This window comes from Sturnus vulgaris, chromosome 9 (genome assembly GCF_052056855.1).
Source record: "Sturnus vulgaris isolate bStuVul1 chromosome 9, bStuVul1.hap1, whole genome shotgun sequence".
Classification (NCBI taxonomy): Eukaryota; Metazoa; Chordata; class Aves; order Passeriformes; family Sturnidae; genus Sturnus; species Sturnus vulgaris.
Window position 1 is genome coordinate 28,957,381 of NC_142251.1, and position 132,654 is coordinate 29,090,034.

General features: G+C 49.2%; 6 protein-coding genes and 1 long non-coding RNA gene across 16 annotated transcripts; 6 read left to right on the top strand and 1 right to left on the bottom strand.

Moving 5' to 3' along the window:
- The first annotated feature begins 243 nt into the window (after nt 1-243).
- UCK2 (uridine-cytidine kinase 2) lies at nt 244-19,838 on the top strand. Its single transcript, XM_014874800.2, has 7 exons — nt 244-525; nt 10,328-10,487; nt 11,491-11,587; nt 12,408-12,550; nt 16,607-16,704; nt 18,558-18,606; nt 19,429-19,838. The coding sequence occupies exons 1-7, from the start codon at nt 427-429 to the stop codon at nt 19,566-19,568; spliced, it is 786 nt and encodes a 261-aa protein (XP_014730286.1). The 5' UTR covers nt 244-426; the 3' UTR covers nt 19,569-19,838.
- Nucleotides 19,839-25,881: 6,043 nt separating this feature from the next.
- KLHL20 (kelch like family member 20) lies at nt 25,882-52,129 on the top strand. Of its 3 annotated transcripts, none has more exons than XM_014874808.2 (13): nt 25,882-25,943; nt 27,765-27,825; nt 34,402-34,975; nt 38,914-39,072; nt 40,097-40,191; nt 41,393-41,508; nt 42,272-42,455; nt 43,501-43,644; nt 43,857-43,990; nt 44,526-44,734; nt 47,252-47,358; nt 49,690-49,770; nt 49,864-52,129. In XM_014874808.2, the coding sequence occupies exons 2-13, from the start codon at nt 27,803-27,805 to the stop codon at nt 49,892-49,894; spliced, it is 1,857 nt and encodes a 618-aa protein (XP_014730294.1). In that variant the 5' UTR covers nt 25,882-25,943; nt 27,765-27,802; the 3' UTR covers nt 49,895-52,129. The 3 variants fall into 3 exon arrangements, with proteins under 3 accessions (XP_014730294.1, XP_088026433.1, XP_014730293.1); XM_088170307.1 differs by lacking the exon at nt 25,882-25,943 and adding an exon at nt 26,463-26,479; XM_014874807.2 differs by lacking the exons at nt 25,882-25,943; nt 27,765-27,825 and having other exon boundaries at nt 34,370-34,975.
- Nucleotides 52,130-52,749: 620 nt separating this feature from the next.
- Nucleotides 52,750-56,918, bottom strand: CENPL (centromere protein L). Its single transcript, XM_014874672.2, has 4 exons — nt 56,745-56,918; nt 56,383-56,634; nt 54,884-55,426; nt 52,750-53,994 (listed from the first exon to the last, which is right to left on the bottom strand). Exons 1-4 carry the CDS (start codon nt 56,889-56,891, stop codon nt 53,923-53,925), a joined length of 1,014 nt encoding a protein of 337 aa, XP_014730158.2. The 5' UTR covers nt 56,892-56,918; the 3' UTR covers nt 52,750-53,922.
- A 40-nt stretch (nt 56,919-56,958) lies between these two features.
- DARS2 (aspartyl-tRNA synthetase 2, mitochondrial) lies at nt 56,959-71,287 on the top strand. The gene is made up of 17 exons (XM_014874814.2): nt 56,959-57,177; nt 58,216-58,315; nt 59,066-59,132; nt 59,398-59,499; nt 60,598-60,693; nt 61,320-61,443; nt 62,970-63,016; nt 63,713-63,819; nt 64,561-64,630; nt 65,195-65,374; nt 65,744-65,851; nt 67,020-67,082; nt 67,254-67,406; nt 68,235-68,453; nt 69,318-69,428; nt 69,648-69,723; nt 70,385-71,287. Exons 1-17 carry the CDS (start codon nt 57,108-57,110, stop codon nt 70,570-70,572), a joined length of 1,881 nt encoding a protein of 626 aa, XP_014730300.2. The 5' UTR covers nt 56,959-57,107; the 3' UTR covers nt 70,573-71,287.
- A 13,892-nt stretch (nt 71,288-85,179) lies between these two features.
- Nucleotides 85,180-110,562, top strand: LOC106852239 (regulator of G protein signaling 8). 8 transcript variants are annotated; one of them, XM_088170314.1, is made up of 7 exons: nt 85,180-85,348; nt 91,223-91,281; nt 92,773-93,310; nt 95,107-95,208; nt 96,108-96,172; nt 106,588-106,754; nt 108,503-110,562. In XM_088170314.1, the coding sequence occupies exons 3-7, from the start codon at nt 93,285-93,287 to the stop codon at nt 108,683-108,685; spliced, it is 543 nt and encodes a 180-aa protein (XP_088026440.1). In that variant the 5' UTR covers nt 85,180-85,348; nt 91,223-91,281; nt 92,773-93,284; the 3' UTR covers nt 108,686-110,562. The 8 variants fall into 8 exon arrangements, with proteins under 8 accessions (XP_088026440.1, XP_088026436.1, XP_088026434.1 ...); XM_088170313.1 differs by lacking the exon at nt 85,180-85,348 and adding an exon at nt 90,903-90,983; XM_088170310.1 differs by lacking the exon at nt 92,773-93,310 and having other exon boundaries at nt 85,253-85,348.
- A 5,726-nt stretch (nt 110,563-116,288) lies between these two features.
- LOC148222878 (uncharacterized) lies at nt 116,289-120,772 on the top strand. Its single transcript, XR_015805548.1, has 3 exons — nt 116,289-116,425; nt 118,782-118,879; nt 120,641-120,772. It is a non-coding gene; the product is annotated as an uncharacterized LOC148222878 (long non-coding RNA).
- Nucleotides 120,773-121,099: 327 nt separating this feature from the next.
- On the top strand, nt 121,100-127,111 carry LOC106852243 (regulator of G protein signaling 16). Its single transcript, XM_014874723.2, has 5 exons — nt 121,100-121,470; nt 122,624-122,725; nt 123,412-123,473; nt 124,756-124,922; nt 125,223-127,111. The coding sequence occupies exons 1-5, from the start codon at nt 121,124-121,126 to the stop codon at nt 125,421-125,423; spliced, it is 879 nt and encodes a 292-aa protein (XP_014730209.2). The 5' UTR covers nt 121,100-121,123; the 3' UTR covers nt 125,424-127,111.
- Nucleotides 127,112-132,654: the final 5,543 nt, after the last annotated feature.

Sequence of the window (132,654 nt, forward strand, 5' to 3'; positions counted from 1 at the left end):
GGTCCTGGTGGCTGATCCAAGCCAGGATGCCCTTGGCCTCCAGCGTGGGAGACAAACAATGGAGGTTCTGCCGGGGGCCACCGTGCTGTGGTCCCAGCATTGTCTGTGATGGAGCGGAGGGGGAAGAGGGGCGAAGGGAGCCGGTGCGGGGTGCGGGGCCCGGCTCCCGGCGCGGCCGCAGCGCCTTTGTCCGCGGGCGGGCGGGCAGGAGGGAGGGAGGGCGGCGGCGCGGTGCGGGCCCATGTGGCCGCAGTGCCGCCCGCCGGCGGGCTGGGCCGGAGCATGTGCAGCTGCGGCAGCACCTGGCAAGGAGCCGCAGCGCCGGGGATGTGAACCAGGCGGGGAGGAAGGCCCTTGACTCATCAGATAAATCCGGCCCCGCACGGCGAGCGAAGGCGGAGGAGGCGCGGCGACGAGCCGGGGAGGATGGCGGGGGACAGCGAGCAGCGGCTGGAGGAGCAGGGGCAGCCCAGCGGCGGGGAGCCCTTCCTCATCGGGGTCAGCGGTGGCACGGCCAGCGGCAAGGTGCGGGGGAGCCCCGCCGAGGGCCGGGGAGCCCCAGCGGGGCCGGGGCCGGGCGGGCTCCGTGGGGCGGCCCCCCAGGCCGGGCGCGGCGGCCACATGGCAGCGCGGCGGGTCCGAGCGGCCGCCCCGCCACGTGCGCGGCTCCGCGGCCGGGCCGCGGGCTCGGGGCGAGCGCTGGGGCCGGGGATGGAGCCGGGGCCGGGGATGGAGATGGAGCTGGGGCCAGGGATGGAGATGGAGCCGGGGCCGAGGATGGCGATGAAGCCGTGCGGGCTCTCTGGGCGCCCGGGGATGGATGATCCGGCGGAGGGAGCGCGGCCACCGAGGCCTCTTGTCCAGGCGGCGGACGGAGCCCCTCGGACACGTGGAGGGAGGGTGCGGGTGGGTGTGGGATTTACTTGCTCCTTCTCTCCGGCCGGGACCTTGTGTCCCTCTGTGTCACAGCGGGCAGAGCTGGGGGCTGCGCGGAGCAGGGGTGGCCCTAGCTCGGCTGGGGTAGAGGCGGCATCTCCCCTCCAGAATCTCTCCTGTGGCTGTGGTCAGCACTTCCCCCGTCCTCCTTCACCTGCACTGACCCCCGGGGCTGCCCGTCCTGCAGAGCACCTCGGGCGCGATGCAGTTTTTTAATTTCCTACCCCCGCCCCTCGCCCCCAATGGTGTCGATCGTGCATGGGGGTGCCCTTCTCTGCCCAACTTTAGGGTAGCAGGAGCGGGAATTCTGCAGCAAATGCTGACTCACAGCGGCAGAACGACCTCCTGGCTGCTGTGCCGGGAGGGGCTGGCCCTTGGCAGCGGCAGGTGGGAGCGGAGCGGGGCGAGGGCTGCGGGGACGGGGCAGCCGCCCGGCGGGGCAATGCGGGTGTTCCCGGCAGGCTGCTACACCCAGACTGCAGCGCAGGGCAGCCCTGCCGCTCCTCAGCCTTTTATTTTCCTTGTTTCATACAGCGTGTCTGAATTTGTTTAACCTCGCTAGGTCACTTTTTTCTTAATGGGAAAAAAAAATTGCTGCTTTTTTTCTCTAGCTTTAAGAGCAGTAAAAGCAGCTCCACAGCTTACCAGTGCTGGTATGCAGGGCAGCACATTCTGCCTGTGTTTTTGAAAGCAGCACTACCTGTGAAATATTTCTTGCTGAGAAAACTGAATGTGGGTTGGCACGGGGGAAGGATTAGGCTTAGATCTCTGGGTTGATCTGTGTTTGGAGGGCCATCCCTCCTTCTCTTGAAGCATGGCATAACCCAACTGCTGTACCTCAGCCTGGTGTTTTAAGCATGTGTCTCTGAGTACCCTATTGATTCTTGGACTGCTGTTGCTGCTGCAAGAGGGAAAAATCCAGCTGTAACAGGGAAGGGATGGTGAGAGAGGATGCAATCTCCTCCGGTGGGAACCAAAGCTGGATTGTTCTTGCAGTACAGCTCCTGGTGACTCAAACACGCTGGATTTGTCTGTTCTCTGATGCGTGGGTCTGCCTCTCTGTAGTTGTCCCAATAACATCGTGTCTGGCGCTGCTGAACTGTTATGTCTCTGAACATTGTGTCTCAGGCCTATAAGGTAAAAGCAGTGATTACAGTACAATACACCACAGTGGTGCTCAACTTCAAAGTGAAAATGCTCAAGAGCAGCAGGCTGCCTTAGGAAAAAAATAGGGAAATGGTCCTTTCTAGCAAGGAGATGTACTAACTGGCTTTTCCTGTCTCTCAGCTTTGATTTCCCCCTGTCCAGTGACTGCTGAAAACCTCTGTGCAGTGTTGCCCGTTGAAGGGAATCCAGCAGATCACTACAAAGTTGGTGGGAAAAGGCTGTGAGAAATATGCCGGCAAAAAACCCCAAGCAACAGGCAAAAAGGACTTGGGGCTTCTGCCCAAGCCCCTCAGATTCACATTTGGTGCAGCTGCAAGGCAGGGATGTGGAGGGCTGTCCCTCACCTGTGTCCCCTACCTGACCTGGTGACAGTGCCCTGTGCCCTGGCAGTGCTGCAGTGGGGCTGATGTGGTATGCTTAGCTAAGGGCTTGCCTCCAGCCAAAATCCAGCTCTACCAGGGGCTACCGTGCAGATGTGCTGGCTCTGGGTGAAAAGTGAGTGCCAGCAGGAAGGTGAAGCAGGCACCTTTCCCACTGGGAAAGCGACAAATCCGTCCAACTCGCCTTGACACCAATTGTGGGTTGTTGTCTCAACACGCCCCTTTGGCAGCACACCAGCCCAAAGATAACAGAGGGAATTTGCCTTCCAAGGCCCCCCACAGCTCCTCCCACTGCTGCTTTTGGGTCTGACATGGGGATAAGAGGCTCCACAGTCCCCTCCATCCCCCTTGGCATACCAGCACGGTCAGGCTGTGGAAGGATGGGGTTGTGTTTTGTAGCTTGCCGTGACTTGTGTGGTGTGGTGCCTTGGGGGAGCTGGTGTTGGAAGCGGCTGGCCTTCCCAAAGAGCTGGGGATTTTTTTGGCTGGTGTTCCTTCAGTCTGTGAGAACTCAAGTTCAAAGGCTGAGTGCTCTTCCCTAGTGAGCAAAAGAGGCTTGAGCAACTTTGGCCACTCCAGCAGGGGTAGAACCCTGAGTGCTTTCCTGGTTTTTGGCTCTGGAAAGAAAGCTGGACTGTGTTGGGAGCAGAACTGGGCAGCTGCAGAGGTCCTGGGTAGTCTGGGATGCCACAGCCTCTGTGAGGGCAGTGCAGGCTGCACAGTGACTGTTTTCAGTCGGCTCAGCTGGGACAGGCTCTGCACAAAAAAAAAAAAAGAGCTGTCCCCTGAAATCCAAGCACTGTGCAGTCTGGACAAAGCAGGCTGTGGTTTCCTGGCGTGGAGATGACTTGGCATTAAGACCCCCCTCATCCATGAAGAGGACTGCAACTGCCTCATTCCCTCAAAGCCATCCCCAAGGCTGGTTGTCGCATTTTCTTTCACCCTGTCCTCAAGTGTTCTGCTGGAGTCCTCATTTCCCTCTTGCACCCATGGCCTTTGTGCTAACAGCTTCTTCCCTTGCTCCTGCAAGATATTCCTGACTACCAGGGACTGCAGCGTACAAGGCAAGCAGCCAGGCTGCGGGCTGGAGGAAAGTTGAGCAAACTGGCTGCTGAGATGAGCTGGGAACTTTTGGGATATCTCCTTAAGCTCTTTGTGTGTCCTCACTTCAGCGTAGCTGCTGGGCCCTTGCAGCCCTGCCAGCAGTGCCTGGAGCAGCTTGCTCCCAGCAGCAGCGGTGGCATCTGGTGCTGGGGTGGCTGCAGGGATGGGGAGGCTCTTTGAGCTCGGGCTGAAGCGTTAATTGTTGTCCCCACGCGGAATGAGATGCTGATTGCTGCCTTCCAACAGGAGCTTGTAAGAAAAGACAGATTTGTAAAGGGCTGATTGCTTTGGTTGGCTGCTCATCGCTCAAATTACAGTGAGGGCTGAGTATAGGTGCCACTGCAGCCCTGTAGTTACATCATTTAGGTCTTGAGTTAGCACATCAAGTTCCCAATGTCTGTTTGGACATGCAGCCTCAGAGTTTCCAGCCTGCAGAGCACCGAGATTGCAGCCTGTGTTCGCCAGGTGTGCTCTTCATTTACTTCACTAGGCTCTTTAAACACTGGAAAAGCTGGCTGAGGCTGGAAGAGTGAGCCAGCCAGAAGGCTGGAATTGCCCTGCCAGGGTGGGAGAGCCAGTGTTGGCCCCCAGGGAAGGAATGGTCTGAGCTGCATGGGGCAGCTCCATCTCTGCATGGAACTTCTTTTGTGACACAGCTCAGTCCTCTACCACAGCAAGGGCTGAGGTACCCCACAGCGGCCCGGGGGTCACTGCCACAATGCCACCACCCGGATGGCTGGCAGAGAAGCCCAGGGGAGATCCGGGAATGACTCCCCCATGGGAGGGGGACTAACAGGAATTGCAGCAGCCCTGTGCCGGTTCAGCACCATTTCCTGGTGACGTTGGTTTGTGGCTGGCAGGAGCCCTGCATCACAAGGTCTGACTAGTTAAACACTGGTGTCAACGTGTGCTAGAGACTCATCAAACTTTCTAGTAGAACGTTGTTCTGTGCCAGCTCTGATCCACAGGACATTTTGATGGGTCAGCCCTTTCCTGTTACTGATGGAATATGTGCTCATTATGGAGTCTGCTTACCATAGTCCCGTGGGCTCAGCCAGCTCTGGGCTATGGAGTTTGCAGCAGGGGCTCGAGAAAAATATCCTGTGCCTAAAACCAGAGGATTGGGAGGGATTGTGTTAGAGGGCTTGTTTTCCTCCCTGCATGTAATCTGTGTTTAGAGCCTCTGCGTGTGCCTGTTTATGCTCCAGCTTGGGATTGCTGATCACATGCACAGTGTCCCAGGGTGAGTGAATAGAAACCTGGCTATCCCATTCCTGCCTCTGGCTGGCCTGTGGCTCACAAAAGGGAAAGGCAGGGTGGTGAACCTGCCTGGGAATGCTCTGGGTGGAGGCCCAGGCTTTTGGTTCAAGAATAGTAAGTTTCCAGTGCTAGTGTTGTCACATGTATGTGCTCCCATTAGGGCTGGAGAGGATGGTGTGGGTCATGAACTGGCTGTCTGCAGCCACGGGTATTTGATAGATGCTCTGGGACCCTTCCCAGTTTGCTGTCTGTTCTGTGTGTCATCCCAGTCCAAGCACTTCCTGGTACTTTATAATTGCCATAACTTTCAGGAAGAGACCATCATCTGTAACTTGCGTGCTGCTGGAGATAAGGGCAGCATGCTATGGAGGACAGCAGAGAAATTAAACAAATAATTACAGTCGTTCCTTATGTTTGGTCTGAGGGAAAATCCTGTCAGAGCACAAAGCTGGAGACTGATTTATCCACAAAGGTGTGATGAGGACACCCCAACCAGGCTGCTGCAGATGCAGAGCCATCACCAGCTCCTGCCAAGCCAGCTCACAGTCAGATCCTACAGGAAGGGCATTATGGCACTGCTGTCCCTGGAGATAACCTCCTCTCCCTGGTGGGATGTGACTGCTGCAGTCTGTCCTTGCTCCTGGTTGTGCTTTGGGCCAAGGGCATTGCTCTCTTGGGGAGGACTGTCCTCATGAGCATCAGCTGGGCTCAGGGTGAGCAGCCTGCAGTGGTGGCAGGAGGCTGTGCCTCTCTTTCCACGCTTTTGGCACAACCTTTTTCCTACTCCCAAGGGATCTGGCAGCTTCATTGTTACTTTAGGGCTGGAATCACTTGATCTGGCTAAGTCACTTTTGCTGAGTGTCTCATCGAGAGTCCCTGGGAAAATGGGAGCTTAACATCTCTCTGCAGTGTCAGGTTCCTTAGGGATGGACAGACTGCTTTTAGCACATGGGTTTTAGCATATCCACCTGCACAGGGCTTAGGAGTTCCTGCTAGCTCAGGACAGGCCTTGCCCTCCTGGGGCTGGAGGCATCAGCTGTGTCCTGGTCCCTTGTCGTGGTAGTTCCTGCTGGATGACTGTGGCACTGCCCATCAGTTTTCTCCTTAATACCTATCAGAAGTCATAATTCACTGTCTGAATTGTAAGTCATAATTCACTGATCAGAGCTACCCAAGAGGGATTGTGGGATAATCTGCATAATAATGTCAGGGAATTAGTCAACTCCTGAAGAATATCTGAGCAGCTGGCTATAGGCCACGAGTGAATGTGAATTAAATACATAATTAATATATTCCAAATAAATGTCGGGGGTAGGCCTCCAAATACCCATCTGTTGAGTTTCTTCCCCTGTGTACCACCTCTCTCCTTTGGGGAAAATAAGTTGGATTTCTTCCCCAGGTGCCCTCTCCATCTTCCCTTCCCAGCAGAATAAAGCTGTGCTTCTTCCTTGAACACTGGCTGTTTGTGTGCTTGGTTCAGGGGAGGAGTCCTGCAAGGGGAGCTGCAGCTGCTTCTGCTCAGGAATAGCCTCTTGGAGCTCTCACTTGGGCGGTGCTGTGCTGCTACCTTCCTTTCCACGAGCTGTGAGGTGTGGGTTGCTTTGCACAGCTTTCCCAGGGAGCAGCTCGAGCACAAAGCCTGGAGGAGTGCAGCTCTAGGGGTTTTCTCCAACCTGGAGCCGAGTTCCCCTCTCTGCAGTGTGTGGGAAGTCCATAACTCATGGCAGGAGCTGGGGTCCCTCCCTGCTTGCATGCTTGGAAAGTCCTGCTTCAGTTTTGTGTGGCTACCATGGGAAAGGTCTGCTTGGCAACCACGGAGGCTCAGAGGCTGCTGAGTCCTGGCTATATTTAGTTTTAACCAAGTTCTGGAGGAGGGGAAGGCTTTTGCTTGAGAAAGCATCCTGTTGCTGGGAGTTTGCTGCAGCTGAATCAGTGGCAGTGTTGGCTTGGCTTTGGCTTGTGCAAGGTGTGCCAGGATGAGGTGGATATGGAGAAAGGGCTGAGCAGAGACAGGGAGCTCTGGCATAGCTCTTGTATTCCTGCAGATGAGTTGTGTCACATAAGGCATAGCTAGTGATGGGCTTCAAATCCTCCAGCTTGTGTACTGGGATCACCTCACCTTTCTTGAGTCATCCTCTGCACTCCTGGGCTTCTTGGAGAAGAAGTAATTGTCTTCTTCCCTGGGAGAAGCAGTTTGGAATTGGCAAAAGAAGGAATCTGAGCCCGGGCTGCCCCTTCAAGTGGGTGCTAAGTGCATGTTGTCAGCGTGTGTCCCCTGCAGCCAGACTGGTGCACACTGGCACAGTGCTTTGGAGTCATGCTCTGTTCTTGCTCTTACTGGGCATTTGCGAGTCTCCCCAAAACCTGGCTGTGCTAATTTTCAGTTATTGATGGATCTTTTCACAGTTGCAAGTGTATGCTGTGCTGCTTTGAGAGAAAAGGGAGCAGGGAATATGTCATTTATTTGGAGAGACACTTCCTGAGGCTGGGAGTTTCTGTTCCCGTTGTGTAGGGGAGTTTCCAAGCTGTGTGTTTCTGGTTTTTCTTCCTCCTTAGCAGTGGGTGTTTATCAGCCAAGGGGAAAACTACATGTCCAGCTGTAGGAGTTGTTCAGGTTGGCATCAGTGACTGCCCCTCATGGGACACTGTTGTTCCTATCTCAAATGATAGTGAGAGGAGGAAAAACCTTCTCTTGGACCTTGCTGAAGTTCACTGCCCTACTAAGGCAAGCTGAACACAGCCCTGGAATGGACTAAGGCAAGCTGAACATGCCCTGTCCCCCTATGTCCTGCTGCACTTAATGCAGGTGTCATGTGAGAGTGCCTGGCCCACATCTGCAGGACCAAGGTGACAAGTGTGCCTCTTCCCAGAGCCAGGAGGTGACATCCCTGCTCACCCAGGCAGTGTGGGGTGCTGAAACTGAGCATCTCTCAGTCCTGAGAGCAGCATGTCCTTGTGGTTGTCTTTCTCCACTGCTTCTGCCAGCTCTTCAGAGCCCACCAGGGAAAAGGGGAGGGTCCACTGTGTCTGCCAGGTTGCTTTTTCCAAGAGGCACCATCTGTCCCGGTGCCCTGGATGGCAAATGCAGCTGGGATACAATCTGCCCCTCATCTGGAAACCTGGTGGGAGGACATGTTCCTGTCTCCAGCTGCTTTGGGGTACTTTCTCCTTGGGCTTTTCTCACGATCAGGTGTCTCAAATTGTGGGGTATGAGCTGGAGGGTGATTTTCAGAGCTGGTGGAAGCTCTTCTCCACTTTCCAGAAGCCACAGACCAGAGATTAGCGTGCATAAGACCAGAGGAAGACTGGCACCATTTGTCTGATGCTCTCAAATGATTTTATAGGCAATACACATGCTGAGGTCCAAGGGAAGAGAGTGAATGCAAATCTATGTGTTGCTTTCATGATTGATTGAAAGGAAAGAAGTCCTCCTCCCTCCCCTGGGCTGGCAAAAGCAGTTTCTGGTGTAGATCCACGTGGAGCCTGAGGATCTGTCTGGGTGGCTGTGCTGAAAAGTGGTTTATTCCTAATGGCAAAGGGCCTGGGAAGTTTGTTGCCCTCGGCAGCTGTAGCCAAGGCTGTGCCGTGTCCTGCACGGGCAAGCAGTGGTGTCTGGGCAGAAAAAGTGGAAGAGAGGCACTGAACACGGGTTTTGCAAACCTCTGGGATACAGCTGGATAAGCAGTAGGGCTGAGGCAGGCCAGATAAGGATTTGGGGGGTGGGAAAACAGAGGAAAGGGAGAGCAGGCTCTGGCTTGCACTTGCAGAAGGGCAAGTGACTGGCATGGAGTTGCAGGGCTTTGTTCTGGGTGGGAGCAGCTTGCTGCAGGGCAGGGCTGCCAGCGTGGCTTGGGAAGCATGTCCTGCCTGCTGGGAGAGGCAGGAGAAGAAGGTGGGATGCTCAGGAGACCCCATCCCTGACCTAAAACCTGAACTGGTGCCCAGGGCAGCCCGGACTGCTGTGGGTCAGCTGGAGCCAGTTCTCTCCACAGCAGAGCTGTGTGAGCCTCTCCAGCCCGGCTGGGGATGACTCACAGCCCAGTGGTCACAGCCAAGTCAGGTCAGCCTGGCCTGGAGGGAAGAGACGGTCTCTGGAGAGGAGAATGCTGTCAAATCTTCCAGCTTCTCAAGCAAACAGCCTTGCCCTCTGCCTGTCGGGGTGACCTCTTCTGGCAGGCATGCGTTCCCCTCCCTGTTCCCTCTCAGCACTGCTGTCTTTAGCTCTGCAGCTGAAGGTTGCCAGCCAGGTATGGAGCCAGATGGCTGAGCCATCCGGGAGGTGGGAGCATGGAAAGAGCCACCGGCAGGATGGGGCAAGCATGCTGCTCTTTGCAAGGCACAGGGCTCAGCAGGAGCAGCTCGGCTGGGCTTCTGCAGCCTGTGTGATTCCCGGAGTTGGAGCAGCTCCCTTTGGCAGCAGGAGCAGCTGCTTTGCCCCAGGCAGTGGATGCCATGGGGCAGGAGCCGAGTGCTCCCCAGCCAGCCTGGCCTTGGCTCTCCTGGCTGGGGCAGTGCTGGCTGCCAGGCAGTGATGCAGTCACCACCAGTGCATTGCACGGCGGCCAAGCACTCCCATGACTCAGGAGAAGGGACTGCAGCAGGTTTTGGGATTTGTCCCCCAAGCTGTGCTCCGGGTTGTGTCGCAGTGGTGGCCACACAGCCAGGGCCTGCCCTGGTGCCAGCAGAGCCGGTGCCAGCCACCCTCTCCCAGCCTGCTCCGTGTGGAGTGTGAGGGGCTCTCTCCCTGTGCCAGCCACCCTCTCCCATCCTGCTCCGTGTGGAGTGTGAGGTGCCCTCTCCCATCCTGCTCCGTGTGGAGTGTGAGGTGCCCTCTCCCTGTGCCAGCAGCTCTCGGCACTCAGGGCCACGTGGCTCCTGAGCTGCTGACTCCGCAGTGCCCTGAGCTTTGCTGTGCCAACAGGCACCGGGATATGCTGGCTCCTCCCAGCCCTGGCAGCTGTGGCAGAGATCCCTGATAAAGTCCCATGGCTCTCTTCCTCGTGTCTTCCCATCGTGGGCTTTGTCTGCTCTCCCTCTGAGGACTGTCTCATGCTGTGGTGGGGTTTCTGCACTGGAGCAGAGCTGGGGGAGCCAAGACTGCTTTCTCAGGGAGGAGAGCAGCCCTAGTGCCCACGGGGAGCTGCCTGGCAGGCTGGAGTGCCTGGGGCCCCTGGGCATGTGGCTGAACCCAGGCCGGAGCCAACTGTTTTTCTGCTGCCACTTGTGCTCAGAATAGGAACTGTGGGCAGGCTATAGGGGCGGAGGAGAGGGTGGCAGGCAGCAAACTTGGTGCTGCTGTCACACTGAAGAGTACCATGGTGATGCCTCTGGAGCACTTTTCCCCCAGTGGCTTTGGGAAAACCACAGTCTCTTGGCTGGAGATGCAGCAAGCAGACAGGGATGCTACCTGGACACATCCTCCCTGTGCCACTTAGGTGTAACTTGCTGCTGATGTGCTTCCTTTGCTCTTCCTTTCCCAGTCGTCAGTGTGCTCTAAGATTGTCCAGCTGCTGGGCCAGAACGAGGTGGACTATCGCCAGAAGCAGGTGGTGATCGTGAGCCAAGACAGCTTCTACCGGGTCCTCACCTCGGAGCAGAAATCCAAGGCACTCAAAGGCCAGTTCAATTTTGACCACCCAGGTGAATGCAGGATGGTGAATGGGCTGGAGTGGGATCCCCAGCTGCAGTAGCAAAGAGTTTGCATGGACACTGAGGCTCTGAATCCTCCTGGGACAGGAGTGGGTGGCTTAATTAAGCTCTTGTGGAGCTGATTGCATCACTGGCAGGGTGGCTGGGATATCACCTGTGTGTCATCCCCCCATCTCTCATGGTAAAGAAATGGGGTGGGGTGTTTGGGATGAGAAAGAGCAGGTTATAAACCCTCAAACTCCTTAAGACCCTCCTCTTCCTGCAAAAACATCCCCCAGTTTTGAACAAGGTTTTCACAGAATCATTGAATAGCTTGGTTTAGAAGGAACCTTAATGGTCATCTAGTTCAAATACCCTTCATCTAGAGCAGGCTTCAGAAGAGCAGATTGGTTTTCAGTGCAGCTGAGTCAGGCCCAGAGATATCTGGTCTGGCAGAGTCCCTGAAGGCAGCAGCTCCATGTCCCTCCTTCAAGGAGGGAACCAGCTGTGCAGCTGCTCTGCCAACCCTTCCACCGAGAGGCCCGGCCCTGTAACTACAACAGGGGCTCTGTGAACCATCTCCTCGCTGGGGAAATTCCAGAGCTGCTGTCCCTTCGTCCCCACGAGGACAATGGCCAGAGGCAGCGAGCACTGAGCAAACAGAGCCCTGTCTGTCTGGCAGCTCAGTGCTGGAACACTGCTCCGGTCTTTCTCCAAGGGCTGGAGCCCTGGAGGAGATGCCTTCCTGCGCCTGGGCTGTCAGCACTGCTGTACAAGGACGGTATTGATCTCTGCAGGACAAATCCCAGGCTGGTGCAGAGCCACAGAGCCCCGTGGTTCTGGCAGAGCTGGGCCCTGCCTCGTCCCTGGGGAGTTGCAGGGCTTTCCTCCCAAGTCTATGTGTCTGTCTGTCCTCAGTGTGTGGTGCCAAGGACTCTGGCTTGGGCGAAGCTCAGCATCTGGTGGGTGGGAGAGGTTGCAAAGCTGCCTCGGGTAACGTTTCCTCTCTCCTCAGATGCCTTTGACAACGAGCTGATCGTGAAAACACTCAAAGAGATCACAGAAGGGAAGACGGTCCAGATTCCTGTCTATGACTTTGTCTCCCACTCCAGGTCTAACAGCTGCTCCTGCCTTGCCGTGCCTCTGCTAACGTCCTGTGGTGCTGCCCTGCCCTCCCCAAACTCCTGCCCTCTGCTTGGGTGCCTAACCTGCCAGCACAGGGTTTCCATCCTAACTCCTCCAGCCCCGGGTTAGAGCATCCCAGGCAGATACAGGCACAGGCTGAGGGTGTGGAAAGCTGTGTAGCCACCCAGCAACATCCAGGCATCAGTGCCGAGGGGTTATGACCTCCCTTCTCTTCCCCCATCCATACCTCCTCTCCCCAGAAACTTGGTGTTAGTAGCTTTAACAAGTACTCCAGCCTCAAACACCCTGGCAGTGCCAGGAAAGGAGGAAGACAGCAGTTCTTGCTCTTGTAACATTCCCCTTGCATGTGTTCAGCTTGTTTTGGCATGCCCGTGTTGGTTGTGGATGGCGTGGCTCTGCTCCGTTTCCCACAAAAGCACAGGGAAGTGCTGCCTGCATCCCAGGGAAGCAGAGCTGGCCATGCAGGTTCCTATCCATAAGGCTTTCCTGGGCTTTCTGGCTTGGCACATAACCCTTGTGAGCAGCAGCTGGCCGAGGTAGGGGGGAGAAGGGCTAGCGTGCTTCCTGCTTTGCTGTTTGTCCTTGCAGGAAGCGTACGTATGCCTTGGATTCCCTCCACGGCGGTGGGGTAGGTCTGCCCTCTCCCCGGTCGCCCCCCTGGTGCAGCAGTGGTGTCCCAGGGTTGGAGCAGTGCTTAGGAGCACCGCTGTTTCCCCCCCCTCACCTCTCTTTTTGTTCGCCAGCCTCCCCCAAACAGCAGGCTCTGACTGTGCTTGCCCCCGGCAGGAAAGAGGAGACGGTGACCGTGTACCCTGCTGATGTGGTGCTCTTCGAAGGCATCCTGGCCTTCTACAGCCAGGAGGTGCGGGACCTGTTCCGCATGAAGCTCTTCGTGGACACGGACGCGGACACCCGGCTGTCCCGCAGAGGTGAGGCAGGCACAGAAATCCCCCCTAACTCATCACACAGGCAGGTGACAGTGACCAGAGCTGGCACAAAGCTGCCAAGAGCTGGGGAGCTCCTCCTCTGCAGTGCAGAGTGTCACTAGGGCAGCGGGAGAGCGCCTTGCTCTGTGTCTCTTGGGATCCAGTGAGATTTTTGCTGCCTTGGCTGGGATTTCTCCTTTGACTGCTGAGCGTGCTGTGTCCTCGCATGGCCCCGTGGCACCAGCCCAGTGCCAGCAGCTGAGCAGCAGCTGCTGCCAGTCAGCAGATGCCAGCAGGGAAGGGTGCAGTGGGCAAGGCAGAGCATCTGGGCAGTTCAGTCAGAAGGCAGTGCCTGATAGATCCACTCAGGACCTGGGCTGTGGGTGTGCTCCGAGGGTGGGTGGTGTCAGAGAGGGAGTCTGGTTGTACGTTTTGGCCACCCAGTGTGGAGCCTTTATATGGTACCTGGCATTGGGGTGATGGTTTGGGGGCAAGGAGCCCTAGAAACTAGAGTGTCCCTCTCCAGGAGTCCCCTGGCTGGGGACTTGTCCTGCTGGCTTGGCTGTGGGAGGGACACCCACGCTGCAGGGCCTGCATGACTCGAGATGCCCTTCATTTCTAAGCAGCCTTGAGGGGTGGGGTCACTGATGCAGCACCTCTTGGGTGACTAAAAAACCATTTGGCAACTCTTGGGGCAGAATTCCCTTCTGTGCTACCCCTGCCTGGTTCTGACAGACTGCACAGGGTGCCTGGGGATGCAGAAGATGACTTAAAGGAGCAGTCCCGTCCAAGAGCTCTGTGCTGTGACGAGGGGAGCACGTTCTCAGTGCGTCATTCTGGGACTATTGTGTACATGGATGGGACTGTTCCACTCTGCAGTGGAGCTGGTCTTGCCTGCCCTCCTACTGTCAGACACATGCAGAGCCTCCTCAGCTGCTGGGATGTCATCAGCAGTGATTAACATCTCCTTTTTAGAATCCCTCTTGACCCTGCCCACTGTTCTTGCATGACTCATCCAGGGAGGTGACAGCACAGTCCTTGCAGGGAGATGTAGTAGCAGGTCACAGATATGCACTTGCAGGATCCTAAAATGTGAGCCCTTATCCCTTAAACTCTGCTGTGCAGGAGCTCAGGGCCATACCCAGCCACAGGGTAGGACTCTGTTGTGGTGTGACCCCAGCCAGCAACTCAGCCCTACTAGCTCCCTGCTCAATCTCTCCTGGTAGGAGAGGTTCAGAAGGGTAAGAGTGAGAAAACTTCTGGGTTGAGACCAAGACAGTTTAATAAGCAAAGCAAAAGCCACAGGGCAAGCAAAATGAGGAATTTGTCACCACTTCCTGTGGCCAGGCAGGTGTTCAGCCATCCCCAGGAAAGCAGGGCTCCATCGTGTGTAACAGTTATGTGGGAAGACAAACGCCATCACTTTGAATATCTCACCTTCCTCCTTCTTCCCCCAGCTTTATATCATCATGTATGTGGTGTGGAACGTCCTTTAGGTCAGTTGGGGTCAGCTGTCCCAGCTGTGTCCCCTCCCCCCCACTGGTGGGGTGGGGTGAGGAGCAGCAGAGACCTTGGATCCGTGTAAGCACTGCTCAGCAATAACAAAAACATCCCTGGGTTATCTACGCTGTTTTCAGCACACATCCAAAACACAGCCCCACACCGGCCACTGTGAAGAAAATTAACTCTATCCCACCCAAAACCAGCACATTCTCCACCCCTTATTCCAAACCACTTAAATCATGCTCAGGTCCCACACGATCCAGTCCATTCTCATTCCCCACCTTCGGTGTAACACACATATATCAATCCCCTATTTTATGGATCACCCCTGTAGATCTCCTAAGTGTCCATGGAGTTAATTTAGTCCCTGACTTTGGGCTCCATCTGTCCCGGTGATCATTCAGGACAGGAGAAGGTGATGTGTAGTGTGGAGCTATTGGGTCACTGCTGTACTCACTGCTGCTTGTAAGGCTCCTACTTCTCCCACCCACCATCAATCACTTGCAAAAGGGCAGCTTTGCTGATGGAGGTGCTGCTGTCTCCTAGTTACTGCAGCTCATTGTTCTCCTGGTGGGAATCTGGCCATTTCCCTGCCATCAGCAGTTGGTAGGACCACTGCAGCATCAAATCTGTTTACTGTATGTCTGCCTGTCATTTCTGGGAAAGGAGAATCTGTGTGAGAGGTGCCAAAGGTATAATCATGTCCCTGGAACGTAGCTGCAGGCAACTCATAGCAAAGTTGGGATCTTGTGTTGTGATGTGGCCCTGAGTCATCTTTCTGTCCCACAAGTCCTGAAGGGTTGCAGCAATTGGGTTTTCAGCTGGGCAGCATCAGGAGATGAGGTTCCTGGCAGTGCAGCTCAGTTAATCAGTAGTGCTGGGGTTCAGTATGTGCAACTCACATTGTCCCCATCTCGGCACCTCTCCCCAGAAATTCTGCTAGCAGAGTGCAAGGGGCAAGGTCTGCCAGGTACCTCAAACAGGGATCTGTGGGGATCAGGGACCTAATTCTGGCTAAGCTCCCTCACTGCCCTGTCCTTGGCCAGTTTTCCTAAAAAATAAACCAGGTCCAGTGTCACATGCATGTTTTGGGTCCAATTTGAGATTGGACCTGCTAACTTCAAAGGAGTGCTGACCTGTCCTTGGGATATTTGCCTGCCCTGCCAGCAATCCCTCCGGACAGGGTGTGTGGCCTTAGCCTGGGCTGTTGGGACCTGCTGCTTTGGGGCCAGGTACAAGACAGCAGGTGCTTGAGTTGTGTTTGTGTGTGGGGTGATTGTCCTGCTGTGGTGTGCCCTGGGAAGAGACAGGAGAGCTTTGTGCTGTCAGGACCAGCCCCTGCACAGCTCACAGGCCTCCTGCACCCCAACACATAAGGTGTGGGACCTAGGAAACAGAAGTATTATATTTTCCCTGCCTCTTTTTCTGTCTTGTTCAAGCCAGGGCTCACTCCTGCTCTCTGGAGAAGCTGGCTGGAGCAGCCTGGTTCCTGGAGCAGGCAGAGAGCTGGCACCCATCCTGTTTCCAGCCCTTTCCTCCCATTACTTCCCCCATGCAGGGCTGTGAAAGGCCACACTGTGAAGCTGCTGGCCGAGGGCAAACAAAGCCATGGGGACAGTGCCAGAGCAGCAGTGTGCTGGCCCTGAGAGCACACAGGCACTGGCTGCCGAGCAGGTCACACAGGCTGGCAGGGCAGTGCTGTGCCTTGGCTCTGCCTGGGACACGAGGAAAGGCTCATTCCAAACCCAGTGCCAGGCATTCTCATGCTGGGGAAAAGCCAGCAGCCCCCCGGGGACAGCCAAGAGCCGTCTGCTCTTCCTTGTGGATTGAATTCCTGCTGAACTGGGGCACTTGTCCACGCTGAAGTGGCTTCAGACTGGAGATGGCACTGGCCCAAACAGCTCATGCAAACAGGGTGAAAGGCCTGAGTGGCAGAACAAGCAGGAGGCCAGTTTGCTCTCCTGCCTTCAGGCTTCCTCCTGAGCTGACCTGCCCAAGCACTTCCTCGACCTCTGGTTCTCCTGCTTGGCTGGGGACAGCACAAGGAGCCTGGCAGAGCTGTGTGGGCGGGGGAGTTTTATTTTCCTCACCTCTACAGATCTGAGTTAAACTGTGCCTTAGTGTGTGCATGTGTCTGAACCCCACTGCTTCTCTATTCTTTGGGCACCTCTGCGCTGGGATGAGTGAGAGAATGCCCAGTCAGGCAGGACGGAGTGACAGGAGGGAGGCAAAGCTTGAGCTGGGAGCACTCAGGACTGGGCTGGCACTGGTTTGAGCTGGAATGTGCATGCAGAGCTGAGAAGGGCGAGAGGCCAAGAAAAGCCCTTGGTCAGGTCAGCCAGCCCTTGGCTCCCAGGAAAGCTTGTTAGCAGGTTAAAAGCATGGAGCTGGGCTGGGATGTGCTCAGACACACGGAGAGCAGCTTCTAGGAACGGTGATCTCGGGTACCAATACAAAATATCTGGGTCACTGGCCGAAGACTGTACTTACTGAAGGGAAAGGGGGTGGAGAGAATTGTGCCTCAGCTCCTGACTGTGCCTTACACCTTGCCCTCAGTGCTACGAGACATCAGCGAGCGAGGCAGGGACCTGGAGCAGATCCTATCTCAGTACATCACCTTCGTCAAGCCTGCCTTTGAGGAGTTCTGCTTGCCGGTGAGTCAGGGGAGTGACACCCACGTGAGTGCTGAAACAGGAGCACTCTGTGCCCAGAGCTCACATCAGCCTTCTGGGCCTTGCTGCCTCTCTGCAGGCTCTGGCCAGGGCAGGGTGTGATGGGGACTGTTTATACAGCCACTGCCTTCCTGGTGAGATCACCCTTCCCTTCGGGAAGGCAGCATGGCCAGAGGAATCCCTCCCTGTGAAGGGCTGACAAACCGCTGGGCAGCTCAGCCCGGGGGGAGGATCCTGGGCTGTATTTAGCTGGGGAATGGGAGGTCGCTGCCCCCAGGCAGCGTTTGCTGTGTTCTCCTCCTCTTTTGGGCTGTCCTGCCTGCCCTTTTCACCTTGCAGTGCTGCTGGCTTCATGCTTGGGAGAGCAGGGAAGCTTCTTCCTTCTCTCTGTGCAGTGGGATGTGGCCTTGCAGGTTGCATTTCCTGGCTGGTGAGTGGCCAGGGTGACAAGACCTGCTTGGAGAAAGGAAGCTCCTTTGGGAGCTGATAACAGAGGCAAGGCTCTCTGGCAGAGAGGGACTGTGTGGGGGAATTTGCTGCAGTCCTGCAGACTTGCATGGAAATAGCATGTTTGAAGGATCAGCCATTGTACACCTTTCCTGGCTCTCATGGAGAGGAGCCTGTGCCTTGGTTTTCAAGGCTTCTCAAGCAGATGTGGTAGTTATAGTAGTTATATGAGGATGGTTTTTTTTATTCTGGAGGAAGTAAGCCAGCAGAGTCCTGAAACCTGGGAACTGCACCACAGGCAGGAGTTAAACTGTGCCCCCCACTTTAGGAGCATCCCTATGCCTGTCTATCTGGTCAGCTCTTCCCTCTACCTTAAGAAGGACTGATTCTGTGCTACAATATCTTTTCCTGGCTCCCTTTTTTCACTCTCACTCCACTGTAGCTCTAGGGACCAATTCAAGAGGCCAGAAAGGCTTTTCCTGAGAGGCAGGTCCAGCTTGTGAGGCTCCTCTTCTTGCAAGTCCCCACCCCAGCAAGATAAATTCACAGCTTTTCAAAGCAGCAGATGCTGCATCAGGCTCTTCTGATGAAGAGTCTGTAGGAAAATGAAGCGTGAAACAAGGAGGGCACAAAACTGCCTTGTTTCTGCCCACAGCTTTGCAATGGTCTGCTCCCACTTGCAACCTGGTGTTGGCTCAAATGCAGAGCAACTGCAGGCTCAGCACCCACTGTTGCTGTTATTTGACTCCTAAAGCAGCTCTGGGCCAAGTGGTCCAGTACTGAGACAGTCCAGCATATCCTGGTGATTTTTGATATGTCTGGAAGCACTTGGAGGTGTGAGGTGACACCCATCACCCCAGCTGGCTTGGTGGGGCTTGCCTGTCAGCTGTAAAACTGACACAGACAGGGAGGAAAGTGAGACTGGCACCTGCAGGTGAAACTAGGTCAGGACTGCTGTCCTGAATCACACCACCTTTGCAAGTGATGTGGTAGAGAATTCCCCCTCCTTCCCAGGCAGATTTAGTGGCTGTGCCCAGGCATGCCAGCTCGAGCTCTTGGAGCAAATCTGGATTGGATTCAGTGGGAGTGATGTTCCCAAGAGCATCAGCTCCTGGAGTTGTGTGATTATGAGGCTTCTTAATTGCAGGTTTTGTTTAGGGTGCCTCTTACTGGCTTCTGTATGAGCTCATGAAAATGGAGTCAGGGCACAAGGCATAGCCCTTGAAACACAGCAGAACAAAATAAGAGCATCCCAAATGTACTATAAGCAATGACATACCTCCCAGTGGGTCTGGGTTGGGCAAGGAGCTGCCCCAGGGAGCAGGGACAATGCCCCAGCCCAGTGTCTCTCCACTTTCCCTGTAACACAGTGCTCTCTCTCCTCCCAGACCAAGAAATACGCTGATGTGATCATTCCCAGAGGAGCAGATAATGAAGGTAAGCACCCAGACCCTGCTGTTCTGCCCTGGCAGCCAGCTTTGAGCTACTGCTGCTGCAGTGGAGTTAGGTTGGCGGTAGCAGGACCTGCCACAAAGGGGGCTCAGGCCACTGCCACCCGAGAGAGTGCTGTACCACAGGTGTGCCAAGATGAGTCTGTTCCTTTGCTCCTGGATGAACTCTTGGTTCATCCCACACAAAAGGCAATGTGCAAGGGGGTCAGCCAGGTGGACACCATCAGCCTGACCATGCTGGCTTGAGGGGCAGAGGGATCAGGTCCCAGGGGGATAGGAGGGGATAGTGTTTCCTGGAAAGGCTGACCTGGAACAGAGAGTAGACAGAACAAAAGGAAGAAAATGGGTATTTATTGGAAGGATACACTTTGGGCAATGCAAGAGCCTGGCTGGGGCTACACCCAAATCAAACCCAAGATGGATCCTGATCACGGGTTTTTACACTTTTATAAGTTTTGGTTCATCTACATACTGGGGTCAATTATCCAAGCAGGGCCCCAGGCTATGAAATCTCAGCCCCCTGGCTTTCCTCCTTTCCTTCTCTGTTGTTTCTGCTTTTTGGGTACCAGGTGTCCTTGGTTCTCTAGCCAGAAAGGAACTGTTTTGTCCAACTACCCAGTGAAGAGAACTTACTACCATCTAACGTGAAGTTTCCTAGTTACACACTAAAAAGCAGAGATTGTGAAAAATATAAAAGCTAAACCCCAAGGCATCAGTAACAGTGGGAGGGACAGCAGGAGCACAGCTCTGCCTTGGCTCTGGTGGATTTGCAGCCATCCTAACACCACCTCTCCCCTTTTGCTCGCAGTGGCCATAAACCTGATAGTGCAGCACATCCAGGACATTCTGAACGGAGGACTCAGCAAACGCCAGAGCAACGGGTACCTGAATGGCTACACTCCCCCGCGCCAGCGGCAGCCCTCAGAGTCCAGCAGCCGGCCCCACTGACCCGGGCAGAGGCCACGGCCACCACGGCCCCTCTGTACATACTGTCCACTCGTTCCCCCCCTTATCTATTTAAGAAACCAGACGGAGACGAATGCCTTTAATTTTGTATGTTCGAATTGCCGAATGAGAAGCAGCCGGTTGCTCGGGAGCCCGGACCACCCTCAGCTCCCCGGCCTTGCTCAATAACTCCTCCAGCACGGAACCGGCTATAAATCTCTATAAATATAGAATTGCTCTATTTTTGTGTAAATGCAGAATAACGTAAAATTACTTGCCAGGCTCAGTGTTGCTGGGAGGGACTGGGAAAGGGGCTCCTGGGAGGTGTTGGTGTCAGGATCTTCACCTCAAAGGCGGTAAGGAAGGAAGAACTGTGGTGTCCATCCTGGAGAAGGGCAGTGACAGCTTGAGTGTGGCCTGAGTGTTACGCCTGGGCTGGGCTTGTCTCTTCCCACCATTGCTGTTCAGGTGCAAGCAGCCTGGTTTGGGCTGGCAGGTGCTGCACAATGCCTCTGGCAGCTGGGAGAATGATGTGGAGTATCTCCCCCTGACTCTCTGCAGTCCCTAAGTCTCAGCCTTTCAACAGCATCCCGTTCTGTGCCTAACACCCCTTCCCACCACAAGGTGTGGGGCTGCTGCCACACCCTCCAGCAAAGACCTGGAAGGTGGTGCTGGGTGTGTGGCCATATAAACACGGCCTTTTTTGCAGTCTCAGTGCCTGGCTTGTGTGGGGGCAGCACGGGGATACCTTCAGCCCCTCTGGAGCTGTGTCTGGTGGCACTGTTGGTTGACCCTGGCCTGGCCTGCCTGGAGGTTGGCTTGCAGGTCAGAGGTGTGTCTCATTCCTCACTTGATTGGTTTTGCTCTTGTATGGGGGTTTTGGGGTTTATGAGGTACAGTTAAGGGACAACCAGCCTCTTCTAAAGGGAAGGGACAATGGATGATAAAAGGCAGCTGCTGAGCTGCCTTTCTGAAGGGCTCAGCAGTGTGTAGTGGTCCCTGGGCTGCCTTGCATCCTCGTGTGGGACATCCACAGGTCCCACCTGGGTAGTGTGAAACTGGCTGCCCAGCAATCCTCTGCTCCTTGTTTTTAGTATCCTGCATCCCTTTCACTGTCCTGGAGAGGACACTGTCTTTGCAGTCTCTTGTCCCAAGGGCTGCCCAGGAAATACCTTCCTTTGCCCAGGGTGAGAGTTAGTCTCCCCTAACCTGGTGGTGCTACAACAGCCACGTCCAGAGGGGTCTGGTGGGGTTGTACTGCAGATTTAGGGATGCCTGGAGAGGCCCCCTGCAAGGCGGGGCAGTTCTGGCTTGGTGGCATGGTAGCCAGCAAAGATCCTTCAGTCAGTGCTGCCAAGATTGACTTGCCCTACCAAACCCAAAATTTCACAGGCATCCCACAAAGCTTGGAGCAGAGACCCTTAGCCTTGTTCCCTCATGGTTTCTTCAGTCTTTCCAGAGAATTGGTTTTGCTCTGTGGTTAAGAGTTTAATGGACCATGCTCCATTGCTCTCCAGCCTGATGTGAGCTGGGACAAGCTTTGGTCTTGGAGAGAACAAGAAAGGAAACACCTCCCCCCAGTGACTGCTGCTGGGGCAGACTCACTCCTTCTTGCTCTGTGATGAGGCAGCCTTTTATCCCTCTCCCTGTCTGCCAACACTCCTCCAGGCATGTCAGCTTTGCCAAGGGCTGGCACCGCCTCATTCTGGGTAGGTAAGAGGGACCAAAGCCCTGCAGAACTGGTGATGCTTCTCAGGGCTCATACAGAAGACAAGATAAAATACTGGCCTCCTCTCCCCAGTGAATAAAGACAGAAGAAATGGATGCTGGTGTTGTCTCCTGTTTGGTGCTGATTGCAGTCCTAGGATAGAAGCAGACTTGGCCAACCTTGTCTTAGTTCTGTAAGTCTAAGCCAGACCTGGAGCAAAGCTGCTGGCACAGATCAGTGCTTTGGTGAAGGAGGCAGCAGCTCTGGCTTTTGGCTGGTCCCCCACCACTGTAATACCCAAAAAACTCACCCGACAAGGCTTTTAAAAAAGCTGATGGTTGCTGATGTGTTCTGCATTAGATGCACAGGAGAAATACTGACAAGATACTCTCGAGAGGTCAAAACAACCAAAAAGACCTTACTGGCAAATTTAGAAAATCAAAGAACTTTGGCAAAAGGTTTAAAGCAGCACGCACTCAACATAAAACACTTATTTTGAAGCATTTAATTGGCCCATTCAACTTTGCAAACTTTAAGCCCATTCCATTTTAAATTATTCATGAATTCCAAGAAGAGGGAATTAGAGGAAGAAAGCAAGAAAATACAGAGAAAATGACACATACAGCTACCCCCTCCTGGGTTCCAGAGGTGTTTCATCTGATGAAAACTCCAAGAGGAGATAGGGTCAAGACCTGTGCTCACCTCGAGTTCAGCTTTAGCTACTCCTCTTTAGCCTTCCTGGGCCCTTGCCCCAGGTGGGTTTTCCAGTCTTTTGGCCACTGGGGAGCTTGGTTAGGGCTCCAGGGGCAGGTGTGGAGCATTGCCTCTGGTGTGCCAGGAACTGGCAGCCACTGCAGGGCTGGGATACAGACTAGGAATGAGGGATGTGCAGAGCAGGACATGACCTCACCGGGGCAAGGCCTGACCTACCCCTTCCCCCACACAATGCACCCCAAAATGTCTCAAGACGTCATTCTATCACACTCAGCAAGTCCTGGTGCACATGTGGCTTGGGGTGCTGTTGTGAAACCTCTCTGCTCTCAGAACAGCAGAGGTGGACAAGTTCAGTCCTTCCCAGTAAGTATCTTGAATAAATGACAGTCATCAAAAGACCTCACAGGCAGGGTGGCATTAGCACCAGCGGGGTGTCAGGCAAGGGGGGACTGCTTTCAGCAAAGTTTGTGGCAAAGCACTGGATGTCAACATGGATGCAAAAAGGGGAAGTCAGGCTTAAACGACCTGATAACCCTCTGAAGAAATGACTGGCTTGGTGGGTGAGGGAAGAGCAGGGCACCTTGTCTACCTTGGCTTGAGTCAGGCATTTGATAGGATCTGTAACGTCCTCGCAGTGTTGATGTACGGGCTGGATAAACCCAGAGGTCGATGGAAAACCGGCTGGAAAACTGGTCCCAGAGTGTGGTGATCAGTGGTGTGAGCTCTGGTGGAAGAGCAGTAACTTGTGTGACTAGGTCCAGCCCATCTGACATCTTCAGTGAAGATCTGCATGATGGAGAAATGGGCTGACAGAAATGTTTTGATGTTCAGCAAAGGGAATGGCAAAGTGCTGCACTTGGGGAGGAATGATTCCACGTGCCAGTACATGCTGGGACATCTGGAATGCACAGAGAAGGCTGTGAGGGTCCTGGTTGTTCAGGAGGGAGGCAGCAGAGGGCTAATGGTATCCTGGGCTGCTTTAGGGGAAGTGTTGGGTTAGGGTGATCCTTTCCCTCTGCTCAGGTGAAGCCATACTTGAATGCTGTGTCCAGTTCTGGGCTCTCCAGTACAGGAGCTACTGGTTAGAGTCCATGGAAGGGTCATGAAAATGATGAAGGGATTGGAAGATCTGTCCTGTGGGGAAAGATTAGGAAATGTGGGATTGTTCAGACTGGAGGAGGCTGAGGGGGAGTCCTATTAATGTACAGAAGTAGCAGCAGGGAGGGTGAAAAGACAGAGCCAGTAGTTGGACATGGACACAATCTGAAAAAAGGGGTTCCCTCTGAACATCAGGGAACATCTGTTGGGAGAGTAAGGGAGCACTGGCACAGCTTGTTCAGAGAGGTTGATGGAGTCTCTTTCTTGGAGATACCAAAACTGCAGAACTTCATGGGCAACTCGTTTGAGACAACCCCACCTGAGCATGGGCTTAGACAAACTGAGCTGCCAGGAGCCTTCCAACCTCAGCCAGTCTCTGAATTTGAAATATTTCTCAGCTGGGAGAGGAGCTGGTGCCAGCTTTATCCCTTCTGAGTTTGGCTCTAAGCCATGTCCCTCCTTGGAGGAGACTCCCAAACTCCTGCCACTTTACTCTGGTAATGCTGGAGCTCTTGCAGGTAATAGTGATGCAAAAGCCTGGTGGCCCCAAACATCAACATGGTTTTGGTCCTGAGCATCACCACGGTTTTGGCCCTCATCTTGTACAGCTGGGGACATGGGAAGGTGCACTTTGCCTGGCAGTCTGTCCTCATGGAATGTGAAGCTGGCTATCCCCATCCCTGGAAATGACAGGGCCAGGCCTTACCTGCACCCCACAAAGCCATCCTTTCCTGTGTGACTGGTTTAGACTGCTGGCCCTTCTCTGGTTTTCCCACACATTTCTCCAGATGCTGAGGGCAATGTGAGCCAGGCCCAGCAGAGCAGCCAGGACATGTCCACCTGGGCAAGGTACTCGCAAAGCTGGCCCAGAGGTAGGGCAGGTCAGAGCTCTCCATGACAAGGGGTGGGGCTTTTTGTGTCCCAGGAATGATGGCCTCCTCCTGGAATGTGGCACCTGTGGGGTGCCTGCTCTGTCCCACATCTCCCAGAACACACACACACATTCTGGAAGCTCACAGACAGCAGCCTGGCTGGCACCCCTGCCTTCCGTGTTGCCCCTTCCCTGGATGCCCTTCATACCAAAAGGACACGTGCCACAGGAACATTTATTGATACGAACCTTGCAAGAAGATTCCCAAAGTCGGCTGGTCCTAGCAGGGATTTTGCTGAGTTTCACAGACATGCCTGATGCATGGGCATGCTCTGACTATCATATTTAGGGAGAGAGATTTCTGGCCTTTGGGATGCCTATGGGCCCTGGGAACACCTTTGGGAGGGTGGCAGAGGGGACAGGTAAGAGGAAGAGGGCATAGGCAATGGAGGAACCCCTACCACAGGAGCCTTTGGTGGGCTGGGGCACCCTGTGACTGGTTGTCATCCTGGAGGGAATTCACTGCTGTCGAGGTGGAAACACTCCTATTGGCATTGTTATCCAGCCACTTCCAAACATCTGCTCTTCTTCCAGGTGTGATCCCACCAACCTTGGAGGTTATAAGGACTAAGGAACACAGCGGGCACTGGGCACCGTCACCTTACCAAAATGGTCACCCATGTTAAGAGGAAAGCCAGAAATTCACAGAACTATAGAATATCCTGAGGTGGAATGGATCCACAAGGATCATCCAAATCCAGCCCCTGGCCCTGCACAGAATCACACAATGGGTCTAGTTAGAGGGAGCACAGGGGGGTGTCTGGTCCCACCTCCCTGCTCAAAGCAGGGCCATTTCAGAACCTGGCATTGCTTTGTATCCAGGCAGGTCTGGGATTATCTGCCCAGGAAGACTCCGTAACGTCTCTGGGCAATCTGTTCCAGTGCTTGATTACTGCACAGTAAAGAAGTTCTTCCTTCTATTCAGGCAGAACCTCCTGTGTATCTCATCCCAGTGGTTGGCACCACTAAGAGCCTGGCTCCATCATCTTGGCATCTCTCCTTTGGATATTTATACACATTAATGTGGTCTCCTCATGCACGGGACAGCCCAGAATCACAGCATGTGCCAAGTTCAGTCACACTGAGAATGAGAAATGCTGTTAATCTGGAATTATGGAGGGATAGAGGGACTAGGGAAGTGATCACCCCTTTGTACTCAGCATTGGTGAGGCTGCACCTCGAGTGCTGCGTTCAGTTCTGGGCGACTCTAAGAAGGACATTGAGGTGCTGGAGTGTGTCCAGAGAAGGGCAACAAGGCATGTGAAGGATCTAGAAAACACGTGAGAAGCGGCTGAGAGAGCTGAGGGTGTTTAGCCTGGAGAGGGAGGCTCCTCAGGGAGGACCTCATCGCTATTTTCCATCACCACAGGAGGGTGCAGCCAGGTGGGGCCGGTATCTTCTGCTGAGAGCACACGAGGAAACGGCCCAGCTAAGACAGGGCAGATTCAGATTAGTTATTAGCCAAAAAAAAAAAAAATAATAATAAAAAAAAAAAAAAATCACTGTCGGGGTGGTCAGGCATTGGAACAGGGAGGTGTTGGAGTCACCATCACCGGCGCTGTTTAAGAGGCGTCTGGATCCGGCGCTGGTTTAGCGCTTCCAGCAGCGCTGCTGGGTGCACGACCGCACTCGGTGTCACCTCAAAGCTCTCTCCCAACCTCGATTCTGACTGTACGACAGCACCCGCGGGGTCCCGTGCCCGCAGGCCCCTGGCTGGGGGCTCCCCGCGGGCTGCAGGCCGCGGCCGCACCGTGAGGGACGCGGCGGGCCCGGGCCGCGCTGCGGCGGCTCCGGGGGCGGAAGGGGCGGGCGCGGCTCGCCGGCGGTTGGCGGGGGCAGCGCCGCTTCCTGCGGCTGAGGACGCGCTCGGGCGGCGCTGCGGGACCGCGGCTCAGCGGCGGCGGCTCGGAGCCCGCGCCCGGCGTCAGTGAGTGAGGGAGAGAGGGCGTGAGGGAGGGAGGCGGCTCCGCGGGCCGGGGGGCGCGGGGTGAGCCGGGCAGCGCTGCCCGCGGCCTGCGCGGGCTGGGGCGGCGTGGGCTCCGTGGCTCGGCTGGGCTGGGCTGGGCTGGGCTGGGCTCGGGGTGGCCCTCGGGCCGGGCCCGGCGGAGGGGAGCGGTGCCCGTCCCGCAGGAGCTGAGTTGTGCCGCGGGCTCCGGGGCCGCGCTTTGCCGGCAGAGCCGTCCCTCAGCCTGTTGCTGCCCCGCGGACAGCGCGGTTTAAATGTCTTTATTTTGTGTATGCGTGTATGTGTATGTGCGTGTACGTTTTCCCCTCCTCCCCGGCTTCTAACGTGGGTTTAAGGGGATTAAATCGGATGCGGTCGGGGGGCTAAGAATAGCCTCGTCCACGCTGCCGTGCGGGTGTGAAGTGCTCGCAGGGGCCGCTCGGCGCTGCGGGCACACGGGACAGCCCCGGCGGGATGCGGGGATGGATGCGCGGAGCCCCGAGCTCGCCTCCGAATCGGTATGCGGGGCCCTAACCGGCAGGAATTGCCTTTCTTTATTTGCAGGAACCTGAGTAATTTGCAAATGTGGCAGACAGCAAGTCTGAGCTTATTCTTCATTAGCTAGCTCCGCTTGTGTGTCTGGGATAATGCTCCTAGCGTGTGAAATGAGGTTCTTCTTCACGTAGCCAAGCTGAGCTATAACAGTTCTGTAGTTTAATTTAAATCGTGCCCAAAATATTTTGCTTATTGTAGGATGCAAGGCTCCAATCTGACAGTTTCAATCTTCCAAAAATGACCTTATTCTTCCTAAATTTATTTTTTTCCACTCTTTTTAATGCTACTTGAGTTTATTTTAAGGTTTAATTAATTCTCATTCTGTCATTGCTTTTCCCATAGTTCAGTGGTTTCCCGTTTCTCACTCTGTTTCTGGAGGGGTAGAAGCCTGTGACTATCAGTGTGGAAGCAGAACACCTTTCTGTTCTTTTAATAGATTTTTTTACACAAAGTTAGGCTTATTGCTTTGAATAATAATTCAATTAAATGTATTTCTGAGTAAATAGCTACCGAAAATGAAATTGGGGCAAGCAATGCCCTTGCAAAAAGGGTTAATTTACATTAGAATTAGAAGTTAGTGGTTGAATATGAAAGGCCTGTGCAGTTTGCAACTGTTATTACTCTCAGAAAATGAATATTTGGAGTGGAAGTGCAGTGAGCATCAGGCAGCATCGTTCATCTTTGCAGATGTAGTAGCATTATTAGCATCCCTCTTACCTCAGGGGCACAGTTATCTTCAATTTCCAGACACAAGTTTTATCTTCTATCAAATTCTGGCTCTGCAGTGTAGCTGGTAAGCAGCGCTGTGCTCTTTATTAGGTGCCAGCCTGCCTTAAATCTCTGCTAAATGTGTGAGGGAGAGATACCTCCTGGCTCAGCAAGGAGTGAGAGTGAGTACCCTGTTACTTCAGATTTTTTTCCCTTTGGTAGAATAGTTTTAAGGATTCAGGGAGGCAGGCAGTTTGCTGACTTTATAATGTGTGTGTTCTGTTTGGTGAGGAATCTTTGTGCAGCCGTGGTGAAAATATTTTTAATGCTGGTGATGTTTTCTTCTGCTTTATTCTCTGCAGTCCAGGTGTTGTTAGTCTGGGCTGTGAATTTGGAACTGGTTAAGAGCTTAAAGGCACATTAGTACGTGGTTGTTTGCAGCTCTGTTCTCTTATAGAGATATTGAAGGGGGGAAAGAAGGTTCTTTTGATTCAGAAATCACCTTTTCTTTTTTCTCTTTTTTTTTTTTTTCTGTCTCAGGTCTTGAAGTGTAGGGTGAAGGTTTCTCTTCACAGTGCATGGACGGAAAGCCAATGCGCAGGTAAGGCACAAAAACAATTGTTCTTCTCTTCCCCAAATGGGATAAATCATGTAAGTTGGTTTTTTACGTGCCTGGACTGTAAAATGTTGTGTGGTTTTGTTTTTTTTCTAAAGCCTGGCTATGGGGAATCGGGAGATAAATAATTCCTCTTTAGTCCTTTCTTAAATGTATTTAGTTTTCAATATTTACAAGACCAGATGTCTTTCAGGAAGAGTATGGAAGACAAGTTACTGTAATTCTCCATCCCCTTTTCCACTTTCCCCATTTACTGTCCTATTTAAAATTCAGTATTTAATTACTTAGGTATTCAAACTGTGGAAAATAAGCTGCCTGAGAATAAATTCAAACGTGATTTCCAAAGGGCATTTTTTTCCCCCTTAACTAAAGGAATTTGGTGAGGCCTTGGGTGAAAAGGAGATTTCCTTTTCTAATTGTGGATGCCAGCTGCCTCAGTTCTAATGAGCTGGAGATGCAGCTGAAGTTTAATTCAGGGGAGTTCTTGCTGTGGTTGTTTCAAAAACATTCTCTCTCATATAGAGAAAAAGTTATCACAGTAATTCAGCACGATGACAGGTTTGCAAACAGGGTTCCCTGCTAGTTCTTGTTGGTTTTCCTTTCTTGATGGCAATCCCACGGCAGAATTTAACAGCAGAATCATTTCTGTACATGATTCAGGCTGTGTGGAAGCCAAGTTGCCTGAAGTTCTTCACCTCTAAAGGAATTGCTTGCTTGCTTGGTCTGTTTGTGCTCTTTGGGATGTTGAAAGAAGGAAAACTTTATTGTGGGCAAATCTGTAAACACTCGTGTAAGAGAAGGCAAGGTTTTAAACCATAGATTAATATATAGAGCATTTTTAGCCACAGAAACCATTAGCCTGGATTCTGTGTGAGAAGGCAAGAAGTAAGTAGTCACTTAAACCTTCGAAGAATGGCATGATGTCGTTTTAATTAAATGAATTTTAATAAATTTAATTTGCTGTGCCACTGCTGCAGTTCAGCAGTGAGTAAACCTGGGATATGACAGGGACATCACTGAGCCCGGGTATTGTGCTGCATTTTTGCTAAGATAAGGAATGTGGTTTGGTCAGTGAGGAGCTGTATGTGACTGTTACAGTGAATTCCTTTTCCTCCAAGATGGGTTAAATAGCAGATGAGCTGTCTTTCACTGTAGCCTTCTTCTTTGGAGATTGTTTAAATCTTAACCAACATAAACCCGCAGCTTTTTAGGTTTTGATGTTGTGCTCCATTTATCAAGATGTTTTTGCAGAATGACATGGAATTGGTGACTAGCTTGGCTTGTGTTGTTGTTTTCTCCTTACTTTTTGTGTTCCTGATAGGGAAACTGAGGTTCTAAATTTGTTTCTGTGCCTGCTGTTTTCTGCGTGTTGCACCATGGCAGAGAATTCATGCTGGAGTTCGTGTGTCTGTTTGGGAGTTTGTGGCCTTGGACTTGTTATTGTGGAAGTTCTGTCTGCCAGTCAGACAGAACAGTTTTAGTTTTTGTGGTGGGCAGCAGCACAGAGCTGAAGAAGTGGAGGATTTTTATTATTGCTGCAGCCTGGCCTGACAAGCACATCTCTGCTGTGAGCTGTGGACTCCAGTTCTTGAATACACTTGCCTTTTTTAAGGGCCTCAGTGTGGGTTGTTAAAATTTCTGTTTGTTCTCCTCCTATTGCCTGTCTTAGCAGAAAATGATAAAAGGTTCCTGATTGGATTTTGGGCACAGATCTTCCTGTGAACTCCAGCTAAGCAGATGGCAGAGCACTTTCTTTTATCCTTTTACTCAGGGCTCTGAAGCCAATTTAACACCCCCACATGAGGGTTGTGCTAGGTCCTGCACCAAGAGGGGAGTGGGGCTTGGCCAGTAGTGGGTTAAAAAACACAGTGAGGTGGTATCAAATGTGTACAGCATTCAGAGGGGAGGAGGAACAGCTTGAACAGACAAGGAATTCCAGCTATTCCTGTCAAGATTATAGCAGGGAACACGAATTGCTGCTGCAAACAGGATTTACCCTGCATTAGGAATGAAGGGTGGTTGGGCCAGGCTGTTCTTGCTTTCTCTCAGGGAGAAGCAAGAGAATGTGGCTTTGCTGAAGGGAAAAACAAGGCAGCAGGGAGCTCTCAGTGAAGGGCACAGTCCCACAGCACCCAGACAAGGAGGGCAGAGCAGATCTGATGGCCAGGGCCAGCCAGGAGTCCTGGACTCCTCGGGCAGGTAGGGATGAGGAAGGAAGCAGGGAAATCAGCTCAGAATGGGTGGGTGCACAGTCAGATGCAGACATATCTTTAACTTAGCTCAGGCATGAGGGCTTGAGCAGCTCCCAGACAAAGTGGGGAAGCTCTCCCAGCTCTTTCTCACCCAGCTTTTTCCTGGCAGCCTTTTCCCAGCTTGCAGCAGTGCTGTATCAGAGCAGGCTTGAGCAGCCAGACCCGGCAGGAGGAAGGAGGCTTCAGATCCTGATCATGCACTCAGGAGCCAACTACCTGGACATAGTTCTTGCCTAAAACAAACTACAAAAGGCTCAGGAAGGTTTTGGAAGACTCCAGTAATGATCTCCTCTTTCAGAGTATGGGCATCCTCGGTTTCACCCTGACTGGGATATTTTCCTCAGTCAGGGTGAAACTGAGTTTTCTGGGCTTGGTCAGTAAAAAGTCAAACCAAGCAATGTGATTAGGGGCAAATACACCAGATTCTTGCTGTTTTCCTTTTGTGTAATGTAAGATAGTATTTCAGCTAGGTTTATCTGCATGTTTGCATATCTTTGTTGAGAAAGTATACTGAAACCTTGCTAGGCAAGAAAATGAATCACTGGTATTTTTCCTGATAATCAGACTTTTAGCTAACTTAATTCCGAGAGTACTGATGCTGCAATAAAGCATTTCCATTTACTTGGTTGGCATGTTGTGGTGGGGACTTCTCTTGCCAAAAGCTGGGCCAAATCAATGGCTCCTCTTCTTGCAGTTCTGTAATGACTGTAGGAAATATTTCTTAATTTGAAATCAAAGCATTGACAGAAGTCACTACCCATTTGGTTCGTTATTTTTATTTGCTACTGAAATCCTCTCCAGATATGTATGATTTTTTTGGATTTCAGCTGATGTTTTTAGCCTGAGACAGGTGCTTTGTAAGCCTTAGGTCAGCCTGTTGTTTTCTGCTGAACTGTGTTAAAGCTTGTTTGTAATCTTGTGCTAAAGCACACATTGTCTTTAAAAAATGCAGATTTGAAAGTTAAGATGCCCTTATGACAGCATGGGAGGGGATTTTCTTCCCTAGATGTGTGTTGCTAGGTATTTTTTGAACTTTGGGAGGAGCTGCTGTAAGGATGGATGTCTCATAGATGCCCCTGTTAATGAATGAAGTTTTGGGCACTGGTGTAGTGGAATAAAATGGAGGCAGAGCAGCCTGTTTATTTAGCTGACTTAGTGTTGCAGGCTGCCTGTGTTCCCATTTGTACTTCTCAGCAGTGTGCTACAAAAACTGATCCTTTGTCAGCCCTTTCTTAATCCCATTGTATTTGCTGATTTCCCCAGCCCTGCATTTTGGTGGAAGCTAATCCCAGAATATCTGCATAGCTGGGTGTGAATGTTTTATCCGAGCACACACACATTTCCTCTGGATCCTCAGCCCTCCTTAATCACCCCGGCTATTCAGGAGCAGCTCTGACTTCTGTGTGGGGGGAGGCAGCTCCCCTGCCATGTGAGAATCAAGTGCTGCCTTCTGTCTTTCACACCTCTAAGCTACTGACTCATCATTTCATTCTCTGTGCATATTTATGCATAATGCACTCATAATGCAGTGGAATTATGATCCTTGTGGAGACACAAGCCAGCAGACGTGTCCTTTAAATTCACACTTCTGTGCCTGTGTGTAGCAGCAGCCCACCGAGCTTCACATCCAGCATCTGGGTTGATCCAGCTTGGAAATTCTTAAGCCAATTGATCATTGGCTTCTGCACCACCCAGAGATAAGTTATGGATGAATCAGGAACGCTCTGTTTGGTTGTTACTCTTTTTTCCATCCATTCAGTCTTCTTTAATCATTAACCAGCACTTTCTCCCCAGGAGTAAGGAGGCTGGGTACAATGCAGGCTCTCAGATAAATGCTGGTGGGAACAATGCAGGAATGACTTCAGTTCTTGCTAACCAGATGCCTTTTCAGTGAGTTAAAAGATGTGTTCAGCAGGGCCTCGTTGGGGCAGAAAAATCCTGTTCTGTCCTGGCTAGGGAAGACAGGGCTAAATCTGCCTAAATCTGGCCAATTAATCCCATGGCACAAGATGGTACATCCCATTGCCCTGCCTTGGCAGGGAGTCTCAGGCTGTGGGATTGGCAGGAATATTGTGTATTTCTTCTGGCAGCATGACCTTAATCTAATCTATCTGTGCTTAGAACCTGTGCCATTCTGAGGTCTGCTTTAGGGCTGTTTTTAGTGGGAGATGTCTTTGAGGAAAACCTACAGGTGTGACAGAGGGGTTGTGTGCTTTCCAAAAGGATGCCCTGTCCTGGATGTGCACCATCTCTTCTGAGCTGCAGTTACATGAAATGGGTTTTTATTTGAAGAATGCTTCTTCTGTGCTTTGACTGACAGCCTGGTCAAGACAAACTGTCCAGAAGTGTAGTAGCATGTGTCTTAAAAGAGCTCTTATTGTGTTCTTATTGTTCTTATTCTTTTTCTCCTTCTGAGGGTTGGTTTGACATAGTTCAAAACGCTTAATACACAATAAAATCGACTTAACTTGCTTAGCAAGAGCCAGATTCTACAGGGGAATGTTTGTCACCACCTTTCTCCATCTTTTGGTAGAGGGATTAAATTACTTACCTTCTGGTCTTGGCTGCTAAGGACTATGAAAATAAGCCAATTAGGTAAATTAATCTTCAGCAGAGGTTTCTTGGGGTTTTTGTAGGGGTACCATTAATTGTGGTTTGTGTGTATTGCTGCAAAGGGAGTTTAATTTATGCATTGTTTGTGAGGAACTTGGCAGAGCTTTGGGAATGATTGTCAAACCCCCAAAGGTGAGTTTGGGTTGTGAGGGACAGGAGTGGGTGGAGGACAGTGAGAGGCAGTGTAAGAGCAGAAGGATTTCTCAGAGGTGTCAGGAAAGCAGAACGGTGATGGATGTAAAAAAGATGGAGCAGGGATAAAAACCCAAGACATTTAAGGTGCAGAGGCTGAGCAAGAGCAAGCAGCAAAACCCAGAGGGGAGCTCCAGCTGGATCTGTGTAACTAAGATAGGAGGAAGAGGTAATGGTCTAAAGCATCTGAATATGATGATCAAGGAGAGGGTGTGGAGGGAATGGGAAAAACAGGCTAAGATTCAAGTGAATAATTTGAACTGCTGCAAGGAGACTGGTTTCCCAGTGCTTAGGAAGTGCATTTTACATAATAATGAGGGGAAAGGATGTGAGGTGTGGTTTTTTTTCTTTCCTTCAAGTCTACTGCAAATTACATTGAGCCATGGCAAAGCTAAGCTTGATTTCTTTTTAACTCTTAATATGAATAGTGAGGTAGTGACAGCTCACAAATGCCAGTGCACCAGGGAAAAGCTGGTAGTGGCCAGCATGTTTTGGGTCTTTCAGTACATCTCCAATGGCCATAAACCGTCAATATTCTGATATTTTGGTCAATGTTTAATTGCTCTAAGTGATGATTTTCCTTTGATGTGGGAAGAGGCAGAAGTTTCCTGGTTTTTCATTAATTGCATATGGTACTGGGAAGATACTTACTGTGTTTCCCCTCTATGCCAGTAACTTAGCTGACATGTTCTTAAGTGATTCTTCTCCTCTAGAGTTCTTCCTTTTTTGGTAGGTTGATAGTGGTGGATACTTGTTTTATCTTTTTCTTGTTTGATTTGATTTGGTTTGGTTTGGCCTGCCTTCTGCCATTCTTGGGGAAGATTAACCTTCTTTTGACACCTGTCAGGGAGGGTGGATTGGAGTCAGGAGCCTCCATAACTCAAAAACAATTGAAGAGGTGATGATTAAAATGGGTATTCTGTGAACCTGAAAGATGCTCGTGGTAGTCTGCAGGCCATCTGGAGCTCCCAAAGTCTGTGTGACACTTGAGCGTGTTCAGACATTACAGTGATGAGTGACCCCATTAAAAACGTAGGTAGAAGAACAGGGAAGTTTGGTTAAATCGCAGAGCTGAAACTCTTTGCAGTGGAAATCCATCTCCAGCTCTGTCAAAGAAAACTCCAGCCCTTGACAGCGGACAAGTCAGCTGATCTGTGCTTTGAGTCACTCTGTGAAATGGGGATAATGTGCCTTTACCCCACAAGGCTATGGTGAGGTTCAGCTCATAAATATGTATGTGTAGCTGGATATTACAGCCGTGTGTCATCGAAAGCATATAAAAATAGCAATAAATAGAAGCCTGCTGCAAGTTGGCATTTGTTTACTTCTAAGCCAGCTTTGGTTGGAGATGGATTCCTCTTTCATGTGGTCACGTGCTTGTTTTCACGCCCCGGCGTGGACTCGCGGGCCCTGCCGGTGCTTGGCGCTGGCCGCGGAGCTCCGGAGCGCGGCTGCCCCTGCGATCCCTGACCATGGTGCTGTATTTTTATCTGCTGCGCTGCAGGTGTGCCAGCACTCGCCCAGGAGAGACCGGAATGGACGTGACCAGCCGCTGCACCCTCGGAGACCCCAACAAGCTGCCCGAAGGCGTGCCGCAGCCCGCGCGCATGCCCTACATCTCCGACAAGCACCCCCGGCAGACCCTGGAGGTCATCAACCTGCTCAGGAAGCACCGGGAGCTCTGCGATGTGGTGCTGGTAGTGGGGGCCAAGAAGATCTACGCCCACAGGGTGATCCTGTCGGCCTGCAGCCCCTATTTCCGAGCCATGTTCACCGGGGAGCTGGCGGAGTCGCGGCAGACCGAGGTGGTGATCAGGGACATCGACGAGCGGGCCATGGAGCTGCTCATCGACTTCGCCTACACGTCGCAGATCACTGTGGAAGAGGGGAATGTCCAGACCTTGTTGCCTGCTGCTTGCCTTCTCCAGCTGGCCGAGATCCAGGAGGCCTGCTGTGAGTTCCTCAAGAGACAGTTGGACCCTTCCAATTGCCTGGGCATCCGGGCTTTTGCTGACACTCACTCGTGCCGTGAACTGCTGAGGATTGCTGACAAATTCACACAGCACAACTTCCAGGAGGTAAGGAGCTGCAATTGTAATGTGAAATACATCAACATGGCCTGTGAGAGCTTTCAGCAACTCTCAATCCTGCCTTTACAGCTGCTCTGTGCCCTGATGGTGATGGGTGCCAGATGTTAAAAAAGGACAGAGGGCTGGCAGGCCTGTGTTGTAGCAGTGGTTTGTGTTTGATACAAAGCATTTCTTCCCTGAAAGATGTGTGGTCAGTGCTATGTGGGAGGCAAGGTCGTGGGTGCAGTTGGATTTGGCCTTGAATCTGTCGTGCCTGCACAGTGGTGTGACATTCCACTCCTCTTTCAGAAATACTCTGGATGCTACATGGATGGAGGGGAGGCAGGTGTTAAAAGTGAGGACAACACATCAATATAACCCAAAAAATCTGATGTTGAGCTCCGGGATTGGAAAAGAGGGTGTTTGGGGAAGCATGAGGCTGCCTCAGGGGAATCTTCAAATCCCTTGTTGTAGCAGAACTAGAGTTTTGCATCTGTTATTCAGCAGAAGCTGTCTGAAATTAATTCAGATGTGTAATATTGTAGCTGACCTTTATAAACTCAAGTTTCTCATCCTTTGTTGATTTTGCCTAGACTATTTTTTGGGGAAAAAAATGCCAGCAGCTGGTTCAGAGAAGGATCAACATAATAATTAAGGATTGTGTGAGCAATAGTCAGAGTGGGTCTTTACTGAACTGCTGTAGAAAAAGCTCCTCTTGCCACCAGCTTCACAGGGAGATCCTTTCTAAAGAGAGGAACTCCTGGTGCTAATTCAGTTTCCCAAGAAAAGCAGCAGTATGGAAGTGCTGTGAGTGATGGCAGCTTGTCTCTCATGCAAGAAGCAAATTGGAATTGTATTAATTTTCATTGTATTAATTGTATTAATTTTAAGAAAAATCTTTGCAGGAGCAACACAAGAGAACATGACTGTTGGACACAATGAAGACAGTTCTTGCTATCTAACTGTGGACACAACATCAGCTTCCTGCAAAAGCTGCAATTAAATACATCTTTTCTAACCAAATAGAATTTGCATCCAAATAGGATGAGTTTGTTTTCTGTAGAACTTGGTGGTTTCCCAAACCCCTACATTTTAGCTGGCCACTTCATGTGCTCTGTGCTTGCTCTGCACTTCTTTTCTTCTGCTTTTTTTTTTTTTTTTTTTTTTTGGGAGGGGGGACAAGACGCTATCCAGATGGTTGTTTATTTTCAGTGCTTAGTTGTTTTACTGGTTATTAGATCTTGTTATTACATGAGTAGGGCATGCTTACAAGCCTCTAAATAACATTTTATCAGCTTGACAGTTTTGTTTTAAAATGTTTTAGCACTAATACTTGCAGCTGGCTGTAAGAGCTGCTTGCTATGGGCTTCTTTTCTTTTGCAGTCCCTTGAAGACAACTTTCTGTCTTCCTTATCCCTGTTAAAGCACACAAAGGCAAAAGAGAAGAGAACACTATTCCTCGAAGATGATGCAAATTATAACTGACTTAACTTAAACATAGCCTCTGGAGATAAGAACACTATTTCTTTGGCCTGGGCAAGTTTTGGTGTCCATTTCAGTGCCTCAGGAGTTCTGCAGCTCTTCATCCTTCATAATCACTTCTTTTGCTTCCACTGTTTCTCTGCAGACAGATGTCAGTGGTGCTGCTCGTTGGGATTGTATTCCATTCTGGCAGTATTTTCCATCTGGAGAGTGGATTGGTGATCCCTGGGGGAAGCCAGGCACTTGTCTATTTAACCATCCTCCATTGTGGAGGTTGAAAACTGATAAAAAATTCGCCTTCCTGTGTGGAGGCTGCATGGTTGTCATTCCTCCAAGCTGGCAGAAAGAAACGTGAGCTGGGAATTTCCTGGGTGGCAATGTGAAATATTAAGCAGCAGGCACCAGGCCAGCCCATGTAGTTACTCTGAATGCTGTTTGGATTGCTTTGTGCCCTCTGCTGTGCTAACCTCTGCTTTTTTAATTTTTATGTGTATTGTTGCATTACATCATTAACTTCTTGGTAAAATGTTTTTTCAATTTTTTCCATTCCTCCCAATTTAATTTGTTGCCTATAACCCCTAGTGGATTTTGTGCATGTAATGTGAAATGGTTCTGTTAACAACTCCACTATATAAGAACAGCCTTTATATTTTTAGGGTTTTTTTGTCTCTTGACATTTGTGTGAAGGGAAAAATCATATTTATGGGTGGAAAACTTGTGCTTTTATCGACAGACAAAAATTGCACTCCATATTCTATAGTCTGACATGAATTCTTTCTGTTTGTAAAAGCACTGATATCTAGGAATGCTGCAGAGGAAGTGTAATCCAGCCAATTCTTGTCCACTAAGCAAGTCAGTCAAGTAGATCATTAATATTAGTCAGGTAATTATGAGTGTCCTGATAATTAAGCCTAAATAAGCCAAAGCATTTTAAATAATGATTTGTTTTACTATGTAAACTAACAAGTTACACAGTAGTAATAATTTGGTTTAAAGAAGTGCTTTGAGTGCTTTGAATTTCGTGAGGCCTTCAGTGCAACTGGGTGTCCTGAGGGTCAAAGGGAGAGAATGGATGAACATCTTTAACTCAGGAATTTCCACAGCTGCTGTTTTCAGACTCTGAAGCTGCATTTAAAAACCATCAGACTAAAGTTTACACATAAGCTTTGTTAGAGGGAGACTATGGAAAAAAACTGATAAAGATCTTTAGTGACCAACCCATTTCCTACTTAAATGCTGAAGGAGTGTGTGGGCCAACCTCGTAGTGGCCTTCACTGTCCCCAAAAGCTCAGGGTACCCAAGAACCAAGTCTGGTAACCGATCTCATTGTCCACTCGATTATTTTTTAACAATATTTTCTGTCGTCAGCAACTTGACGGTCGCTGCATATTTGTTCCGTGCCCTTAGATAACTTCTTCAGGTAATTAAAAGGACTGCACAGCTGATTGCTGTTGAGATGATCGTGTCAAAGGGTGTTTTTCTTTAATTTATGCAGCAAATCATGAAATAAGTCACGGAATTCTCATGTGGTCACGGATGATAAGGACAAACCAGCGTTCAGTTATCTTCTGTCCCTGAACCTTTTGGAAATTGCAGGCTACAGACTGGGAGTGCTTGCAGGGAAGGCGAGCTGGCAGTTATCAGTCAGGCCATTTCTGCACTTTTAATTTTGATTCTTGCACCTTTCCCATCTATCTGCCTGGTGTCCGTGCAGGAGCTGTGGTGGTGTGTGAGCTCCTAGGGCAGTCTGACTGACTCATGCTGTGTGAGCAGTCCTCCAGCAGCAGCCAAGGCCTCCTGAGAAACTTGGTTGCTATCTTGGATGCTGAAGGAATTAATGTGTTTGTCAGTGGCTTGACTTTCACAAGAGATCAGTCCTTAGGGGCTCTGGAGGCTCTGATTCCCTCTTTAGTGCATCTCGACTACTGCATACTCCATGTGTATATTTAGAGCAAATGAAAGAGGCAGGATCAGATGAGTCTCCTGAAATATTTTCTGTTCTGCCACAAATCAGGCTTTCTGTGTTCTCTGCAATGCCTCTGGTAACTTGTTTGAGACTCTTATTTTTGTGCTCTGTTTTGCTTTCCTTGTGAATCTCTGCACTCCAGTGCTGCTTTTTAGTCACGTATTTATTGCAGTTTTATTTCCGCTTTATGTGTTAGACACGGCAAACAAGGAGACTCATTTTAAAGAAAGGCTTTGTTTTTCCTGAATTTTGAAACCTGATCAGTGCCTCCCGTGGTTTAACCCTTTGAAAGTGCCAAAGACTGTAAAAGGCATGCCCATCTAGAAGTGTCTTGTTGTGTTGCTGGGGGCTGCGTTCTGCCCTATGCGGAAAACCCTTCACGTATGTTGGTACTGATGGGGATTTGGCTTTTTACTGGGTCAGTCCGTGAAGTGCTGGAGTGGTGAGTGGCTCTGATGCTTTGTCCTTATTCCCTCCCTTTTCCCTCTGCCTTTCCCAGGTGATGGAGAGCGAGGAGTTCATGCTGCTTCCTGCCAACCAGCTGATAGACATCATATCCAGTGACGAGTTAAATGTGCGCAGCGAAGAGCAGGTGTTCAACGCCGTGATGGCCTGGGTGAAGTACAGCATCCAGGAGAGAAGGCCCCAGCTGCCACAGGTAATCTTGGGCACAGTGACATTCCAGGCTGCTTTTTCTAGGGGGAGATGAATGAGGGATGGTAGGGTGGTGCCAGAGCACTTCTGAGTGATATAAAGCCACTGAAATTCACTCTGACTCCCACCTATGTTAGGTGACTTGCACTGTCCCTTCATCTAGGCTGGCCAGAGCCTTCATTAGGGGATTTGTTGGATTGTTTCCAGGTAGGACTTGCCAAACGAGCTCACTCCAGCAGTCTGTCCAGATAAACCTGCCTGCACTGCTTGGAGAGTCGTATCAAAACCACAGTGGAAAAGAAAAGGCTTGTCTTGCTTTGCGGTGCTTCTTTTAGCTCTGCTGCTTGATTTGTGCCTCAGCCCTGACGATGTTACAGTGGAGCTTGTCAGAATGGTTTTGTTGGAATGTGATGCTTCATCTAAGCCAAGGCATTTCACGGAGCAGAACCCATTCTGACAAAGCTGTCAGCCCAAAGCCTCTGAAGTCTCAGGCTGGCTGATCAAAAGAGGTGAGCATCTGCCTGCCTCACTGCTTCTGCTTTGGAAAGAGACATTAAATGAAACTTTATTTACTGGAAGGCTTTTGAAAATGGTTTTAAGTAAACAAACCAAACTGGAAAAAGCTGCTCTTCTCAAGGCAGCTTCTAATGCTTTTATAACTGTTTGCTTCTGTCTATACGTGCTTGGGCCTTTAAATTCTAAACCCTTGTGAAAGACGTGTTGTTTCTTACTGTTCATTTACTCTGTGATACCACTCAGGTTTAAGAGAGCTAAATGATAAAACCACTAACTTAATTAGTGTTCAGGCAGATGTCTTGTCATCTGTCATTTTCTAAAGGTTTTCAGCTGTTAATAGATCCAGTGGATTGTCTCTTTCCAAAGGCTGATTTTCTGCTGGGTATCTAAACTGGGATACTGAAAAGGCAAATGTGCTGTGACACAAGCTGCATTTAACTAAAATTCTGTTGTTTTCCATTTGGCTTCTTGCATCTCTGGTTTCACCATAGGTGTTCTGGTTTGTATTTTAGGTCCTACAGCACGTCCGCCTGCCCCTGCTGAGTCCCAAGTTTCTTGTGGGTACAGTGGGTTCTGATCCACTCATTAAGAGCGATGAGGAATGCAGGTAAATCTCCTGAGCCATTTACAGAATTGGATTATGTTGTCCTCTGAAACTGTGCTCATTTGTCACTGGTAAAAGGGTGATGCCTCACAATTTTATCTTTGGCAACTGGGAGGATAGGAGAAGCAAGAAAAATAGTTTTCTATTTGCATAAAAGTCGCTGGTGTACCCTGGAAATGGTTTTGTTTGTTCTTTCAAGTTTCCAATTAAATAGCAAACTTTGAGTGTGCAGTTTGACTGCTGGTGAAAGACCTTTCAGTGTATTGATTTTCATTTTGCCTTTTTTTTTCCCCCACTAGTCATGGCGTTTTACTGCAGCTTAGCTCTCACATGGCTTTCCTGATGATCTTAGTGGGATCTGAAGTAGTTTTTCTATGTAGAATGTCTGCACTTTGATAACTGAATTGATCTCTGGGATTAGAGTCTGCTCTTTTCCACAAGAATAATACAGGGAAGTTGTAATTTCTTATGAGGAAGGTATGAGTCTCACCTTCTGGTTCTACAGAGCTCTGTATCATCCACAAAGCACATGGTTTATCTTGTGCATATTGTAAAGAAGTTCAGGGCATAGGCTAAATTGTTCTCTTCCTGAATAAGCATTCATACTGGGGGAATTCCACATTTGTAGAGGGAAGGAGGACTTTTTTGCTCTTTTTTGTTTTGTTCAAGGGTTTGGAATATTAGGATTAGTCCAGGTGGCAAGTCATGAATGGATGGACAGTGTGAGCTGGCCAGAGCTGATGGAGAAAATACTCATCAGAAGGGTACTATCTCCATCTATTGGTCATGTGTGTATTATGTACTTGTGTGCTTTCCAACTCCTGTTCTCTTGTGAGAGAAGAGAACCACTGACTGTTAAGTTTTAGCTTGAGGCAGGCTGGATTTTTCTTTTCTGCACAGTAAGCCTGATAAATCTCTTGTAATTTTTTTTTTAATCCGTCTTTTTATAGCAAGCTATATCTATTATTAACTCTGGCCAAGCAGTGGTGCTGGATTGTTGCTGTCACTGTGTCAGTGGCTTGTAAACAACTGAGGAGTATTTAGGTGACAGCGTGCGTTTGACCGGAGCTGTTCATGCTCTTCTCATACGACTGGTGAATACCTGAGCTGCATGACTAGTGCTGACTGCTCTTCCCATCAGTTCTGATTCTCCCCTTCTCCTGCGACTGAGCTCTGGGGCTTAATATTTCCCTGTCTTGCACAGGGATCTGGTGGATGAAGCCAAAAACTACCTGCTGCTGCCCCAGGAGCGGCCGCTGATGCAGGGACCGCGAACGAGGCCGCGCAAACCCATCCGCTGTGGAGAGGTGCTCTTTGCAGGTGTGTGTCCCTGCACGTGTGTGTGTGTGCTGTCACCAGGAGGTGCTGGAGGGTCTAGAGGGGCTCTGTGAGGAGGGCTGAGGTCACTTGGTCTGTTCTGCCTGAAGAAGAGAGCGAGAGGAGAGCTCACAGCTTCCTTGTGAATGGAAGAGGAGGGGCAGGCACTGATGTCAGCTCTCTGGTAACCAGCAATAGAGGGAATAGCCTGGAACTGTGTCAAGGGAGGCTTAAGTTGGATATTTTATAAAGGTTCTCCACCCACAGTAGAGTCTGGCACTGGACCTGACTCCCCAAGGCAGTGGTCACAGCACCAGGTAGGACAGAGCTCAGGAAGCATTTGGACAACACTCCCAGGCACATGGTGGGATTCTTGGGGCTATCCTGTGCAGGGCCAGGAGTTGGACTTTGATCCTTCCAACTCAGGATATTCTGATTCTATGTATTTTTCCCACTAGCTTAGGCCAGGAGACTCCAGGCAGGATTTTCTGGTGTTCTCATTAAGTCTTCACAAGCTATTTCTGCTGTGACCTGTGCATTAATATTTGAAAGTTTGAGTTAACTTAGCTTTCTTACGTGGTTTCTTTGGTGCTGTGAATGCCGTAGCACTTCCAAACTTCAATCCATGCTCTTGGAAAATCTCATTTTATTTTGTAATTACAAACCTCAGGAGGGATGACTTAGAGATGAGTCTGAGGGGGTGATTTGTGCCAGGAGCACAGGCAGTTTGTGTTTTTGTGACCCTGTTTTTGGTGTTTGGCTGCAGTGGGGGGCTGGTGCAGCGGGGACGCCATTTCCAGCGTGGAGCGCTACGACCCCCAGACCAACGAGTGGAGGATGGTGGCTTCCATGAGCAAGAGGCGCTGTGGTGTTGGAGTCAGTGTCCTGGATGACCTCCTCTATGCTGTGGGAGGCCATGATGGCTCCTCTTATCTTAACAGTGTGGAAAGGTAGGTCTCTATAAAGCCCCTGTGCACAGTTTCAGCTCTGGATATTTAAACCTGTGTGCAGCCCCTTAGGTGTGAGTTCATTTTGGCATTTCCTCCTGCCTTGCACACCCCTGGTGCAAAACACATTGTGTCACATTATCCCCAGATTAATGGGACCAGGAGGTGGACCTGGGTGTATTGTTGGAAGGAGTGGTGATCCTGGTTAACCTTCCTTGCAATTGTGGGTTTGATTTTAGTGGTGTTGTTGAGGAAGGTGAGGTTACAGGGAGCATTTCATAGATGCTGAGGGAAAGATCCTGGAATTTTATTGTGAAACAGCAACCTGAGAATTAAGGAACCTTGGCACATAGACAGAAGGAAAATAGGTCAGTTTTAGGCCTGTGAAAGATTAAAGTCAAACAAGTTTTGCCAAGCTTCCTATTTCTGGGAGATGCACAGGGCAATTCCCATGCCTGAAAGCCACATGACTCAGGCTCTCCTACTACTCTAAATCTTGGCCCTGTAACAAACCCAGTGAGCTGTACAAATACCTCCTCCCACCTCGAGCCTCCCCTTCTTCCCACCTATCTCCTCGAATGCTCCCAGCTTCCCAAATCATGACCCTAGTGTTGTATCTCCCACATCCTTCACTTCCTTGCTATGCACTATATTTCTTTGTCTCTGGATTCCCAAGTCTATCTTGTTCCTCCATATTTTATCTGGAAGTTCCAGTGCTGGCTGAGTTCCTGTGTGAGCAGCAGGGAACAGAGCAGAGTTAACTCTGGCTGCTGCTCTTTGCTGCAAGCTCCCACACGCCAGCCAGTCTCTCTCAGGAACCTGAACCTTTGATCTTCAGTTTGATTCATCCCAACCTGCAGTTTGAACATCCCTGGAATAACATGTACTGGATGCATTGTATCACTTCAAGGCTTTTATCCAGCTTACAGAGCTGTGTTGCAGTTGAAGGTCAGGATGGGCAAGTTTCAAGTAGAGCTCCCAAGCATGGGAGAGTCTGAAGCAGATCTAGGCAGGTAATTTGTGCTGTTTGGTGTGGTTTTTTTTCCAGGTATGATCCAAAGACCAATCAGTGGAGCAGTGATGTGGCTCCCACCAGCACCTGCAGGACCAGTGTTGGAGTAGCAGTTCTTGGAGGTTACCTCTATGCTGTGGGTGGCCAGGATGGTGTCTCTTGTCTCAACATCGTAGAGAGGTACTTTCTAATTACAAAAAACGAAAAAAAGTGGGGCACAGCAAGAAAGAGGATCTCTTAGAGGGTGCAGCTGATGCAGACAAGCTGGAGAGGAGATAGGAACTGTACAAATCTTACAGGGATTTTTGTTTGGGGACAATAAAGTCCATCTTCCTGCCCCTTTGTGAAGATGTCAGCACTTCACTCGGTTCTGGTGTTTTTTCTTTTTCCAGATATGATCCCAAAGAAAACAAATGGACTCGAGTGGCTTCCATGAGCACCAGGCGCCTGGGAGTGGCAGTGGCTGTGCTGGGAGGCTTCCTCTATGCTGTGGGAGGCTCTGATGGAACATCTCCTCTCAATACTGGTATGCCTTTTGCTGTCCCTTAATCCCAGTCAGCGTTTGTCCTGGTCCTGGGAGCCTGTCATGTCCCCAGATGACTGTTGAATATTTTAGTGATCAGTTTGTGGAGGTTTTTTTCTTCTTTAAATATTATTTGGCCATACAGTAACTCACTCTCCAGACTTGCGAGCCCCTATTACCTCGTTGTGTGTCATATTTTTACTTTCTCGATGCTTCATTTGGCAGTATGTCCTGAATACAAGGCTTTGATTGTTTGCATAGCAGTTGCAAGCACTTTTTTAAAATTCTTGCAGCAGCCATTTTTGCTGTAGGAAAGAAGGTACCAAAGGTAAAACTGCTGCAGGTCAATTTGTAGCATTGAGTGAAGATCTGAGTGTGACTGATGCTGGAGACAAGAGAGAGACTAGCAGGAATTCTTTGGAAGAAAGGAGAGAAGAAATGGGTTCATGGCGTTTTTGGTGGGTGGAAATTGGGTCCAAAAGTGCTCTACCCACTGCCTGCCCACCCTGCTGACCAAAGACCTTCCCTTGCTCCGCAGTGGAACGTTACAACCCCCAGGAGAACCGCTGGCACACCATAGCCCCCATGGGCACGAGGAGGAAGCACCTGGGCTGTGCCGTGTACCAGGACATGATTTACGCCGTGGGAGGCAGGGATGACACCACGGAGCTCAGCAGTGCCGAGAGGTACAACCCACGCACCAACCAGTGGTCACCCGTGGTGGCCATGACCTCCCGGCGCAGCGGGGTGAGTGCCACGCCTTCGGTTTGAGCTTTCACATTTCCCACCTTCTCTACTGCACTGGTGTGTGACTCTGAACTTCTTATGGGTTGTTATTAGCAAGTTCTCCTCACACTTCAGTTAGACAAAACTATCTTTTTCCAACCCAAAAACCAAGGACACCACTGCAGCCTCATGTCCAAAAAGTGTAGACAGCAGCAAATTGAGGAGAGCAATTGTTGGAACCCTGGAAACTGAGAGTTTTAGACTTTGTGCTGACAGGCACTGACCTCCAGGAAAATACTGCTTTTGACCTGAGGAGAAGGCTTTCAAACTTGAATGATAGATCTGGGATCACTGGTGCATAGATGAATAGAAGTGTGTACTATCACATGGTGGAAGAATTTGGAATTTAAGGTTTTAGAATATAGCAAGATGGAGGTTTTCAAGCAGAGGTTTCTTTCTTCTTTGCCACCTTCTTCATGGGTCTAGGTGGGATCTTGTTTAATTGGATAGAAAAATCTGCATTGTGGGTCACGGGTGATTGGTTATTGGGTTAAAAGTAAAAATAATTTAGGTGTTAGTTCTTAATTGGACAGATTGGCCCTTAAAAGGCCTTGTAGAGAGAGAGACACATGCCCATTTCCAGCCTGTTAACTAGAAATGCTGTAGGACCCACTGTAATATAGATAAGAATTAATAAACAAGCAATCCGGGAGGACAGGACTTCATAACCTGGAGGTGGAATTGGACAATGAACCCCAATATGGAAATGGACTAAAACTTATAAAAGTGTGAGAACCTGGGACTCGGGGTCCATCTTGGGGTCCATTGGGCAGAGCCACAGCCAGGCTCTTGCACTGGCCAAGGTGAATCCTTGGAAGGCCTTTTAATAAATCCCAACTTTATTCCTTTAACACTGTCACTGTTCCAGGGAGCCTCTCTAGGCATCAAGTGGGGCTTGGTGGGCTCGTCCATGCCACACATCACCGTGTGGGGACAGCATGGGACAGAGTGTCAGTCTGCTTGTGGGAGGGCTCAGGGCAGGGTGGCGCTGTCACTCTTGTTGTGGGCAGAGCACAAGGTGAAGTGTCAGTCTTCTCATGAAGCTCTCCTGCTTCGTCTGTGTCTTCACCTCTTTACTGTGAGGGGAAATGTTTGCAAAAAGCTCTCTAGCAAGACTAGAGGGTGAAGAGATAGCCAAATCACACCACAGGCAGCTGTTTAGGATGGGGAAATGAGTCATTTGAGAGGGTTTTGAAATATTTTTGGGCCTTGATATGTGGTCAACTAAGCCTGAAGCAGAGGAGCTTTTAGGTGACATAGCTGTACTTGGTATGAGATACCATTAAAGAACACTATCAAATTGGTATCTGGATCTCTGGATGAATTAGGAGGTGAAAACACCCACTTGCTCAGAGGAAAAAGCTGGGAAACTGGGTTAGCATGTGTTTAGATACATATTCCCAGCAGATTCTCATTGCCTTGGGGAATGTGTGGGAGCAGGGTTCTTGGGCTTTCACTTGGGCTGTTGCCTCTCCTCCCTGAATCCTGTGAGTGACAGCAAGTTCCCAGCAGCTGCTGATCGTGGTGCTCTCTTGTGAACAACAGATTACTGCAGTGTTTTCAGTAGTCATCATGGCTGGGGAGATAGAAATGATATGGTTGTTTATCATTAGATATTGGATTGTGTGTAAAGAGAGGATGAGTTCTGTGTGTGTTCCAGTGAGGCAGGTATGAATCACACTTGGAGCAACCACTGGGTTTGGAGGCAGAGAACACATATTTATTTCTGTTCTCCAAGCACACAGTGAGCTATCCTCTTTTCCAACACTGTCCACTTTAGTTCTCATTAGACACTGACTTTTTATCAGCTGCTTCTGTATTTGCTTTCTACAGAAACTGCTAAACACATACAGCTGTATCTGCAGCTCTTCTGACTTCCTCAAAGCCAAAACAGGGACCATTTTACATTGTACCTTCCTTTTTCTCTGTTACACTCCATGTTTTCCACTGGAAGTGATCATGTTTTTGATGTTCCAGTGATTCTGTGCTTCTGCAGAAAGGCTAAATAGAAAATCTGGAGGCCAAAGTGCTTACAGATGGTCCAAACCCCAGCCTGAGATGTTTGGGACCAAGGGCTTAGCTGTGGTTCTGCTACTTTAACCAAGTGTTGTGGGCTGGTAGATACTCTTCTTGGGGAAGAATTTCAGTCCAGAACATAAGTTTTGTATGAAAAGAGTTTATAATCTTATGTATTTATCATCATTCAGATGGTTCCACTTCTTGTAGCTGTCAATAAGGGGAGCCCTCTGCTTCTTCTTTGAGAGAGTCTCTGTTCTGAGATACATATTTAATTTTCCACATCTCATTTTTTAGGGTATTTTGTTTGTGCCATGCCCTAAAGAAAATTTCCCCAACCCTCTGCTGCAGACTGCTTTTCACCAAACATGGTTATTAAATAGTTTTATTAATATTTTCAGTTTAACCCTTCTTTTCAGGACATCCCAAGTAAGTAGCTGCTTTGTGATGGCTGTTTTGCAGGTTGGCCTGGCCGTGGTGAATGGACAGCTGATGGCAGTGGGGGGCTTTGATGGCACAACGTACCTGAAGACCATTGAGGTGTTTGATCCAGATGCTAACACGTGGAGGTAATTTGAATCTGTGTGACAATCAAACAGTGAAATCCAGCTGGAGCTGTCCCAGGCACCACAGCAGAGAAATTGTGTGGGGTAGAACCATCACAACTCTCCCATTCTGGCTTCTTGCCTTGCAAGAAAGAATCAACATTTTGAAAAATATCCCAGTATGTCCCTTCTCTTCATTTTGGGCTGAGTCTTTCCTGCTTCCCAATAAAACTGAGCTTGTCCTTAGTAGGAGGAACTCACAGCCACCAGGCAGAGTTTGGCCCAAGAGTTTTCACTTCTTGCTTTCAAGCTGAGGCAATGATTTCTGAATCCTTTTGGAGGAGCTGAAACACTTCAAGTACATGATGTTATTCCCCTTTAAATCAGCAAGACTCAGCCACTGGAAAAATGTCCAAGCTGAGACAAATAATATGAAATTGCTGATCAAAATATACACTGAACAGAAAAAAAAAGAGGAAAAATAGCCTTTCCAGTCATAACTATACTTGAAAACAATTGCTTGTGTATTTATTCGCAATTAGCATAAATTATCAAGCTCCTGTGGTTATTTTTGATGCTGTGGTAATCTGGCAAGGGTGGGGAATAGAAAGAAATCAATGTCCTTATTCTTACTAGTGACAGTAGTAGTTTAACCCTTCACTGGTAAGAATGGCTGCTGTCATGAGCAGCAGGGGAGGAATTTCCCCTCGTTTGGTGAGCCATGGATCCACAGGATCTTTAACTGCTGAGGAAACCAGTTGAGGAGAGAGTAGTCCATTGATCAGCTTCCTTAGTGCAATGGTTTCAGCTACTCCCTGTGACAGTTCAGAGTTAGGAATTACTGCCTGGCAGGCATTCACACAGTTTGGGAGATTATTCGAGGTATTATTAGCCTGTGGTTTTTTTCCCCACTGAACTCAATATAGGTGACCAGCTTCTGTGATCTTCCCTTTCTTTTGTTTCATTTGTATCTTGAAGATATTTTTTTATTTGTGCAGCTTGACTGAGAAACGATTCTGATGCAGTTTGGCTTTAGCAAAGCTGTTTGGAGAACTTGCTTCTCCTGTTCCTGCAAGCAGACTCCAGTGGCACAGAGGGGAATATGGAGCTGGAGTCTGTAGGGATCTGATATCCCTATGAAATGCAGACAGCTTTGCAGTCAGCAGATGGTGCTTGGGATGTGTTAGATCTTGGTTGGATCAGCTGAATGTAGGGGTTTAGAAATATAAATTAAATTAGTTGAATTGTGAGGACTGAGCCTAGTCCTGTGTCACCCAAAATGTAGCCTAAGGTCAGCTGCAGCCTACCAAGTCTTTTTCTGTCTTGCCCATTACTAGACAGGGAGCAGGAAGTATTTATTTGAGTAACAGAAATTTGGTGTCAGCAGCAGTTCCTGTTCTGAGAGAGAAAGGCATGAACAAATACAGCTGTTTACTTGTCAAGTGTGTAATGTGAGAAGCAAGGCTCACTCTTTAAAAGTTTAGTAAGGATAAAAGGGACTGTACACAGCACTGGGCTGCTTGGCAAATTGCCAGAGGCACCCAGTTAAACTTTAAACAATTTTCTTACATACTTTTTCATTACATTGGTTAAATGCATATTCATGAGGATTATACATGTTCAGACATTCCTGTGAGTTTACATGTTCCGGGAATTCTTTTGCTTGGCTGGGCCTTTCACTTGTCTCTGTGCCATCCTGTAGATGAAATTCATAATTTTATTTCTTCTCAAGGCTCTGTTCTGTTGTTTGACACTTCCTGATAACCTGGAGGGTTGGTGGCAAATCCCTTGCATTTTTTTTCTCTTGGTGTTTATTTTCCTGGCTCTTTTCAATGTTATCTTATCATTCAGATGAGATACTCCACAAGTGCATTGATCAACATTGCTATTTCACACAATATTCTGAGTTATTCTTGCCACTGACAGTTAGTTACACAAATAAAAGCATTTAACATTACAACACATGGTCCTCATTTTAATATTTTGTGAAAGGCTAAGCTATATTTATCACACTACTACATAGTGCATTGACTACAAAAACTTACTATACTAAAGCAGTTAGAAGTGGTTATGAACAGTACTATATCAAAATCGATGTGATTAATAATAATTTGTGAAAGCCAACAACTCTATAGTTATTTATAACATGTAAGGTCGATGCTCCACAACTACTTCTTCAGGGCCCACTTTAAGCAGACATTAATGGTGATAACATGGGATGGTTCAGTCTTTCCTATGGCAGCTGCCAAGGGTTGGTGACCCAGTGTGTGACCCTGGAATGTTGTCCCCATGGAAGATGTGACCCTGGAGTGTTGTCCCCATGGAAGATGTGACCCTGGAACATTTTCTCCACAGGTTGTACGGCGGGATGAACTACCGGCGGCTGGGCGGAGGCGTGGGAGTTATCAAAATGACACACTGTGAATCTCATATATGGTAAGCTGCCAGAGGGAGGGAGTCCCCTGCCTTCTCAATTCCTAGAAAAAAAAAAAAACTGAAGAGACTTGTTGACACTGGACCTCTTTGCAGCTCTAGTATGCACGGTCTAGATCCAATGTAACTCTTTGCCGGTGAACTCTTTCTATGGAATTATAAAAATTGACTTCAGTGAGAGTGTGCCCAGCGGGAGACCACGTTGTCAGACTCCAGGGAACCACTGGACAAAAGTAGAAGTGTTGCTTATGTCCGTATTTTTTCTAAATAGTTCTACATTTTTTGAACAAACCAAACTGTAACAGTTATTGTAGCGTAAAGGATGCTGATGTAGAGCCTACACTCTGTACTGGGAGTCTGGCCAGGAGGAGGGATTCCTGCTTTCCCTCCTGCTGTGGGAGCAGTGGATGTGGCAGCTGTTTGGTGGGCGAAGGAGAAAAAGTGATACAGAAAACATTGCTTTTGCCTTATTTACAGAGAGCTTCAAAAAAAAAAAAGTACTTGACCTGCAAGGTGCCACCTTTGCACAGAAGCTTTTCTGTGCACAGAGTATATTTATTTTTTCATTTGATTTGTATCATGTATTTCCTTTGTATCGCTCACAGCGATGATTCCAGCTTTTTATAGACATCTCTGTGTGTGCATATATATATATGTATTTTATATATATATATATGTATGTGTTTTGCATTTTGAGCAGCTGGTGGTTTGGGCAGGGCCATGTCCTGCCAACTACTGTGGTTCCAACCCTTGTGGTATGATTTGGGGTCTCTTAGAGGACAGGAGAGCTGCGAGGATGGGTGCCCTGAGTATCTTTTCAGAACTGGAACTCTCATTGTTCGACTGAATCAGTGAAGTGCCCAAAAAAGGTGAGAGGAAAAGGATTTCAAATAATGCCTATTTACTGTACAAAAGTTCATCTTTCCTCTCTCCTGTGTGTGAAACTGTGCTGGTTTGAAGGAAAACCGGCGGGAGGAATTAACCCCACCCAAATACCTTGTGAGAGATTCCAAATCGGAGTTACAACTCAATAGAAAGATTACAATACATGCATACATAAGTGAATACAGAAAGACTGGCTTAAAACCAGTCCTGATTAAACGGTGGTTGCAGTCCCTTTGGAGCAATGGATGAGGTCTTGTCAAACGTGCTGGTCCTGTGGAAAGGCCTGGTCCTTCTCTAGTGGTGGTGGTTGTGTCCAAGTCCCCAGCCCCCAGATCAGTGACCTTTTTTTTAAGTCCAGGCAGGGATGTTGAGTCCTTCCCCCGGGGCAAGGGATTTCCCAATGGAATGTTGGAATCCCATGAGTCATAGGATATTTTGGAGAGTCCTTGATGGCCCATTGGCAGAGATGACCCCTCTTAGGCTAGGTGTAGTTGTCACTTTGTGTAGGCAGAGAACACTGCACCCAGCTCGCAGCTGTTACAAAGGACCCACCCCTAACAGTTCATCAGGAATAGTGCAGATGGGTGTGGAATTCAGTTTGGCTACACCCACACTGGTACTTTCTCCTGCAACCACTGACAGAACCTAAATCCAGCTAGTTCTAGCTCACTTCTAAAAGCCTTTTTCCTCTCTGTTGCCTGCTCGATATTAGTTCCTGACTGAAGCAGGGTGCAAGTATCATCTGTTAATTCTGACACCCACTCCTAGTCTTGCTGGAAGAGCAGACCCGCAGTCAGCTCCTTCCTGCTGGAAAAAAAGCTCAGACCAGCCTGACATCAGCTGCCCTCTTGTCTGTGTCTGTAGAATTCCTGACCATGATGGACGGTGCCCTCTCTTCGAGTGATTTTTGTGCACTTTGCCTGTGCATGGGTAGAGCAGGGAAAGGGGTGAGGCTCATCTAGGAGTTTGGAGGGGAAGGGCTGTTTGCTGGCACTGTGAATAACTGTGGAGTCACCCAGGGGTGGGGGGAGAGCAGGGAAAAACTCAAGACTCAACAGTTCTGTTTGTACTGTAATTTCTATTGAGTATGGAAGAATGACCTTTTGCACCTGATCTAACTGTGGACCTTACTAAATTTGATTTTGAAAACGAGGATTGTAAATTCTTGAGATGAAAAAGGCAGCGCTGACATCTTAAGTTCTTTTAACTTCATAGTTTGATTCCTGTAACTCAGACTTTAATGTGCTTGAATATAGTAAAAAATACACTACAGTCATAAACGGGACATTAAAACTTTTTTAAAAGCCCCTTTCCCCCTAAAGGTCGATATTCTTGTGTTTACATATGAAGATCATTTGCACCTTTACAAGGAAAACAAGTATTCTGTAAACAAATGTTTACATGTATCATTTATGCTTTTTTCTAGCATGAGTAACTTGTATAAATAGTGCTATCTTAATAAATTTCTTCTACGCTGTTCTTGGTTTGTTCCTTGGGGTTGAAAGCAGTGGGGGGGATGTTTTTCTGTGGTTTACATGGACAAAGATGCTGGAGGGTTTTTTTCCAGATAAATCCCAGTAAAAGAGGCTTAAAACTCTGCTGTTTATTGTTAGCCTTCACATCACTCAGAATCAGCTTTTTCTGAAAGGAAGCATCTGTACTATCTGGCTAAATCTTATCTCTGCTCAATTAACTGCATTTATCAATGAGGACAACACAAGGAAGAGGTTAAAAGAGGCTATAAGAATTTAGGTTTTCAGGGATGATTTATGCATATTTGTTGGAAAGATCTGAGGATTAGATTTAAAACTTAGCCCTAGATGTAACAGTCCTATTTTCAAACCAAATACAGGTGCCAGTTATTTCCAGACCTTGTACTCCTTTGTCCAGTGCTCTCCTGACTCCAGATAGCAGATATGAGATATTTCCAAAAAGGAAGCTAAAGCACCAGAATTGATAGTTAAAGTAGCTTCTGAGCTGCCAAGACCTTCAGAAGATCACTTAGCTGATGGTACCAGGGTAAGAGTTATACCACAGACTTCAACTTTAACATGCAAAAATAATCTATCTTCATCTAGTAAAGAATCTGAAACCAAATGCGTGTTTTTTTGTTTAATTCTGGAAATAGGTTAGGAAATATACATGCAGTTATGTCATGTTATGTAGCTTTACACTGGGAAAAGAAAGGAAACTTGCACCCCTGTTTAGGAGGAGGTCATAGCACAAATCAGCTCCTAGAGATGCTGTACAAGTACGAAGTAAGAAACTAGACTTGGAATTTTGCTGCTCACAGAAGCATTTAATAAGTAAAAAGAGGTGGTTTGGTCAGGTAAGCTGTAGTTGGAAATGAGCCCCGTGCAAGGATACATTTAGTTAGACATAGGTGGTCTTTCCTTAAGACATAAGATGAAACATATTTTCTTTATTTAATACTGTACTACAAAAATGTCTTAGCAGGTGCTACTTTCTGCTCCTTAACTGTCTAGCTAGACACTGTACACTGTTCCTTTGAACACTTCCCTGCTCCAAAAGGGAGGGATCCAACATCAAATTACAGCACACAGCTCCAACCCTGAGAGCTCTCTGGCCCACAGGATTGCATCCAAGATTACAAACATTACATTACAAGCTTATCCACACCTCACTTTCCTATCTATTAACTTGCCTGAGAGGGCCAACAGGCTGACAAGTGCCTTGTGTCCAATCTCATGCCCAACTGGAACATAAATAAATATTATCACCATTATCAAATACCCTTAACAAGCCAAAAAGGGAGTTAGAAACCTGGATTTTTCTGCCCTGGATTGTAGAGCATGTACCCTTTATAAGGTGTGCTGAACCTTGCACTTAGACTAGCCCAAGAGTAGTCACAGTTTAGCCAAGGCCAAGGTCTGTGTAGCTTAGGCTGCCCAGTAAAAACCAACTTTGAAACAATAGAAATACCTGTCAGTAAGTTGCATCAAGAATTTGCACTGTTTGTCTCTGAGGTGATACCTGCACATAAATGGAACGAGTGACTCTGAGAAAACAAAGGTGCTCAGGAAGCTGTCACAAGTTTGCATTGCAGCCCTTCTTCAGGGCCAAATGTCTGCTTGACTTCGCTGTGCATGGCATGGAGTTACACAGCCAAATGCTGGAGTTACAGTCCGACTTTGGACAGCCAGAATGAGAGGAAAGAAGATGCTGCAGGAGTGAGTTTCCTGGTGGTTTCTCAGCACAGATTGTCCAAACAGAAAGCCTTTTTAGTATGAAGAGCTACTGAAATGGCTCTCACTGTATCTGAGAGATTGCGAGTTCAGTCAGTAGCATCAGCACTTCAGGCAGGTATTGGCTGTGTAGAATCTGCAAGAAAGAGAGAAAAAAAAGCCTGTCAAAGCAACAACTGCAGCTGCCAGATTTCCACACCCTGAAGCCCTGGTTGGAAGGAATCTACCAAGTGTTCTGTGTGTTTATTCAGCTGCTCTGTTGTTGCTTTTCAGGTACTTAAACTTTTCCCACACTGAATATACATGACTTGAACTCTATCCCATTATGAAAACCCATAACTGAATTTACACAACACACATTCCCCAAGAGCACCCTTCAGAAAACCTGAGATATCTTTGTGTACTTGCCTGTGACAGAAAAAGTTCTTTCAAACAGTTTTAAGGTATTACAGATAAAAACAAGCAATGTAAATTAAACAATTGCACAATTGCATTTACACAATGTGCCAAGGCCCATTATAGAGTAAATTTAAACAATTGCATTTACAGAAACTGTTCTTTAACTCAGAAGAAAATACTGTATTGCTTGAAGGATTAATGTTCCCTGGTTTGAAGGATATTAGGGATACTTCTGTAGAAAGACCAGCAGCTCTATGAAAAGGGTTACACGTGAAGGAGTCTTTTGCCTGTGTCTTAATAACTACAATGCTAGAAAGTTAGTGAACTTTTTTTAAAAGTTTGGGATCTTTTTAAATCCAAAAGGAGTTTTTTAATGACCTAAGAAACTTTCCTGTTCATACCACAGCTAATACACCTATTTCTGGCCCTAGGCAAGTAGCTTCTGCTGCAACACAAAAGTAGTAAAATACTGTACTGACAGCTGCCCCAACTTCAGAGCTAAGCATGACTAGCAAAAGATGAGAGTTTAACAATTCCTTGTAGGAAACCATGCAAAACTTGACACCTTCAGGTGCAGCTATTTTATTTGGCCAGCAATTAGGACAGCCTGCTCCTTGGGGCCTCACCTTTACAATCCCATCACAGTGTGCCGAGGCAACCCCTGTGGAGACCTTCACCAGCTTCGCAGCTGACAAGTGGATCTTGAAGTGCCTGTGGAAGTGGGCGTAAAGGCAGTCCATGAAGACATCCACCTCCCCTTGGGTGATCTCTCCTGGCGTTTTCTGCACCGTGTCCCACAGAGCTTTGGCATCCTCTGGGTGGATGGCGTATGAAATATCCAAGGGCTGGGACAGGCGGGGCATGGAGAAGACGAGTTCCACGGCAGAGGCAGCTCTGTCCAGCTTGCAGCCAGCCCACATGGCCACCATCCAGCTGAGGTTCAGGGGGCTGATGGCCAGGCGGCGGAAGCAGCAGTCAAAAGTTTTCTGGAACCAGCTGCCAACCAAGGACGTGTAGGTCTCGGCCCCGTGGGTCAGGAACAGGGGCAGGCAGGTGAAGTCCTCCGGCACGTTCTCGGAAAAGTCATCTCCAAACATGGAGCAGAACCAGCCCGACCACACCAGTTTGTCTTCAGAGTTCTTGGAGGAAGCTCGTGACCTTGAAGAGAGCTGGGATGGGGGGAGAAGAAGCATTTCAATGCTGCAGAGAGAAAGTATGGCTTTTTTGTTTCTTCATCAGCTAAAAACAGATTTTGATTTAAAGTTTTAAAAGTGTTTTTGTTTTCCTTAGGACCATGCATGCAATGCTGTTTTCTGTCAAATACACACAGTTATTCAGTCTATCCATTACATTCCTAAAAGTTGAATGCACTTCTGTTGAAAACAGCAGAAGAAGTGTTTTTAACTTCCCTAGGAGCAGTCCTGACATCTCAGTGCATGCTGCTTAACTCCTATGATATATCCTACAACCACTGCCGCAATGAACTTGACATTTCAGTAGCACGTTTTCACTTGAGGCAAAGCATTTCAGAAATACTAATTAGACCCGACTGTGGCCAGGAAGTGGGATTATGCCAGCTTTATCCAAGAAGATGAATAAGCCATCCAAGTCCTGACAGTAAACTGACTGCTGAACTAAAACATCAGACACAGATTGCTCTGTATAGTCGTACTCTGATGCTGTTAAAAAGTTGAACTCAAACTTGCTATTTACTGTATGCATTGCTTAGGGCATCACAGAACCAATTAGGCTGAAAAAGACCTCTAAGCTCATCAAGTCCAGCCTGTGACCAAACACCACCCTGTCATTAGACCAGGGTTTTGACTGTGTCACATCCAGTCTTGCCCTGAACACCTCCAGGGACAGTGACTCCACCATTTCCCAGGGCAGCCAGTTCCAATGTCTAATCACCCTTTCTGTGAAGAAATCCTTCCTAATGTCCAACCTAAACCTCCCCTGGCACAGCTTAAGACTGTAAATGTTCTGTTTCAGTTAAAAACAGATAGGATTCAGTTTCATTAAATCACAGTGGATGCTCCGTAGTTATTCCCACACAGCTAGGGTTTAATTTCGGGGTTTTCTTCCAAGACAGAGCGTTTCACCACAGCAAGAACAGCCCCCTCACCTGAACGAGGAGGGCAGCCTGGTCCAGCTCGCTGCCCCGGAGCTCGGCAAGGCTGGACAGGGCCACCTTGATGTCCAGCTCGACGCCCACCTCCACCGCCAGCCCCTTCTGCTTCTCGGCGGCGATGAAGGCGCTCAGCAGCCGCGCGTAGTCCCTGAGGCGGGCGCGGCGGAAGCCGTACAGGGGGGTCACGCTGTACAGCGTCCAGGCTTTGCACAGCACGAACGCTGTCTTCTGCGGATCCACGTTTTCCTGGGGGAAAACAATATACAAGGGATAAAGCTGAAGGCCGCTCTTCCCGCGCGGCTGAGGGGACAGGGAGGAGACAGCGGGGCGCCGCCGCCTCCTCGGCCCCGCCGTACCTGAGAGCACAGCGCCGGCACGATGAGGCGGCCGCTGGAGCTGATGCCGAGGCGGCCGTGGCTCCGTCCGAAGGGCAGAGCCCGGGAGAGCTGCCTGAGGCTGGGCAGGGTCCGCGCCGCGCCGTCCTCCAGCGCCTCCTCCGCCATGGCGGCCGCGGCCCGCCGGCGCCGTTCGAACTCGGCTCCCGTCGGCCCCCGCGCGGGGGCGCGCCCCGCCGCCATCTTTGAGGCGGGCGGCAGTGCGGGAAGGCGGCGCTGCTGCCGGAGGTGATTTTGCCCTGTTCCCCTCCGGAGCTCTTATTTCTCACTTCCCGCAGGCCTGTGGCGCTCCTCGTGTATTTCTGGCCGAGGGGCGGCTGCGGAATGGCGCTCCCCCGGCTCCTGGTACGGGCGCTACACCGGGCGGCCGCTGCTGCCGCGCCCGCGGCTCCAGGTGAGGAGCGCTGGTCTCAGCCCCTCAAGATTTGGGTTCCTTTCCTCCCGGGATACAGCTCAGGGTAGTCCACACAGTCGAGTACTATCACGCTCGAGCCAATTTATGTGCCCTGTATCACTTTGTGTCTTGTCTAAATCTCTTTTAATTCGAAAGGCTATGGTGAAGCTAGCGAGATTGGCTCATAAAATCATTTTTATATGTCCAGCTGATGGTATCCTTGAGACTTCTTGCAAGCTGAACCTCTGTAAGCGGTGTGCCTGTTTCTATAACTTAGGCTATGATTGCAGGCACACGGGGGTGTGCAAAGCTTTCTGTGGCTGTGGCTCAGGCCTTTTCCCGGTTGTTTGAGGCAGGAACTGTTCAGTTTACTCCTGCATGGCGGGTGTCCTCCGTGTGCATTTAATTCCTGGTTTGTTAAGCCTTGTGCCACCAGGAGCTGCAGTGGCAGGACAAGGGGAAGTGGCTTTGAGCTGAGGGAGGGCAGGTTTGGGTTGGATATTGGAAGAAATTCTTCCCCGTGAGGGTGGGGAGGCCCTGGCAGAATTTCCCAGAGAAGCTGTGGCAGCCCCTGGATCCCTGGCAGTGTCCAAGGCCAGGCTGGATGGGGCTCTGCACAACCTGGGATAGTGGAAAGTGCCCCTGCCCATGGCAGGGGGATGGAATGAGATGAGCTTTAAGGTCCTTGAAACCCAGGCTATTCTGTGATTCTAGATTTAAATGTGGCATTGTCAGCATCCCTTAGGATTGATCTGTGACTTTTGCTTGCTCCTGCAATTTGCAGGGCAACAATTTGCAGCAAGGCTGTGTTCAAATATCTTTATAAAAAAGTATAACTGAGAAACATAAACAATAATCCCTGTTTAATAATAAACCTTCATTTCATGATTATGATATAGTATCCTAGTGCAGATCTGTATATGAAGTAACTTCTCTGTAAATGTATAAATTGTATTGGGAGGGAAAACTCATTATTTATTCTGTCTCAATTGTAAAAGCCATGAGATATTTTCTATATATTTTTTTTTTTAATTAAAGACTTCAACAGTTTTGTCACTCGGACCAACACGTGTGGAGAGCTGCGTTCTGCTCATGTGGGACAGAAGGTGACCTTGTATGGATGGATTCAATATCAAAGGTAAGTGCAAACCATGGTGAAAACGGAGGTGATTATTTGCCAAACCCAGTCTAAGATGTGTTTCATCCAGCATTGCTCTCCAGGGATGGTCTGTGTGGGTTTTTTGATTTTAGGAGGTCCTGAGCATCTCATCTTTGAGCAATTGTAGATGGAGACCCAGGAAAAGGAGTTGGGATTATTGCAATGTGATCGTGGTGATTATGTTTTTCAAGACACCAGAGCACTGTCCCATTGGGCAGTTTTTTGATGGATAAAGCACAATGGCATCTGTCCCTGCTGCAGCTTGAAGAAATCAAGATTTATGGTTCTGGGTCTAGCAGTGTGGATTGTTCATGTGGAACTTTTTATGGGACAAGTTTTCCCCTTCTTGACTTACGATTGGATTTTGCTGGTTTTTTTATTCCACGGGCACTTTAGTTTTATTGCTCATTTAATTGTTTTTAGCTGAATGATGTTTCCAGCAGGAAAATTCATGTGTCCAGAATCCCTGCTCTGCGTGCATGATAGCTCAAGTTAAAACTCTGGTTCTCCTGGTAATTTGTATGTTGTCTGAGGCTGGTCACAATGGGAAATAAATTGTTACAGTTAGGTTCAGGTGTGGGAAAAGTGTTTATAATTCAGTGCTTGGAAGTGCTTTGGGATGAGTTGCAGGGTACTGAAAGTGTAGCCAATTGCCATATGCTTTTAAAAAGTAGAAAGTACTAAATCTGTGAAATGAATCTTCTTCCTTTTGTGCTTTTCATGGATCAGACAAGGCCTGTTTCTGGTTTTGAGGGATTTCCAGGGACTGACCCAGGTCGTCATTCCTCAGGATGAGGTGAGTGCTACCAAAACATGAGTCTGTTTTTATTTTTCCTTTGGTAGCTTGGCTTCAACAGCCACAGAGAGAAGGAAGGGCTTTGTCAAACTCAGTGCTCTGACTCACAACTGGATTAAAGTGTTGTGAGAGCCCTGACCTGTCACTGCAACAGAAGCATCTGTGCTGTTTCCCCTGCCTTACGAGTGATTTTGGATTGAGGCGCTTGGCCACAGTGCCTTTGTCCTGTTCTTTGAATTTCTGAGGCTCTGTCCTCTCGCTGCAGGCACATTCCCACGTGAAGGAGCTGCTGTCCAATGCCCCGGTGGAGTCTGTGGTGCGAGTGACTGGGACAGTGTCCCCTCGGCCCCTGGGGCAGCAGAATCCGGTGAGGATGGGGTGGGGGGGCTCTCAGGGCTTCCATTCCTTGAAGGAAACAACCCTGGATGGTGGGATTATGGTGGGCATTGTGTCAGAGCATTGCCACGGGTTCTGGTTGTGTGGCAGCCCGTCCTCAGATAGTGTGAGGTGAAATAAGTGCTGTGTCAGATACAGGAGGATCTCAAAACACATTACAGGCCTAGATCCCAGTCCTTGGCAAGGATAATGCTGGCTTTTCCAGGCTTTCAGAGCATGGATGGAATTTCTTTTGCTTGAAAATAAATATTGTCATTTCGAGTTCCATGGCATATGGTGACCTGTTTATTGATTTTGCTGGTCTCCTTGTATAGGAAACAGGAGTTGAATAATTTTTTAATGTTCTGCATTCCCCAGCTGTCATTGTAATCAGCTGTAGATTGATCTTTCAGGATTGTACATGTAACTGGCAGGTCTGAAAAGAGGATTGTATTTATGATCATACATGTGTATATATCTATGATCTTACATATATTTATGGTCATAACTCCTTTTTGCTCCATCTTGTATGTATCCACTTAAAATCCAGGTTTAAAGCAATACCTTTATTTCTTTTATTCATCTCTTGTTTTGTGTGAAGCCTGTGTGTCCTTTCCCCTGGTAAATAGCAAGAGTGCTGCAGGATCAGGTGAGCTTTGCTGTGCCTCAGTGAGGGGAGCTGCCTGCCCTCCCTCGGGACAGAGTCAAAAGAAGACCAGTTCTGAGAACTGGTGTTTAGAGCTGGAAGTTCTGCAAAGTTCCTCATAATTTGCCTTTTCTGACTCCTGTTAAGGGCTGTTGCTGCTCATGCTCACTGAAACCTACACTGTATGGTTTTGCTGAGGCTAATGTGTTTAGAGACCAGTATGCTACTGGGAAAGAAGCTGCCATCTTTGGTGAGGTGACTTGTGTTTCTCTGAACAGAAGGGAAATCTGGGAGAAATCTGTCCTTGGGAGAAACTCTGACTTAGGCACTGTGTTAGAAGGCAGAGAGGGTAATCACATTGCTTCTTTTTTTCCCTTTGACTATCTGTGAAATACCTTTGTCCAACTGTTTTGAGCTTAATTTTTTCTTGCCTTTTTGTTCTAGAAAATGCCAACAGGGGATATTGAAGTGAAGGCAGAGGCTGCAGAGATTCTAAACTCCTGCAAGAAGCTGCCTTTTGAAATCAAGGATTTTATCAAGGTGTCTGTGTTTTCCTTATCGAAGTGGTGGCTTTTCATTAAGTTGGGAATTTGCCCAGGGTGACAGCACAACATCTGAGAGCTGAGTTTGATTCTCCCCACTTCACTGTGGAGGAATGATGGTATTTAAAATAGAGCTGCTGTTTGTTTGCTGGGAGGATTTATTTCCAGTTAGAGCTAAGGAGAAAACAGGGCTTGAATTATTCCAGATTTATGGAAGAACTGATGGTAAAGGAAAGAGTGAAAGAAATGGGGCTATGCTGTGTTTTTTGAGTGTGAAGTGAGGCTGTTTTATTTGACTCGTGGAATCACAGAATAGTTTAGCTTGGAAGGAACCTTAAAGATCATCTTGTTCTAAACCCCCTGCCATGGGTAGGGATGCCACCCACTGCACCAGATTGCTCAGAGCTTCATCCAACCTGGCCTTGAACACTTCCAGGGACGGGGCAGCCACAACCTTTGTGAGCAGTTTGGTTGTTTCAAGCGATGTTTGTGTAGGGCGCATTGTGGCAACCGAGCACCGTCCCTTTTTAGCTTGTCCCTTTCCCCCCGGTGGCTTTAGGAGCACTTTCAGTGGACGTGCAATTCGAATTCCGTCTCTTCATGCTGCTTGTGTCTCCTGCCCAGAAGTCGGAGGCGCTGCGGATGCAGTATCGCTACCTGGACCTGCGCAGCTCGCGGCTGCAGTCCAGCCTGCGGCTGCGGTCCCGCGTGGTGATGAGGATGCGCGAGTATCTCTGCAATCTCCACGGTGAGCGGCTGCTGCGAGTGCTGCCTACAGAGGCTGCACGGTGCTAAAGGAATAAAGTAGGGATTTATTGAAAGGCCTTCCAAGGATTCACCTCGGGCCCGGCCGTGGCTCCACCCAAGATGGACTCTGAGTCACAAGTTCTCACACTTTTATAAGTTTTGGCCCATTTCCATATTGGGGTTCATTGTCCAATTACAGCTCCAGGTTATGAAGTCCCATCCTCCCAGATTGCTTGTTTATTCATTCTTATCTATATTACAGTGAGTTCTACAGCACTTCTAGTTAATAGGCTAGAAATGGGCGTGTATCTCTCTCTCTACAAGGCCTTTTAAGGGCCAATCTGTCCAATTAAGAATTAACACCTAAATTATTTTTACTTTTAACCCAATAACCAATCACCCGTGACCCACAATGCATATTTTTCTATCCAATTAAACAAGATTCCACCTAGACCCATGAAGAAGGTGGCGAAGAAGAAAGAAACCTCTGCTTGAAAACCTCCATCTTGCTATATTCTAAAACCTTAAATTCCAAATTCTTCCACCATGTGATAGTACAAGCTTCTATTCCAACTATGCACCAGTGATCCCAGTTCTATCACTCAATTTTGGAAGCCTTCTCCAAGGCCTCAGGTCAAAAGCAGTATTTTCCTGGAGGTCAGTGCCTTGTCAGCACAGAAAGTCTAAAACTCTCAGTTTCCAGGGTTCCAACAGTCTGCTGTTGTTTGCACTTTTTGGGCCTGAAGCTGCAGTGGTGCCCTTGGTTTTTGGGCTGGAAAAGTGTTGTTCTGTCTGACTAAGCTGTGAAGAGAACTTGCTAACACTTTATATGAAGTTCAGAGTCACATACTAATGCAGTACAGAATCTGGAAAATATGAAAGCTAAAACGTAAGATACCGTTTCCCCCCTTTAGGCATCAGGAGGACAGGGTGCAGCAAACATTTCAGCTCTCCCTGCTGCTGCTTCCTAGTGCTGGCAGAGTTTCCTAACCAACTTGCTACTCCAAATTGGTCCCACTTAATAAGAACGTCTGCTTGTGGTGGAGTCTTTAGTGGGATGTTGTCAGGCCTGAAGAACAAAGTATATTGCAATCTCTTGGCATGCTGCAAGCCAGTTGTTTCAAATTGGCTGTTTCCAGTGAGAAAAGACTCTGCAGGTAGTTGCCCTCTTTTGCTCACCGAGCTGAGGCATGTCAGAGGGATGGATTTTGTTGAGGGCTTTTGCTTCTCTTAAAATCAGGAAATGCTTTTTGGAAAATCAGTGCCTGGTTCAGAATAGATAGAGAATTAGCACATTTTCAGCCTGTTTGGAGTCCTTTGTCATCAACAGTTCTGGCAGGACATCAGAGCAGCTCAGAGCCTTTAGATCTGTCATTACAGGAATAATTATTAGAAGTAGTGAAGTGTGTTGGTTTTGGAGAGGCTCCATGGTTGCTAGATGACCTATTTTGCTGACTAACTCTACTCTAGCCTACTCTGTCATGTTAGTTCTCCCTCCTCTCAGCATATTCTGTGTTTGTTTCCCAGGGTTCGTGGATGTAGAAACTCCAACTCTGTTTAAAAGAACCCCAGGGGTATGTATATGATGCTTTTTGGCCTCCTGCAGCTGCACAGTCAGGGATGAATCATTTCCAGTTGCCACTCAGCCTTCATTGCTTTTCCCTTGCTAAATAACAGCTTGTGGAACTTCTGGTATCATCCACAGATCCTTTTAAAAGTAGAGGGAGAGAAAGGGGAGAGATGATAACTTTTGTCCTAGTTTTGAACCTGCAAACAAAATAAGCTCCTGCCTCGTAGATCTCATGTTGAATGCAAGTGTATCCTGGGATTAGAAACTCAAAAAACTCGGAAGCACTGTCTTTTCAGCATTTATCTCTTAACCCGTAGGTTATTGTAGAGGTCATACTCAAGTAAATTTCATTTCTGATTTTATATTCCTTTCTTTCACTTCAAAAATAGTCAGAGAGAAGAGAGCTGTAGCTCAGGAGTTGTTGAGGCAGCTAACCTGGAGTTCTTGCATTTAAACCCCAGTCTTGGATGGTCTATTATGCATTAGTCTCTCAGAGAAGAAGGTAGAGAATTCTCCTTTGAATATTTCGGACCAGTTGGTTAACAAATGTTAATTGTAAAGTACAAACAGCCATTTCCTCACAAGTGGGATTTCATAATGGGGAAAACAGGTCCTTTCCTCTTGCACTTCCAGTGTTTGCTCTGTCAGGAATTGGGACCACTTACTTGCTGAACTCTGTATATTTTCTTTCTGATGCCAGGGAGCCAAAGAATTCCTTGTGCCCTCGAGGGAAGCAGGCAAGTTCTACTCTCTGCCACAGAGTCCTCAGCAGTTTAAGCAGCTCCTCATGGTTGGAGGCCTGGACAGGTAAGAGTTTCTTGGACTCCTGTTCTCTGCATGTCCTGTCTAGGGTTTGATTGCTTTATCTGTGAAGTTCCAGAAACTTCCCCAGAAAAACTTACTGCCAATGATTTGTGTCTTGAAGAAGGATCCTTAAATACTTGGGACTTCATAGTCAGATGAAATGTATCCTTGTGGAAAGCTGCAGTCTTTCCTGCTGTGTTAAATGCAAAGCTTATGTGAAGCAGAGCCTGCCTGAAGGGCAGAAAATCTAATGTATGATAAAAGCAGCTCCAGGAATAACCCAAACAACTAACTGAGGTGAGGCTGGGCAGCTGAGCATGGCTGAGACAAGGAAAAAGCATGTCAGTGTGCCCAAGTGCAAAGCTTTTAATTGGGCTTGCTTCTCCAAATCAAGTGGATGGACAGGGAGACAATTGTTCACATGGTGAACTGCAGGCCAGGTCTTGTCTGAGAGTTTTGGAGAGTCCTGGAGTGGAGTGGAAGGTGGAATAAAGAGTTGAGCCCCCTTGGGGGACAGCTCACCTGGCAGTCTCCATGTGCCCCTGGAAGATATGTCTGGAGATGGACACAGCTGCTGATAAATTCCATTATTTTGAAGGGATGGGAACAAAGATGGTCTGCTGTGGGAACAGAGCACTCTCTCTGGTTTACTTCTTTTATCCTTATCTTTTGTATGATCAGTTCTATAGGCACAGTTCAGTTCAGGATACTTTAAATTGTTATCTAAGTCAAAGTGTACTGCAGGTACTTCCAGGTCGCTCGCTGCTACCGGGATGAGGGCTCACGGCCTGACAGGCAGCCAGAATTCACCCAGGTAACCAGCCCGTGCTGCTGTGCTCCCTGCTCCTCAGCCCACGTGGTTCATAGCCTTTTTCCCTTCTGGAGGTTTAGTCTGTGCTAGTCTGGTGCTGCTTGGGGGGTACTGAGTTGGCTGGTGTGTGTTTCACCAACACAGCCCTTGGAAATTGGTGTGGGGTGACTGCGTGGTTCCTGTCCTTGGCTGGCTGCAGTGCCCCAGGTGCAGCTGTGGGAATTGCATTGCAGCAGTGATTTTACTGTGATGATGCATTCTCCTCCTGTACTGATAGGTCAGACATCCCATTCCTTATCCTTGAAATCCCAGGCTGAGTTAGCCTGGTTCACTCAAGGCTGCTTCTCGTGTCCTTGTCATCGTTACCTCATTCACTCTCTGAGGAGGCTGTTGCCTGAGTCATCAGCCTGGAGGGTGATGCTAAGCACATTCCCAGCCTAATACAGTCATGCCGTGATGTCATTTTGTGTGTTGTTTCTTGTTTTGCTGGCTTTGTACTCACAAGTAGCAGCGTGGAAGCACAACCTGTAGCTAATGTGGAATTCTCCCCTTGTTCTCTGTTTTAAGATAGATATAGAGATGTCATTTGTAGATCAAGCTGGGATCCAGAGGCTCATAGAGGGCCTCCTGCAACATTCCTGGCCTGAGGAAAGAGGCTCCATTATGACTCCTTTCCCTTCCATGACATACGAGGAAGCACTGGCTGAGTATGGGACTGATAAGCCAGACACTCGCTTTGGGATGAAGGTGAGGGTTTGCCCGTTGGAAACTCACAGCTTTTCCTTTCAGTCAGTCTTTTAATAACCTTTGGATCATGGATACATGGTTGGCTGGAGTTTTGAGTGCTGTAATTTACCCAAGGTGCCTGTCCCATTTTTACTGCTTTGTGCAGTCTGCCAAAGAAGAGAGGATTTGATCAGTTGTCTGTGGAAGATGTATGTTCTAATAAAACTTTATTTTAAAGGTGATGTATTGTTAGGGAGCAATGCATCTTGGCTGTTTCAAGAACAAAAGCTCCTAAAAGGGAATAGTGTTGAAGGTGTTAAGACAGGTGCAGGAATTTTTGCTTTGTATTGCTACTAGCAGTGCTTTTTCCTGTGCTCTCTCCTTTGTCAGATCGTGGATATCAGTGATGTTTTACGAGGATCAAACATTCACTTTGTGCAGAATGCCCTCAGTTACCCACATGGCTCCATCAGAGCCATTTGTATCCCTCAGGGAGTGGTAAGTGATGCTCTTACATCTGTTTATGGTTTATGTGGAATAAATAAAATGCAAATTTGAATTCCTGTGTTGATATGGAAATGTTCCTTGCTATTACTGGTGTTCTTAAGGGAATTTTGGATTGGTTGTACTCCATGTCAGCTTGGGCTGAGTGGTGTTAGAATGATAAGGCAACAGGAAGAGTATTTTATCCTTAGGAAGAGGAGGAAGACAGTAGAACTGCAAGATGCCATGAGGACAGGGAACCCTCTCGGGGTTTCACCTTGCTTTTTGTCACCTTTTTGATGTGCATCTCAATGATAAATTGTGCCTTGTGATGGGAGTTTGAAACAGGGCTGGGCATGGCACAGCTCTGGGACAGGCAGAGAAGGGTCAGGTGGTTCCATGACCTTCTCCTGTTTGCTTTTGCTGCATTTTTGGGTACAATTCTTGTCTTGTAACGAGAATGACCAAATCCAAGGCTGACAATAGATGTGGAAGACTTTTGACACAGCCCTGCATTTTGGCAAGGAAACAGATCTAATTTTGGCTGTAGGCATCTTTGTAGTATGGAAAAAACAAAAATCCTCTAAATATTGAGCTGTATCTAGGGAACAGGGCTTTGTGGCCATGGTTTCCCTTGGGATTTTCTTTCATTCCTTTCACAAAGTGCAAGTTAGTGCCTTCTTACGAGAGGGGACAGAGGTGTTTGTTTGAGCAACACAAAAGTGGCATCTAGACCCACCTGAAACTGGAGTAGATGGAAAAAAAAAATCAAGATCTTGTTGCAGGTCCTCATTTACTGCATGTCTTTGCATGCAGGAGTCAGCTCAGTTGTTTTCTCTGTTCTTCCTCCAGTCTGAGCTCTGCATTCCCCAACTACAGTGTGGTGGTGTAGCCTTGTTTCTGCAGGCTGGAGCCAGTGATCTGACCCTGCTGACCAGATACATTTATCTGCGGGTGTGGGTGGGGAAAACATAGATCAAGAGGGGTCTCTTCCTGAAAGGAGCCCTCAGAGCACACACCCAGCCCAGTGCTAAGGACCCTGTCCTGTTCCACAGCCCTCATAAGAACTTGAGCTGGAAACAAAAGAACTGAGAGGTTTGGAACCAGCTTAGTCAGTAGATTTGATACCTAGTCAAGTTTTCCAAGCTGATTTTTGCTATGTTTTCTCTTGCTCTTTCCCCAGAGGTATCTTAAAAATAAAGACTTGGAGTCATTGAAGGAGTCTGCAAAATCCCAGTTTAACCAGGTGAGACGGGAACTTTCCTGAGGCTTTGGGCAGGGTGAGTGACAAGGTGTGATGAAGGCACAGGGAGATAGGAGAGCAGTTTTTAATAGCTGAGAGTCAGAGCCTGAGCATGTGAGGCTTCAAGGCGAGAGGGGGCAGCACTGCCCTGAACATACCCTTCCCTTTCTCCAGGAAATCATGGAAATTATCCGCAGACCTGATGGAAGCTTGAAGTCTCTGCTTACCAAGTTTCTTGGTGAAAAGGAGCAGTCAGAGCTTATCCAAGCTCTGAACATGCAGGAGGATGATGTGATGCTGCTGGCAGCTGGAGAACACAAGCAAGTGGTAGGAGGCATTTCTTGGGTGGCTCTGTGAGCTGAATGTTGCTGATGATGGTTTTGATGTTATCTGACTTTAGTCTGATTCTTCTTATTATTAAAATAGGTCATCATCTAATTTTCTGTTTCTCTGGAACAGCAGCTATAGCAACAGCAAATAAAGCATGAAATGTACCTATTATATTTATGGCTCCCAGTCAAATTCTGGGCAGGACTTGTAACTGAAATGAAGGCTAAAATATAAAAATCCCTGCAACAAATCAGTGCCTTCTTTTCTCTTCATTTTTAGAGCATCAAACAGATCGGAAAATGAGGTCAACTAGGTAATTGTGTCTCCCATAAGTGCATGACTTGTTAGCAGCAGTGGTGGGAGATTCTATCCCTACCCTTCTCTCTATTCTTGCCAGCAGATATTGCCTTCCAAGCATTGTTTTATTATAAGGTGTCATGCTTTGCTCAGTAGCATGACAACATTTTGTTTTATTCTCTTCTGTGCCTCAATTTCTCTCTCTGCAAAGTGTGGATCTTACACGTGCTCCCTCAGTTAGTCCACATGTGAGAAGCTGGAAGTTAGTCTAAGAAAGTTCTGAAGATGAAATAGCTGGAAAAACATGGCCTTTCAAACTCCTTTCTTGGTCTCTGTCAAACCCTGTGCTGCTGCTGCCTCAGCAGGAAGGTGATATATTTCAGGATATGAGGCAAAAGTATTCAAGGCAGCAAAGCCTTACAGCTGGTGCTGTCTGTGGTACTTCCTTTCTGGAGCACTGTTTCCCTGGTTGGTGTTTGAGTGGCTTCCCTGATGGTGAAATCCCCCTGTCTCCCTTCTCTCTTGCAGTGCTCTGCATTAGGAGCCCTGAGGTTGCTGAGTGCCGACCTCCTGGAGGCAGCTGGGCTGGCACTCCGTGATCCCACAGCCTTTCACTTCCTCTGGGTGGTGGATTTCCCCCTTTTCCTCCCCAAGGCTGAGAATCCCACTGAACTGGAATCTGCTCATCACCCCTTCACTGCCCCTCATCCTTCAGATGCCAGCCTCCTGTATTCTGATCCCACAAAGGTAACTAACTTCATGCGTGCCATGCTGGCTCTTTTACAGCTACTCCCATGGAAAATCAGGCAAGCAGCAGCTGGGTTTAGTGTGAAAAGAGATGTTGTTTCATGGGACTGACTGCACAAGGAAGATGTAGATCTGTTGGAATGAGTCCAGAGGAGGCTGCTAAGATGATCAAAGGGTTGGAGCACTTCTGCTGTGAGGAAAGCCTGAAGGAGCTAGGCTGTTCATCCTGGAGAAGAGAAAGCTCAGGAGCAACATTAGAATCCTTTCCAGTGCCCAAAGAGCTGGAGAGAGGGACATAGTGCAGGGACAAGGGGGATGGTTTTAAGCTGAAAGAGGGTCGACTTAGATTGATTTGTATTAGGAAAAAAATCTTCCCTGTGAAGCCCTGGCACAGATTGCCAAGAGCAGCTGTGGCTCACCCATCCCTGGCAGTGTTCAAGGCCAGGCTGGATGGGCCTTGGGGCATCCTGGGATAGTGGAAGGTGTCCCTGCTTTCCCTGTGTGATAAATCCCCTGTGTGATTCTATGATTTTGTACACGTGTAGAAGAGATGGCTTCCTGATTACTGCAAATAGCAAGTACTCACATGTGCCCCAGCAAAAGGAGCTTATAGGAAACAGAAATTTTACATTCTGACCCATCCCATTTGCTTCAGATTTGATGAACTTTTGAAAAGGATTTGTTCTCCTCTCACATCAGTCAGAGGCAGTCCAGCAGGACTGGTACCTGAATTGCAATGAACCCCTGAGAGAGCAGTTTTACACAGTTCCATGGCTTCATTCCCAGTGTCTTTGCCATCTCTGTGCAGGTTGTTTTTAGGTGCAGCTGTGGCCCAGGCTCACCAAGGTGCCTGTCTCTCTGCAGGTCCGTAGCCAGCACTACGACCTTGTGCTGAATGGCAATGAGGTTGGAGGTGGCTCCATCAGAATTCACAGTGCAGAACAACAGCGTTTTGTGCTGGAGAAAGTGCTGAAGGTAACACCTACAGATGCCTCTAACGCTCTCTTGGAGATTTAAAAGCACTAATTAATTGAAATATTAGTTGCATATTCTGAAAGAAACACTCAGGTGCTTCTCAGATAGAGACATAACTCCTAGCCCTGAGTAATGGATGATTTCATTGTACCTTCATCTTGTGATGCTAATAGGAAGAGCATTGCTTGTCCAATGATACCTCTTAATGTAATTTTGCAGGAGGATTCTGAGGTGCTTTCCCATCTAATTGAGGCTTTGGAATTTGGAGCTCCACCTCACGGAGGAATTGCTTTAGGTAAGTGATCTGTAGCTCTACAGATGCAGATGTATCTCACTTCCCTTCTTCCTCACCTGTTTTGGTCACCAGTTCAGAAAATGTCAGGGTTTGTTTTTTTCCCCTAGAACAATGCAAGTTTGTGGTTTAAAGAAAGAGGGGGAAAAACACAACTGACCAACAACACCCTCCCTACACTCACCAAAATAAAACCTACCAAAAAAAAAAAAGGTATTTTATCCTGTGGTCTTCCAGTTTGACTTTCCTCCATCCAGTCACCCGGAGGCTTTTGTTCCTCTTGAATTCTTCTTAGTGTTGTAATCCTTCCAAACTGGTTGATGCAGACCTCTGAGCTGTAAAGCAGAGCCCTGCCAGTGTTCTGCCATTCAGCTGCCCAGGTTTTGTTCTGCTGTGTTTGCTGTCTGTGTCCTGCAACCCTTAGTGTGTTACAGAATTTCCTGCAATATTGAAAAGCTTTATTTTGGCAGACGTTTCAGCTCTCGAGGCAAATCTGTTTCTCTGCTACCAGCTAAGATTAATGTTTTCTCCTCCCTTACTTGTTTCACTCTTTTTCTTCAAGCTCAGTGATATTACCTCCTCAATCTTTTTGGTTTTTCTGACTCAGGGGAGGTAATAAAGAGCCACAACTCAAGTGTTTCACCAATTTGTTTTCTGCTTGTAGGACTTGACAGGCTGATCTCTCTCATTGTTGACGCTCCAAGTATCCGTGACGTCATTGCCTTTCCAAAATCCTTCAGGGGACGAGACCTGATGGGCAATGCTCCAGACTATGTCACTCCAGAAGAACTAGAGCCATATCACATTCAGGTTTCCTGGCCTCTTGAAGAAAAAGAAGCAAAGAAAAATTGACTTCACGCCAGTGATGTAAGCTGATCTGATCAACCAGAGGTGGTTACAGCTTCTAAAGGCCAGGATTCAGTTCAGAAAGCATCAGCTGTTGTGACAGGTTGGGGGACAGTCCAACTCCACTGTGGCAGTTTGAGGATGGAGTGGGAAGGAGGTAAGGGGTCTTCCTAATAGGAATTCACTTTTGGGAGGTAATGGGAAAGACATGCAAAAAAGCAATAGAAAAGAACATAATTTTATCATAGGATATTGAGACTGTTTGCTTTAGGGTGTCATATTGGAGGGAAAATGGGATCTGGTTTTTCCCCACCCTCAGTTTTTACAAGTCCCTTGTAAAGTATTCTTCCTCCCATGTGGAGGAGATAGTCCGCTTCCCTGTCAGGAATTAAATCATGTCAGCTGAGCACTGTGACAGTAAAACTGTGCTGGACCAGGAGCTCTGGACACTGCTCAGCTAAACTTCAGTGCAGCCAGGAACTTCTCTCCTGTTGGAGGATACCAGATGATGCAGGACTTTGCCCTGAGGAATTCACACTCAGCTGTGTTTTCCCTTCAAAGGAGAGGGAGAGAAGCATCAATGATCTCTGCACCAGTTGTCCTTGTAACACTTGTCAGAGTGGTGTTGATCTGCCTTTGGGGCCTGTGGTCCTGGTGCTTTCAGCAGAGTCATTCATGAGTTTGTATGTTTATAAATAAAGTTTACCTGGCTGTGTGGTTTTGCCTGAGTGTAGCTTTGGAATTTTTTTACCACAACGAGTTGCCAGTTTGGCTTTGTGACCCCTGGTCCTTCCAGGAGATGACAAGAAGTCCATGGGAGCAAAGCACGGTTCCCAGTCTTCTGTGAGCTCTGCCTGTTCCTGCACACCTGCTGCTGCAGTGGAGAGTGAGGCAGCAGCAAGTTCTTCCCAGGGAACTGTTCATCCCTGTCCCACACCAGAACATTCACAGTGCAGGGGTTACTCTTCTGAGGAGAGGTGGAGGTGAAGAAACTGTGGAAAAGAGTTTCCTTGGTGAAGATGAGAAGATGGTACAAAGGAAGAAAAGGGAGAGCTCCTGTGTCCCAGCTGGGAAGGACAGCAGGAGGCACGTGCCAGGGTAAGTGCTGGAGGACAGAAAAAGACTTGTCTGAGTTCTTCTCTGAGCTTATACTGAGCTCCTGCCTTCTGCCAGAGAGCCTGTCCTGCAGATTGTCACATCCTGCTCTGCTCCCAGGGTTAGCCACTCTTTCAGTCTCCACATCATGGGATAACACTGCATGGTGGTGTTCACAGTCGTTGTTTTCTACATACTGAACTGTGCTGCTGATAGCAATCAGTAATGAAGGTGGTTCTTCTCCTTAAAGGTGCTTTTAGTGTTTTTTTGAGTACCATCTATAGAAAGTGACACTAGAGCTGACTAGCTGCTGCTTTGCAGATTATGACATAGTGGAGTTACACGTGTAAAAGAAAAATACTTGATTTGCTCCTGGAATGATTGTTATTTTCAGTCTCAGAGCTGGTTAAATGTTATTTAAAACAGAACAACCCAGGATTTGTATTCACATTTATTTTAGCCAAACACTGAATTCCTTCATTTTTTTCCTCATATGGGCTATTCATTCTTACTTGAAATCAATTAATCTGTAGTGAAACATTTTTTTTCCTTTCTCTGTGTTGAAGCTGTCAGTAATGGAGTGAGGATCAGTTTTCAGAGAGAAGCTGACCTGAAAAACGTTTCCCTAAGCAGATCCATGGTAAACTTTATGATCTTAATAGGTCCCGTCCAACTGAGGACATTCTGTGATTTTAAAAGCAATTATTTCATTTTTGTTGTTGTTTTTGCAGGGAAGAGAGTCACCCTGGAGCAGTTATACCAGATATTTTTGTTCTCCTGACTTGTCAGTGATGATACAAAATACAGCCACTGCAGGCTATGTGTCATATTCAGACTGCTGGTTTAGAGGATGCTGGATTTTCTGATTTCGTTTCTTTACTGGTAGTGTGATTAGGATTTGCATGGAATTTGCTTGAGGATCATCTCTGTTCCCAAAGCAGGGATGTCATAGGCTTGTTTGAGATCATGGAACGTAGGAAATAAGTTACTCTCAAAAGTCCTTCACTCCCCCCAGCCTATTATTTATAGTAACTGTAAACAAAATGTGCTGAACTTTGTCTTTTAATTGTGAAATCAGGAGTAGTGTATCACTTGCTTAGCACCTTCTTGCAATGGCAAATGCTGTTTACCTCTCATGAGTCCCAAATTTAGGATTATCAAATGTTCAAGGGGAAGCTGCTGCTCTGGGAGGCTTAGGCAGAAATGTAACCCTGCCTGGAACATTCTTTTTGAGAGCACTTGTTAAAACATGTGAGCGAGCTGTCTCCCAGCCATGCACATCCCTCTTGTGCAAGCACCTTTGGCTGCTGCTTGTTTACTCACTGCTAGATGAGGGACTCACTGCAGTTAGAAATAAAAACTGCAATAAAACACCTTGTCTGAGCTACTGCTGTCCTGCCACAATTAGGTTAAATGCTAAAAGGTGTGTCCCAAATGCAGGCAAGCCATTTGTGATTGGGTTGGTGAATGAAGGTGGCTTCGAAGATGAGTGTGAGATTGCCAGGGTTGTGTCAATGTTGCCATAGAGAAGGTACCAATTTTTTTGTTGTTTTATAGAGCATTGTGTCAGATTTTGCTTAGGCTTGTGGAAGCCAAATCTACAGAAAATCCCTGAAAACCACGATCTGCTTGTTGCATTTTGCTGCACGTTTTGGTAGGAGCAAGAGTAGAAAGGGATTACAAAGAAATCCATGGAAATCAGGGCTGGTCATATTGCAAACCAGTATCTCCTGCTCACTGGAGAAAAGGTGCTGGCCTGTGATCGTGAAAAAAGATCTTGAAACCATTGCTTCAGCACAGTGTTCATCAAAAACACCTCCTGCTAATAATCCAGACTGCAAACTTTCACAGACCCCTTGTTGCTGCTGCTCTTTGTTATTTCCCTGGATCAGACAATCCTGAAATGCTGCTCTGTCAGCTGTGCTAGAAGATGCCAAATCCTGGGCTCCTCTGTTAAGGATTATTCTTTAGGTAAGAATGTGAGGTTGAATGTTCCTTGACATGATCCTCTCTACTCCAGAGAACTTCATGCCTGGAACAGAGGGGATGTGAAGATCAGGGTGGGCAATAGGATTGTACAAGGAGTGCTCTAGCAGGAACCAGGGTTGGAGGTGAGGCCTCTGCAGTCTTTGACCCCACCTCTAACTGATTTTCTTCTGTTGGATCTGAACAAAACACTGGTAAAATGAGGGACAGTTTATTCCCCACCTCTAGGAGAACCTACTCTGTGTATGTTCAATAGATTTGACCAGAACAACCCTCTAGTAAATTTATACTACCCCTTTGTGCAAGCAGAGATCAATTTCTGGTGCATTTCCCCTCCACAACAGATGGGATTCTCAGCAGCCAAAGTGTGAGTTGTTATTTTAGTTTAATTTTTTTTTTATTTCTTAAAAGTTTCCAAGCCTATCTAGAATATTTCAGGTTGGGCCAAGATGGGGAGAAATGGCAGCCTTTTGATTTCAGCCATCCCAGGTGGTTTGAGCGAATTTAGCTGGAAGGATTTTGTATAAAGTGCCCCAAAGACAGAAAGTGTTCCCAGAATTTAAGATGGATTTTAATCCTGTATTGTGCTGGCATCTCTCTCGAGATTAGCTAAATTACAATGTAATTTACGAAATTGCAATGTATTACAGCAGCTTTGTGTAATCCCATGCTGTAGATACCCAGAGGTTCAGAGTGCTGATTAATTCCCAGTTCTTCTGAAAACAGAAAATATTATCATCTGAAACAAATCAGCTGAAATAGTCCAAGAATGGTTTCAGCTGGATTTGTACCCACTATTTTATCCTGGGTGTAAGCAGGAGGTGGGGCTTTGTACATTCCCAGTCCCAGGAATGCCTCTGCTGCTCTGGATTCCAGCAGCACCTCTCCCTCTGTGAGGAATGGAGCAGTGATGCTGCACTGAATGCAGGCAGCTCCAGAAAATGAATCTCTATTGGTAAAAGGAGATGGATAAAGAGAATTTATGCTCTCAGATGTATGGATTTCTATTTTCCCCCCACTTATTTCTTACCTTTGCTTGCACTGGATTGTGTTTGGAGCACTCTTGGTGTATTCTTGAGCCCCTGTGCTCACAGCAGCAGAACAGGCAGAGACAACCACAGCCACCAAAACAGTGCCAGATAGAAATCCCCTGTGTCAGCTTCACATGACTTCACCTCTAAATGTTTGGGCTCTGATTCCAGGCTTGTGCTCCAGTTTGTTGTGTTCCTTTGGAAGCATTGTTTTCTGTAATTAAAAAATGATGATTACATGCAGTCACCAGCTGTGCCAGGGACAGCTCTACAGCGAGCAGAGCTCTGTGACAGATACATTCAAATGGATTGGTCACATTTTTCTCTAATAACCCACCAGGAGCCAGCTTGCTTGTTATGTTTTGATAGTCTTGGTGTTCTCTGCAGAGCTGAAGAAAAGCGTTGTGGATGGTTTCCCCATTAAGTTGGTTATATTTTAACCATATTTGTATTCCACAGAATTCACAAATGGTTTGGGTCAGGCTTTAGTTCCACTCTGGGACACCTTCCACTATCCCAGGTTGCTCCAAGCCCCATCCAACCTGGCCTTGGACACTTCCAGGGATCCAGGGGCAGCCACAGCTTCTCTGGGCACCCTGTGCCAGGGCCTCTCCACTCTCACAGGGAAGACTTTCTTCCCAATATCTCATCTAAACCTACTCTCTGTCACTTTAAACTTCTATCCCCTTGTCCTGTCACTACATGCCCTTGCAAAAAGTACCTCCCCCTCTTCCTTGTAGACTCCCTTCTGTATTTTTATAGCCTTGAGTTCTGATAAATTATGTGTTATTCTAAAAACTACTTCCTCATGCTTAATTTAAACCTCTCACCTGATCATTGCACAAGGCACTTTCCCATGTAGTTTATAGAAGTAATGATATTCAGATTTCCTATGTATTTTCTGTTCTGCTTATAACTTCATGAATTAATATCATCTCTTTTTTTTCTATTCACATCTATTTTAAGCTGTACAGTTTTAGGCAATTTCACCTACTTTCCTAGGGAAATCCCTGCATGCCTTTTGTGCAGTGACTTTCCATGTACCCATGGATAGCTGGATGGCCAAACCTGAATGCTCTTGTTGGTTGTTTTAATGTTTCTGTTTTTTTTCCCCACAGCTTGCTGTTAGTATTTACCAACCTTCAGTTCCAGAGACTGGGTACTTTTTTGGTGCAAAAACTAGTATTAAATGACATATTTTAAAATATTAACTGCTCAAAAAGATCCCAATCTACCTGAAGAAAGCAAAAAGCAAATTTGGACAACACTTTTTACTTGCCCAAGTGGCAAAGTGAACATTTCTGAGAACAGTTGGTGCAAGTGGCTTGTTTGGTGGCAGTTTTCTCTGGAACAGCAGTCACAGTGTACTCTTGGATTTTTTTAATATTACTCTCTACTTGGAGAGTGATAGATTTAGAACACTCTCAGTCCTGAGGATTTTACTTGTTTACTTGAGCAATTTGAAGGGAATTGAAGTCCTCAGCTCCTTGATGCTGTCCCTTAAAATGCAGCCTCCTTGTTTGTCATCTATTCAATTTTCCTTGCCATTATTTTTATTTGTATGTAAAAGAAAAAGACATCCAGGATGGTTCTGGGGAAGAAAAGCCTTCAATAGATTTTTCCTGCAGCATGACCAGAACTAATTTGACAGCAATTACAGCACCAAGGCTTTGAGGAGAAGGATGGAGTGACTCCCATCCTTTCACACAGCATCACTTCACTCCGAGTGGCAAAACAACAATGGCCAGAGCTGGGAGTTCTGTTGAGGATGACACAGCCCCTGGTAACTGTGGAATTGCCCTTTTTTTGCAGCTTAGTACAAACCTACCAGAGAGGATGACAGGCTGAGTATCTCAAGGTGCCACAGGTATTGTCCCAGAGGGAGCTTCCCAGGAATGCTCTGGGGATGAGACCTCACTGTGGCTTTCCAGAACTTTTTTCCCTGTGAGGAGGCCCTGGCACAGGGTGCCCAGAGAAGCTGTGGCTGCCCCTGGATCCCTGGAAGTGTCCAAGGCCGGGCTGGACAGGGCTTGGAGCAACCTGGGATAGTGGGAGGTGTCCTGCCCACAGCAGGGGGGTGGAATGAGATGTTGTTCAAGATCCCTCCCAACCCAAACCATTCCATGCTTCTCTGAGGACTTTAGAGCTCACATAGGCAGCTCACTCATCTCTAACCTCCCATGCTTCTTTTCATGGAAATAATTTAAATAAAAGATACTCTGTCATATTAATAGTAAAAGATTAAAAAAGCAATTATGGAAGGCGAGAGCTTGATTTGGATGTTTAAGATGTCTTGTAAAAATCCTGAGAATTCTCTAAATAGAATTTAAACTGAAAGCATATGAAGCCATGAATTCTTAGCTCCTATTTTCACTGCTAATATTGTATAACTAAAGCCAGATCCAACAAAAAAGGTTTCTTTTAATGGGAGGAGCATAATTTTAGCACAACTGCCACAGAAACACACAGGGCCAAACTCTGCCCACAGTTGCCTCTGGAGATAGCTGGGTTTAATGCATTTGCAGGAGCCATGTGGAGAAAATCTCTGGCATGCTGTTACTAATTTCATTTGTGGAAGATGAGATAAATATTAATGAATATAAACACCTATTAAATGTAGACTCACCAGTTAAATAACTGTGCTGACTGAATTAATGTGCAGAGAGGTACTTTGTAGTCAGGAATGTTCAGCTGGAATGATGCTTTCTGAAAGGCAATTTCTGTGAGTTTATCTTTTTGTTAATGCTACCTGAAAAACCTCCTGTTGAAGTTGGGAGCCTGCAGACATTTTTTCTTCACATCAAGGTCATTTCCATCCCTTTTTTCTGCTCCTTGCTGCTTCCTTGGCAGCGCTGATCAAAGCATCTGAGGGGTGCCTGATGAGCAGCCCTTCATTATTTCAACCAGGACCAGATTTTGGACCCAGAACACTGCATGGCCTCCTAAAACAGCTGCTGCAGTTCTGGTGAGGAGCAGGACTAAATAACTGAGCTTTGGAGGATATAGAAATGAGCTGACAGAAATAAAATAAGGTGCAGCTAATTCGTGCTGCCTCCCCATGGCTTCGGCTTAAAAAGACTTAAAAATACTGAAAAGTGTCAAAATAATCAGAATCTATTATGCAACAGTAGGAAATACTGAAGCTGTTCTTTAAATAGCCAGTGACACAGAAGATTTTTATGTGCTTTCCTGGGGGTTACTGTTCCTTTTGAAATCATGAAAGAGGTTGCTGCTTTTTTCCTTAGCCTTTCACAGTAGTGGGAACTAAAAGCTGGAAGTACAAGTTGTGTGTAGATATATAAATTCTGTGATACTATGCATCCTAGAGTAAAGAATAGGCATCATATAATGTGCAGTTATAGAAAACTGTAGTCATCTTAACAAATTCATAATCAGGAAATGCCATTTAACATAGAAGTCGATGTATGCTGCTCATTTATTTATTAAGTATAGCAGGAGGATGGGGAAAATTGAGGATGAGAATTCTGCTGGAGGCTGTGTCCATCATAAAACAGGATTGGGTGAGGGTGAGTTGCTTCACTCACCTTGCTCTCAACAGTCAGGACTTGAACCTAATGCTGTAAAAACAGGGGAATGTTTCTAATTGAGCTGAATTTGAGTCATGACCTCTTTGGCAACCCTTGCATTTCACTTGGCTTTACTTTTGAACTGCTGCAGGTTTTTTGGGGGGTTTTTCTACCTCCCTGGAACTGGAGTTATAAATTTGCACTATAACATTTCATGATAGATTGAGTGTTGGACTGTGGGGAATGAGCTTTTTGTGACACTGACCTAAGGTGCTGCTACTCAAAGAATAAAAACACTTCTCCCTTTGTAACCCTGGGCTTTGCTTATTCTCTCAACCTGCAGGAAAAAAATGCATTTTGCTTCATCATGATCCATTAACGTAAGAAATACTTGTTCTGACTGTGACAACCCTTCCTTTCAGTGGTAATCAAAACAAATGAGGTCAGCATTTCCCTTGATCCTCCTCAGGCTGTTAATGTCCATGTGGGATAATCATGGGGACAGAAAGAGCTATCAAAAAATGTCAAGAAGGCCAGAATGGTTATTTTTCATAGTTGTCATTGTTAGAAAGTTCAAGAGAAAGAAGTGCTGAGTAGCACTGCTGGTGATAATGACAAATAGTGAGGGTTTTGCTTAGAATAGAGGGGAAAAAATTTCATTCAAGAGAGCTCTTGGGAAATCAGGTGGTCTCAAGCTGCCTGGGGGACAGGAATTTCAATAAAGAGTCTGAAGTGATTTCAGAATAATTTGTGGTGTTTTCTGATAAATTTGGGTGGATAGGTGAGGAACCTGACTGCTGTAAAACTCGCTTAGTTTCTAAACCTGTCTCTAAAAGGAGGAAAGGAGACCTAGGTAATTACAGATCAGTTTAATTTTCACTTGCAGGAGGAAAAAAACAACTGAAAAACAGCACAAGTCTGGAAGGTGCTGGAAAGGTAAAACCATGTGGTTTTTTTTGGGAAGTGTCATCTCAAACCAGAGTAATATCATCCTCTGACAAGATTAAAAGTTCTCATTGCTAGGGGAGAGACATTATGTGACAAATACCAACTCTTTTGGGCATGGTCATACTGTGCCAGACTCAGCATGAAACTGGGTGCAAAATGGTTGGATAATCAATGAACAGTGGAATGGTTTGGGCTGGAAGGCACCTTAAAGATCATCTCATTCCAACCCCTCTGCCACAGGCAGGGACACCTTCCACTACACCAGGTTCTTTAGGGCCCCATCCAGCCTGGCTTTGAACACTTCCAGGGATGGGGCAACCTTCACCACTCTCCTCCACTGGGAAGGATTTCATCTTAATATCTAATCTAAATCTCCCTTCAATTTAAAGTCATTCTCCCTTGTCCTGTCACTACATGCTGGCATGAAAAGCCCCTCTCCAGCCTCCTGTAAGCCCCTTTTAGGTACTGGATGGCTGCTGTAAGATAAATTAAATGGGTATTGTCAGGTCATTTAATTCAGTCTGGGATGGTGAATAGAAAAGGTTGTTTCCTGTATCTGTGAACAAACTAGTACAAAACTGAGAATCTGTGGGTTAGCAGGAGAGGTTTCAAGCTTTGATAGATTGGGAAATAGTCATGGAAAACCCAGGAAAAGCACTCAGTGAGTGTGAGATGCTGGGTTTGGAGGAAGCAGCCCTGCAGGCAGCAGCAGACAGCGGCTGTTGTGCCAGCAGAAGCTGCTGCTGCTGTCGCTGGGTCACAAGCTGAACATGAGTCAACAACCTCGGCCCATTGTGCAGAGGCAAACACCACGCTGGCTGTAAACTGTCCTGCAGAGAGCAGAACAAGCTGCTGCCTCCTCCTGCTGCTCTCACCCAGAATATCCAGTTTTGGGGCTTGAGGAGACCCTGCATGCTGCCCTAATCCTGCTCCATGCTGTTCCAGAGCAGAGCTGTTCGCTGCTGCCTCGTGACCTGGCTGCTCAATGGGCATAAAAGCTGTTTCCTCCTGCCTGCCTGCCAGCAGGGAAGGCACAGATTGATGTGGGTGAATAAATGGGGCTCTCTTTTGGGTGCTGGGCATGGTACAGCCCTGGGCCACGCAGAGGTGACCTGCGAAGCCAGCGTGCTGGGACACTCTGTCCCCACTCCAGCTTGTTTTGCAGGTGTCCATGTTTTCCAAGATGGAGAGGTGCTCATACTCAGGTAGTTGTGGAAGTCCATTATTATTCCTTTTTTCTTGATCTCAATGCCTATTTCTCTTAGTTTTAACCATACAGTCCCAGAGGATGTCCCATGGACAGTCCCATGTCCCCAGTACTGGAATTTTAGGGAGATGTTATTCACACAGTACCTCATTGCATTCTGTGGGTGCTGCCTGAAGCCCACAGGACTCCTGGCAATTGCATCCATGCTGTCTTTGCAGCCTGAGCTCAGAATGGATCTGGATCAACTCCTGTTTTCTGTGCAGCTGTGAGGTCTCAGGAACATCTCGTTTGCTTGCTGCTAAAGGCAAGTGATGGAACATCCTGAAATATAACCCCTCTCTGGGGGTCACCTTGTTTGGTCATGTATAAGGGGACTGCAGGATATGCAGAATTTGGGCAATAAATACAGATTTATGGCTTTAAACCACAGCGAGGGCAGGTAGGTTTTAACAAGCTGCTAGACCAGGCTTTGGAATGCTTCTGCCTTCCTCTCCTAAAGACATCCAAAGAATTTTTCTTGGCTGTGTAGCATTGCCAGGAGCAGAAGGGTTGGTCTCCAATTCTCCCTGCAGCAGATCCTCGACAGTGCTCAGTTGCTGTTCTTCTGCTTCCCTGAGTATTTCCTGGAGAATTTTCAGCCCTTCCCAACTCATGGCTGTTTATAAGGAACTTTCTGCTGGCTGCCAGCAGCAAGCTCTGGGTTTTGCTGGGCTGCTCTGATGGAAATGTGAAAGATAAATTAACCTGCAGGTGCTTAGTCAGAGCTGGCATGTGGTTTTCCAGGCATGGGAGCCAATTCTCAGGGTCAAAGTGTCTGGACTGCGTTTGGCCAAGTGTCTGGATGGTGGCCAGCATCACGAGAGCAGCTAATTACAGCAGGCTGGGCAGGGGACAGGCACCACTTGGTTCTTGGCTTCTCGTTCTGTGCCGAACGGTGCCGGGGTCACAGCGGTGTCCACAGAGAGGAGAGACACACGGGTGTCCCTGCTCTTTGAGCACAGGCTCAGCAGCGTTCCCAGATGTTCCTTCAGCAGTGCAAGGACGGAACAAACAGCAGCAGAGGGGATGGCCCCCGATGTGTGCTCCAGCTCCAGCACACGTTTTTGCGGAGTTGCTGCTCGCAGTGGGTCAGGCTGAGTGATCGGGCAGGAAATGAGGGAGCAGCAGGATCGCTGTTGGATCCTTCTCAGCTCTGATTAGGAAGGAGCACTGGAATGTGATGGCTCACCTCTGAGCTCTGTGTGCTGCTGCTGCAGCCAGGGTAAATACAGAATCTATAGCAGGTTTTAGAACTCTTTTTTTTTCTCCCCCAGAAATGTTTTGCCGAGACAGTTGCTCCCAGGAGCATTTATTTTAGGGAAGAGGTTATCTCAGGAGCCATTTCCCAAGAGACTTGTCTGTTATGTGATGTTTTAGCAAGAACGACCTTCTCCAGAGACTGTGCTTTCTCTCGGGGGATTCGTGTTTTGCAGAGCATTTCCTTGCATGTTTCAAAAAACCAATTTATGTCCCCATTTATTTGAAAACAACACCTCATATCAGTCATAGCCTTCAGTCTGTGGTGTGGTGGCTTCCCTCACTTCCCAGGCTGGACTTCAGGTGGACAGAAGTCATCCTGCTGTCTGCAGCCAGTGATCAGTGCTGCCCTTGGCTACAGGTACCCAAAGCCCTGGGTCACCATCCTTTCTGGAAGTCTCATCCTTTGCTGCTTTAGGATAAGTGCCCCAGGCTCAGGGAATAGAGGAGCCAGATGCCACAGAAGCTTCCACAATCCAGTCCTTTTTCTCTTGGTTTCCCCACAGGAATGACTTTGCTGCCATTTGCGAGCCCAGTTCGGCCTTTAAAGGGCTTTCCCAGAGTCCCAGGGTGACAAATTCAAAGCCAAACAAGGAATAGTGTCGTGCTGTTTCCCACCAGTGCCAGCAATGCCACATGATGATTTCTGGAGCTGAAAGGCTTCTGAAGTGCAGCGTTGTCTGAAAAACCCTGGAGTGACCGGCTCTAGGGTTTCCATTTCCAAGGCTGGGCATTGCTGGATTCCCAACCTGCTCTAAGTAGGGCAGGGAATGTGAGTGGAAGGGGAAAGAAATGTCACAGGCTGGCAGGGAGCTGTCTGCCCCTGCAGGGACCGGGCTTCCCGAGGTGGATCCGAGCCATCAGGCTTCACAGCCAGGAGGAGCTGCTAATTTCAGTCGTGGCACTGCCCCAGCTGCCCTGCTTGGAAAAATGCTTGGGTTTTGTTTGTGCACAAGGGAGTCGTGTTTTGCGGGTGCCCCGTCCACCACGGGGGACGTCTCTGTGAGCAGAGGGCCAGCACTAATGCCATCCTGTGTGGCTGGGAATGAATTCACCCTTTATTCCATGCTCTCCATCCCTGCTGTCCCGCTCACAGGCTGGAGGAGATGCTGCTGTTTGCAGCTCCACACCCTGGTGCCTCTAATCCCGGACAAAACCCAGCCCGTGGAGCAGCAAACACAACAAGACCTCTATTCTTAGCCTGGAAAGCCTCCGAGCTGGTTCTTTGGGGTGTGGGGCGATGAATATGCAGTTGCTGGAGCTCTCACAAAGCCCTGAGCTGGGAGCAGACTCTCCCCTCCCATTGGATCTGTAGTCCTCACTGCAGCTTTTCACAGTTACATAAATTTGGCCTATTTTCCCCTCACAAATTAACATCTTGCTCGCTAAGTTTAGGCTTTTGCATGCATACAAAACAAACCTGCTTTTTCACATACAGCTGGAAATCCTGGGTCGCCCAGGGAGAAGCTGTCCCTGCCCTTATAAAGCTGAGGGGGCACCTTCACAGTGGTGACAGAGTGGCACTGACAGTGTCCCCTTGCAAGTCCTGGACGGCACACTGCAAATCATCAAATTGCCCTTTTTCTTCCCTCTGGGAGAGTGAGATCCCAGCCTGCAAGGCTGCCAGAGGGTCTCTCCTCCTGGAGACTGGAAGTTTGGCTTGGGCCACACAGCAGACAGCTCCTCACTCCCCACAAGACACAGATATGGAGATGATTTTCCCCAAAGATGGTTCTTGCCCACCCTCCCCAATGGCTCTGCAGTGTATCCACACTAAACACAGCCCTGCAGAGAACAGATGTCACTTAGATATCCCCCAGCCCTGGGGTGCAGGAAATCTGTGCATCCTCAGAGCCCCCTGGCAGCTTTGTTAGTGATTTAAGTAATAGAGATGCAGAGAACTGCAAGAGAGATGCCCCCACCCCCCTTTGCAGTGATGGTGCTCCTGGTTTCAGCTTCCTAAAGGGATCAGCACCACTGGGATCTCCCTGGGATGGAGAAACAATCCTGATCTTGACACGGCATCAAACCTCAGCTTCTCCTTCCTCTTGTGGTGGGAATGAGGATGGGATAGCTGGCTCTAGGCCCTGAAGTGATCATCCCTCGGGCCTTGGATGTGCTGCTCCAGACAGAGAATCCATCCATAGCTACGGATCCACAGCGAGACCTTTTCTCTTGCAGGGCTGTCAGAATGCTGAGACTTGAAATATGTTCTGACAGCCCCTGGCAGGGTGACCTGTGAGGGGGAGGTTTCCTGGAGCTGGGTGCCAACACCCTGAGGCCAGTGGAGCAGGCAGGCTACTGGATTTTGGCTCGGGGGAAACGATCCTGTCCTCTGCTCTGGGAATGTTCGTCATTTTAGGTGAGTCTTGAGGGTGTGTGACTGAACACAGGCACCCGGAGGTGGGGATGGGCCTGGTGTGCTCCCAGGTTAGCTGCTGGGGAGAGCATTGACTTGGAAATTCTGCACTTGTAATTCCATGCATCACCCATTGATTTCTATTAACAGCAGCCCTGTGGCTAGAGATCCATGTGTCTGCAAACACCAGTGGGAAACCTTGGAGTAAAACGGGTGACTGGGGGTTTTGGGGAGGGTACACTGCCCCAAACATCTGACTTGACTTTTGTTTAAATCTTTCTGACCAAATTGTGCTCCCCTAGGCGAGACCCAGACCCTGTGAGTGGCAAAGCACCCGAGCAGAGGAGGGGAAGACGTCTGGGAGCTTTCAAAAAGCTGAAAAAGGCACGAGGTACAAAGGTCTCACTTCCTTCCAGTGGATCACACACTTCTAAGCATGCGGTGTTTTAGAGAAATAAAATCTGTGAAGTGAGGAATTGGTGCCCCTTTGGGAAGGATTCTGGCTGGATCTCTGGTTCCCACCGGTTTGGGTCTGTCATTGCTGCAGATCAGCAGTGTCAGGGACTGCAGGCAGCTCTGCCAGCAGCTTCCTGACAGCATCCAAAGGGGAGGTGTCATGGCTGGAGTGTCTGTCCACCCCCTCCAACAGCCCTGCCAGCCCTTGGGATCTGCATCAGGACGACCCAGATAATGGGGATGAGAGGGGGAGGCTGAGCTTTTCACCATACTGGTTCTTTGGGGATGTGCAGGCCAGCCCCACGCCATCCCTGGGGAGCACTGGGCTTGGGGATTTTATGTTAAAGGAAGAAAGGAGTCACCCATGAAAAGCTGAACTGTGACTGCCCTGTAGCACAGCTCTTCCCCTGCCAGGTCCCAGCAAACAAAGACCAGGGAGTCCCTGTGCCCGGGCACCGATGAGCATGGGGCCCTCATCCCTCTGCTGCCCCTTTCCCCCGTGCCCACAGCCAGCAGCAGATGCTGGCCAGCCCTCCATGGGCAGCCAGCCCTGTGGCAATAATGAGAGCAAGTCAGGCAGTGAGTGCCATCCTCTGCAAGCCTCTGTCTGCTCTGTGTGTGTGTGCATCTGCCAGAGCTCCTGCTCTCCCTTCTCCCCCTTCCCTCTCTTTCCTAACCCCCCTCCTTCCACCAGCTCTTGTTCTTTGCACGAGATGCAGGGCTGGGGAGCCAGGGGAAGTGGCACAGTGCTGCTGCTCTGGAGGAGATAACCCTGGCTGGTCCCTCGCCCTCCCCGATGCACCGGGACCCCGCAGCTCCGCAGGGTCCCAACCAGCCATGGCCATCAAGCACCAAAAGCCACGTAGCTGCAGCACAGGTAAGAGCCAGGAGGGCCTTGGAGGGTGATGAAAAAGACCCCATGGTCCTTCCCTTGGCTGCATCCCTGGGGGAGGAGGGATTCTGCCTTGCTCCTGCCCCAGTTTCCTGCGGGGAAGGAGGACTCTGCAGGCAAAATGGGAGGGGAAGGGTGCAGCTCGGATGTCACCCCATCAATGCCACCACAGTGCTTCTCCCCGTGCACTAATCTTCCCGTGGCATCTTGTGAATGGTCAAAGGGACACAGGCACAGCTTGTATTTAATTAGCAGGCGGGGAAAGTGCAGCGTTTCTTAGGCTCAGCCCAGCCCTGGCTGGGGAGGAGCGGGGCTGGCTCTGGGGTGATCTCCGTTGCAATGGGATTAGCGCTGGGCCTTTGATGCTGGGAGAAAACATCAGCCCTTGCTTGTGCCTGCACCTCTGAGATCTTCACCATCTTGGCATCTTCCCCCCGCTTCCCGGCTTTGCTACTGTAGTGGTTTTAAAATGGTGGATTGTGTTTGCTTTGAATATTTGGGTATCTGTGACATTGTGACTGAGCGCTGGGGCTGAGCTGGTTAAAAATAAGACTAATTGGAGCGAAAAGAGACCGTGTTGGAGGCGAGGGAGCTGCGCTGAGCCGAGGCTGGAGTGAAAACTTGCAGATGGCAGAGGCATGTGCACTCTTTGGGGGAAGAACCAGCTAAACCAGGGGGGGTTTTTTCTCCCCAGAAAACACCCCCACAGTGGTGAGGGTCAGCTCCTTCCTCTCCCATGGGTGGGGGAAATAAACGGGTGATTTGGCACAGCTGACAAGTACAAGGGGCCCGTTGTGCTGGGCTCTTCTCCCCGCGGCTGACCCCGGCTGCTGTGCCCCATCCCAGAGGAATGTGGCCGAATTCCTCCATGGGGGGAGCCCACAGGTTACTGAATGAACGGGCTGAGCTTGCCCTGCCCTGCTGTGCTGCTCTTCTCTCACCCCTGCACCCCCAGAGCAGCGCTGGGACCAGCCTGGCCTGTCCCCCTGTCCCCTTCCATGCAGCTCTTGGGGGCATTGCCCATCTGGGCTTTAATCTCAGGCTTTGGCAGAGCTCAGGGAGCGTCTCTCTGCAGCCTGGCACTGCTGGCAGCCACTCTCCCGAGGAAAAACTGGTGCTGGATGCATCAGACGATTTTATGAAAGAGCCACCGTCTGCTGGAGAAAGAGGACGAGCTCATCTCGCTCGCCTCATTTATATTTTAGTTCAGGCTACAGCAGCAGCCTGCAGAGACAGATGAAAGAGAAATCCCAGCTCACCCTCGTGGCTAACTCTGTTTGTATTTCACCCTACAAATCCCCACTCAGTGTTTAAAGTTTAGCACGTGCTCAGGTGTGGGGCTGTGCTGGGAGTGACCTTGTGGCACAGCTGTGTATCCATGGAGCAGTAAATGGCCCCAGGAAATCCTTGCTGTGGGATTTGGGTGCCCTGCAGGCCCCAGTCTTCGGAATAACAGCGATAAGAGCAGAGCAGCAGCAGACCTTGTCCGTCATAAATGGCTTTGGGGCTGCAACCCCGAGGTCTGGGGCTGATTTTTAACACTCAATAAACAGCTCGTTTGCAGTAGTCAGCTCACAGAACGCCGGCTGCTTGCAGGCGCCTCGGATGATCTCCCAGCAGAAAATTAACCCTGTCTGTCAGCCAGCCTCGCTCCCTGACCTGTGCTGAGCATCAGATCTGAGTCAGGCCGTGCGAGGGTCGGGGAATGGGTGTCAGGGGATCATTGCGGAGCTCTGCGAGCCGGGGTGGATCTGTCCCAGCTTCCCAGGCATGCACAGAGCTGCGTTCCAGCCGCTGCCATATTGACAGCAGCAGCGATGCTGAGAGCTGGGAGGGCTCCAAGGCTGCACAGAGCAGCTCTGTGTCAGCTCCAATCCTTTCTGCCTCCCTGCTCCGCACTCTCGGCATCCTCCCCGAAGCACAGCAGCTCCGGTCCGCCGAGCCGCTCCGCGTTTCCTCGGAGAACAATTACGAAATTGTAATAAAGTGCTTTAAAGTGGAAATTCTTCCCTTTGATTCCCGCCTGCCCTTCTCAGCCTGGAGCTCCCTGCCCTGCTTTGCTGTTGGTTTTGTGTCCCACCTGCCCGGAGGAACTGGGGAGGGAGCAGGGTGGGAGCATCTGTTCGGCTGCAGCAGCCGCCGAGCCCAGGAGCCACAAGCGTGGCCAGGAGACACTTTTGTCATTGACACAGGGGACAATTTAAATAGCTGCCGTGTTCTGAGCTAAGCCACAGACACATCTGCGGATCTCACTTTATGTAACTCGGTTTTATTTTTGAACGTATTTTTTCATTTTCAAGGGGAGTTTGACTCGATGGGTGTCTCTCATCTCCTGCCCTGCCTTGCAGAGCACATGTGAGGTGGCTTCCCTGGCCAACTCTCATCACCTGTCCCCGAAACTCTGGCTCTCCTTCTTTCACCTTCTAGGATTTCCTCCCTGACATGGAGAATGATTTGAGCTTTAAGACGAATAGGTAAATCAACTCCTTTTAAAAACGTTCTGAGCTTCATCTCTGGGTATTTCCTGCTGCTATTTGAGATTATATTTTTTTACAAGGGGGTTCTGTTTGCAACTAAGATAAGCATGTTTGTTTTGTAGTTTAGCAAGTGGTCTACACCGATCATAATTCCTTCCTTCCAAGGCAGTCACCTTGTGCTGGACCAAGTGTCCTTTCAGCCAGGACAGCAGGGCAGCCTGGCACAGTGAGCAGAGTTGGATGCAAGCTACAAGTAATTTCCTTCCAAGTTTAATTGCAAATGGTGGTGGAGAACAGCAATCTCTGGAGAGTGATTAATTAATTACTAATCTGAATTCTTTTGGGGTTGGGCCCATATCAGTGCCACTCTGGATTCTGGATAAATTTTGAATGACTGTGAAGGAGAGCAAATGACATTTTATTCCTTTCAGTGGTCCAGCAAAAGCCCAAATCCCCCTGGGTTACAGAAGTGTGGTTGCAGCTTTGTAGCTGAGCCTAAGGCAGGATTTGCAGCTCACCTGAATTCCCAGAGCCAGGACTACCGTGGGAGGCAGCCAGCTCCCTGTGATTGGCGTTTTGCAGTCACAAAATCCCAGAATGGTTTAGATTGGAAGGAGCCTTAAAGCTCATCAAGTTCCAACCTCCTGCCGAGGGCAGAGGCACCTTCCTGTGGTTGCTGAACATCCTCTGGAATGATCTCAGAGGCAACAGGGTCTCAGGAAAACACACCAGGGAATGACTTCACCTGCGGGGTTGTAGCTGCCCAGCACCACAGCAAAGTGAAGAAGTGCTTTTTTTTTGGCAGGAGGGAAAATCCTCTTGGACCAACAGGGTGTGAAATCTTGAACGAGGCCCTTGGAGCTCAGGACTAGGAGAGATACTGCCAAAGACCCAAGAAAAAACACAAAGTAAAAGCAACTGAAGCTGGTGGAGCTGTTTGGTCTGGATGAGAAAATCCAAAAAACCGTATGAGTAATGGTCAAAACACCTGGAATAGACAGGGAGGCATTGCAAGGGAAAAGGGCCCTGGAGAGGGAGATTAACGTGTAGGGAAGAGGTTGGCAAATTCCCTTCTGCCCTTCCACAGTGACAGCCAACACTCCCAACGCTGCACGTGTTCACTGCTGGTGTGCTTGCTGCTGCCAGGTTAGGAGGAAATTGCTTTAGAGTAATTTTTTGAGAGATTTAAATTTTTGGATGGCATTCAAGCCTAATATCGAAATGAGTTATTTTATTAAAAGCGTTTAAATAGAAACTAAAGAGTGGTCGGAAGCAGGGGGGTTATTTTAGAAGGAATTTGTTGTAAACCTGCTGCACAGAAGCTTTCTAAAATATTACCCTCTAAAAACCCCATAATTCTCTTTATCTGCAATTTAATTACATTTCCCCTAGTGCCTGTGTCAGAACAGTTCACTTATTCTTGTTCTCTATTAACTCACACCTGCTCTAGGAAACTAGAAGGAAAAATTGTTGGCATACAGAGTCATTTGTGTGTTATTCAGGATCTCACTGAGCTCACAAAAAGGGTCTAATGAGGTGCTGGAGAAGTAGGAATTGGTGGTCCCATACTGGTGATGGCTGTGAGATGGCAATACCTGAAACTGGTGTAAAAGCAGAGGGAAAAGTTGGAGCACTCCCATGATCCAGGGATTTGTCCCATCCAGTGTTAGTGGACCAGAGTTTGATCTGTTTGGGACTGCAATAATGAATAATGGGGCAGAATCATCCAGAGCTGTGTGGATTGAACATTTTAGTGACCTCCTCCAGCCCACGATGTGTGTTTGTGAGTGAGAACTGAGGGATGTCCTGGGACTGTTACGAAAATCTTCTCACTTGTGACCCCCTGCACTGCCCAGAGGGAACCTGGGGGCATGAAAATGATGTATTAAACCAAAAATGACAGGTTAGAAGTTAAATTTGGCTTGAGTTTTGGGGCAAGGGCTGCAGCTGACTGTTATTTAACAGGGACAAACCAGCCTGTGGTAACAGAGGCAGAGGATGAACCTCAACCTTTGGCTGTGGTTTAGAGGAGATTTCGCTGGCCACGACATTTTTGCAGTGCTTGTCTTCTGATAACTGGAGATGTGATTTAATCCCAGCCGGGATGACCTGGGCTTTGCCAGGGGAGGGTGAGAACAAGGCAAACATTTCCATGCCCCTCCAGGCCGTGAAGGAGGGGATCCAAGCTGATGGAGAGCCGGGATCTTTGCTGCAGTGCTGCTAATCGCTGTGCTTTTCTAGGAGGTTTTGCAGGGCTCTGCCTCTCCCCAGGGATGGTGCCTGGTGATAATGTGCTATCTCAAGGCATTTTTCCTGCTTATAGCACCAGGATGCCAGGGCCAGCAGTGCTTTAGCAGAGAGGAAGGTGACTACAAATTTCCAGGGAAAAGGCAATGACTTGTTAAACTGCAGAGGACTTTTTATTATTATAATTTGTTTTCTTTCTGGTTTTGGGGTATTCAAAGTCATTCAGCTCTGTCATGATCAAAAAGCAATGGAGATCCTATGGCTTGAGGTCTCAGTGAGCCTGTGACCCCCATCAGTGCCTGTGTGACACCGGGTGTTGTCACTGCTGGCTGTGCTGAGCCCACAGCTGGGGGATGTTGGTGCCATGGGTGAGGTTGTTGTTACAGTCCCCGGGGTGCCCTGGACATCCCATACGTGTTCTCTGGAGGATGGAGGTGGGTGCAGAAGAAAAAAGGAGGATTGGAGCCCATACTTTGGGGTGAGGACACCGAGGGAGCTTGCAGGGATGTACCTGAACCCCAGATGGGTTCAGGGGGTCTGTCACTCTACTGGGTGCGTTTTTTGTCATCCCGTGCCCAGCAATAAGACCCTCCTTTGCTTTGTGCCAAAATCTCCCTTGGCTCTGCTGACACCTGGGCTCTTCAGTGAAACTCTCCCACCCCTCCTGTCTGTGGAACTCCTGGAGACGAGCGATCTGAGGGGCATCAGCCTTCCCCAAAGCTCCGGGGAGCCGCTCGAAGCGAGGCGGGCGGGCGCTTTATTCCGGCACGGCGAGCGCTTTCGCAGGCATCCCCCCCTCCCCGCCCCCGATGCTCCCCGGCAGGCTTTGGCATCCTCCGCCCGTGCGCGGCCGTCCCCTGTCCCCTCGGGGGGACAAGCCGGGCTTCTGCTGCCAGGTGGGTGAGGCGGGGATGCGCTGGGATGCGCTGGGATGCGCTGGGATGCGCTGGGATCCTGAGCAGAGCGCTCGGGCTGCGCAGCCGGGCTGGGGCTGATGCGAGAGCGGCTCTGAGCTGCGCTGCTGCTGCTGCTGCTGCTGCCCGGGGAGATCTGGGGAGGGAGGGGAGGGGTGCCGAGGTGTGACTGTCACCCTGAGCAGGGGGCTGGCTCTGAAGAAGCTCTGCTCTCTCCCCAGAGCCTCTCTGACCGCGCTGTCGGCACAGACCCACCGGCAGAGAGGACAGGTCAAAGGCAGTGAGTATTCTTTTTCTCGGTGTCTGTCTGTCTGCAGTGCCTCTGTGCTCGTTTTTTTCCCCTGGCTTTCTCTGCATGTGAATGGATGGTCTTAATCTCCTGAAGCCCCCGAGAGATCTCATGGTTTGCTGTTCGGTTTATTTGTTTGTTTGGTTTTTTTAACCTTTGTGCTGCTATTTTTTTGTATTGGGATGGCTTCTTTTTCTTTGCTCAGGTGGTTTGATAACCTGAACGTCCTAATCACACCCCTCCCTTGCTGTCTCTCAAGGAGAAACCCCCAAAACACACCCATAATGAGGCTGGGAATTCTCCTTGACCGGGTTCCCTCCGTAGGAGGGGGAGGCAGGATGAAGGACGGAGCAGGGGAGGCAAAACCCCTCACCAAGACCTTTATTGCCATTCACCAGACACCACAGATTACATTTTAAAGTCATAACTGACTGGATTTGTTTGCAAACAGAGGGAACATCCATGGGTATGCCAGCCGAGCAGCGGGATTGCCTCCACGGGAAATGTAGGTGCCAGCACCCCTGGAGTCAGGCAGACTTTGGGATCTCAGGGAAGTTGGGTGCTGCTCAGCCGTGCAGGTGGTTGCTGTGGGGGCTGAGTGGGTGGGAGTGGGGGCGAGCAGAAGGCTCTTTCATAACAGTACCCCAAGATTCAGGCTGCTGGAGGAGGCTGCAAGGGAGAGGGCTGATGGCTCTGCTTCCAGCTCGGAGCAGCAGTGGGAAAGAGAAGCAGGAGCTTCTGCTGGACTCTAGGAAGTCATGTGCTGTGGCCCCACATGTGGGTGAGGCTGTTAATGAGGAAATTTAAAAGGGCTTAAGGAATTACAAGGATTGATTTCAGTCAGAAGCAGCCGGTCGGGGTGAGGATTAAGGAAATGCACTCACTGGCAATGCAGCGCAATCCCCGTTCCATTAATTTAGTGGGGAAGAGGCTTTGTGCGTTTTTAATGTAATCAGCTTTTAAGAGGGATGTTGCAGTGGGCAGCCCAAGCTCTGGGGTCTCCCCAGGCCCCAGCAGAGCAGGGTCCTGACTCCTTGCACACCTCTCAGCTCTCATCAGCTCCCTGATGGTTGTTCCCAGTGACAACATGACAAGGAGGGTACCTGGAGCTTGGCAAATCAGAAACCTTTGCCTTTGCTCGTTGTGGAGTCCTGTTCTCTGTCCCTTGGCTCTCCTGTCTGGCCAATTTCACCTTCATTCTCTGTTCATGTGAGGGTTGTCAACCAGCTGCTCCTCAGTGTGCCAAGGCTCACGAGGACTCCGCCATCTCCAATCTCCCTCTTTCCTTCCCTCCTTCCCTCCTTCCCTCCTTCCCTCCCCTTTTGCAGGCTGTGCATCCCCTTGCTGGCTCCCTGCAGGCTCCCACCACCCCAAGGAGGCCTTGCTTGCTTTGAGTTATTTTTGTGTGAGTGCTTGAGCCTGTGGTGGGGAAAGGAGCAGCACCTGCAGATGCGTGAAGTCCTGCTGTTATTCTGTTTGCAGTGGCAGCTATTCCATGATGCCTGGCCTGTAACATCAGCCATGACCTGGAGGGACAGGCACAAGAGGTAGTTTGGTCTTCTTAGCGAGGTCAGCCCAGAGCTCTGCCTGTTGAGGAGAGACCTTCGGAGGTGTTGGAGGATGAGTGGGATAATGCCAACTCCTGCTGCTCCCTGGTGAGCTGGGACACCAAACTCAAACTGCTTTAGACCTCAAGCTGGACTTTACCTGCAGTCCTGGTCTTAGAAGGAAATGCTGTCTCTCCTCTGTGACCATCCCTCAGCTCTCAACATCTTCCATTGAACAGTTGATTTTCCACGCTAGGAGGCAAAGATCAAATGGGTTGAGGACAACTGGCCCTTCTTGGCTTTGGCAAAGAGGATTCTTTGGTGTATGATTAAGTGCCAGGACATGAAACAGTAAATCCCTTCTTCCTGCACTCCTGCCTCCTGCAAGCAGCCCCGACTGCGGTCCAAGCCAGCCAGTTAAAGGGTTAACCATAGCTGGATGCCTGAATGGCTGCTTTACTGATCCCACGGAGGTAACTGGAAAGACAAAGTGCATCCCTCACCCCTGCCCATCCTGTCGGTGTCTGCCTAGCCCAGCAAGCCCTTCAGCTCACTGCAGTGTCCCCTCTTTCCTCCTGCCCTTGCCTTGCCTCCCCGCCTCCTTCAGACCCAATTTCTCTCCCCCACACCTCTCTCCCTCTCTCCTGTGTCCTGTCTTGGGAAGTCCTCACCAGGAGAAGTGTGTTCCATGAGGAACCAGCTCCCTGCTCTGCCCACCGCCCACTCTGATTCCCTGCTGCAGCCCCTTGATCTCAGGCATCGTGGGGACTCCGAGCAGCGCTGCGGTGACGCCTGTCGCACCTCTGGCTGGGAAATTTGGGAGCAAACAGAGGCACAGGGCACTGAAAGGTGGGGGATAGAAGGCGTCTGGGGAGGTACCAGAAGGATCCTGCAGCTCCACTGGAGCCCAGTTGGGAATGTGGCACTCCCTGTGCTCTCATCTGGAGTTTGTGGAGTGCAGCATCCCGGGCCCATGGCCCTGGGGCCGTAGTTGGAGGCTGTGCAACAATTCCTGGGACTGAGGAGTTCCTGGATTTTGTGCTTGTTAAACGCTGCGAGATGCCTGTGCTGCACCAGGGAGACACTCGGTGCATTTAATTAACATTTAATTTGCTTCAAGATTACATTAAAATGTGCAATAATAGAAGCTCTCCGAAGGGCGGGAGGAGAAGGGGGAAACAGGCGCGCTACAGATTGGCTCAGGCACTGGTGCTGAAGTGTTCTGCAAGAATTACAGATGGAAGGGGGAAAAATGCTGTACTTGTGCAGCCACAGAAAGTATTCGGCATCTGTTTGGCAGCAGGGCTTGGAGAAGGGCTTTCAGCAGCTCCAAGTAGGTCCAGCAGCTGAGAAGTGGAGACGGTGTCGCTAAATGCTCCTCCCGTGGTCCAGAGAAGGGAATGGCCTGGTTTGATGTCCAGGGAATCTCAGAGAGGAGATGCCCTAGGGCTGGAGAGGCAGATCACAGAGCCCGTGCAAACCCACAGAGCAGCCCCCACGTGTTTTTGGGGAGAGGGTGATGCCAGTCCCGTGCAATTCATGTGTGTGTTCCCTTTCCTGTCCCTCTGTCCCCGTCCATCCCGGGTTATGTAATGAAGGATGCTGCGGCTGCTGTCCCGGGAAGGGGCTGGGCAAGGACACCAGAGGCTGGCACAGGATTGAAGGCTCTGAGGCTGGGCTGAAATTTAGAGGAAAAAAGCAATAAAGCCATTTTCTGCCCGGGTAAGCGTGTCAGGAAACAGGCAGTTTGATCCTGCTTATGTAATCCTGAGTCTAAAGAAGCCGCTTGGGATCGATCCTGGCCGGGAACTCACGGGGCTGCAGCACAGGCTCACCTTGCAGGTGCCTTACTCCTCCTCTCCTTCCCCCAGCCCTTTCCTGCCCTCCACCTCTGGTTTCTGGTGCTGCTGGAACGTGGTGACTGATTTCTTGTACTGCTGCCCATTGCTCTCCTCCCACACCTGACCAGAGCAGGACTTTCCAAGAAACCATCCCAAAGCGCAGCCTTCCAAAGCCTTTTTACCAGCCAAGGCAGCTGAATGTCTGGTGTGAGTGAGCCTTCAGCTGCTCTGGTGCTGTGTTCACCCTTAACATCTGCCTGGAGATGTCTCAGGGTCCCTCTCATGTCTGAGGACACAGATCTGGCACAGAGCCTCTGAGGGTTTTTTTGGGTTTGTACTTTTTCTTTTGCCAAGCTGGCTAGACTTATAATCATCCTCTTCTTTGGTTTTCCCCTGCTAACACCCCTGCTTCCCCACCTCGACCACAGGAACAGAGGGATGAGGACTCGCCTGGGCTGCCTGTCTCACAAATCAGACTCATATAATGATTTCACAGCTATTCTTCCGGACAAGCCCAACCGGGCTTTGAAGTGAGTATAGCTGCAGCATCCCACCCCGACCCCACTCCTGCCCTTCCCCTCCCCACCCAGCACGCCCCCTCCAGTATTGTCTTCTTTTCGTTGTACTTTGTGTGAGCTGGGACTGCTTCCACGAGGAAAACAAACCAGCACTGATCCAGCAGGAGCAGCCTCAGGAAATACCTGGATCCTTGACATGAGACAGGACATGCTCACAGTGCCCACCCCTGTGTGGGGGACATGTCTGCACCTATTTGGGGATGTAATTTACACCTCTGTCATCACAAATCAAAGCCTGAGCAGTTGGCTTGGTGTAAGAGGTGACCAGAAATTTCAGGTCATCTTCAGCTCAGCCTGGTATTTAGCACTGCCGAAATTTGGGTGATGGCTTGCACAATGCTTGAGGGAGATGCTTCAAACCCTCCAGAAGTCCTGATTGGAGATGTGTGGGATGGGACTCATCTGATCACAGGTCCCTGTTTACACCTGAGCTAAGATCTGTCCTTCCCCTGAAAGGCAAGCCAGAGAAACAAATACTTCTGCAGGGCTGAGTTTCATTTCGCCTGACTTTTGGCTTTTACAATGTAAATGTCTGCATCTGAGCTTGTTCCCTGGGCCTCTGCTTAGAGCCAATGAGGAAAAATGGGTCCCTTTTTGGGTATGATTCATCTGGCCTATTTTACCTGCCTGCCTGGGGATGTGAGATGAGCAGAGATGAGTCCCTGCAGGTGCCTTGGTATCTCCTCACTGATTCTAAAGGAAGCCCAGGGTCGCTTGGCTCAGTTCTACACTCTAGACCTCCAAAATCAGGTGAGAAGGATTCCAGCCTCCCTCGGTGTCCTCATCACACAGCTCCAGAGGGGATGAGCAGCCGTGGGTTGTCCCTAACTTGGCCCTTCCTTTCCTTACAGAAGACTGTCAACAGAAGAAGCAACAAGATGGGCAGACTCTTTTGATGTCCTTTTGTCTCATAAATGTGAGTAGAGATCAAATTCTACCTTTTTTTTTTCCCTCCTCTGCCCTTACCCCCTGTCCAGGTCCCTCAGAGCTGCTCACTCCCAAGCAGTCACCATCCTTTACGGGCAGGAAAAATAAGAGTTTTGTGTGTTCCCATTACCTCTTTGCTCCTGACCACAAGGAAAACCACAACTGCTCAAGCCATCAGCCCAAGGTGCTGCCTTTTCCAGCTCAGTACCCTTGACCAGCTTGCCCTGTCTCACAGGAATCACCCGTGGAGCCCCTGAGCAGAGCTTGATTTGCAGTTATCACAGCAAACCTGAAAATTTCACATCCAGAGACCTTATGCCAACCTGTAATCAGCACTCCCTGCTCTGTTCAATCCTGTGAGTCCTGCTCAGCAAACATTGCTCTGCTTCACCAGCATTTTCACACTGAGAAATTATAAACAAAGCAAAGTTCCCAGTATGGGTTCATTCACGGGCTTCTATTGGAGAATAAAACCCGAATGAGCCAAGGCTGGTGAAAAGTCAACGTGGGTGCTGAACTCTTTTATGGCAATCAGGAGCTGTCTGGCTTGCTTAGAGACTCAGGTTTTCCTTACATTTTAAAATGTAAATGTAGAATTATATTATTAAGCAAAGGGTAATTTTGCTAGGTTTCTACTGAGATGACAACAGTTTTGGCAGGGAATTAAGTGACAACTTTAAACAGGCTGGCTGACCAAGGCAGGAAAAGCAGGATGTAATTTTAGCAGCAGTATCTAGTTGAGATCATTGCTCTTGCAGCCAATAGGGAAAAAAAATATATGGTGTAGCTGGGTATGGCTAAAAAGGAACATTTCTTTTGTGGAAATTGAGAACAAGAGGGGGAAATGCACCAAGGAGATTATAGGGTAATCACCTGGGGGGTGGAGAGAGGGGAGGGCAGGATATTCACATCCCTGTCATCATCCTGAACTCAAACACATTTCTTCTTCACTGGTGTAAAAGTAGAAATTTTCTTTATTGAGCTGCAGAAGAAGCGCTTGGATTACAAACCCCAGTGAATTTACCCACCTATGTCCTGATGTTATACAGATTATTCCCTCTTCAGCTGACTACTGCAAAAATCCATGCTAAGTCAAACCTTAGTTCAATTATTTTGTCCAGCAGCCTCCACCAGGGTGTCTGGTTTTATTAATAAATTAGCCTTATAGAGTGATAAATGAATTATCAAGATTTCTCCCATCTCTTAGAATGGAAAGTAATTCTGATAACTCTCTGGCACTAATGAAAAATATTCAGTTTCTAATGAAAAATATTCAGTTCCTAATAGCAACAGAAGGTGATCTTTAAAATTTAAATTAATCTTTTTTTATCAGCAGTCACGGTGACATTGCCTGGTGATTGGTGGCAAAAAAAATTGTTGTTTAATAAACTACTTTCTAAAGGAATATTTTATAAATGCTCTGCACCTGAAGTTTCTGGAATTGTCAGCCTGGCAGTCGAGGGTTATAATGATGCAAATACAAAAAGTTCTGTTGAAACAGAAGTGTTATTTTAGTTACACTGGTTTAAAGGAGAGAAGAGCATGTACTCATAGAATTAATTATATTGTACAAGTTGCATTTTTGCTGTTAGGATGTGCTGATGTTAGACAGCTAAGGGAGCCTTATGCCTTAACTGGCCAAAATCTGGGAGTAAATAAAGCTGTGCCTGGCCTGCTGGCATCTGTCTGTAGGGAAGCTGCCAGCAAAAATTCTGCTTTTAGTGCCAAGAGGAGGACACAACTGTCCCAGTTTAATTTCCCTGTGACTGCTCAGGTGAACAGCATTAGCCAGGGAAAATTGGAATTCATGCTTGGGGGCATGGGCTAAGCACCAGCTGGGCTTGAGGAGAATTCCCCCCCGGGCTCACAGCATCAGCAGGTAGAGCTTTTCTGCTTGACACATCTGTCAGAAACTGTCTTCACTAGATGGACAGTTCATTTGTTTTGGAAAGGACATTGTGATTTCGGGGGCTTGTGTGCTGCTTTCTGCTGCAGTCTGATGGTTTCAATCCCTTCCAGCCAAACTGTTCTCCAGGGAAAAAAAAACCCCAAGTACTCAAGAGGGGCTCAGGAACTGGATGGAGCAGCTGAAAACGAGGCAGACCTTGTGGGCAATATTGCAAGGGGTCGGACAAGTGGAAAAACTGCTCCAAGGAGCAGGAATGTGGATCAGAGCTCCCTAAGAGGCTCTCCAGAGTGCCCAGTGAGCAGGCTGCCCTCGCACACGGAGGAGGCTCACAGGGCTGCAGCGCTGTGTGAGATGGGGAAAAACGCTTCTTCCCCTTCCTGTTTTCATGTGTCTCCCAGGGGTTTCTAAATGGAAGTGACTCGAGGAGGTGCCGTGCATTAACAGCCTCCGTGGAGAGTCTCATCGTGCCAGACTGGCCGGGGATTTGAGTCACCTGCTCTGGTGGGAGATGTCCCTGCCCACGGCAGAGGGGTTGGAACGAGATGGTTTATAAGGTCCCTTCCAGCCCAAACCATTCTGTGATTCCGTGATCACCTTTGCCACACATCCCTTGAAGTGTGATGGCCCTGGGGAGCTCCCCCTGATCTCCCCTCACCCTTCTAATGAATGAATGACTCTGCAGGCAATGTTTGATCCTGAACTGCTGCTGTGGGGCAGCACCGTGAGAGGGGGATTGAAATCACTTGGGATTTGAAGCAATTGTCTTGTCTTGGGAGACTCTCCAGGCTGGGTAATGTCCCTCTTTGTAGAGTGGTCTGATTTGGATTAATTCCCCGAGCCGTTCAAAGGATGATTTGAGTTGACGTTTACAAGAGATTGCAAGCAGGAAATGCGGGAGGGCTCTCCCCACCTCGCTTTTGCCCTGGCCCTGGGACTCAATTCCCTCATCCCTCCTGGAGTGAGCAGCAGGATGCAGATAGATAGGTCAGTGCAATGATATCCTAATTGTTTTTGCTAATGGGTGAAGCAAATCAACTCAGAAACCCCGGGTCAGGCAGACAATCCCTATTTTCCATCAGGAGCCCTATCTGAGCTCACTGCCAGACGCAAGCTGTGTTCCCTGGGGTCAGCAACAGGAGAGGGGAGCCTGATGCTGCTCTGGTCAGGGAATTGAGAGAGCAAGAGGCAGACCGTGTGCAGCCTTTCCTTGGGTGCCCAGGGAGAAAAAACAGTGTTTTTAACACGCAGGATTTTGGCATCTTTTCCCATTTTGTGCCAGGGAAGCAAACTCGGAGTGGTCCCCAGAGTGTGAGTGCAGTGTGAGTAACTGAGGAGCAATCCCCTCGCTGTGCCCATACCCAGGAGGCACAGGCTGGCCAGCCAGATGAGGATTTCTTCTGACAGGCTGCTGGAGGGAAATACAAGCAATAGCATGTCTCATTCTGTGTCCCTCATGGGGCTGGACACATGGCTTATCCTTCGTCCAGCATCCAGTGGACAGTCTGTCCTCAGCCCTTGGTCGCTTCTCAACAAAGCACTCGACACCAAAAACCTTCATGCTGAATTCCCACTTTTATCTCAAGGGTAATTTTTCCCCAGATTTTTTGAAATCTGGAGGAAAGGGTGAATTTCCCCCAGATTTTTTGTGATCTGCGTGCTCTTCCGCCCAAACTTTATTGTTGTTCTCCTCCTTCTGTTGTCTACACATTCCTTCACTTCCTACACAGCACAGGAATATCCCAACCTACTCTCAGCTCTTTCTAAGCCAGAACAGCATTAGCATTGTGCTGGTGACAGGCAGCTGAGATTAAGGGAAGCACTGCTCAGCAGCAGTGAGAGCACATTCGTGTGCTGTGCAGGGCAATTGTCACCTTGTCCATCCAGCCCCGGGCCCAACACACTCCATGGAGCAAATCCATCCATCCATCCATCCATCCATCCATCCATCCATCCATCATCCAACCATCCATCCATCCATCAATCATCCATCCATCCATCCATCATCCATCATCCATCCATCATCCATCATCCATCCATCCATCCATCCATCCATCATCCATCCATCCATCCATCCATCCATCATCCATCCATCAATCATCCATCATCCATCCATCATCCATCATCCATCCATCCATCATCCATCATCCATCCATCATCCATCCATCAATCATCCATCCATCATCCATCATCCATTATCCATCCATCATCCATCATCCATCATCCATCATCCATCCATCCATCCATCTATCCATCCATCCATCATCCATCCATCCATCCATCATCCATCATCCATCCATCCATCCATCCATCCATCCATCATCCATCCATCCATCATCCATCCATCCATCCATCATCCATCCATCCATCCATCCATCCATCCATCCATCCATCATCCATCCATCAATCATCCATCCATCCATCATCCATCATCCATCCATCATCCATCATCCATCATCCATCCATCCATCATCCATCATCCATCATCCATCCATCCATCATCCATCATCCATCCATCATCCATCCATCCATCCATCATCCATCCATCCATCCATCATCCATCCATCCATCCATCATCCATCATCCATCCATCCATCATCCATCCATCCATCCATCATCCATCCATCATCCATCATCCATCATCCATCCATCATCCATCCATCCATCCATCATCCATCCATCATCCATCCATCCATCATCCATCCATCATCCATCCATCCATCCCTCCATCCATCCATCATCCATCATCCATCCATCCATCCCTCCATCCATCAGCCACAGGGGCTCTACCTTTACTCCCTTGCATGAAATCTGGTTGCTGAGGGGGTGAAACACGTGCATTAAATAAATGATTGTTGTTTGCTTTCTTGCTCTGGCAGTGGCAGGTGCTTGGTTATTAAACTGCCTGAATGATTTAGGCCCCTAATCTGGGCTCTTCCTAATGCTGATGAAGTTTAGTTAAGACCTGTCTTGTGTTTTCTGCTCCCCACTTCAGTCCCTTCTTGCTGGAAAGGATCCACTCTCCATCTCCTGAACGGGATTTCAGGAGTCCCTGTCACATGGCCGTTGAACTGCCTGGCACTGCCCATTCATAAAACACAAATTCCTGTCATTGCCTAACTCACAGGTGACCTGCAGGACCCTGAGTAATGTCTGAGCACCTGCACAATCCCTCCTGCACGTTCCTCAGTCAGTCTGAACAGAGAGCAGGGCATTTTGAAGCTTATATTTATATTTACACTGCAGAAGTAAAATAGCAAATGTGTGCTGGTTCTCCTTCAGACTCTCAGCATTCAGTAAAGAGCTTTGCTTCTTTGCCTTCAACTTATCTGCTCCATCAGGATCGATCTCCTCCTTTGGCTTCAAGAAAAGGGCTCTTGAGTCAAATTCCTGAATAATTGTCCAATGGTTGTCCTGAAGGGCTGTGCACCTACACCAGCACATCCTGTCCTCCTGAGTGTCTGTGCCTTTGGGCCTCAGGTTAGGGATTATCTTGTGCTGCTGCCTCTGAGAACTTCTAATCCTGCTTTAAATTTCTGTGCTTTCTCTATAAAGCATCCTTGTGGAATTACACGCTGGGATATTTCAGGAGGTGAAATCTCTCTCCTGCTCATATCACACTGCACTCCATTGGTGGTTGTCCTGGGAAAAAAATGACATCCAGTTGGATGGGATGAGCTTTGAAATGCTCATCATTCATGGGTGATCATTCCTTAAAACCTTAATGTGCTAGGAAGGAGAGGAGGAGGCTGAAGTCAATATCCAGGTCAAATTCCAGCTCAGGTGGTGGCAATTCCCATGCCTAATTGTCCTCCTGCCCTTTCAATCAGACTTGTCATTGCTCCATGACAAACTTTTGGCAGTGATTCCCCAGACCTGGCTGTCAGGCACAGCTGGAAAGCCTGGCAGGCACTCAAAGGCTAAAGATGAAAACTATGGAAAACCTGGCAGCCAGGGATGACCTCTTCTGCATCCAAAGTGTCCCTTGCAAGGTCCTCACAGGTTCAGCCTCACCACTTGCAGCTTCTGGAAGCTGTGAGGACTGCATGACAGGAGTGTATTAAAAAAGCAGAGAACAGCCAGACACTATTATTTATCCATTCACTGTCTAAACTTATTTCAGGATAAAAAGGAGCTGATTGACATTAGAGCAGGAGGCAGAGCTCATGGAAACCTCCTGGTCCCGGGGGAACCTGCTGCAGCTGCTCTCTGGGGCAGGGCTGTAGCAAATGCCTTTCTCTCCTTGTCACTCATGACATTCCCTTCTTTTAGCAGATATTACAGTTTTTCAGGTATTTTATTTCTCAGGTATTACATTTTTTCAGATATTATATATTTCAGGTATTTTATTTCTCAGATATTTTATTTCTCAGGTATTTTATTTTTCGAGTATCATATTTTTCAGATATTATATTCTGCATCAATGACCTTTTGCAGATGTGGTACTTTCATGCAACGCTGCTGTTCCTGCAAATGATCCTCTGTCAATGCTGTGGCTTTGGGGCTGTTGTAGAGGAAAATGGGGGAATAAAAAGGACCAGGGCAGAGACAGGGGAGCAAGATCTCAGCACAGACACAGCAGAGAGCTCGGGTGCTGGAATATTTAATGTCAATCATCCTAGGAGCTGATGATTTATAAAATGATATAGATCTTGAGGAACTGGAACTTTCTCCCTGTTTTATTTCCTTCTTTCTGAAAGCTGTCAGCCTGCAAAGACTCCTGGCCCTGTTCTCCAGTCCTTCCCTTGCTCTCACACAAGCCCTGTGAATTTTAGAGGCACGAAAGGGGACAACAGGTTTTGGAAAAGGTTTCTGTGTCCCAGATTCCAGGAAGGGGTGTAGCTCTACAACACCCCTCACCTCCAGCATATTTATCTACCCACGGAGATGCTCAAAGCAGCCACGGGCAGGGTGATCGTGCTCCTTTGGCATTCTGCTCTGCAGGCTTTTCCGGGGCTGATGTCACAATATTGCCCCAGGCTTGGCCCCACAATTTGCAGCGTTACTCGGACAAGAGGCCCGGTTTTGTCTACCCTAGCAGTGCAAAAACCCTGATCTCCTCCAAAAATTGCTCGAATGAAGAAGTGTCAGGACGAGCTGGAATAATGCAGCTATTTCTGGGCTGACAGCAGGAGGGAGCATGGCTGAAGATGGGATGGATCCATTTTTATTGCTGATAGCAGACTGCTGATGGAGCAGTCAGTGCAAAAAACCCCTAATGAAGGAGCTTTGAGGAGCGCAGAGCAGAGAAGTTTAGCCTCTAATTTGGGCTTGTCTGGCCTAATATTTCTCCTGCCTTTCTCTCTGAGGACCTGGGCAGTCAGACATCTCCTCTGACTGACATGCAGACAGAAATAGGATTGTTTGTTGCTGCTCAGTACCCAGGGCCACTGCTTAGGGCTTGAGGCTTCAGCAGGAGCTGGAAAATATCTCCATGTCCTAAGTTATTACACGAAACAAGAAAAAAAGGAAGCAGGAAGAAGTTTAGGACATGCCAGGGAGATGCAGAGCAGTGTTACATTGCTATAGATCTGTAGCATATAGATATCTACAACATAGGCATAGCATACAAATAGCAATATATGTATTATATATAGCATATAGATATAGAAGCATATAGAAGTATATTATATACAGTATATATATATATAACATATAGAAGGAACTGTCTGAATAGCCTGTTTGAGAAAATGTCAGGATTATCCACAGGGATCTGGACAAGCTTGAGAAATAAGCCCATGGAAATCTCATGAGGTTTAATAAGACCAAGTGCAAAGTGCTGCACCTGCATTCCCCTCCTGTATCAGTCCAGGCTGGGGGATGAACAGATCAAGAGCAGTCCTGCCCAGAAGGACTCGAGGATGCTGGTGGATGAGAGGCTGGACACACCCTGTCCTTGCTCCCTTCATCCTTTCGAGGAGTCTGACCTCTCCAAGTGCATCCCCAATCCCATCAGTATTTTTAGACAGTTGCTTGGAAGTGGCCAGTGCTGACTCAAGAGCTTTCCAGTCATGAACTACAAAAACCTGGACTCTGTTGCAAAAGACCAGGAAGAGTTAGAAACACGTTACTGGAGGGGGAAAAAAAATAAAGAGAAGCTAAATTTATCCTGAGGAGAAAGGGTATGTGTGAAGCCTTCAGCTACTTCAGCTCTGCTGGGGCTGTTCAGGGAAAGGAAATAAAAAACAATGGCTGTGTCCATAAATAGGCCCAGGCAGGGGTTTAAGAGGACACAGATTGCCTAATAAATCTTTCCATATTTCTAATCTGCCCCGGCTGACTCAGATTGCATTACTGAAATGTCACAATTGCTGAGCATTAGCAAGTGATAAGCACACTTTTACCACTGACTAGACAAGCTGTAATTGGGCCGAGTCCTTTCCCTCTCCCCTTTATTGGAGCTGTAACAGACTCTCAGAGAGCTTTCCTCTGTTTAAATAAGAGCTAAAAATGGCACAAGGCAATAAAGCAAAATGACAGAAAACATAGGAGACAAATCCACAGCAGCCATGTTTTATTAAAGATTTTTCTTAGTGACGGACAGGGCATTATAAAGTGTTGCATTAACATGAGTTGGAGCTTGATTATTCCATGAGTAACTTCCCAAAGGGTGGTGTCCCACTCCTGAGGAAAGCCACATTAGCTGGAAAACACTTTTTCAGAGTTTCATCGGGTGGTGTTTGGCTTTTGGCAGCTCGTGGGTGCCTGGCTGCTCAGTGGTGTGAGTTATGGACGCATCCTGGGGCTGGGGAATTTGGGAGGAAAAACAAATGGTGTTTGTTAGGTCTGTGTGATGCCTAGAGGAGCTGGAACAGAGGCTACACAGCGTTAAGGGGAATAAAATGGATATTTATTGAGGGAAGGCCACACCCTGGCAGTGCCAGAGCCACAGTCGTGGCCATGCCTGGATGGCTCCAGGATGGAAGCACAAGAGGGTTTGGTCACGAGATCTCACATTTTTATAGGTTTTAGTCCCTTTATATACAGAAGTCAATTATCCAATTAATAGCCTCAAATCATGAAGTTTCATCCTCATTGCTTGTCTGCTTGCCCACCCTCCTCTTTTCACGTTGTTTGTGCCTGAAGTTGGAAGAGCTTGTCCTTGAGTCCCCAGCTGGAACAGCTGGTTTGTCTTCACCACCTGTGAAAAGATCCCGGGAACCCTTAACATAAAACTAAAAGCTGCACACCCAAGTGCCACTGACTGGGGTTTTTGGGGTCCCTTTGGGATCCCTGAGGCTGCTTCTGCAGCCCTCAGTGACGGAGCAAATTCCTGAGCCTCGCCCAGATGGAATTTTGGCTCGCAGTGAGCTCTCAGAGCAGAGAGGAAAAGAAACTGGGATATAGAGAAAGGCACAAATCCATGGTTTATTCTATGAAGGTATCCTGTCTACATATACCAAGGGCTATTGTTTTACAGGGGGGTTTATATCTTTTGGGGATTTTACAGTTTGCACCAATTATCAAGAGAATTCTACATTCTAACCAATCCCTGAGGGATTTCACATTCAAAGCTGGCCTATGGATACTAAAAGAGAATGAACCACTAATATTGAAGATAGATAAGAGGGTCTTCCAAAGGGGGGAAGCTAAATTCCTTTTGTATTCGTCATTTCACAGCCATTTCTTATCTCTAAGCTCTGGTTTTCCAAGGACCCTGTTCTGAGCATGCAGGGAGACTTTCTTGAGTGTTTTCTGCTTCCTCCACACCCAAGCAGAACAGAAAAAGTTCAAACTTAAGGCATCCATTTCCCCCCTTCAGAGAAATAGAAATATTTAGAAATAGAAATATTATTTCCAAGTATAAATATTTACTGACAATAAGTATTTCATGACAGAGAAGTGTCTAACAATAGTAAGTATTAGTAATAATAGAAATAATAATATTTCTAATAATAAACAATCAAAATAATAATATTTCCTGACAATAAGTATTTAATGGGAGACGGAGAAGTGTCTGACAATAATAAATATTATTAATAATATAAATAATAATATTTATAAATAATAAAAATAATAGTATTTGCTGACAATAAGTATTTAATGGGAGACAGAAAAGTGTCTCATAATAATAAAATAATAATATTTATACATAATCCAAATAATATTTACTGATAATAAGTGTTTAATGGGAGACAGATAAGTGTCTGACAATGATAAATGACAATAATAAATAACAATAGTAATATTTATAAATCATAAAAATAATAACATTTACTGACTATAAGTATTTAATGGGAGACTGAGAAGTGTCTAATAATAATAAATATAATTAATAAAATAATATTTATAAAAAATAAAAATAATACTATTTACTAACAATAAGTATTTCATGACAGAGAAGTGTCTGACAATAATAAATATCAATAATAATATTTATAAAAAATAAAAATAACACAATTTACTGGCAATAAGTATTACATGACAGGGAAGTGTCTGGCACTAATAAATGTCTCCGGGCCAGCCGCTGCCGGTGTAACTCGCTGTGTCTCCGGCAGATGGGCTGGCAGCTTTCCGTGCTTTCCTGAAGACGGAGTTCAGCGAGGAGAACCTGGAGTTCTGGCTGGCCTGCGAGGATTTCAAGAAGACGCGCTCGGCAGCCAAGCTGGCCTCCAAAGCCCAGCGCATCTTCGAGGAGTTCATCGACGTGCAGGCACCCCGGGAGGTGGGTATGGATCAGCCCGGGAGATGGGTATGGAGCAGCCCGGGAGATGGGTGTGGAGCAGCCCGGGAGGGGGGTATGGAGCAGCCCGGGAGATGGGTGTGGAGCAGCCCGAGGTGGGTGTGGAGCAGCCCGAGGTGGGTGTGGAGCAGCCCGGGGTGGGTGTGGAGCAGCCCGGGGCTCTCCCTCTCTCCCTTCCCTCTCGGAGGGTGGCAATGCCACCCTGACTGCTCCAGCTTGCCGGGACCCGTCCCCGATCAGGGACACTGCTTCGGTGACACCAAACTCGTCACAGGCAGGGAGTTCAGTGGCAGCCCCAGCCTCCATCTCCTGAGCTCCCCAGGAGCATTTCCCCGTGCTCCATCACTGACTGTCAGCCCTGGATCAGGCTGCTGGCCTCATTCCTCACAGCACCATCCCAGCCATGAGGAACTTGTCAGCTCCCAAGGGAGGAGAGTTTCTCCTCTGACTAACTCGCCCCTCGCTCACACCTCCCCAGAGATGTGAACAATAACTCGCAGCTGAACAAGCAATGCAGCCCTGGCGTTGTTAAATCCTCTTTCCAGCCCTTGGCAGGCTGATGGCACTGTCAGACCCTGCGTCGTGACCGTGCTGGGATGTGTCACTGCAGCCACAGCACAGCCAGGGGGGCCCTTACTGCACCCATCCACACGTGGGTGCCTGGCAGGGACCCCAAAAAGGGCTCCTTTTACCCCCTCTCCCAGCTAGGAAGGCCACTGGGAAGGACCCGGATTCACACCGTGGTGTGTGGGTGTCTCAATGCCCACTGTTCCCCCTGAGCATTTTCCCACTGTTATTCAGGAAGCTGGAGGAGATTTTAAGGACTGGAAGGCTGATTTTTGATTAGAAATGGGAATGCAGGTAGGATGGGGCTTTTCCTACAATTTGATCCTGTGGTGAAGTTCCCTTAGCACTCTTACATGGTCTTGGCATGCTTAGAATATGAAATTATTAAGCAAACACAGAGAGCTAATCCATACTGCTGACATCCACACTGAGACAGACAGCTTGACTTTCCAGGCTCCTTCAAGCTTGGACACTGAATTAATAACAACAAATAACACTTTTTCTGTCATTTTTTCTTCTAGACAATAACCCTAAGAAATGCTGATTACCCTGCTAGGGAAGGAAAGCAGGAAAAACTGCATTGGCTGGCTTTGCAAACAAATGGCAGTCATAACATTATAGGCTGGTTTATTTTTTCAAGCCTCTCCTCCAAATATTGCAAAGTGAAGCTGCTATGGGAAAAATCAAACTATTTATTTTAGATCAGCAGAGTTTAGAAAGATCTAATAAGAGTGTAGTAATGGTTTAAACCCAGTTATAAGTTCGTTCACCCATCTATTGGGCATGTGGTGAAGATGCAGATATGGTGAAGAGGGAGCAGGAGAGAGGTTAGGTCAGCAGGTTCAGGTGATGTGCAGCCTAAGAGTGTGAATAAAGGTAATTTGATTTCAGAAGTGCTTAGATCCATATAAATCCATATAAAATACATGGATAAAATCCATATATATGCCTGGATCTATATATCCAACTCTTCCAGGCTTGGGGCAGGATCCACAGCCCTGGATCACTGAACCCCCCCAGAGCTGTGGGGGCTGTTCAGGCATGGAGGAGGGTAGGACCTTGGTGCTGCTGCTGTTTCACAGCCATGGCTGAGAGGGGATGTGCCATTTGGAGGAGGCCAGCTGGACACTCAGTGCCAAACTCTCTTCTGCTGCTCTCCCCAGGTGAACATTGACTTCCAGACACGGGAGCTGACGAGAAGGAACGTGCAGGAGCCCTCCCTCTCTTGCTTTGACCAAGCTCAGGGGAAGGTGCACAGCCTGATGGAGAAAGACTCGTACCCCAGGTTCCTGAGATCCAAAATTTACACAGACCTGCTGTCTCAGACCCAGAGGAGGCTCAGCTAGAGCAGAGATGGGGCCCTCAGAAACCACGTGCTTCCCACAACAGCCAAAACCCATGTCTAAATGTGAAACTTTCTTGGTGTTAAAAGCAGTGGGAATGGGAAAAGAGGGAGAAGGGGCAGAGGAAACTTCCCAGAGAGTGATCCAGATGTGGTATTAAGACTCTTTGACTTTCTGTGCTTTTTTTTTTTTTTGTTAGCAGTAGCACCTTGCAGTCGTTGCCTCTCTCTAGAGCAAACCCACAACCCTCCCGAGTCACGGGCTCATCTGTGGGCAAGGCAGGTTTCCTTTAAAATCCCTGGGTTGCTTTGTGTGTAAATAACACCTTTCCATCCTTCCACACATCTCCCTGTCTCTCACCTCTCCCTCGTGCTTGGAAGGGCCCCAGGGGCAGTTCTGACACTTGTGAAGCCACATCCAGCCCAGTCTCACACGTTGGTCTGGACCCAGAGAGCCAGGGGAGGGAGGGAGGAGACAAAGGCACGGGATTCATTCCCTTTCCTGGAGTGGAAACCATCAGCAAACTCAGCTCACCTCCCCATTTTGTTTGCACACCTTACCACACGGCTGCTACCCTGCCCCTGCCCCTTTTCCTTCAGGGCTGGAGACTCAGAGTGTTCTCCACAGGACTGCCGAGGAGCTCAGCTTTCCTTGTGAGGAAGGTGATCCCAAAAGCTCTCTCCAAGCCTGGGCAGGCAAGTCTTCTAATGGGAATGATTGTTTTTCATGGCTGTTATTTATTTGTGTGGTAGCTCAGTCCCAGGGCCCCAGTCGTCACTCAGGCTCTGTTGTGCTGGGCATTTGTCCAAAACCTTGCACAAAGGCTGCCACAGGCTTGGTGGCTCCTCAGGAAAGACCTGTTGGGAGAGAGTGGAGAGCAGGAATGTCCCCTCTGCCCCTTGCTGAGGTGTAAGAAAAGCACAAGACCCGTCTGCCACAGCAGATGGCATTTTCCATGTGGTACCTGGCAATGTGAAAAATCACATTTCTATTTTTGTTATTTTCTGATTACTGGCTGTTCCTACGTACCAATTGTCCACTGTGGGTTCAGTGCCCTGCAAAGAGCTCCCCAAGACACAGGCTCTGCTGCAGGGAGCTTGCTTCCAGTGGGACACAGAGAGCATGGAGTGAGCAGGATGGGTACCTGGGTGTGCAGTGGGCTGTGAGGTGCTCCTGGGCCCTGTTATATATCTATTATATTTATTCCCATAGCCTGGATGGCCACTGCAGGAGAAGACTGTGCAGATGTCAGGGGTGTAGCACCTCCCCTGTGCTGCTGGACAATAATTCCTACCACCTGATGGCCCCATTTCCATGGCACTGCTGTTCCAGCTTGGCAGATTCTTGCAATATTTTTGAGGGGAGAAGCAGACAGGCTGTCTGTGGATTTGAGCCGACAGACCAGAGGTCTGTTTTCTTAATTTCATGAAGGTCTGGAAAGCGACTCCATGGATCTTTTCCTTCTCTCAGTCATCCCCAGACCAGAGGCTGTAAACCTCTGCTCCAGCCAAGGGTGGTGGGTGGGTTTGATTACATCAGAAAGCTGCTGATAAAGACTTCGTGTAATGTGGTGTAAATGAGGTAGAATGAATTCTAAAGCCAAGCATAATGTGTTTGGAACAAGATAAAAAAAAAGTCTGGTTGGATATTAGAAATGACTGTCCATCAATTAAGTAGGGAACAGCTTTTTGAGGCTTTTTGCAAGGATGATGTGCAGGACAGTAGGACAAATAGGTTTAGGATCAAGATAGAGGTGGTAACCATGCTGGGTTTATTCTGGAGGTTTATTCCCGTGGTTTCCAAGACACTGAAGTCCAAATACAGTGCAAGTGCAAACTTTATGTTCAGTAGGGAACATAAAGGTGCCTGGTTGATCAGCAGCAGAATCCTCCAGGTCTTTGGAAGACAAATCCTATCTGCAGTTAAATTTCCATGAGGAATGGTGAGAAAGAGCAGCAGTGACCCAGCACTCCTGGCTGTTCTCTGCCCCTGCAAGGACACCTGAGGAGCAGGGGCTGGCGTGTGGTGACAGAGGTGGCATTCTGCAGCCGTGCCCAGGCTCAGTGACACAGTGACAGCTCAGTGACAGCTCCTGGAGCTGTCGAGGCACACGAGGCCCCCATGGGACACCAGAGACACAAAGCTCAAGGTCCTGACCTGGCAATTCCACACAAACTTTTTGCTGCTTGCTCGAAAGTGGGAGCACTGAGAGACATCTGGAAAATGCTCCAGATCTGCCATGGTTTCTCCAAAGTCACCAGATCGTGCAGGAACTCAGTGTCCCACAGATTTATGGCAAGCAAGGCACAGCGAGACAGGTCTGGGGAACCTGTGCAAGGCGTGGAAGGAATCAGAGGTGGAAGCAAAGGACACAGAGCCACACATCCCGTGGCTGTTTCACACTGCAGTGAAGCCCTCAGGGCTTGACCTACAAGGGAGGATGGAAATCTTCTCTCTCTGGCTGTAAGCAGAGGCTGGGGGAACTCCCCTTTCCCAGAAATGCTGTCTGCCACCCCTGTGTAACACAGGACAGACTGGGGTCTCCCAGGGGTACAGGCTGCTTTTGCAGTTTCCTCTCCCATCTGGGTCACCAAAAACTGATGCCTTGAAGAGGCTACCTAGAACAGAGACTAGATAGATTTCAGAGAATAAAAGTGGGTATTTATTAAAGGCCTTAAACAGGCACACCTTGGGCAGTCAGAAGCCTCCCAGAGGCTACACCCAGGCTGGATGATGGTCACAAGTTTTTCAGACAATTCTAAGTTTGGTCCATTTACATATCGGGGTTAATCCTCCAATTACAGCTTCAGGTAATGAAGTCATATTCCCCCAGTTTGCTCTCCCCCAATTCACTTTTTTTTTATACTTTTCAGGGCCTGGGGCTTTAGGGTGTCCTTGAGTTTCAGGCCTAGAGGGATCGTTTTGTCTGACCAAAATGTGAAGACAGTGGCTAACACTCTATATGGAGTTTAGAGTCATGCACTATTGCAGAACAGGATTTGAAAAATATAAAAGCTAAAATCTGAAGGTAGCAGCCTGTGGTCCCAGTTTCACCCAGTGATCCCACAGCTCAGCTTCCCAGCACTGTGGCATCCAACAAGTATTGCAGGTGCTGAAGGGAGGCCACCTTGTCCATCCCTGCCTTCCTCCTTTCCACCCTCCTTTTGCCTGTAAGTGCAAAAAGCATCCCAGAGCGGCCCAGGATGTGAGAGCCAGCAGCAGGAGGCTTAAGCAGTCAGGGCTTTTAAAGAGAAGGCAGAAGGCCACTGCAGCAAACAACTGCCTTGTGGTATTCTCTCCAGACAGACCTGAGCGGGCTTGGCTGGTGCTGACCTCTAGTGCCAGCTGAGGCTCCCCAGACAAGGCTCTGCACATCCTGGGGAGGGTCACAGAGACAGCCAGGCCAGGGGGCACAGCAGGAAGGAGATGCTTGTGTCGAGGAATGTGAGTGGGGACAATCCCCAGGCTCCCCTGGTGGCCACAAACCCTCGTCGTGTTCAGAGTGTGACTCCATCCATCCCTCTGCAAGATCCTCCAGCAGCGTTGGTGCTGTTGTCCTTTCATTTCACATCAGGACTCGTGGGAAGACTTCAAAGTGGCCAACACCCTGTAAATCCAAGCTCCCTTCTCTCCTCCATCCACCTGGGGAATTGCTTGGAGCAGGGCACAGCTGGAGATGCCATTGCTGCAGTGGTGACAGGAGCTGGAATCAGGCTGGCTGGTGTAGGAGAAGAGTTTTCCCCATTAAATTGGTGTCAGATAAGGCCCTTCCATTGGGAATAGCATCCTAGAACACAGAGTGGAGCAAAAGTGTTGTCTGAGGCATGTGAGTCTACCACAGTTATTTTTGTTGCTGCTCTTGCAGTTTGTCTCTCTGGAAGGAAAGCAGACTAGTTATTTAAAGTAAAATTCTGTTTTTTCTTAAACAAGAAAATGGCACCAGCTGCTTCTTTTATGACAAATGCCGTTCTGAAGTGAATCAAAATAAGCAGCTTGTAGCTCTACCCCTTAAACCAGGGGCTGATCAAGGAAATAATGACTGAGCCAAAGCTTTGGAAAGAGCTGAGTGGTGACTAATCCCCATCAAGGACAAATATCCTATCCTTGATTCATCTCTTCCTGGTGTGAAAGAGATATTCACAACCTACAAACCCATTTCCCCTCTCCACAAGCACACACCTCCAAAATTTTCCTCCTCTTTGGAGCAGCGTTAAAGTGTGCCATTACATGAAGAGAGGGGAAAAAAATTGGTTCACTCAGTTCTTTTTGTTCTGTTTTCTGGCATGTACCCAGTCAGCTCCCGGGTAGTTTGATGGCAGAAGGGAAAAAGAGTTCACAAATTTCCTTTCCCTTTTCTATGAGCTTCAGGTGGTGCTAACTCCAGGATCAGATGTAGAACACTAATCCATCTAAAGTTTCTCCTGCTTTGGTCCATCAGCCAGGCTTGGGATGCTTTCCATCACTTTTGGTGGACTCACTAATGCACCAAGGGGTCCCTGCTGTCCATGCTGGGGAGTGTGAAGGGCAAAGTCTTGCCAGGCTAAGCAGGGGAGGGGGAAATTGCTGTGTGTGTCTGGGGGTGTGGGTGGATGAGAGTGCATGTGACTTCATCTGTATCTTATTTAGTGTCCTTTACTAGAGAAGCTTTTCTGAGACATAGATGTGCATGTTAAAATAGGAGAATTAGGCATAAATGACATAAACTGAGATCTTTAGCCAGTGTTGTGTTTGCCTCGTGTCTAAGTCCGAGTAGTAGTAAGAGACGTAAAACTCTGCTAAGCTTCCAGTTACCCCTAAGAGCACATGTATCAAACTGAACTGAATGTTCACTGATAGACACAAAACCAAAATGTTTACAGCATTCAGAGCAATAGCAAAGCATACCTCATGCCAGTCCTGGAGTGCCTCTCACCCATCAGTGCAAGCTCTCCCCTACCTGGGGGCCTCCCCCAAAATCCTCTCTCCTCTGTCCTGTCCTGGTTGTCTTCCCTCCTCCTCTTCCTCCTCCTTGAAGCACTCCAAACTTTCCTGTCCACCAGCACTGTTTGTCCTCATCTGTCTGAGCCTGGGTCTCCCCTAACCTCCCCCTGTTTGCCTCTCCTCCATCCCCATCCATCTCTCCTCTCTTCTTTGCCTTTCCCTTCCCCAGACACTCATCTCTGGTCATGCCATCTCCCTCCTACATGCCTCCTACTGCCACTGTAAAGCTCCTAAGAGCTCTTCCTTGCCTGTTATATAAGAAAAAAACGTTTCACATCATTTCTGCATTGTCTTTCATCCCTGGGGCTGCTGCAGTTGTCTCTTTCTTTGGTGCTGTGCTCTTTCTGGCATCGTAGCATTATATCCCAGAACTGGAATTAAAGTTCATTTTGCTGCTAGACCAGAATGCTTCTCTCTACCACGCACCCCTTGGGCTTTGCAGAGGCTCGTCTTGTCCCCAAGTCTTTTGTCTTCCTTCTTTTTCTCCTTTTTCCGTGCACGCTGCACATGCAGTGCTTGTGGCAGGGGCTGGCTAGGGTAGAGGGCAGCCGTGCTGGGGTCACTCACAGCTGGGCACCCCCGTGGCTCTCTGGTTTATAAAAATAGTCTCAATAAAGGTGTGTGGGTTGTATTTGCTCGGCAAAGTCAGTCATTGTGCTCTGTGCCTCCTCCTGGCTTTACAGGAGAGCGTGCCTCTAATCTGGGGCTGCGCTGAACTCAGCGGAGTTCAGGGAACTGAGGCCGTGGGAGGGAGGTGGCAGAGGGGGATGAGATTGTTACCAAAAACATCCAACATTCCTGGCGAAAAGGCGCGGGAGAAAAGGCAGTGCCTGCTCCTGGAGGGACCAGGGAGCTCTGGGGACCAGCTGTGCTGTGAATTGTTTGTCTCAAGTAGCCCCACACCTCCCAGTTTGCCTCATGTGCTGCTCGCCCCAGGCTGGCTCTAAAACATGATGGATGAGGAGCTGCTCAGCTTTGCATTTCCAGAGGAGATAAGAGCGTTATCCTGAGAGGAATGTCTTCATGGTGCTCTGACAATGCCTGCAGCCTCCAGCTGAACAGGAGTGAGGGGAAGGAGGCACCTGCTGCCGTGTTTGCTCCTGCAGACCTCCACGGGACCCCTGGCAGCAAACAGAGCAGGGTACGAGCACACCCTGGGGTAGATTCCCCCTTCCTTAAGAACCACGACTGAAGATCTCATCTTTTTATAACCTCTCTCCCCAGCTCCTCTACCCAAATCAGAGCTCATTTGTCCTTAAGCTCCTTGGCACCTCCACCTTGGTGGGATGGCAGTGTCCCCTTGAGGACCTGACTACCAGCCAAAGCGCCCACCAAGGCTGCTTGAAATAACAAAGATATCTCATTCCACTGGAAATAAACTCGTGGGTGGCTCAGAAGAGACTGGGGATGGCTCTGCTGCACGCAGTGAACCCAGGAGTGAGCCACCAGGTAGAAAGAACAGCTCAAAAGTGCTTCCCTCTGCCACGTTTTTATTTCTGTGAGATCCTGCTGCTGCAGCTGCCACCTCTGCAGTGCCCAGGTGCTGCTGGTGTGGGGAGGTATCAACAGGAGCAGCTCGGGCAGGCCACGGGGGCTGTTCAGTCTGATCCCTTCCTGCTCAGGGAAAGGCTTGGGCTTGGCTCCCTGCATTCCCCCTGCTTGTTTGCCAGGCTCCCCCTCCCTGGGAGGCTGCAGGAGCTCCTCAGCCACGCCACAAACCCCTCTGGTGACCATTCCCCACCGAGTCGTGTCACCACGTTGTGCAGTGTTACACCCCTTCTGTATAGACACCCCGAGGACGTAATAAACAGCCTGAGATTATTTGTGCTCTGCCTGAGTGTCTGAAAAGCTGCAATCCCGGGGATGGAGGGGTGTCTCCCAGCCAAATTGCAGAGGAGGAGCTGTTTCTCCTCAGCCCCTGGTTTCACTGGTGCAGACACACTGGATGGGGCAGCAGAGTGGAGATGTATTGGCTCCGTGGCTCAGTTGGGGAAATTTGGAACCAGGTTCCCCATGGGTCCAGTTTGGGGGGATGAGTCAGAAATGTGCCAGTAGGGCCTACAAGGAAGGAAAATCCCAAGATCCTTCCAGCGGCACATTGCTGTCCTTCTCTGAGCACACCCCACCGCTGCCCACGATAGATTCCCTGCCCCAAATCCCAAACCCATCGTGGCCAGAGGTGGAAACAAGTGCTGAGCCTCTTCCCTGCACCAGGAGCAGCGGTGGGGGATGCAAAAGCTTCTGGGAAAGGGAGGAGTGTGGATGGATAGAGTATGATCAGGTCATGAAGAGCAAACAACAAACGAAGAGCTTTCTCCAGGCTGTAAAAAACAACCCTGTGCTCCAGCAGGCAGCTCACACCTGGGCCTCAGCTTGCTTCATCCTTATGGGATAAACCAGGGAGGGATGAGCAGGAGAAGGGTGAGAGTCACCAGCCGGTCATGGGCCAGTTTGGGGGGTCTGGAGGAGCCTGGGGTTGCTGGGGAAGGGTCAGGCAGCATCTGAGGGCAATCCTGGCTAGCAAGGGGGGAAGAGGGGGCATCAGCAGGGAGCAGGGCAGTTGAGGCAGGGCTAGGTTTTAGTGGGAAATTGCATGGTGAGAGATTTAATGCAGAAACCATGTGGGGCTTCAGTGAGGGAGGGCTGAGCATCTCCTGAGCAGGTCTGGCCAGCAGGAAAAGCAGTGACCTGGATCTCATCTGGCCCTGGGCACACTGAGGGCTCTCGCCTTGCCTGGTGCACAGCTCGCTCTCCCTGTGGAAGGTGAGTGTTTGCTCTGTGGTCTGCCCGGGGTTGCACTTAAAAGCAAAAACTAAATGGGCTTATTTTCCTCTGGAAATGGGTGTAGTGGAATTTACCAGTCCCTCTGGCTTCTTTCTATCCCCCTTGTTTTTTCCCCTAAATCCCTTCTTCTACTGTTTTTCCTTTTAATCTGCTGCTTCTTCCCTCAGCCTGTCTCCGAGCCAAACCAATTTGAATGCATCCAAGGAAGGATCTGCCATTAGTGCTGCTCTGTCTCTCCTCTTAGTTAGGATATATTTAGCCATCATCTTTTAGCTTTTTTTCCTGGCTGTTCAGTGGCTTTAAAAAGCAGGTGCCGGGAACGGAAAGGGAAGATTAAAAGTACCTGCTGTCAGCTACCTCTCCCTGTGCAGCTGTGCAAAGCAAGCACGTGAGCAGAGTGGATAACAGCTGCCCCTCCAAAACCTCATTTGTAATTCTAATTATTACTTCTTTTTTAATATTATTTCAATAATCTCTTTCCGCACTGCTACAAATTTCCAGAGCAGCTATTTCCTCCCGTGCTGCATGTGAACGTGGCACGTTGGGAATCCATCAAACACCCCGAGGGCCAGGGTGAGGGGTCCTGCATGGGCAGCTGGGATGTCCTGGCATGGGCTGGGCAGGCACAGATGGAGCCAGGCTCTCCTGCAGCCACAGGGATATGGTGTCCCACAGCTGCCCCTGACGGTCCCTGTCCCATAAGCCGTGCCCAGGGCTGAGATCCAGCTGCAATGTGGCTACTTAGGGACCACTTGCAAATGCCTGGCTGCTGTCTCAGCCTTGGCAGCTTCCCTGCTCCTTCCTGGCACCATCATAGAATTTCTCAGGTTGGAAAAGACCTCTGAGATCATCAGGTCTAACCATTGACACAGCACTGCCAAGCCCACCACTAAACCTGTCCCCATCACTGCACTCCTGCCTGCACAGCACCAGCCTCCATCCCATTCCCATCTCCCTGGCTGACTTCTCTCCTTAAAGAAATCCAGGGCTTATCAACAGCTTGCAGGTGGAGGAAGGGGCTAGGCACCATGAGCAGGGCCTTTAAACCTCCTGTTTCTGCTCCTTTGCATTCAGCACCTCCCTGATTTCATGGCAGGCTCTACTGGAGCACCTTCAGGTTTGACCATTCCCGATTGCCACCTCTGTGGTTCCCCGCTGGTTTAGGAGAAATCGGGACAGACTCCTTGGTGAGCCTGCCTGGTGATGCAGTGAGACCCCAACAGCACAGCTCGGCCTTGGCTCTTCCCCTCTTCCTTCTCCCTTCCTCCCCTTCCCAATCTATTTCTGTATCTTCTCCTTATTCCAGTCATACAGTATAAAAATACAAAAATACCGCTGCCAGAGCTTGACTGTGCACTGGGGCACTTTGCACCCTGACACTAAATCCTTGTTTTCCTATTCCCCACCCCATTTCTGTAGTTTGGGGCTGAACCCTTTGTTTCTGTGCTTTCCAAAGTTGCTGGCATTTTGCAAACACCCACCCAGAACCCTCAGCAGCAATCCCTGGGGTTGATGGGGCGAGTTTTGCTGCCGAGGGTGAAGCCAGGCAGTGGCTGGACCCCCCAAATGCTGCTAAGGGTGGCTGTGGGTGCCTTCACAGCCCAGGCCAGCCTCAGCAGGCAGCTGAGCACCTGCCTGCGCTGCCAGGACCTTGCTGCTGGAAATGAAACTGCTATGGATGGGAGCTGGATTGGTGCTGGCAAGGCTGTGGCACGCTTCTGGGAAGGGAGCCTGGCCCCAGGCGTTGCGACACAGATGAGATTTTTGTATTCCAAAACAAGGGCTGATAATGGAGGCAACGGAGCCGGAGCCGCGGGAGGCTGCTAAGCTAAATGAGACAGGAAGCACGTAATTAAATTAGATACAGAGCAGCATGAAGACATCTGAGTACATGTATGGGGCTGGGCTGAGAGGCTGTTGCATAACCCTGGGAAGAGCTCTGCACTATGAAATATCTCACCTAGTGCAGCCCATACTGGCCAGCTGCCTGTCCTTGAACAGCCCCATCGGAGGGGAGAGCCAAAATAGCTGCCCAAGGGGTCAGAGGGTGGCTTGTGCAGGGGCCTGGTGGCTGTGGCACAGTGGGCAGAGGGTCTGTCCCAGCCTTGGTGAGGAGGAGTTTGCTGGAATAGCCCAATCCCACTCCTGTGCCTGGGCTCAGACCTGCACACGTGGGTCTGGCACTGCCCTGTGTCCCAGAGCCACAGTCTGGATCAAACACCCTGCTGTGAGCGTGGCATTCCCTCTGGCTTTGTGCCTCTTCTGGCTGAACCGCTGTGGTGCCCAAAAAGACACAGCCTTTGCCTGACTCCTTCCTTTCCCTGGGCTTGTACAGGGCTCTCTCTCTCACCATGGGCAGTTCCTCACCTCTGCTTCGCTGCCAGCTTGGCCTCACCTGAGCCCAGAGCTTCAAAACCTGCCACAGGGGACAAGGTAAAACCACACACACACTTGTCCAATGCACTTTATTTCTCTGGGGAAAAGCAGCAGGGAGACAGGGCCTGAAGCAAAGAGGGGGGGTTTAGCAGGCTGTAATCTCAGAGATGTGCAGAGTTTCTCTGCTCTGGCTCACATCCCCTGTGCTTCTCACCAGTCGCCATCCCAGCTGTGTTTTTGCCACAGTTACATTTGCCTGGCTGCTTCAAGCAGCACGTGGTTCCAGCACAGTGGCTGTGCCAGGCACCATGGAGTTACAGCCAGAAATCATCTGTCCCGTGTGCCTGCAACACGTGTCCAGGCTCCTGGAGGTTTTCCTCTTGGCTTGACCTGCTCACACCATGCCTCAAACACCAGGGAGAGTTACCAGAGCATCCTGTGACTTTGCAGATCTTCAGGTGGGAGGATGGGCTGCAGTTCAAGAGGGGAAAGGGACAGAGGTGAACATTTCCACAGCATTTCTGTGGAAAACCAGGGAGGAGACGGAGACGCAGGTGATGAGGAGAAGGGGCATTGCCACCCTAAACCCTCTGGTCACCTGCTGAGGCTGGAGAGTGAGTGCCAACCTATTTTAGCATGATCTCCACATCTCCTTTCCAACCCTGGCCATTCAGTGACTCTGGAGCAGCTGAGTGTGGCTTCCCTGTGGGTACCAGGAGCCTGTGCCCACGTTCATGTGGCACTGCTGCTGTGACACCAGTGCTCCCAGCATGGTGTGGCCAAGCACTTCCAAAACTGCTCCCAAGCACTGTCCATGCTGTGGGTGTGCACAGACCTTCTCAGCAGCTGTACAGGCAAAGGCAACCTTACAGCCATTTACTCTTCCATTTCTTCCCTTGAATCCACAGAGAGGATCACAGCTCTAATCATGATTTGAAGGCACAGAGAAGACATGAATAAGAGCTTCGTGTAGCTCCAGCCATTTATCTGTGGCTGAATATCTGCGAACCAAAAAGGTTTAAATTGGATTATTTGAGTGAAAACCCCCAGAGCCATCAGGAAAGAGGCTGCTCTTACATTACAGCTGAGACAGGAGCTAAAAGTGTGTGTTCAGTCATTAGTCCTGATGCATCTTTCCTGTCTTTCCATGAGCAAGACCATGCTGTGGCTTTTTCTAAGTGATGAGAGAAAGATAGGCCTCTCCTTTACTGCTCAGTGGGGCTGAGGTACCTCGTGCTCCTCCCAAAGTCCCCCACCCAGATATCCTCATGCTCCTGCTCCCAAAGGCAGCTTGAGAGGAGCCTTTCTCCCTGGCCCAGGGCCGAGATGGCTTCGTGCTGCCACTCTCCTGGCACAGTTCACCTCTCCTGGGAAGGATGCTCTGGCAAAGGGAAAGATGCTCTGGCAATGTGCTGTGTGTGATGAATGCAGGCAGCAAGGGTAGGAGACAACTTGAGCTCTGGAAAAATGTCTGAGCTGGGAATAGCAGGGAGGAAGGGAGAGGATGAGGAGTGGAAATGGCAGCTGTGGCCTTGTGCTTGGCTGGCCATGAGCAGGAGGGTTTAAGGTCACTCCCTTCCAGAGCCACTGAGCTGGGGAATTGCAGGGAGGGCAGCTCTGGGATCCTGTGTGAGCCTGACCTCAGCACAGGGCACCTGTTGGTTGTCATGAGCCTCTCGTTTTTGTAGCACCAGACCCCGGGGTTTGCTGGTGTGCACTGGTTTAACCTTTTCTCTTCATCTTTCTCCCTTGCTTGCTCAGTCCTTCCCCTCCAGTTTCCGACTTCTCCCCGGCTTTTAAAATCCTTTCAATTTTCAGGTCTCAGCAGGATCCTCCATTATCAGATGCTTTCCCAGGTTTTGGCTCTCTTTGATGTGCATCCCTTCCCTTCCCTTCCTTTCTCCACCACACACCCAGCAGGGAATTTGTGATGAAGAAGTGCAATTCCAGCCAGCACACAGGGCCAGACATTGTCCCTTATATATTCCAGCTGTGAACTGGCAGTGCCATTAGGAGGGAAGTGCAAACATCACACCCTTCTGCTCCATCTGGATCGAATGGCCGCAGGAAGCACAAACCCTCCCGACCCTGCTGGGCTGCTTAAACCACTCGGGCAGAGCCTGCTGCAAGTGCGGGGAGGTTTGGAAGCCCTCGGGATGGAGCAGCGGGATGGAGCTGACGACTCTCGCCGAGCGCTGCAGCGTCTGTCCTGCCCCTCGCTCTCCCACCCGGCGTTACTCAGCAGGCTCCAAACGTCGGTGGAAACGAGCCTGTTTTTTTCCTGTTCTCGAGGAAGCGGCTATGACTGTGATGCTCAAGGACGAGCCTGGGCCTCCCACTCCCCCCCTCCTTTACCAGCACACACAAACTTACCTAAGCCCTTATCTTCTGAGCAGCTTTTGGTTGGCTGGAGGCTGGAGCGATGCTGGGTCCCCCTCCCCGCTCTCCCGCCTCCCACCCGATATAAAGCGCGGCTCCGCGCCGCTGCTGCAGCCGCCAGCACAGACCGCGGGGCCGGCGGGGCCGCAGCCGCCTGTTGCACCCCGCTGCCACCCCCGGGAGGAGCCGATGAGTTGCTGGATGCCTGGGTGCCCAGCTCTCAGCATGTGCCGGGGCTTAGCCGCGCTCCCCATCACTTGCCTGGAAAGGTAAGGCGCTTCTGGGAGGCAGAGGGTTCGCTGGAAAAGATGCGCCTGGACCGGCCTCTGCTGCTGCGGATGTGATGTTAGGGTAGAAACTGGGGCGCAGACCTCGAGCAAACACGCAGCGAAGTGATTTGTTGCGGCTGCATCCCTTCTGCTCCCCTGAGAGGAGCACGGAGGTGAAACAAGCGGAGGGAGAGGAGGCTGGACAGGGCTGTACAAACACACCAGGGCTCCTCTGCCTCTGCACAACTTGCTCCGAGTTGACAGCAGCAGGAGTATTTTTGCCAACACGGCTGAACTGTTAAGTGACATGTTGCTCCTCCTGCAAAGCCCCACGCTGCCGGCTTGACATTTAAACCCCTTATTTTTGTACGGGCGCCTCGGGACGCCTGAACGAGCCGCGCACACAGCAGCCGGGCCACACGCCGCCTGTCCCCTCGGGGGCACCCTGGGGACACACAGGAGCCGCTTCTCCTGCCCTGCTGCCGCAGACACCTCCCGCTAGGGAGGCGCTTCCTCCGTGCCCTCGCAGCGGAGCCGCGGGGACACGGCAGGAGCATCCCAGCCTCTGGCACAGGAGCATCGGGGCTGCCGCTGCCTCCTGAAGGCATGGGGTAGGTGGATGGCGCTGCTGCGGAGCGCTGCCCTCTCCACGGCCCGGTGACAGGCTCCTGGGGACCCCAAAAAAAGAGAGCAGGGGAGCGGCAGCCTGGCAGCAGCGAGACGCTCCCGCTCTGCCGAGCGGAAAGGAATCGCTGTGTTTTTTCCAGGGGAGCGCTGCCGGGAGAGTGGGATGGGAAAAGGATCCAGGTTAGCTCCGGGGAGCTGGGGGGGCTCCAGCTGGGCACTCAGCAGCTGCTCTGTTACCTGCCCCAGAGGAAAGAGCTCGTCGTGCTTTATATTCCATGTGTCTCTGCCTGGGAAGCGAGCAGGAGAAAACAGTCCCCCAGGCTTAATGCGCTGCCGAGCGCGGTTGCCAGGGAGCAAGAAAAGCAAGTGGGGAGCGTTTATTTCACACACCAGAGAGCAAAGAAGCGGCTGAAGCTGGGGAGCGAGGGCTGTGCCCCCGAGCCCGTAGGGTCCAGCGGAGGGGGTGGCCCAGCAGACTGATGGTCCAGCGATCCCACATTTCCCTCCCTCCCTCCCTCCCTTCCAGAGCCAAGGATCTGAAGACCCGCTTGGGCATCCTGCTTCATAAACCCGAGCTGGGACACAAGACGGGGAGCTCCAGCAAGCTGCAGCTGGGCTCTAGGCGCAGGTAAGCCAAGCACTGCTCTGCCCCAGGTTCAGCCCGGGCCAGGTCCCCGTGGATGAGCCTTTCTTTCCCGAGGGATGCTCCTGCCCATCTGCGCAGCAGAGAGCACAGCTCCCCCTCCACATAGTCCCACCCAGGCGGGCCGGGAAGGCGGATCACTTCCCAGCTCCAGCGCTTATAAAATCCGACGGGGGAACGGATGCTCTGGCATTAGGCACAGAGAGCAGGGCCTTGGCGAGAGGCAAGGAACCCGCGGGGCTCCTGCGCTTCCTGGTGGCTGGGATCCCTAGGGAATGCCGGCAGCATTAAACACAGAACACTAAATATTGCTGCTGAGGGCAGGGGGTCTTCCTGCAGAGGGGACTCTGCTGGACCAGCACCAGCAGAAAAGGGCTCTTGTGAGCATTCCCTAGAGAACCTGCTGGACTTGTATCGGTAGAAAAGGTTTTTTCTGAGCAGCCCCTAGAGAACCTCCTGGCCAGCAGCATGGAGCTGAGGTCGGGTGAGGCATCAGGGAAGGTAAAACAAAAGGAGGAGAGAGGAAAGAGAGCCCACAGGTAATGGATATTGGCCTCTGGCTTTGGTTTCCTGCTGAATGCCGCTGTCTCCCATTGATGGAGCTGCACAACTGAAGTGCTCCCATCCCTCACCGCTGGACAGTGAGCCTTACATCCTTTTGTCTTTTCCAGAGACTCCTCCCGAGATGTGCTGGAGTGGAGGGAGTCCTTTGACCAACTTCTCAAGAGCAAAAGTGAGTAGCGTCTTGTTTTCTTCTCTTGGTGAGAGCGTGTGGGACAAATGTACTCGTAGTGAGCTGTATGACTGAAGTCAGTGCATGATGAAATCTCGCCTCCTCCTCAAATGAGGTGTTTTAGGATTTAGAAAGAGATCCCTTTCCTGCCCAGATCTGAGGCACAGGGCTCATTGCCTGCCCCATGAAGCCGTGCCCTTTCCTCCTGGCTGCGTGTTTTTGGGAGGCAGAAGTGTTGTCTCACTGCTGCCTTGGGACAGGAGTGTTGCCACGGGCATCCCATGAGGAGCAGCCTGTGGGGGAATGTCATGGTATTCCCAAGGCACCCTTTCTCCACACTCGGGAGAAGGCAGTGTCTGCCCTGGGTGTCTGGTGGGAACAGCGATGCAGCCACCTCGCCTCAGGCTTGTCCAGACAACTGCATTGCTGCCCTCTGTCTGTCTGTCCTATGCCCCTGGGGATGGCTCCTCCACAGGGGGAAAGGAATTCAGCTGTTTTACTGAATAACCCTGGCCTTTCCTCCCTCTGATATCAGCTGTGGGTCTGTGATGCACAGGGCTCCTGTGAGGTGCTGTCTCCCTCTCCCCTTTGCAGGCAGCTCCTCCAGACCTAGAGGTGGGACCTCTTTTCCAGCCCCACACATCACCCCCTCCTTACACTGGGCTCTGCACAATGGCAGAAGCAACAAATTTTAATTCAAAAGTAATTGTCTACCTTAAAAGCTCTTCCCCAGCCAGACAAAGTCCTTCCACAGTGCTAGTCTGGAGCCAAGTTTATTTCTTCTCCCAGTCTTCCTCACGTGCTATGATGGCTAATGAGCATCTCCAGCTTTGTAACTTAATCCACCCTCCCAGCGCAGCTTTGAAATCCTTGCTGCAATTACTCTCCTGTCCTCAGCATCTCGTTCCCCCCGGATTTCAGCTGAGAAACCAAAACCAAGGCACCGCTGCTCGGCTCCTGCAGCGTTCCGATGCGTCAGCGCGCTTCTCCTTAGGTAGAATTGGCTCTTTCCTGAAGCTGTAAAGAAAATACTCTGAAGCCTCATTACAGAAAGGTCAGATAAATAAAAACCAGAGGATTACTTGTCTGTGGGAAAGGATTTTATTGGAGTCTAGAGGCCAATTAGCAGTATCTCAGAGGGTGGAATTTGCCCGGAGGGAAAGGAAATCTGCAGATGTCACGATGTGAGCTCCCAGGGCTCAGCTCGCCAGGCAGTGTCTGCTGCTGGTCCTCTTCCTCCCTGCCTTCTGTCCCATTAACTGCTCTTCTCTCCCCTCCCCAGGTGGGGTAAATGCCTTCCACACCTTCCTGAAGACTGAATTCAGCGAGGAGAACCTCGACTTCTGGCTGGCATGCGAGGACTTCAAAAAGACCCGGTCGAAAACCAAGCTGGCCTCCAAAGCCAACAGGATCTTCGAGGAGTTTGTCCAAAGTGAGGCGCCCAGGGAGGTGAGACCATTTTCTGGTGGCATCAAATAGGGTGGGAAAGGAATAAAATATCCTGTTGGGTTTTGTTAAAGCGCTTTTGGATCAGTGGGAAGATGCGCTCTTGTTCATGAGAGCTTTAATTTCTAACATCGTGTGCTCCATCACAACTGGCTCTTTAATGCTGGAAGAGAAATTGAGCCTAACCGTGAAGGGATAGAAAGGTTTGTGAGCGTCTTCACCCTCATCTGAAGACGGATTAAAAGCAGTTTTTGTCCTGACATAGGAGAGGAGTTAACATTTGTGGGCGCTGCTGCCTTGCAGGTGAACATCGACCACGAAACCAGGGAGATCACCCGCAAGAACCTCTCGGGGGCCACCTCCGCCTGCTTCAACGAGGCCCAGGCCAAGACGCGCACGCTGATGGAGAAGGACTCCTACCCCCGCTTCCTGAAATCCGCCTCCTACCAGGACATGAGCAAGCAGGCCGCCAGCCGCGGCACCAGCAAGCGCTCGCACACCTGAGCCCAGCCCCCGAGGGGGGACGAGCCAGGGGGCCAGGCACAGGGTGGGATGTGCTTTGCCACGCGGGGTTTTGGCTGAAGTTCTGGGATTTTAGCGGGATCCCCAGCACCTGGAGCGCGTCCCGCTCCGCACGGAGCCGCCGGACCCGGCGTTCCTCCCTCTCCAGGTGGGAGCCCGGAGCATCCCCCTGCAGACACGGAAAAGAGCTCGGGTTTGAGCTGCGAGTCCGGGGAAAAGAGATGGGATTGCCCCGAGCATCCACAACCCAAGAGCTCCCACCTGCTCACGGGAACCTGCCACTCCCAACGCGCGGGGAATGGCCGGGATAAAAGTCCCGAGACTTCGTGGCATTTTCAGCTGGAGGGATCCTGTGCCTGCCTTCTCCTGATCCCAAGATCCTCCAGCTGTGCCCTATGCATGCTCTGCATCGAAGCTTTCCACCTCCTTCCAGTGCAGTGACGTTCTTGTCCCTCGCTTGAGCTCCACGACCTTCAGATTGCACCTAATCTTAGGTCACGTGCCTGACGTTTTATTCTTATTATTGTTATTTATTTCATCATTGTTGCTATTATTATATCTATATTTATCAGAGGAGCACTGCTGAAAGCACACATGCATGTCCCCTGCTCTGAGGAGCTTGCAAATTAAATTATTTTAGCTGTTGTAGCACTTAGCATGCCTCCCACTTTTTCTGTGTAATAATTTGAGAGGACCAGACAGATCTGTAGCACAATTGTGGAGCGAGGTACACCAGTAGCAGCAGGGAGAGCTGCTAGAGGGCTTGGAGGACCACAGATGGCAGTGCAAGGATGCTTTGCAGCCCAGGTTGTTCCCTCTCTCCCCTTAAAGATGTGGAAGGCATCTCAGCACACAGCAGCTTGTCCTAGGCAGGGAACAGAGAGGTTAAAAAGGCACTTTGGTGAGAAACTCTATGGAAACCTTGATTTTCACACATGGGAGAGAAAACTCAGGGCTTTGCCTGGGTTTATAATCGGGCTTGGTGTTGGGATGGTGAAACCAGTCTGCAGCCACAGCACTTTAGCAGAAACCCGTGGGGTGAGTGAAACCAGTGCCATGAATTCAGTGACTCGGAGGGGTGGCAGGACACATCATCAGCCCAGGCCTGGGGGCAGCTCTTCAGAAAGTCCCTCTCAGCAGGAAATTTGGGGTCCTGGAGAGGTGTGGATCCCAGCTGGCAGCAGCTGCCTGGGTGGGTGCTGTGAAGCCTGTGCTGGGCCCCGGGGAATGTGCCAGCAGCGCTGCTCCCTGCTGAGGGCTGCTTTCCAGGGCTCTGCTTATCCCTAAAGACCAAACCTGGAGACCCTTACCCCAAGGGTACTCACACCTTGCCACAGGAACTCTCTTTTGCCCCCCTGTCCCAGCAACAGCCAGAGCACAGCATCCTTTGGGATTTTCACAGCTGCTTGAGCAGAGCAAGGGACCAAGGACCAGTTTGGGGATTTTACTCTGAGTGCTCTTCCACCATCCCCATCCTGGTCCCACCTCTGAGCCTCTGGCTGCTGTCCTGGCTGTGTTTACCGGGGGATATCAGCTGCTTTCTTATTTATTATTTATTTTTACAACTGGAACCACCTTTGCTGTGTTACTGAAGTGAATGATGCACAATGGTCTGTTCTCATTACCGACGTAACGTTGTCCTTACAGAATAAAATGTCAAGAGAAAAATACCCTGACAGCATGGGCTGGGTCTGTACTTTTTTTTTTTCCTAGTTTTGGACTTCCAATTCATTTTCACATTCTAGTTCTGGATGCTTTGCAAAGCTGCTTGTGTTGGGTGGCTCAGGGAGCGTTTCCAGTCGCTTTAAAAGTGACAGTGTCAAGAGCAGGAAAGGAAGGGGGAAGACTTTTGAAGCATAAAATTTTGTAGTATTTGGTTTATCAAAGAAAATCGAACAGTTCATAGAAAGAATGAAAGCAGAAGGGAAGTTCTGAATGTATGAATTGCCAGGGTATTCAGTACTGCTTGTATTGCTCATAATTTCTGAGCCCTTTACAGCACTGCAGTTTCCAATATCTGCTCAGTATTAGTAAAACACAAATGTCTTAAAATTGAGAGGATGCAATTTTTTTGGCAGAAAAAAACCCTGCTTTGGGGTCACTGACATAAATAATACCTGATTTTTGTCAGTGACAAAATCATCAGTAGGACCTGATGATTGAATTCATTGACAAGGGAGAAAATCTCTGGTATCAGAGGGGTTATTAAAACCATCCTATTCCTGTGCAGAGTGCTTTGAGGTCTGAGCAGTTCCCTGGAGTGCTCTGGGAGGGAAGGGAGGGTTGCATGCAAAGAGCTTTCCATGGAAGCACCCAGGGCTGCCTGTGGCAACACATGGAGAGGAGCACCCCAGTGCAGCTCGAAGGAGTGCTTGGAAAAAAAAACCCAACAGAAATGTGGTTTTATTTCAGTTGCCTTCCTTCTATTTATTGTGTGTTCTGGAAGCCAAAATTAACTGGCCTGCGTCAGCGTAGGAGAGCGTGAGGGGACTGCCGAGGAGGAGCTGGAATCCCGGGAGAATAACTTGGGAATACGCATGTTCCAAGGTGCTACTACGAGCACAAGCCACCCCCTGCCATTCAAACGCATTTTACAAGAACCTGCAGCTGCAGCAGAACCCCCTGTGCCCCCTGACACAGCCATGCAGGGTCCAAGGATCAGCAGGCTCTGTAAAATCCATTGGCTCTGCTCCATCCCCAGCCATGCAGTGGAAAGCAGGTCGAGCTTCCCCTCACCTTCCATTTCCTTTTAAATTAAGCATGGCCTTGTCTTACAAGCCAGGTGATTTGGGATCATAGAAGTTTGCATCTCTATCTGATCTTCGTCCGTGTCAGAGGGAAGAAATGAGCTGAAAAGTGTCCAGGAAATATTTAAATTACTTGTCAGGAAAGAGAGCAGCAAAGCAGACTAGAAGCAGCCAGAATCAAAAATAATGTTGTTGTTCCTTTTTTTTTTACTGCAGCTTCTGAAAGAAAAATATGAATACTTTGTCTTGCACACCTTGAAGTTAATTTAAAACTGATTGTCCATTAAAAAAAAATTAAACAGGCCAACAACAACAAAATAAAGAAGTAAAAAAATATGGAAGTAAAACCTTTTTGAGCTTTCTTTAGAAGTACATGTGAGGCTGTGTCCACCCTTGCTGCATTATGCGTGGCCCAAGCTGAGCCTCAGCCTTGGTGGCAGCTCTCAGACCCCACAGCTGATCCTGGACAATCCCATTTGCAGCCCAGTTTCCTCTGAGATGCTTCCCAAAGAGAAAACCCAGTCACTAAAAAAGCCAGAAGCCAGCCTTGCATCCAGCTGTGGCTGCAGCCAAAACCCAGTGGTAATACAACAAAACCTTAAAGCCTCGGTGGGGGATAAAAATAACCCCAACCCACAAAACCACGTTTGGGAAAGAGGAGCCAAAGCTTCCCGTGGCCGGCTGTGGTCACTCCCAATAAACCCCGGCTGAAGTTTCCCAGGGTTTGCAAATTTGGAAGATTTGAGCTCCGGGGAGCCACCATGAGGGCTGGCACTGCCCTGCCCCCAGGCTGTGAACACAAACTTGCTCCAGGGCCAGGTTTCCATGAGCCAGGATAGGGGGATGGATTTATTTGGTGGGAAAAAAAAGCCATTTCTCCATGCTCTGGGAGCCAGAGCATTCCCAGCAGCAGCTCAGGGGCTCCTGCAGCCAGAAGGTTCCTGCTCCAGTGGGACCAAGCAGTTTTGGGGTGGTCTTAGGACATGGACACAGATGCAGGAGTGCACTAAGACAAGGATTTAGGCAGGTGGATGTGCAGATATTTAAGTGTAGGAATTCTGAGCTTTCATTTTCCACGGACACACACGAGTGACAGCAGGCTGCATGCACGTCCACCCGTGATTTATTCCTCTCTTTAAAGAAAGGCCGTGAAGGAACGCTGTGCTATCTGGATATGTTTTGGGAGAGGATGCACTGAGCCATTTCAAGCACTCTGCCAGCCCCCAGGCCAGTGAGCAGGGAGGGAGCAGCTGCATGGCATCGCTCTGCAGCTTCCACTCCAAGGCTTTGCCTCAACCGAGTGCCAGAACTCACAGCTGATGTGCTCCACTCTGAACGCCAAGGTTGTCAATGCAAGGATTTGTACCCCTGGGCTGCCTCGGGAGCTGAGGAAGGATGAGAGAGAATTTTGCTGCTTTCAGCTGCTGCTGGGGCACGGAGGGCAGTGCTGGGGGCTGCAGCCCTCCTGCCCCCCCGGGCTGGGCTGCCTGTGCTGGAGGGGAGCTCGGGCATGCTGCAGCCCCAGCCTGGGGCAAGGATGGGCATGAGAAACAGCTGGGAGAAATCCTGCTGGAGATCCCTCTGCTCTCCTTGGGAAAGGCATCCAAGCTCAGCTGCTCAGCCCGACTCCTTGTCTGACCTGTTCTGGCTGCTCTGGGCTGTTTTACAGGGATCTGCCCTGCTCTCCTTGCCCAGGGACTGGGATGTGCTGCCCTGCTTGGTGAGATCCCTGCCTGCCTCGCCGTTGCCCTCACCTCTTCTTGCTTTGCTGGCAAAAATTTCTCTTTTGGTGGTGATGAGGATTGAGCAGCAGTCCAAAAAACTAGAAAATGAAGTTTAAAAAAAGTGAAAATACTCCATAAAAGGCATAGACACGGGGGATGTGGTTCAGTGGTGGACTTGGAGGTAATGGATGATGGATGGACTCAATGATCTTGGAGGTCTTTTCAAACCTAAATGGTTCTGTGAGAAGAGGTTGATGCTCCTCCATGGGTAGCATCACCTGCCATCCTTCTGTGGACTATTTTCCAGGGTTGTGTTCCAGCACTGAAAGTCACATCAGCACAGTCAAGCACATAAACCCTGGGATATTCCCACTTGGAAATATAATAAGAAAGCACGTGAAGTGAACATGAAGAAAAAAACTCATCCTACTATTCATAGCTCCTTTAAAAAAATAATTTTGCCCTTGGCAGGCAGTTTTTGTTGCCACATTTTGCCTCGTGTTTATTTGTGGCTGCTGGGAGGACAAGGATTCTCAGGAGATGTCATCTCAGGAGAGGGGATGCAAAAATGGGTGTAACTCCATCAGAATGGAGGAAAAGGGAGATTTTTCTTAGCTGTGCCCTTGATTTCCCTGCTGTCTGTGTCTCAGCAGCTCATCTCCTGAGTCCCTGGGTGTGTGGGGGCAAATTATGACTGTGCAGATGCACAAATACAGCAGGAACTCCATAACCCAGAGGCTACAGAATGCTGGTGGAGAGGGGCTCGGTTACTCCCCCACTTTAGAAAACCTCTGAGATCCTTTCATTCCCTGGAAATTGTCTGTCACAGGGACCCAGAGTTTAAACTTATGGCTCTGTGAAAAACAATTTGGATCAGCAAAGCACTACCAGCAAACCCTTCTTCACTGCCACAGCCCTCTGGTTGCAAACACCTTGTTCCCACCCCCACAGGGTTTGGGTTCCTACCATCCTAGGGATTTTCATCTTCCCACCATAAGATAACAAATGACTTTAATAAAACCAGCAAGCCGAAGAAGGCTCTTGTACTTGGGTGGGTGGGTGATGTGATGTTGTTATTTTGGGGGGTTTTTTAACGCCTTTTGGCTTTTTTTGGATGTCTTTACTGGCTTTGAAGCTGAGCTGTGCCCTTGCTCTGGTTGTTTATCTGTTTTTCAGCCTGCAAACAAGTACCTGAACACCAGCAGCTGCAGCACACAGCCCTGGTCAAACCAGGAGAGATTCTTCCTGGGAGTTAAAATGAGATCCTGACAGCTGTGAGACAGATTGCAGATTGCTCCCTGAGTTTTCACAGTCTCTGTCCCCTTGGGGCTGTGTCAAGGTCTCCTGTGGCAGCACAAACCCTGCAGAATTCCATGCAGAGACCGTGGGATGTTCCCAGCCCCTGTGGATGCTGTGGGAAGCAGGATGCCCCACACCACAATGAGGTACAGGGATGTGTCTCCTGCAGAGGCAGAGTTTAGTGAAAGCTGGCATGGAGATGTGAGCCAGCAGTGCAGGGAGCAGTGCAGGCATCCATAAGGATTGGGATATCCATGGAAAACACGTGCAGGGCTGCATCCATCCGGCCCTTTAAGGGCTTTTCTCTGCCCTTGTGCCTGTGTCAGGCCATGTCTCCGTGTCCATATACAGATTCCCAGTTTGAGCACGTGCCAAGGCACCATGGAAATTCAGGAATTATTTGACTGACACAATTCCAGCCCCGTGAGCTGAATCCTGCTGCTGGCACAGTGCAGTGGGGGCGGCCGGGGGAGATGCACAGGCTCTGCTGAGCTCCTCTCACGTCACAGGGCAGCGAAGGAAACTGGGTGGGATTTCCTGCACACGCTTTCCAGGCACATAAGGAAGGCCGGGGGAGCAGGCTGGGTGTTTGCACAGAGCTGCCTACAAGGAGCAGGATGGCAGGGAGCTGCCTGCCCGAGCTGTGAGGAACCCACAGATCTGCAGCTCAGCGATTCCCTGGGTGTCATTCAGCAGCATTTAGTCCCCTGATGCAGATGGATTTACCAAAAGGTGAGGAAAAGCTTAAAATGAAACCCCAAATATCGCCCCAGTCCCCAGCCCTGATGCATTCAATGCCTCCAGGACCTCAGTTCCTGCCCCAGTGCTGAGATGTCTGTGAACAGGGTCTGGGTGTACGGGGAGAGCACTTTGCTCATCACTTCTCTGCTGCCTGCTGAAAGAAAGGCCAAAACACCTCCCCCAGAGCCCCAGCAGGATAAAACCCTTCCTGGCAGGGCCCAGCACATATTTGGGACCTTTGCCAGCCGTGTCGTTGTGGGTGGCAGCAGGCAGGGCTGGGTGATACATCCGGACACACAGACATGGTCAAAAGTCAGTGGGGCGGGGATAGAAATATTGAAACACTTCCTGGAGTGCAGATCTCCTGACTCTGCTGCTCGGAGGAGGAGGAAGAAGGTGCTCAGCCCGTCTCTTCACCCTCCCAGGGTTCTGCTGTCCTGACAGGGGTGAGGAACTTGAGCCTCACCGTGCCCAGGGAATTCTGTGCTGCTTTTCTGGCCAGGAAAGTAACGTTTTAATTTTATTTTTTTTCTGGGGCAAAAGGTATTGAAATTAATACAAGATAATGAAATGCATCTAAATCAATGAAATACTGCGTTTATTTCCTGCTGGACAGGGAAATAAACCATCCAAAACCCCAATCTTTTGCTTTCCTGAGGGTAAATTCATGTCAATTTATACTTTGCTTTTATACCTTAAGAC

What these genes read in the sequence shown, in the direction of transcription:
- KLHL20 (XM_014874807.2), top strand. Translation starts at nt 34,370, where the DNA reads ATGGTGCTGTATTTTTATCTGCTGCGCTGCAGGTGTGCCAGCACTCGC. An exon ending in CACAGCACAACTTCCAGGAG is followed by an intron (nt 34,976 to 38,913) that starts GTAAGGAGCTGC and finishes TGCCTTTCCCAG; the next exon opens with GTGATGGAGAGCGAGGAGTT. An exon ending in CCAGATGCTAACACGTGGAG is followed by an intron (nt 47,359 to 49,689) that starts GTAATTTGAATC and finishes TTTTCTCCACAG; the next exon opens with GTTGTACGGCGGGATGAACT.
- UCK2 (XM_014874800.2), top strand. Translation starts at nt 427, where the DNA reads ATGGCGGGGGACAGCGAGCAGCGGCTGGAGGAGCAGGGGCAGCCCAGC. An exon ending in GTTCAATTTTGACCACCCAG is followed by an intron (nt 10,488 to 11,490) that starts GTGAATGCAGGA and finishes CTCTCTCCTCAG; the next exon opens with ATGCCTTTGACAACGAGCTG. An exon ending in CACCCGGCTGTCCCGCAGAG is followed by an intron (nt 12,551 to 16,606) that starts GTGAGGCAGGCA and finishes CCTTGCCCTCAG; the next exon opens with TGCTACGAGACATCAGCGAG.
- LOC106852243 (XM_014874723.2), top strand. Translation starts at nt 121,124, where the DNA reads ATGACTGTGATGCTCAAGGACGAGCCTGGGCCTCCCACTCCCCCCCTC. An exon ending in CCCATCACTTGCCTGGAAAG is followed by an intron (nt 121,471 to 122,623) that starts GTAAGGCGCTTC and finishes CCTCCCTTCCAG; the next exon opens with AGCCAAGGATCTGAAGACCC. An exon ending in CAGCTGGGCTCTAGGCGCAG is followed by an intron (nt 122,726 to 123,411) that starts GTAAGCCAAGCA and finishes TGTCTTTTCCAG; the next exon opens with AGACTCCTCCCGAGATGTGC.
- DARS2 (XM_014874814.2), top strand. Translation starts at nt 57,108, where the DNA reads ATGGCGCTCCCCCGGCTCCTGGTACGGGCGCTACACCGGGCGGCCGCT. An exon ending in TGCCGCGCCCGCGGCTCCAG is followed by an intron (nt 57,178 to 58,215) that starts GTGAGGAGCGCT and finishes TTTTAATTAAAG; the next exon opens with ACTTCAACAGTTTTGTCACT. An exon ending in CCCTGGGGCAGCAGAATCCG is followed by an intron (nt 59,500 to 60,597) that starts GTGAGGATGGGG and finishes TTTTTGTTCTAG; the next exon opens with AAAATGCCAACAGGGGATAT.
- CENPL (XM_014874672.2), bottom strand. Translation starts at nt 56,891, where the DNA reads ATGGCGGAGGAGGCGCTGGAGGACGGCGCGGCGCGGACCCTGCCCAGC. An exon ending in TGCCGGCGCTGTGCTCTCAG is followed by an intron (nt 56,635 to 56,744) that starts GTACGGCGGGGC and finishes GTTTTCCCCCAG; the next exon opens with GAAAACGTGGATCCGCAGAA. An exon ending in AGGCTGCCCTCCTCGTTCAG is followed by an intron (nt 55,427 to 56,382) that starts GTGAGGGGGCTG and finishes CCCCCATCCCAG; the next exon opens with CTCTCTTCAAGGTCACGAGC.
- LOC106852239 (XM_088170308.1), top strand. Translation starts at nt 90,897, where the DNA reads ATGCTCCCCGGCAGGCTTTGGCATCCTCCGCCCGTGCGCGGCCGTCCC. An exon ending in AAGCCCAACCGGGCTTTGAA is followed by an intron (nt 95,209 to 96,107) that starts GTGAGTATAGCT and finishes CTTTCCTTACAG; the next exon opens with AAGACTGTCAACAGAAGAAG. An exon ending in ACGTGCAGGCACCCCGGGAG is followed by an intron (nt 106,755 to 108,502) that starts GTGGGTATGGAT and finishes TGCTCTCCCCAG; the next exon opens with GTGAACATTGACTTCCAGAC.